This window comes from Hippopotamus amphibius, chromosome 12 (genome assembly GCF_030028045.1).
Source record: "Hippopotamus amphibius kiboko isolate mHipAmp2 chromosome 12, mHipAmp2.hap2, whole genome shotgun sequence".
In the NCBI taxonomy this organism is placed as follows: Eukaryota; Metazoa; Chordata; class Mammalia; order Artiodactyla; family Hippopotamidae; genus Hippopotamus; species Hippopotamus amphibius.
The window spans coordinates 67,983,218-68,127,396 of record NC_080197.1 but is presented as its reverse complement, the minus strand read 5'-3'; the positions used below and the strand labels follow the sequence as shown (position 1 = coordinate 68,127,396).

Sequence of the window (144,179 nt, the reverse complement as noted above, 5' to 3'; positions counted from 1 at the left end):
TTTGCTTGTTTGTTTGTTTTAATTGGAGTTGGGAAGGGAATCTCCTAAATATGTTGCCAGTCATATAGATTCTGGGAAACTAGATCGGTAGTTTTCAGATTTTAGCATGCTTCGGAATGAGCTGGCACGTTCTTTAAAGCAGATTTTGGGGGCTCCACACAGAGATCTGAGGAGGGGGCCCCAAAACATTTGCATATCTAATAAGTTCCCCAGGTATATTGATGCTGCTGGTCTGAAGACCACACTTTGTGAACCACTGATCAAGGTGATATATTAAAACATACACTGTGCTCCTCACTAAAAACATTGTGGGAACACTTTGTTCTTGAGATGCCTAAAAATACCCCTCACTTCCCTGTAGCCCAACAAAACAGAAGGTACCCATATTGTACATCCTTAGCTCTGCCACCCACTCAGGGTGACCTTCGGTAAACCATGGAATCTATTAGTATTTAAGCTGCTTCTTACAAAAGAGTACATGGTAACACTCTTAATCTGCAAGCTCTTTTCAATTTTTCTGGAATGAAAACTCTGACTACAGAATTGAAAGTGTGGGAGCCTTGTGTGAAGAACATTAACTAAGCTCTAGTGATTCAGTTACATTTTCCCCCAGAAGCTATTATAATATTCTATCATCAGCCAGACCCTGGAATAGTTACAACTGATATTGAGTATAACTAAAACCAGAAGTTGACCATGACCAGTCTTTTATGCCTTCTCTGGTTCAAAGATATTGAACGTGCCTAATTTAGATTGGGATCTGGTCTCTCTCCTTCCACATTACAGAAGGGGAGGCTACCCAGGAGAACGGAACCATTGCTTTCTTTCATCTGTGCCCTAGGAGCACCTTAGCGCTTGAGACCTGCGGACGGGACAGTCACCCAAAATGAATGAAATAACTTCCCGTTTCCCTGAGGTCTCAAAGCAAAAGAATTTCAAACTCAATATCTTTCTTCTATTACAAAACAAGATTCATGTTTTAAATCTCAGCTTTGTGGGGTAAAAATATTTTGACTCTATTCCTTTTCCAAAGAGATTCAAACTTTAGAATCAGAACGGCTTTTGAGGGCTCTGCCTATTCAGGGGTTGTGGATTTATAATAGCCGCACACTTTGAAGGCATTAGCAAGAACTAAACATTAATTTTGAGCTTCTCTATATGGTGATACGTATGCAATTAGTTAATTGTGAGCACTTCAAGTTCACTTTCTCACTATGAGTTTCCATGTTTGTTCATTTTTTAGTGGATGACATTGATTGATACTGTCTAGACAAAACAATTGATTCTATTTCTCCTCTAATGTTTGGGGTGGGATAGACAGAGTGTTGAAAAAGGTCAAGTTCCCCGTTTGGCACCCTTTCTCTGCATGTCTTGCAGGACAGGCTTGTGCAGTATCAGGAAGTCACATCCAAGGTTGGACAGCTCAGCTTTTGAGCTTTCTGTTTTGCATCTTTGTGAGTTCTATGCGTTGGACCGACCCAAGGATTACAGCAGGCAGGAGAAAATGATGCAGACAGTAAAAGACTGCACAATTTTGATGAAAATCATGGTACTCTTAGAGGAGTCATATATTTTCAGGCACAAATTTCCCTTCCCTGATATTGTGGCAAAAGTATATTTATGAGTAGGATGACAATAGAAGTCATTTTGCCTGGGACAGTCTTCATTTATGCCTATTTTCTTGGCAAACATTAATAATCCTCTTTTTTGCTCCAAAGTGCTTCAGTTTGAATGGTAAACATGGTCACCTTATTTACTATCAAGTGTAAACCATACTCAAACAGCTACTTTTTTGGTGTGCCTTTAAAAAGTAAGCTGGAAATACTTTTTGATTCCTTGTATGCTTATAGTCTCTAAAACATTGGGACAACAACAGGCATTTACTGCAGCAAACAGTTAGCTTCTGGTTCAAAATGTGTCTCTCACAGACACACTAAAGGTGTGATGGTCCCAAAACACAAGATGTGGCATCTGGGTGACACCAGTCTTCTCATCAGTGATGAGTGGAAATTTATCACAGATTGTTTCTGTAGCTGGAAGAGATGACATCATACTAAATACACTTTGGATTATAATTATTGCTGTCTTTGGTGCAAATAAATTTCAACAAGTAATTTTGAATTATTCAGGAAGAAGAAAGCAAGTGTTGTGGGTCATATTTATAGGTAAGAGGGTCCATTATGTAGGGAAGGGCAGAAAATTTTCAAGTGAAAGGGGTTTTGCTCCTGCAGTTCATGATCTATTTGTGTTTATCATTATGTACTTATGTTCATTATTTAAGTCATAGATACTGCCTCTCAGTACTAATAAACATCATAAGCTTGTCATCAAAGTTATATTCTGACAAAACAATTAAGTCTATTCAACACTCTATCTATCCCACCGCCAACAATAGAGTGAGAAAGAGAATTAATCAATTTTTTTGTCTTTTCTGGTTTCAAGTAAATGAAATCTTTGGCACCTACTTTGTACTTAGTACTCCCTTAGGTTCAAGAGTATATAAAGACACAATTTAAAGTTCAGTAAAGAAGCATGAGACAATTATACAAATGTACATTCACAATAAATAGGATATAAGATTATGAGGCAGAATGCACGACTTATAAAAATTTTAAGACATTTGAGAGGAGGCAACTAGAATCTGCCTGCTATTTGGGCCTTTGAACGATGCACAGAATCCTTGTGCTTAGAGCTTATGTGCCCAATATCAGCACTTTACCAGCACTCACACCAAGCACTTGAACAAAGTGCTGCCGAATTGGCAGCCCGATGAAACAAATGGCGCAATAAGGAACCTCCTTTTTATGTATGAGTCAGTTATTCAGACTTAGGAGCCATTTTGCTCCGCAGGGAACAAAGCTGCTTTCTGGAAATTCTGGGCCTAGAAACAGAGGGGGAAAAAGAGATTGAAATAAATAATGCTCTGAGAACATTAGAAGAAATTGAATTGATATGACTGGCATTAAATAACACCATTTTGAAAAATCCAAATAGCTACTACTTTTAGAACAGTCTTTCTTAAGGCTACAGATTCAATTGAGAGCAAGTGTATATATGCTGGGAATTTATTAAAACCCCCTTTCCCCTCAGGAAGATACTAAAACAGAAAGGAGCTTAGGACTAGTGCAATCTTTGCCCTCCATGTTCCTAGCAGGATGAAGGTAGCTGACCTTGACCATGCAAAGAACTTGGCATAAGCTGAGTCGCAGCCTCTAGTTTCCTTATCCTCTCTTCCTAGAAGTACTAATTTTTCTCTTTCCATTTACCCACACAAGAGTAGTAGCACTTTTCATACATGCAATTGTTATAAATAGCTACTAAAATAATGATTTTTCTTAAAGCATTCAGGAACTATTCACTGAGAAAAAGCATTGCTATTTGTAGCATTTCAGGCAAGAAGGGGAACTAGAAAACATCCTCATTGAAGGAAGCAAGCTTTTCTTGTTGTGAAATTCAAGATAGGAAAATTTGAGGTTGTATTCCGTGATTTTACAACAGCCACTGAAGTCTATTGCCAACATCCTTTTTGTTTGTACTCTCAAGAAAAGGTGAGGGTATAACATTGAAGGAAATGCAGAGCAAGGAAAGTTAGGTAAGACTAAATAAAGCTCACCCAGAGGGGAGCAAGATCAGAACTTAAACTATTCTCTCAACGTTTAAGCTAGCAAACCTCCCTTTAGGTAAGTGCCTCCCATAGCTCAGATGTACAAAAATTCTCAGTAGAAATACTTGCATGGAAACTAGGTAAAGCTACTACTGCCCTACAGAATATTCAAATAAACATTTTGTAAATACATCTGTATTATTGGATATTATTCTACTCCATCTATTAAAGATCTCATTTATCTATAAAGGACTAGCTTTGCATTCTCTACAAACAGAATTGATTTAAATTGAAACAAATGAAAACCTGGTACATAAGCCCCACTCAGACCAAGTGAATCTATCCCCAGGAAACAGGAATGAGACCTTATTCCTGGGAGGGCAGTAGTATTAGTTTGTTACGACTATTACGACTGCCATAACGAAGTACCACGGGGTGAGTGACAAACAACAAAAATCTATTTATTCACTGTTCTGGAGGTTAGAAGTTCAAGATCTAGGTGAGTTTGGGTTCATGTTCTTCTGAGGCCTCTCACCTTGCCTTACAGGTGGCCTCCTTCTTGCTGTGTCCTCACATGGTCATCCTTCTATCTGTGTTGTCTGTGTCCTAATCTCCTTTTCGTATAAGGACACTGGTCAGATTGGATGAGAGCTCATTTTAATGACCTCATTTCACCTTAATTACCTCTTTAAAGGCCCCATTTCCAAATATAGTCACAATCTGAGGTCCTTGGGTTAAGACTCCTACATATGAATTTGGTGGTGGGGGGTGAGTGGGTGGAATGAAAGCACAAATCAGCTCAGAACAGCATACGTGGGTTAGAAGTCCTACTTCAGAGGGTCTCTGAGCTACTTAAAGGTACTGTACACCTGGGAATGTTTGGAACAAACTTCATATAGTTCATCATTTTGCTAATAACAGGCTGAGTCACGAAGGCAGCTTCTATTAGAAGTCCAAAGCCCCGAGTTGTAAAACAGTGTGGGATGTTAGAAACCTGCAGGATTTGTCAATGGCAAAGACAGCTTTTTGATGCATAGTTATATGAACATAGGTGAGTAATTTACCACTCCTTTCCTTATCTGAAAAATGGGAATAACATCTCTCACAGGTTATTTTATAGGCTAACTATAATATCTGAAGTGAGAATATAGTGAGTGACAGACAGCAGTACTCAAATATTAGTAAAAAGAGGTTCGTTCTCCCTCTGCCATGTATTATTAACTGTGTACATGTATTCATTTTCTGTTGAACCAGTTAGTGGCTTAAAGCAATGTTAACTTATTATCTAACAATTCCAGAGGTGAGAAGTCTGACACTGGGCTAAAATCAAGAAGCCAATGGGGCTGTGTTCCTTTCTGGGGGCCATAGGGGAGCATACATTTCCTTGTCCTTTGCAGCTTCTAGGGGTTGCCTACATCTCTTGGCTTAAGGCTCCCTTCCTCCATCCTCAAAGCCAACAATGGTGGATTGAGTCGACATCTCTCTGACCCTGCTTCTGTCATTGTCGCATCTCTTTCTCTGACTCTAGCCAAAGAAGTTTCTCTGCTTTTAAGGACCCATGTGATTAGACTGGACCCATCAGGACAATCCAGGCTACTTGCCCCTTCTCAAGGTCCTCTACTAATCCACACCTGCCAAGTCTGCTTCACCAAGTGAGATGACATATTCACTGGTTCACAATAATGAGGGCCATTATTCTGCCTTGGACACGTGTTTCTCTGAGCCAATTCTTTTACGGTAAAATGGACGTATTACTGTCAACTGCCCTTACCTTGAGAGGTTTGTGAACATTTAACACGTGATTTTCTATTTCAGAGTAACAATACTACAATGGATAAGATTTCTTGCCTCTATTTTATAGCCGTATGGAAAACAAAGACTGGTTATCAAAAACATAAACAAAAGTCCTATCAATTCTCCTTACACTCTGATAAAATTCCTCTTTTCTTTCTTTTTCTCCTTCCACCTTTTACCTCGCTGATTCCCTTTTACTTTAGTGCTTTAGTGATAGCACTGTCATATATTCCAATTTCAATTTCCTGTTATTACTTTGAAAGTGGACCACAATAGCTACTATATCTTTTAATTAACTAAAATACCTCATTTTCCAACTGTTTTACACCAAATGTTTTTAAAAATTTGGACATGGTTTTTATTATTAGATACTAAACTTGACACTGAGATTAGTGCCATATTTTAAGATTCCTGAAAGCCACAATTTATTGAGCTAGTCCTAAAAGAAACTAAATACATAATTTGGGCATATACTTGAATATTTTTCTTGGACTGTTAATCTTTTCCAATAGGCATGTAGAGGCCAGTCCTGCTCAGTGCATGAGGAATAAGTTATAACCAATATATATTATACTTTAATCTGTTATATTCATACAACATAAAACAGGACTTCAGAATTTGAATTTTTAAGGTCAAAGATACAGGGGTTTAACCCTTGGTTTGCTAAATATTATTTACTAGTTGAATGGCTATGGGACAGTATCACCTTATATAAACCTTCATGCCCTCACCTGTTAAATGGTGGTAATATTCTAACTTATAGGTTTGACTTGAGGATTAAACAATGCATGAAATATATTTATTACAGTGTCTAGCACATAGGAAGTACTCAATATTTCATATTGTTATTTTATTTTGTTTTCAGCTTTCCAAATGGCTGATATAAAGAAAATGGAAAGCGGGAATAATTTAGATTGACAGTAGTAAGTGAAAATGAGTATTTTTCTTTCCTATGTGAAGACCCAAAAACATTTATAGGAAACAGACATGGTAAGTAAATTAAAAAAATAAAAATAAACCATTTCCAGGTGTTTCCCCTCTCCCTTGCCGCCAAAAATGGTTTCAGCTTTTCTCCGTCAGTTTCTTCCTCTTTCCTGTCCACCAAAAGACAAGCCTGTCACTTTGAGGTTTGTCCTTTGAGCTTCTATAAGGCAGAATCTGAAGAAACGGGCAAATGGGAGGAGAAAATTTAAGGAGGAGCTTTTTAGCTTTTTAAACATGTTTAAAATTTTTTTAGGATTTGAGCAGAAATGTGCCAGAAGACCTATACTAGGGGTAAAAAGAAGAAAGAGGATTTAAAAACATATTGTTGTTGATTATGTATTCACATCAAGATATTAAGAAATATAATTAACACATTGTTATTTTGAAATTAGGTTTTAGTTAGAAACATTCACTTGCTGTACAGCAAATTGTGATAAGCTAGGATTACAAAACAGCAGAAATTGAGAGAGAAAGAAAGAAAAAGAAATGGACTGAAAGAGTGGAGACGAATAGGAAAAGAGAAGGAGACAAGACAAACTGCTTATTTCCAAATTCTGCCTGCGGTCGGTCCAACCCTGCGATGGGAGTTGGTCGGATCCGTATTCAACTACTCCGAGTTCACATTTAGGGTCATATGTTAGGCAAGGCAAGACCACAGATCAATTTACTCACCTCAGATTTTAAAAAAATCTTAACAACTGGTTTATTTTGGGTCTCATGGAAACTAATGACTGGCTTTACTAACCAGACATGCTTTAAGCTGGTGGTTTTGGCTCTGTAGTCACAGCTACCATCAAGGATCAAAACAAAGCCTTGATCGTGACTGAGTGGATGCAGACGTGACAAAAAGTAACATTTTCATCTTGGACAGAGATCATGGATTATGTGCTCCCAAGGTTTAAATTTTGGCTTTGTTAATGGGCTGTAATTCTAGTTCTGGTATGCTGTCCCTTTTATTCTCACTCTTTTCTGGGACCAACGACAATCTGCATCTAGGTTTGATTTTTTTTTTTTAAGTCCCTTGCCACATCTTCAGAAGATCATTAATATAGAAGGTAGACGCCGTAGTAACTAAAAAACGAGGGAACTACAGTTCTTATGCTTTCAATTTAATACAGCGTATTGCAGATGAGTACTAAGGTTTTAGAAGGCCATGTCCTCAGGGCTATGGAAATCAAAATCAAACAAGGAATGGCTCCTACAATTAAATGAATAATATCTGGTTCACAAGGCTGACAGAAACATAAATCACAAGCAAGTCAAAAAGGGGCCATTGTTCTCTACATCCCTTGAGGACATGGGGTGGGGGGGAAAGGGGAAGCTGGGACAAGTGAGAGAGTAGCATTGACATACATACACTACCAAAAGTAAAATAGCTAGTGGGAAGCTGCTGAATAACACAGGGAGATCAACTTGCTAATGGGTGATGACTTAGAGGGCTGGGATAGGGAGGGTGGGAGGGAGTCACGGGAGGGAAGGGATATGGAGATATATGTATACATACACCTGATTTACTTTGGTGTACAGCAAAAACTGGCACAACAGTGTAAAGCAATTATATTCCAATAAAGAGATTAAAAAAAGGGTGGGGGGTCATTGTAAACCAAGTAATCTGTCAATACAAAGAAGGAAAAGGAGAAAGATCAGTGAAAGATTCATTGAAAAGATGATATTTAAGCTGAATCCTTAAGATTAGGTTGAGTTTATTTTTACTACTGTCTATAACTTATTTTTCTTATCCTAAAAATTATGCATATACAGGTTATTTGACAAATACCAAAACTAGTCCTCCATTATCCAGTAAAAGACAACTGCATTAGCACTTTATTTCAGTTTTTTTTTCTTTTTATGCATAATTTTTACATGGTTGAGATTTGTCTGAATTGTTTATATCCCATTTATCTTTAAAAAAATATTATAAGCACTTTCTCGTATTTTTTTAAAAACTTTGTCAACAATATTCAGTGTCTATATAAAATATATTTGCCTATAATTTTAAATAAATCTCTTATTACTGGATGTGTAAGTGACTTCCTTTGCTTTTTTTTGCTGTTGTTTTTTTGTTGTTGTTATGAGACTTAGTGCACTTACCTTAATGCCTTTGATATTAAGTCTTTGCTGCATTTTTTTTCTTTCCTTAAAATAGTTTTCTAGAAGGAAATTCTTGAGTGTAAACACTTGGAGGTATAAAGGGGCAGAGACAAATAATGTTCTAGGTACAGGTAGCAGCATAATCACAGGCAGGCTATTTTCCCTGGTTTGAAAATGCCTATGGAAATATAAACTTCATCTAGAAAAATAACTGTGAAATGTAGAGGTGATTTTTCACATAGGTCCTATGTTAACATCTGAATATAGAGTCCTCTATATATGAAGACAAAAACAGAGCAGAAGTCTTCAGGCATGTTTTAAATTATAAACAACTGTGTGAATCCCTGGATATAGTAACAGAGATAAGATGTCTCTGAATAGGAGAAAGGAAATTTACAGCTAGTCTCTGTGGGCAGAGGATTTGAAATTATAAGTAAAAAGTGATTTTTAAGATGAGGGGCTCTGCTAATTACATAACTTGCTAATAGAGGGACTCCACATAGGTAAACACATGGCACCCAGAGGCTCTGATTCAAAAATCATGAAAAGAAGAGCTAACCATGAGGCACTGGACAAACAAAATTCACACAGAGAATCTAAACAAGATCTTATTTTTCTATGGATGAAATAGTGGGGCTGGAAAAGGAGATATGGACTGAAACAACCTGGGCTTTGGCCCTTGAGGCTGTTTCTTTTGGTTAGAACAGAAGGATCACAGGAAGAACCTTGGGAGGATCTTCTGGAGTGCTTTTATAGGGAGCTGAGCTTGGCTGCTGACTGACAGCAAACCACTACAAATCTAACAGGGATATTTCTACCAGGTCAGGAAACACCAGTGTGCCCCAGTCCATCCACAAAGAATGGAGAGTTGAGAGTCCTTGCCAACCAGCTGGCGATGACCATAATAGAGGAAAACACCAGGTCAGGCTATGTTTTTTTAGCCAGAAATGGTCCCTTTTAACCACTGGGTGAGAGCAACAAAGAGAAATACAACCACCAGCAGTTTCAAGGAGCACACTAGCAGTTTCAGGGGAGCTCCATTTTGTTTGCTTCAATCGTTTAGAAACAAACAAACAAAAATACCCAGTGCTAGATCCCCATTTGCCCTAGAACTAGAACCTCTCTTTCTTCTAGGGAAACCAGTGCATGTTATCTGGGTAGAGCTGACCTTTTCTCCAGACAGAAGTGTTGGCAGCAAACATGATCTGAGCAATTAGAGTACCCAACCTACTGAACACAATGAATGGTTTAAGGATGGATCTAATAAGCATGTCAGGAAAGTCAAAGTTTGTGGAATTTTTTCCCAGCAGAAAATATCACCCCAAACTCTGTCTTTCCCTTGGACTGACCAGTAACTGTGTTTTTCTGTCTTATGAACAGAGAATGAAGAAAGACAAAATCCTTTTGTGTTTTAATTCCCTCGATCCATCAATGCCTGAAGGCCTTATCCTTGACCTTCCCAATCGTACTTAAGCTAGATTGCATAGTTTCTGTCAGCTATGACTGAAAGTGTATTGACGAATACAAGCCATGTATTATGTGCCACAGAAATATAAGAGGAGGTATATTTACTTGGAAAACCCTGTGATGAAGGGAGAAAGTAAAATATATTGAACTCCCTTTTGAGCCATTATGCTCAAGTTCCTGAAAATCGCCATGATAGAAGAACTTGCCCTGGAAAAGTTCAAGGACTTTGTGTAACAAAAACAAGATGAGATGGTCAAACACACTTGTAAGTACCTATTAAGTTAAAAAAAATCAAATTTAATATTGAGTGAACATAATATTTTTAAAGTAACATAATATTTTTAAAGTAAGCTTTTGTATAATGTAAATCAGTGAATTTCAATGTACTATTCTTTGCTTGCTAGACATTTTTAGGTTTCTCTCTCTTCTATAGTTCCAATGAAGTGGTTGTAAATTTGTTTTGCTTTATTGCATACTAAGAAGTATTAAGTCTAAGCCTCCTTTCATGTGGTCAACACCTTCTAGATTTCATAACTTTGAGTTGTTGGTGTCTGGATACAAGATCCTTCCTGTTATGCAGAATAATCTGGCTGCTTGAGATGCAAAGAGCTTCAGATAACATTTGTAATTATTTCTCCATGACTCACCCAGTACCTGGGTTAAACAATTTTTCCTTTTCTCTTAAGCTATAGCACAAATCACCATTTTTTCCAAGTATGATTTGGCCTTGGCACCTCCTCGCAAGCTCTGGAGTACTTCTTTTTTCTCTCTGCAGGGTAAGGTGGAGAGGTCCCTGTCCTTGTTCTGATGTCACTGAGAGTGTTTAACAGTGTAACTATCTACAAGCTGCTGGGAGATGCTGACCTCTTGGGATACTGCCCTGAAGGAATCAGAAATTAATGTATTCATTTCCTTCCCCCATACCTTGGATGCATATCTGCCCAGTTTAAGTAAGAACTGCCCATTAAAGGAACCTGATAAATTGATGCCAAGGCTATTTTGTGACAATGTCTGTTCTGGATACAAAACAAAAGGACGAATAGAGAGACTTTGGTATTCAGGTGCCCAATGGTGGCCTTGTTTTTTATATCATTTTAATTAAACAAGTGTTATTATAAAGTTGGAAGTGAGAGGCTTCATTAGCATCTCCGTTTCATCCTGTCTCCAGGAGTTATACTGAAGAGGAAAATTAGAAACTTGCACTCAGCTAAAAATAACTCCATGCTTGTTCTGCTTTTGTGAAATATGCTTGCTGCACCGAGAAAAACAAAAAAACAGGATGACCTAGCAATCCAATGTAACTTTAAGATGTTTTGCTAAAAATGGAATGTTCTGCACCTGCTCTTGTAAGTTTCTGTTTGGAAATTCCGTGCCCTGTAAACCAAGTAACCAATCTACCCATGCTAACTGTAAACATGTGTACTGACCCCTATAAAAGTAAAGCTCACCCTGAGCTCGGGGCCCAGAACTTTGGAGCGTCAGCTCATCTGGGGCCGCCAGCTTAATAAACCTGAGTTCTCCAAACCTCCGAGTGTAGTGCTTGGTTTCTCAAAAGACTGATTTCTGCAACAATACAAATTATCCAGGTCCTTCTGTCAAAGGTCTTATAACTAAGAACACTGGAGAATCCCGACTCCCACAAAGCATTGTGAAGATATGGCATATCCTTTTGTAGGGTAGCAGAAAATGGTAACAATTTAGAGATACTTCCCTACCCCACAAGATTCATAGATTTTTCAGAAGATAGTTACTCAATAAATGTAATATGGGTTTCTTGTTCTGTCTCATTGGCCCTACACAAAAGGCTAACATTGTACCTTATGTACATCAATGTACACAAGCATCACTTAAGGAATTGGATAAAATGCAGATTTCTGGACTCTACTCCTATGTATTCTGGCTTAGTGGCACTGGAGTGGGTCCAGGATTTAAATTTTAAACACACTTTCCAGAAAACTCTATTAAAGGTGTTCCATGGGCCATATTTGGAGAAACGCTGCCATAGGGAGTAGAGTGCTCAGCTGTGTCAGAATAGCCCACAGATTCTAACGTGCTGTATAGAGATGGGATATGATGCTCAGCTATTAGTGTACTCTCGATAGGTTTTGACCAAGATGGTTCCAGGATAAACAGCTATTTACTTATGGGTTCAGATTCCATCCCCCTGCCCCCCCCCCCCCCCGCATGATTCACCTTTGACTCTTTTGCAAGGACATGATTTGCAACATGGAAGTAACATCTGGTGGGGTGGCAGTTCAGACTATAGTTTAGGTTTATTCTTTGCAGAATTCAGATATAGCAGTATGGTTTGTGGACAGGAGCCCAAGTAATTAGAGTTGATGAGAAGAGTTCCAATCTGCTTTAATTGCTCATGATGTTTTACAGGCATGATCCCATCATTTATCAGTATCATTATTTGTCCAGCATAATTTCTGTTCCCTACTCTGAGCTGTGATTTCAATGGATTGTTTCTAGCCAAGGTGATAGATGGAGACAGGATGTTGATTCACTATTAATTAATTTCAACTGGAAAGATAATCACAGCAGCACGTCTCTTGTTTGTTTTTTTGTCATTATCTCTGAGATACATGGATGGGTAGTGCTTTGTCTGCTTTGTTCTCACATATCTTTGGATTATATTCCTTTATTCCCATGAAAGCTTTTGTTTGGTACACTGGTTGACTTGGGTGCTTCATATTGACTATTAACTAGGGATTAGATTAATAATACTAAACCAGCAAAACTAGAAACCCACTTATTGCAGTCAATATGGATGTGAAATGTCCCAATTTTCCACTGAAGAATAGTTTGATAAAGATTGCACGGATAATTAAATCTCAATTTGTCTGTTACATCTTAATTTTTTCCCTTTTTCTATTTTTTTTTTCTGAAGGCCAGTAGAATGAGTTGGCTAGAGAAACTAGCAAAGTGAATTTTAAAATTCATGTTTTAAGTGATATCATTTGGCTTAAGGACAGAAGCTGAGGAGATGAATGGAAGCTGGATTCCCCTTCTCCTGAGAGAAATGGAAAAGGACTAGCATATTACTAACTTGGCTGTGGTTTCTGAGTTTATTATGTGTTTGTACTGCTGACTTAATCACCTCATACAATGAAAATGTAGCAACAGACAAGAGTTACTCTTTAATCTACAATATATGCCCTGTTTTTAGCTTGGCACTAAAATTGAGCAGGTGGTATCACTTTACGCAGTAGATGAAGTCTGGAAAATGTGTTTGCAAATTGAATTTTTATTTTAAAGAATCACATATTAAATTTTCTGGAGGTGGACAATTTTTATGGCGGATTCTCTACTGATTTTTTTTAAGGTAAAGCTAGCAATTCTTTTTTATAAATTCAAACCCTAACACTTCCATTTAAAAGTAGTATAGTATATCAGGAGCAGGAGAATGTAACCTGCATTTCAAGCCCATCACTCTTTTATTACTTTGTTATAGAATTGAGAGTATTGCATTAAATGATTTCTAAGAACACATTCATGTGTAAAATTTAGGATTCTAATTTCAATTTTTTAGCGACTGGATTTGTTCAAAATAAAGGAGGATTTAGACTCAATAGACGTTATACTATCTTAAAGCTGCACTATCCAGTAGCCACTAGGCATGTGTGGCTATTAAACTCTTAAACATAATTGGTCCAAATTGAGATGTGCTCTAAGTGTAAAGTACATAGTGGATTTCAAAGCTGTGGTACAAAAAAGTGTGAAATCTCATTGTTGCAGAAATCAGTCTGTCGAGAAACCAAGCACCACACTCGGAGGGTTGGAGAATTCAGGTTTATTAAGCTAGCAGCCCCCGACGAGCTAACACTCCAAAGTTCTGGGCCCTGAACTCAGGGTGAGCTTTACTTTTATAGTGCACATGTTTACAGAGTATGGAAGTTTCCAAACAGAAACTTACAAGAGCAGGTGCAGAACATTCCATTTTTAGCAAAACATCTTAAAGTTACATTGGATTGCTAGGTCATCCTGTTTTTCTGTTTTTCTCCGCACAGCAAGCATATTTCACAGAGCAAAAGAAGTATGGAGTTATTTTTAGCTGAGTGTAAGTTTCTAAATTTCCTCTTCAATCCCCCCTCTTGATGTCCCTTAAATCTTATAAGGCATCAACTTCTTGATCATCTAAACCCAGGGGATGATAACCTCTTAGGGCTAGGAGACGTGTGGTGGCCCTCCAATCTGTGGTGGCCTGAGCTAGCCTTATGAATAAGGGCAGGAGGCAAGGTAAAATGAGACAGGTCCCAAGGAGGAGCAGGACTATTCCCACAAGCGTTTTGAATCCCCCTAGGTAAGAAGACCAATCCCCAAATAGTTCTCCGGGATTCCATTACCTTTGGGTAGATTATAGCCAACACGACCCCTTGTGTTTAGCCTATACAAAACATCAAGGCCAGTGGTGCAACCAGTCCCTACAAGGCAGGGTGTCATCGTAACCCTGACCTTCAGATGTCCCCTGTCGAATTCCTCAAGCTTCTGCTGTGCGTAGACCAGTCAGCCCTGGAGTGACTGGAACAGGGCTGAAGATCTCAGACGGGACTCGGTTGTCTCTGTAGGATGACCTGAAGCGGCTGGTTCGGATGAGCTTTGGCCGTCCAGGTCCCTCACCCTTCTAGAGGTGCTGCTCTCTTCACCCGGGTGTGGTGGATCCACGGGGTGACTCCTGTAACTTTAACAGCAGTAGGGGTTGCCAGGACAACCATAGGAGGGCCAGTCCAAACTGGCTGAAGTCGTTCCTTTCTCCAATCTTGTACCCATACCTCATCTCCTGGCTGATAGGGATGCACCCAATTGCCCAAGGGAATGGGAGTCCTTTCTAAGGTTTCTCGAATAATACGGCGGAAGACCTTTCCCAGGGCCTGGAGGTGTCAAGACATCTCCAGGTCTGCTAGTTGTTGGGGGTCTCCCTTGAGCTTCCCTATCACTGGAGGAGTCTCCCATATAAGATCTCAAAGGGAGAATAGCCTGAGGACCTCGTGGTGCATGGGGCTCGAAGTAAGGCTGGGGGTAGCATGTCGACCCAAGGTAATTGGGTCTCCTGACAGAGCTAAGCAAACGTAGTCTTGAGGGTCCGATTCATGTGCTCGACTTTCCCTGAGCTTTGTGGTCTGTAAGCGATGTGGAGCTTCCATTTGACTCCCAGTGTCTTGGACAAAATCTGAACTATCTCAGACACAAAGGCTGGCCCATTGTCAGACCCTATAGAGAGTGGTTGCCCATATCTGGGGATTATGTCTCTTAGTAGGGCTTGGTCACCTCTCGTGCCTGTTCAGTGTGTGTGGGGTAGGCCTCAGCCCATCCCGAGTAGGTGCAGACTATCACAAGCAAATACTTATAGCATCAGCAAGGCTTGAATTCAGTAAAGTCCACTCCTAAATCTTCAAAGGGCAATGTCCCAACTGTCTGCAGCCCTGGGCTGGGTCTTGGTCTTTGGCTGGCATTGTTTTGTGCACAAGTCATGCACCTAGCACTGATCTGGGCACACAGGGTTGGAAGCTTAGGAACGAAATAGTAGCAGCTCAGGAGACTTTCTAGTGCAGTTTTCCCTAAGTGAGTTGTCTCATGGTATTGCTTCATCAGCTGGACTGCTATAGCACTGGGGACAAAAAGTCTTTGGTCTGGAAGCTTCCACCAGCCCTCTTTTCCTTTAGTTCCTCCCTCACCTAAAGCCCATTGATTTTCTTCTTTGGCATACCTCGGGGACCGGGGCAATTCTGGTGCCAAGAAGACCTTGGAAATCGGCTCCGGACCCAATGTGGTACTCAGTTGTGTGGCCACCTCCTTGGATGCCTGGTCAGCCAGACGATTTCCTTTGCTGACTGGATCAGTTCCTTTCTGGTGGCCTTTGCAATGGATGACTGCCACCTGGGAAGGCTTCCAAATTACCTCTAACAGCTGAAGGATTTCTTCTCTGTTCTTGATCCCCTTTCCCCCCTGCTATCAGTAGTCCCCTTTCTTTATAGATGGCTTCATGAACATGCAAAGTAGCAGAGGCACACCTTGAGTGTGTGCAGATGTTGACTCGCTTCCCGTCAGCGTGCCTCAGTGCCTGGATGAGCGCCCACAGCTCAGCCCGTTGTGCTGCCCACCCCTGGGGCAAGGCCTCAGCCTTTATTACCTCATCTGTTATTATTGCACAGCCCGCTTTGTGTTGTCCTGTCTGGATGAAACTGCTTCCGTCAGTGAACAGTTCCAGTTCTGGGTTCTGGAGGGGAGTGTCCGTCAGGTCTGGCCTGCTCCAGTAGATTTCATTCAGGACCTCTTCACAGTCATGATCGGGGGTTCCCGCCTCCGTAGATGAGCAGGATTCAGTGTCCGCACAGTCTCAAGACAGACCTGTGGGTTTTCGCAGAGCAGTCCTTGATAGTGAGTCATTCTGGTGTTGGTCAGCCATTTATGTCCCTGGCTGTTCATCAGCGTGGTAACAGCATGGGGGACTTTTACGTTTATATTCTGTCCCAGTGTAAGCCTGTCTGCTTCTCTGACCAGGACCACTGTAGCAGCTAATGCCTGGACACATGGAGGCCACCCTGTGGCCACAGGATCCAGTCATTTGGACAGATATGTGACTGAGTGCTACCATGGCCCAACTGTTTTTGTGAGGACCTCCAGTGCAGTATGATTTTTCTCATGCAGGAAGAGGTTAAAGTCCCGTGTCACATCTGGCAGCCCTAATGCTGGAGCACTGGTTAAGAGTCTCTTTATCCCCTTGAATGCTTTTTCTTGTTTAGGCCCCCACTCTAGGGGCTCCTTACCAGACCCTGCCGTGGCCTTGTACAATGGCTTGACAGTTTCAGAGAAACCCAGTATCCAGATCCGGCAGAATCCGGCAGCCCTGAGGAACTCACAGACCTCTTTCTTGGTGCTTGGCTGAGGTACTGAACAGATGGTTTGCTTCCTTTCATGTCTGAGTGCCCGATGCCCTTTCAATATGATAAACCCAAGGTACTTGACCTCCTGTCTGCAGATCTGAGCCTTTTTCCATGACACCTCGTACCCCGTGGTGGAGAGTAGGGCCAATAGGGCTTTGGTGCCTTTCAGCAGTCCTCTTGGGTGGGACTGGCTAGCAACAGGTCATCTACATACTGGAGTAGGGTGCCGTTCAAGGTTTCTCCAGGGAAGGCAGCAAGATCTGCAGCCAGTGCTTCACCACACAAGGTAGGCAAATTTTTTTTTTTTTTACATGATGTGTATTTTTTAATGTATTTTTTTAAAATTTAATCTTATTTATTTATTATTTTTTGGGGGTACACCAAGTTCAATCATCTGTTTTTATACACATATCTCCATATTCCCTCCCTCCCTCGACTCCCCTCACACCCTCCCTCGACTCCCCCCCACCCTCCCCGTTCCAGTCCTCTAAGGCATCTTCCATCCTCGAGTTGAACTCCCTTTGTTATACAACAACTTCCTACTGGCTATCTATTTTACAGTTGGTAGTACTGTAAAATAGATAGGCAAATTTTTGAAGGCTTGTGGCTGTCGGGTCCAAGTCAGCTGTGTCTTTCTCCCAGCGTGTGGGTCTTCCCATTCAAAGGCAAACAAGGGCTGGCTGGCTGATGATAGCCAGAGGCAAAAGAAGGCGTCCTTGAGATCAAGGCAGGTGAGCCAACTTGCTTGGGTGGGTAAGAGGCTCAGGAGAGTGTAAGGGATTGGGACCACTGGATGGGTGGTGATCACAGCGTTGTTGACGGCACGGAGGTCCTGGACGGGGTGATAATCGTTCCCTCCAGGCTTCTTGACTGGTAGGAGTGGAGTGTTCCAGGGAGACTGACACTCGATCAGGATTCCAGCATCATGCAGGCATTGGATGTGGTCCCAAATTCCCAGACGTGCCTCTCGCGGTATTGGATATTGCCTCTGCCTGACAGGAGTGGCCCCTGGCCTCAGGTCCACCATGATGGGTGCATGGGTTTTGGCCAAACCTGGGGGTCCTTTTTCTGCCCAGACAGTAGGGAACTCTTCTAGCAGTCTAGTTGGATTCATTTGTTCTCTTTCTGAAGAATAGAGACGCCATTCACCTTCCCTGGGCACGGTCACAGCCATTATCAGAGCTGGTCGGCTCCCCAGGGTGAGGCTTGTGGGCTTCCCGGGGACAAAGGTGATCTGTGCCCCGAGGTTTGTCAGCAAGTCTCTGCCCAGCAAAGGAATGGGGCACTCTGGTAAATACAGGAATTCATGAGTCACTAGATGGCCCCCAACTGACATGAGCGGGTCTTGCAGAATGAGTGGGCAGTCCTGTCCCCTGTGGTCCCAATGATAGTTGCTGTTCGACCTGTGAGGGAGACGACAGGTGTGGTTATCCCAGAGTGTTCAGCTCCAATATCCACCATAAAAGTCATTGATTGGCCCCCTGCTTTCATTGCGACCATAGGATCCCGGGGGCCCAGGATCAGGAAGCCCGGTCCTCCCTATCCCGATCCTACTCCAGCCAGGCCGATAAGGTCTTGGATGGCTGGCTCAGGCTGTACCTTCCTCTCCTAGGTTGACTGAACTTCTTTGACCCTTCAGCTGTCCCTCTATGATAGGGACATTCATTCTTTCAGTGTCTGGTCTCCTTGCAATAGGCGCACTGGTCACGATGTAGCAGTGATCTCCTCTTGGCTTCTCCTTTCCGCGGGGGAGCAGTCTGCTTCACTGGACCCGGGTTCCCCAGTGTAGCGGCCAGCAGGGACACCTTCTGCTTCACGTGCTTGTCAGCCACCTTTTGGGCTTCTTGGTCGTGGTTCACAAACACCTTGTTTGCAACTTCCAACAGCTGGGTGGCATTCATTCCAGCAAAGCCTTCAAGCTTCTGAAGTTTATGGCAGATGTCAGTATGAGACTGGGCCACGAACACCATGTTGATCATGTGTTGGTTTTCCCATGCTTCAGGATCAAAAGGGGTATACACCCGGAATGCCTCACACAGTCTCTCATAGAACTCCATGAGTGATTCATCTGGCTTTTGGTGCACTTCTGTTGCCTTGGACATGTTGGTTGGTTTTCTGGCTCCTGCCCTCAGTCCTTGCAGCAGGGCTTGTCAGTATTTATCAAGGGAGTCCTTCCCATCCGGGGCGTTGAAATCCCAGTTGGGTCGATTGTTTGGTGCGGCCCCCAGGGCCCAGGCTGCAGGATTTACTGTACCAGCTGGTGCCTGCTCTTGGAGCTATTTCCGTGCCTCTGACAGGATCCAGCAGCATTCCTCGATGTTGAAGAGAGTCAGGAGGAAATGGTGACAACCGTCCCAGGTAGGTTGGTGGGTGTGAAAAATGGACTTAAGGAGGTCAGTCATTGCTTGTGGCTTCTCTGAATAGGATGCGGTGTGGTGTTTCCAGTTGAGAAGGTCGGTGGTGCTGAAGAGCTGATAATAAAGGACCGGGTGTCCTGGCTAGATGGAGCCATCCTCATTGACCTGGGGTGAGCCTCAGGCCTCTCACAAGGACATCTGCAGGGCTGTGGGCTTTTTTTTTTTTAATTTTATTTATCTATTTATTTATTATTTTTTGGGGGGTACACCAAGTTCAATCATCTGTTTTTATACACGTATCCCTGTATTCCCCCCCTCCCTCGACTCCCCCCCACCCTCCCCGTCCCAGTCCTCTAAGGCATCATCCATCCTCGAGTTGAATTCCCTTTGTTATACAGTAATTTCCCACTGGCTGTCTATTTTACAGTTGGTAGTATATATATGTCTGTGCTACTCTCTAGCTTCGTCTCAGCTTCCTCTTCACCCCCCCGCCCCCCCCAAACCTCGAGTTCTCCAGTCCATTCTCTGCATCTGCATCCTTATTCTTGTCACTGAGTTCATCAGTTCCATTTTTAGATTCCGTATATGTGAGTTAGCATACAATATTTGTCTTTCTCTTTCTGACTTACTTCACTCTGTATGACAGACTCTAGGTCTATCCACCTCATTACATATAGCTCCATCTCATCCCTTTTTATAGCTGAGTAATATTCCATTGTATATATATGCCACATCTTCTTTATCCATTCATTTGTTGATGGGCATTTCGGTTGCTTCCATGTCCTGGCTATTGTAAATAGTGCTGCAATAAACATTATACTATGTGTTTCTTTTCGGATTATGGTTTTCTCTGGGTATATGCCCAGTAGTGGGATTACTGGATCATATGGTAGTTCTATTTGTAGTGTTTTAAGGAACCTCCAAGTTGTTTTCCATAGTGGCTGTACCAACTTACATTCCCGCCAACAGTGCAGGAGAGTTCCCTTTTCTCCACACCCTCTCCAACATTTGTTGTTTCCAGATTTTGTGATGATGGCCGTTCTGACTGGTGTGAGGTGATCCCTCATTCTGGCTTTGACTTGCATTTCTCTGATGATGAGTGATGTTGAGCATCTTTTCATGTGTGTGTTGGCCATCTGTATGTCTTCTTTGGAGAAATGTCTATTTAGGTCTTCCGCCCATTTGTGGAATGGGTTATTTGCTTTTTTGGTATGAAGCTGCATGAGCTGCTTGTATATTTTGGAGGTTAATCCTTTGTCCGTTGTTTCATAGGCAACTATTTTCTCCCATTCTGAGGGTTGCCTTCTAGTCTTGTTTACGGTTTCTTTTGCTGTGCAAAAGCTTTTAAGTTTCATGAGGTCCCATTTGTTTATTCTTGATTTTATTTCCATGATTCTAGGAGGTGGGTCAAAAAGGATCTTGCTTTGATGTATGTCATAGAGTGTTCTGCCTATGTTTTCCTCTAGGAGTTTTATAGTGTCTGGCCTTACATGTAGGTCTTTAATCCATCTGGAGTTTATTTTTGTGTATGGTGTGAGGAAGTGTTCTAATTTCATTCTTTTACATGTTGCTGTCCAATTTTCCCAGTATGACTTATTGAAGAGGCTGTCTTTTTTCCATTGTATATTCGTGCCTCCTTTGTCAAAGATAAGGTGCCCATATGTGTTTGGGCTTACTTCTGAGTTCTCTATTCTATTCCATTGATCGTCCTTTCTATTTTTGTGCCAGTACCATACTGTCTTGATCACTATGGCCTTGTAGTATAGTTTGAAGTCAGGAAGCCTGATTCCACCTACTCCATTTTTCCTTCTCAAGATTGCTTTGGCTATTCGGGGTCTTTTGCGTTTCCATACAAATAATAAGATTTCTTGCTCTAGTTCTGTGAAAAATGCCATTGGTAATTTGATCAGGGTTGCATTGAATCTGTAAATTGCTTTGGGTAGTACAGTCATTTTCACTATGTTGATTCTTCCAATCCAGGAACATGGTATGTCCCTCCATCTGTTTGTGTCGTCTTTGATTTCTTTCATCAGTGTCTTGAAGTTTTCTGCATACACATCTTTTGCCTCCTTAGGCAGGTTTATTCCTAGGTATTTTATTCTTTTTGTTGCAATGGTGAATGGGAGAGTTTCCTTAATTTCTCTTTCTGCTCTTCTGTTGTTAGTGTATAGGAATGCAAGAGATTTCTGTGCATTAATTTTGTATCCTGCTACTTTACTAAACTCATCAAGTAGTGCTAGCAGTTTTCTGGTAGAGTCTTTAGGGTTTTCTATATATAATATCATGTCATCTGCAAAGGGGCTGTGGGCTTTTGAGCTGGTTGGTTGGCCGAGCGAAGTCGCCTCGGGCTTGGAGGGCGCTCTGGATTTGGAGGCGGTGGAGACACAGGTGGCAGAGGGCTGTTTGGTAAAGGGTGAGGAGGCTGAACAGGAGCTGGTGAAGCAGCTGGCACATAGGGTGGAGGCACAGGGGGCTCTTCTTCAGGGTCTTCTTGGTGGATAACCTTTGCCGGTCTTTCTTTGCTTGTCCTAGGAGCCGGTTGGGCCACAAAGGTCCTACACTGTCCCTGCCTATTTGCACAGAACCGAATCCAAGGAGGCAGCTGAGTGGTGATTTGCAACCAGGAATCTATGTATGGAAACTAGTCTGGATGCCAGGGTGTCCCTGTCACTACTCGGTACATAGCTCTAACCGTAGGAAAGTCTAGAGTACCCTCCACGGGCCATCCCATCCCGAAGGTGGGCCATTCTAACTCGCACAGGGTGCGGAGATTTCCCGAGGTCATCTTAACCCCATAGTCTCCAGAAACACCTTTCTTAAAGATTCATCATACAGTCCAAAACAGTCAGCTTAGAGGAACTTTCCCCCATGTTGACAAGTGTAATCTACCTCTTTGACCAGGGAGGAGAGGGGTGCACATGGGAAGGACCTTGTCTTAGGGCCTTATAACCCAGGTAGTGCCGATGTTGCTACTCCTGGAAAGCCCAGTATTCCCAGACAGCATGAGTACGTGCCTCTTTGAAGATGGCCCTCATTGTTAAATGTCTCAGGGAGACAGGGCTAAAAGGAGGTGGGCCTTTTTTTGTTTGTTTTCTGTTTTGTTATGCTTTTTTTTTTTGTAATGGGGTTTGTGGAGAAATAATTTCAGATGGGACCCTGGAGTGTGTCTGGGTTGACTGACCCTCTTGTGTGCACTGAGCAGGTGGAGGGAGCAAGTATGCATACTCCTTGCCCAAGTGAAGAGCCTGAAACCCTTGGGGAATCAGGGGATTATGAAGGAAAGGTGACAGAGGAAAGCAGCCTCATAATGAGAATCCAAAAGTATACAAGAACATGTCAGAGTGTGCCGCTCTGCACGGACCGGTCCAGGGGACCAAGTGGGAGGGAGGTACAGATCTGTCTGGCAAACAGGGCAAGTCTTTCGGGGAAAACCTAATTTCTCAATAAGTCAGCTCAAAGAGTCAGCTGACGGAAGGGGAGAGTGAGCCTTAAAATTTTAAGAAAATAATCTTGGCAGAGGGCCCTAGGGCAAAAGGCCTGTTTGGACATACACAATTTCTAAATTAAATCAGTAACCAATTGTCTCCCCCACTCTGTCTATCCTGCCCTGCATTGGTGTCACAAAAACAAGCAAGGGTGGGTGCCCCCTCAAAAGAGGAGACCATTCAGATACACACCTGGCCACGTCCCTGTGGGGAACTTGAGTGCCTCTTAGCTTTGGCGGGCCAGTGCAAACTCCTGGCCTGGATCTGACTCGCAGGGAGGGACTGGGTCCCCCAGAGACAGACATCATCCTGAGCCATATGAGGTCACCACGGAACCACAGGTTAGGGCCCACTCAGACTCTGTAGCCACGAAGGCCATAGAGGCACACAATCACCCTGGAATGAGGACAAACCAGGGCGGTCACTCACACACACATTCAGACCAGAGTTTAACACAGTGCCTCCCCACCTCTGGGAAGGTCCCTAACTGGTGGGTGCCTCCCCACTCTGGGAAAGTCCCTTACTGGTGGTCTTCTTACTGAAGACAGTAGGAGGTGATCAAGTTCCTCTTCCATCTGGAGACGGGACCTGACTGTGTTCAGTGCCCTGGGGCCTTACCTGATCCCGTGGCCATTCCTGGTAAGTTGGTCCGTCCCTCCAATGAGTCTGGTCAGGGTCCGGCCATCTGGAGAGTCAGAGCACCAGTCCGAAAGAGAACCCAGAATATCATCAGGTGGCACACCTCCTCGTTCATCTCGGAGCTCCTTCACTCCAACTCGGCCAAGCCACCAGTCCGGCAGCTCAAGGGGCTGGCATGGTTGGAATTTTGCTGGGGCCTCCAGAAATGTTGCAGAAATTGGTCCATTGAGAAACCAAGCACCACACTCGGAAGGTTGGAGAACTCAGGTTTATTAAGCCAGTGGCCCCCGATGAGCTAATGCTCCAAAGTTCTGGGCCCCCAGCTCAGGGTGAACTTTACTTTTATAGGGGTCAGTACACTTGTTTACAGTTAGCATGGGTAGATTGGTTACTTGGTTTACAGGGCATGGAAGTTTCCAAACAGAAACTTACAAGAGCAGGTGCAGAACATTCCATTTTTAGCAAAACATCTTAAAGTTACATTGGATTGCTAGGTCATCCTGTTTTTCTGTTTTTCTCGGTGCAGTAAGCATATTTCACAAAAGCAAAAGAAGCATGGAGTTATTTTTAGCTGAATGCAAGTTTCTAACTTTCCTCTTCATCATGAGTTAATAATTTTATATTGACTGTATGTTGCAATGATCATATATTGGATACGTCGGGTTAAATTAAATATATTAAACTGAATTTCATGTGTTTCTTTTTATGTTAAATGAAACCTTTTTAATTTAAATAATTTAAATTTAGACAATAGTAATCTAATAAATTTAAAACAGAAAATTGTAACCTCCATATATGCCTTACATTATACTTCATTGCATGGGACTACTTTAAAGGGACAGCACATCTTACAAAGGGACCCTTCTGAAGAGCAGAGGACTCACCATTAATGATGGAAAGCCTTAATGATGATATTCTTTGAAGATGAGATGAAAGCATTATTTCCTAAAGTAGTATAGTTCACAGAACACTAGTCCCATGAGGTGAATCCCCATAACCAAGTGAGTTTAGGCAACACTTAATCATCCACAACATTCGTTAGCATAATATTAATGTTCAAATGAATGAATGCTTTTCTAATATTAACATACTGTTTTCCCATCATTTGAAACATAGTTCTCTCCTTTTTTAAAATGATAACTGGTAGCAGTCTATAGGCTTGAGAAAGTTGTTATTGTGGGAAATGCTGTTGGATTAGATGATCACCAAGTTCCTTTTGTCTTCCCTATGTTTATATAAACTGTACTTGTTCCTGTGTATGCATGCTTCTTTTCTAAAAAATCCTTCTGCTATTTTGCATGAAATATTTCCTTTCACTTTCCTAGGCTATTTGAAATATCACCAGTCAGATATGTTTGAATATCTATTTGATATTTGAAATATCACCAGTTAGACATCCTCTGGAAAAATTCCTGATTTGCCCCATTCCCCAAAGAAAGTATATATAGTGAAGGGTTCAAGGGACAAGGGGACACCAAAATGTGTGGGAAAGATGAGAGGATGCTGAAAATATATTTATCTTTTTTGAAACGTGATGTTTAATGAATTTCTCACCAAGAAAGTGCCATGTTATGGATTAACAGGCTGCCACGGACAAGCTGGTGAACCTAAATATGACTTATAACTTTGTTTTCCAGGGAAATTGCATTCAGCATCCCCAAAAGCCAATTTACAAGCAAATGTTAAGAACATAAATTGTAGTTAAACACTTCCAGTATATAGATTGTCTCAGAAGCTCAGGGAACAGAAAGTAATCAATATCCTGTATTTCTTTCAATGCCTTACCTTCTTTTTCTCAATAAGCCCTTTGCTTCCCATAACAGGAAGAAGATGAAGAGGACGATAGAACAAAAATTTTTATGACGATGTTTATAGGATCTCATAAATCATAAAGGAGCATCCAAAAGGTATCAACAAGCACTTCTCTAGATTACTGAACAGTGAGGTTTTATTCTTAAAAATATTCCTTCATAGAATAAACCAAATTATTTTCTTCTCTCATAAAACAGCTAAAGATTAGACAGACACATGTACATACACACACTCCCAAACTCCATAAGCCCAGGCACTTACTCGCATTTCCTAAGGAAAAATAAAAAGTCTCTGTATCCACAAGAGAACAGAATGACATTAACTTGCAGTGGGTCTCTAGTGACTAGAGGTACTTCAGGCCAGGGAGCCTGAAATGATTTAGGAGCATGAAGAATTTAAATGAAACTATTCTTTTAAAATAAAATATTGATACTTTATTAAGAATGGAAAAGATGCCAATTAGAAACCTCTTGTGAGATGCTGAACATTTGTTTTAAATAGACTTTGGGATGGCTTTCTTTGATGTGCTCCTTGCTGTGTTCCTTTGTGTGATTCCTTGCTGAATTCCCAACTGAAAAATATACTTTTTTTTTCTGCTCAGCATTTTTGAGATATAAGTCACATACAATAAAGAAGCCAATTTTAAGTTTACAAATTGACAAACTTTGGAAAATGTTTGTAGTCATATAACTACCATAGCAATCACAGCATAAAATAGTTCTGTCATCCGAGAAATGTTCACTTGAGACCCTCTGTGGTCTATTCCCACGTGTTACAATTAATATAGTTAAAAATATGATAAAGTTTAAAACTCCCATCTTGCTCTTGTTTGCTATTTAGCCTATCCGTTATTTACTCCTTTATTTCCTCTTTTTTTCTGCCTTTTGAATTATTTCCTGATTCCATTTTAAACTTTATTTTTTAATTAATTTTTATTGGAGTATAGTTGCTTTATAATGTTGTGTTAGTTTCTACTGTACAGCAAAGTGAATCAGCTATATGTATACACATATCCCCTCTTTTTTGGATTTCCTTCCCATTTAAGTCACCACAGAGCATTAAGTAGAGTTCCCTCTGCTATACAGTAGGTTCTCATTAGTTATTTATTTTACACACAGTATCAACAGTATATATATGCCAATCCCAATCTCTCAATTCATCCTACCCCCCCACCATGATTCCATTTTATAAGCAGATTGACTTATTAGCTATATATTTCTGTTTTTGTTCTTGTTTTTGTTTTAGTTTTTAATGGTTGTTCTAAGATTTACAATATACTCATTCAACTAATCAACGCCTATCTTCAAATAATGTAATTCCATTTTATCATCCTTTGTTCCACTGTACACATGTGTTTCCATCTACTACCCCCTACTCTTGGCTGCTTTTAAAATGTTCTCTTTTAGATTGTTTTTCAGGAATTTGATTTTGATGTTCCTTGGTGCTGTTTCCTCTGCTTTTTATTACTTGGTGTCTACTGAGTTTCTTGGCTCTGTAAGCTTATAATTTGAGAGTTTTAGCTGTTATTTGTTCAAATAGTTTCTTCTATCCCACCATCCCTTTCCTTTATTTCTGGGAATCTAATTATATGTATGTTTGGTTGTTTGATTTTGTTTCAGATGTCACTGATTCTTTGTTTATTATTGTCTTTTTTCCTCTCTTTGCTTCATTTTGGATTGTTTCTAGTACTATGTCATTAAGTTCACTGGTAATTTTTTTAGGATCTCATGTGATGTTAATCCTACTCAGTGTTTTATTATTTCAGGTATTGTATTTTCCATCTCTAGAAGTTACAATTAGGCCTTGTTTATATCTTTCGTTTCAGTCCTCATAATGTTCATGTCTCTCTCTATCTTCTTAAGCATATGTAGCATATTTATAATAGCTGTCTTAAGTTCCTTGCTTGTTAATGCTATCATCTGGCATTTCTTGGTCTGTCTCTATGGACTGATTTTTCTCCTGTTTATGGGTCATATTTTCCCATTTCCTAGCATTCATGGTAATTTTTGACTAGATGCCAGACATTGCAATTTTTATCTTGCTGGGTTTTTGTACACTTTTGTGTAGTGTGTTGGGTATTTTTCTAGCACAAATCAGGTTACCTGGACTCAGTTTGAAAAAATTTAGACTTGCCTTTTTTTTAAATTAATTAATTAGTTAATTTATTTTATTGGCTGTGTTAGGTCTTTTTTGCTGTGTGCAGGCTTTCTTTTAGTTGCGGTGAGTGGGGGCTACTCTTCGCTGTGGTGCGTGGGCTCCTCATTGCCGTGGCTTCTCTTGCTGTGGAGCATGGGCTCTAGGCATGTGGGCTTCAGTAGTTGCAGCACATGGGCTCAATAGTTGTGGCTCACCCGCTCTAAAACGCAGGCTCAATGGTTGTGGCGCACCGGCTTAGTTGCTCCGCAGCATGTGAGATCTTCCTGGAGCAGGAATCAAACCCATGTCCCCTGCATTGGCAGGCAGATTCTTAACCACTGCGCTACCTAGGAAGCCCCAGACTTGCTTTTAAGCATTGTTAGAGCAGCCTGGTCTAGGGTTAATTTAGACTCACACGTAATACAATGTCCTTTTGATGTCCTGTGTATTACCTGATGCCCTGTGTATTACAAGGTCTTTCCACTCTGGCCAGTGGGAATACAAACTATTCTCAACCCTATGTATGCTCCTCCCAATTTTTGGCCTATGGCTTTTCAGTGCTTTTTCCTCCAACCTTGAGTAATGCAAAGATACATACTCAGCCAAAGACTGAAAGGAACCCTTCTGAAGACTTCTTGAACTTTCTGTAAACCTCCCTTTTCCAGGCCTTCTTTCCCATGGCTTCTTATCAACTTGGCCTCCCCAAACTCTGATTTTTGTCTCTTTAACTCAAGACTGCCAGGCTCTGTTTTGGCATGTATTGCTTCCTGGAACCTGCCATTTGGCAGTAAGCTGGCACAACTGTAGGGTTTACCTCATTCTTTCCCTTCTCTCAGGGATTACAGTGTTGTATTACTTGCCGCTCAATGTCTGAAAACCATCATTTCATATATTTCATCTGATCGTTTCTAGTTGTTTAGTATGTAGAGGTAAATCTGGCTCCTGTTATTCCATCATGGCCAGATGAATGATACAATTTTAACACTGAAAATAAGAGTCTGTCCCTACTGAAGCAAAGTGAACCTTGCTTCATTGCCATTCATGAAAATGAAGCTCAGTTTCCAAACAACTAGTAGTATTAACTTGTTTAGAAGTGGTGTCAGCAGGATGACTGAATAAGATGTCCCTTGCATGTATCCTCCTCTCAACAAAAATAATTTGACATTTATTCATGGACAAAAAGTGCCTTCATGGGAGCTTTGGGATCCAGGTTGGAGATTGTGAAACTGCAGTGAAGTCCAAGAAGTCCATTTTAAGAAGGCAGGTTCACAACCATGTGGCTGACTTGCCAACTGTGGTCCTGGCTACAGACATAGAAACAGTTCTATACCCGTGAGAACTCAGCTGCAGCCCCTTTGGTTTTGGGTCTGTTATCAGAACCAGATGCTGAGGTACCCTGGAGGAGTTACGCCCACCTGTGCATTGGATAATAGAAGTAGCTCATGAACTCGCTTCAGCCCGCCTTGGCCTTAGTCCAAGAGCCCCTGAGGGTAAGCCTGATAAACTTGGTCAGAATGTAGGGCCTTGTAACTGGGCTCTAGTCCATCCCAGCCACAGTCTATAAACAATCTTGTTGGCACTGGGACCCTGCCAGAGACACTCCCATCTGCACTGCTGGAGATCCTGAAAGGGCCTTACACTAGGCATGTGAGGACTTAAGCATCCATCAACAGATGAGTGAACAAAGAAAATGAGATACACACACACACACACACACACACACACACACACACACTTGAATATTATTCCACCAGAAAAAAAAAAGAAATCCTGCCATTTACAACAACATGGACAGACCTTGAGGGCATTAGGCTAAGTGAAATAAGTCAGAGAAAGACAAGTACTATGTGATTTCACTTACATGCAGAATACAAAAAAAACCCAAACTCATAGAAACAGAGAGTCGAATGGTGGTTGCCAAGGGTGGGAAGCAGGGCAAATCAGGAGAAGTTGGTCAATGTATACAAAGTTCCAGTTATAAGATGAATAAGTTCTGGGGATCTAATATTCAGCACGGTGACTACAGTTGAAAATAAAGTTTTCTATATTTGAAAGTTGCTAAGAGAGTAAAACTTAAGTAGTCTCACCACAAAAAAGAAAAGGCAACCATGCGAGGTGATGAACATGTTAACAGACCTTATTGTGGTAATCATTTGGCAATACACACATGTATCAAATCATCATATCATACCCCTTAAACCCGCACAATGTTATGTCAATTATATCTCAGTAAGGCTTGGGAAAGAATAGACACTGGGTTCTAGGCACAAACAGGAAATCTTCCTTCTGATTCCATTTTTAGACCAAACAGTTATACAGTCCCAGAGTACAGTAATGCTCAAATCAAAATGTTTATTCTTTATTTTGATCACCGCAGGAAGTATCATTATTCCAGTGACAAAGAAGCAAGTTTACCACTCTTACTACATCATAATGCAGGGTGGACATAAAGTTTATGTGAAAGTAAAAGAGTAAATCTTCTCTGAAAAAAAACATGTAATTATAATATATTATCGGGCTCAAATTTTAACATACCACAGTTCTAGAGCATGAACAAACAGATCAATGAGACAGAACAAACAGTCCCAAAATAGAGCCGTATATGTGGGAATACGGAATTTGCCAAATGTAGCATGTCAAACCTATGGAGAAAAAATACTTGTCATTTTTTTTTTCTCAGACTATCCCAATAAGTTATTAGCTCAGGACAACTGAATTCAACTTTACTCTGATTAAATTTGACCAAATGAACTGACTACTTTCTTACCCTCAAAGTGGGCATAGGTTGTTTTAATAAGAAAGCTTGGTTGGTACCATACTTAGAATGTGAGATGTTGTGTTTATCTATGTATATGTATGTATTACACATATTACTTAAAAGAAAGGTCCTGACTAATGGGTCCCTCCTCTCAGTGCTGTGAGGCATATGAGTACAAACACAGTATAGAGCAAAAAAGTCTTTTGACTCTTGAAAGAAATGCAATTACAAAAAAGCAAATGTTGGTGGCGGTAGTGTGGTGATAACAACCTATCATTATTGTTCAAGAACACACAGGTTTCCATTATTAAAATACTGTGTAAAAACCCAACTTGTTTATAATCTTCATTGTGGAGAAGCCTGAGGCATGAAAGGAATAACTAATTTATATTTGTGCAATCTCATGTTCTTCTGTAATTACCAGTTGGGACTTTTGCCAGTGGTTCCATGTTTTAACAGGTCTGGATTTGTATGCACGTGTCTAAGAAGACGCTGGGGGCTGGTGACTGTGAATTTCACTTCCTTGGTGTTTGACTTAAGAACATCCAGGTATCACACTCGGCCTCCTTAGGAGCGGGCAGTTCATGGGCACTGGCTGAGCTTCCTCCCCAAGTGCAGTACGAGAGAATGAAAGAGACTGTGTTTCTAGAATTGGACATTTTAAAAATAATTTTACTCTGCTTTCATTTCCCCTACCCTTGTCTAAAGGGACATTGCTGACAATGAATCATGGCTAAGATACCTACTTGGTCCTTTAATACATAATTACCTAAACTTGTAGTTTTGTGAATTTTTGACATTTTTTATTACTTCCAAATCCCTCATCCTATTTCTTTCTCTTAATCCTTTCTCTCTGCTTCTCTTCTCTTTTCTTCCTGAAGAATCACACATGTGGCTCTCTAAACTCTTTCATTACTAACTTACCATCACCTATCATGTCTCCACATTTTGGTTCCATGCTATTCCTTTTGCCTAGATATTTTCATCATCTTTCTTTCCTGGATAACTTGTATGTATAGTTGACTTTTGCACAACATAGGTTTGAACGGCCTGGGTCCACTTCTCTGTGGGTTTTTTTTCAACAAATATGTTGGAAAGATTTTTGGAGACTTGTGACACTATGAAAAAACTTGCAGACAAAAAACACTTGGCCAAGAAATATTGAAATAATTAAGAAAATGGTATGTCATGAATGATAAAACATGTAAATACTAGTCTATCCTTACATAGGCATAAGGTGAATGACATTTATTTATTTACTTATTTTTACTTTTTTTAGTGACATTTAATATAAAATTAACAATGTGTTAGTTTTCTTACCATCTTACAACTTCGTTTTCAAAGAATTACATTACAGTGCAGTATACCGCTCTCTTGTAATTGAAGAAACTACGTGTCAGCCTATTGTCATGGGTAAGTGTTTTTTTAAAAAAATGTAAATGTTTCCAATACTGTATCATGAACATGACTGCAGTACTGTATGCCATGCAAATTTTATAATGATTCATTCATTAGTGTATAGGCTAGGCTATCGTGAAGCAATTATTTTGATTACACCAGGCTACCATAAAGCAATCATATTGCTGCTTCTTTGTTATCAATGCATAAAATAAATACAAATTTCTTTTTCACATGATCCTTCCATTTTTGATATCTAGTGTTAGTGATAAGTATAACATCTACAGTGTTTTGTATCATTTAAGAAAATATTGCTGTAGGTACTGACAGATGATTCCTCTTGTAAACCAATGACATAAACGTATGGTATTGATAATACAGTACAGTATTATAAACATATTTTCTCTTCCTTATGATTTTCTTAATAACATTTACTTTTCTCTAGCTTACTTTATGTAAGAATACAGTATATAATGCATACAACATACAAAATATGTGTCAGTCAACTGTTTATGTTATTGGTGAGGCTTCCAGCCAACAATAGGCTGTTAGTAGTTAAGTTTTGGAGGGGGTCAAAAGTTACAGACAGATTTTTAACTGTGTGGAACATTGGTGTCCATAACCATCCCCGCCCCCTCCCACCCCATTGTTCAAGGGTCAACTGTATTCTTCAATGTTTAGCTCAGAAACCATCAAATGGACTAACATGTCAAGTTACATGTCCAGTTTATCTGTAAATATTTGTTCATGAACAAACGAAAGCATAAATGAAACAAGTCTTCCCTAAACTTTCTCCTTCCTGTGTCTTCATGCCCACAGCTCAAGAATAAGAACCATATTTCAGTCTACTAATATACCATAGTGGATCATAGTACGGACTCTACAGTCTGACTTTGCCTCACTGGGTTCAAATCCTGGCTCTATGCACTAAATAGCTGTGCAAATTTGTTTTCCCTTCTGACTCAGTATCTTCATCCTTACAACTGTGATCATAATACCATCTCTTGCACAGGGGTATTGTGAGAATGAGAGAATACATAAAGTGCCTAAAATAGCACCTAAGCACTCTAAAAGCATAGCTGTTATTGTGTTCAAGTCTTTCCAATTACCCAACGCACCTCCACAGGACCTTCACAAGAGCAGGGCTGTTCAGGTGCTTATTCTTTATATCACATTCACAGATTCATCAGCTCTGCAATCCAACAGTCTCCTGAAGTCTCTCCTAAAATTACAAACTTTTCATGTCATAACAAGAAAGACTGCCCGAATGTTACAGAATGTGAAAATTATGCTTTTTATTATATTCACATAAAATAGTCAGTTACACCGAGTTGTCCAAATGCATTGGTGAATTAAAGCCTCCAACTCTTACAAATTTTTATACATATATCTATGCATTTATAAATACACACATATGTAAAAGATATATATTTTCTTCTAAAATAAAGTGCCCAAATCTTGATATATGGGGGCATAATAGGGAAAAAAGAATCATAAAGCTTTATCAGTTATAGACTGTACTTTCACAATATAAGAATCTGTTTTATATACATTTATTCAGGTATAGTGAATTCGAATCACTCATTCTTTTCTGAATTCTCCTAAGTGAATTAATTTATCCAAAATATTAGAAGCCATGTAGCCAACTTAACGAATCAGAGGCTAATTGTTCTTACTATGCCTGGCACAGAGCCTGGGCTCCCCAAGGAAAGGTAGTTAAGCTTCATTCTTAATTTTCCTGTTTTTTTGAATGTTGTCTTTCTACTAAGATAAACAGAGAGAGAAATGAACCAGACACCTCCAATTCAAAATCCTATATTAGCATTCAATAAAGTCAGGGTTTGGTGAAAAGATTCCTTTTCTCTTTACATCACCCTGGGCTTGGTGGGAAGTGGTTTGGCATAATTTGAATTGAGGGATCCTGCTGCCTCTGTTATAATTAAATCTTGTTGGAACCACAGCAGAAGAATTAGGATCGATAGATCAAGGAGAGAACCAACTCACATTGAAATGAAACTCTCTATGACAATGGAAGACTTTGTGAGAGCATGTTTTGAATTTAAGACCAAAACAAGGGTTAAAGAAAAACTAGATGCTTTAAGATAATTCAGAAAATCTTCACTTCAAGTAGAAGCTAAGGCTCTATTCCCCGGTCCAACATCTCAGGTACTCTTCCTGTATTTTCACTGTATTTTCTATTATCTTAGTCTTTTAGGATGATCATTTGTAGATTTTGACAAGGCATGGAATTTAAAAATGACTTTGAAAAGACTTCCACCTATGGAAGCAAGGTGAAGATGGCTAAAAATAGCTTAATGTGAACCCAGACATTTCCAAATCTGGTGATTACATGTTCACACTGCGATAGAGCATATTTTATTCAAGCAGGCAAAAGAGAGATTGTCAGCACTGAAACTGCATTAAAACACTCTGTAACTTCCCAACATATGGGAGGCTGGGACCAGTGGGAAGCCCGGATATTTCCCAGAGTCAGAACAAAGAATGGAGTATTTTCTATTTTGCAGGGAGAAAAAGGGGTAAAGGACAAGAAAGTGTTTCCAATTACCCAACCCACCTGAGCAGGGCCTTCCCCAGAACAGAGCTGCCTAACTGCTGATTTTGGTGAGCATCTTGTTAATGGCTTGTTTGACGTGTGTGGTGGAACTGCGTCGCCTTGTCTTGCCCTGGACCATTCTCCGGCGGCGTACCTCTCGACACAGCTCGTAGAAAATCTCGGTGATGTTTCCTTCCCCGGTACAGGCAGAACACTCATAAAAAGCACATGCCAACTCTGTGGCCAGCTTCTCCCCTTCTTCTGTACTAACCTGTCTGGAGTGGTCCAAGTCAGCTTTGTTTCCGACCAAGATGAGAGTCACATTCTTGGGCTTTTTGATCTCATCCAGGATGTTCTTAAGCGGCAGCACTTCCTCAAAACTTCCTCGGTCAGTAATGTCATAGACCAGCACAAAGCCTTCCCCCCATCGCATGTGTCCTTCCCTCTGAATAGTGTCTTCCTGTTGGCAAGGAAAAAACGACAGTCGGGAGACCTGGAAGTAATTGCAATGTATAGTTGCTGCAAATGCTAACAGTGATCCCTTACTGACCATCCCTTATATTCAGTGTCCTTAAAATCTCTTGGTAGTCTGCCTGAACAAACTGACCTTCTCAATCAGTTTGGAATAGAAGCATTACTTAGGGAACTAAACATTTTCTAACTGCATGGAAACTTTCTGCTTCAAATTTTTTCTTGCCACATCATTAAATCTGTAATCCCAAGAACTGTAAAGAAATTATCCTCTTAGTTAAGCACACTGCCTCTGAGACTTTTCATCACAATTAAAGAATTGGCAAATAGGTAACGGGCACGTAGACCTTATCCCATCCTTTGAGATCAGAATTAGAGGCACAGTTTAGTGAAGTTGTTTTGATTTTGTTTCGTTTTTTTTGTTTTTTGCTATTCTCTCTCTTCAGATTAGAGACAATTAGCCACCAGGGCAGAAAACCAGTGAAAAATTGTGTAAGGCATCAAACTCAAAGCCAGAGGATTTTGGCTTCTTTTTCTATCTCAACAAATATTATGCAGTCCTAATAATGACAGAAACTCATTTGCAGTGATTCTTAAAGGGAGTGATCCCTCCTTCCTAAGAAGGTAGCATGTGTGATTTGGAAATGCATTGCCTTTATAAAAGGCTCAAATGACTTCAGCAGTCGTGTATTTCCCGGCTGTCTCTCTTTAGAATCAGTGCTGGAAGGTGAGAGCATATATATGAAGCAGGTAGTGATGAGAAGGAAAACTGTGTAATTAGCTGCAAGAATATTTCTTAGATTAAATACTTTAATTCAAGTCTTCTTGAGAGCTTAAGTAACTGCAAAGTACCATGAAACCCTTCTGCTTCCTAATTCTCATCCTTAGTGATCATGCCTTTTCTTGGGAATCAAACCTACCTCTGAACCTGCTTATAATTTCAGAACTGAGCTGCTGCAAAACAAATTTATATTAGTTTCCTTTTAAAATGTTACTACTCTTCAAATTTTCAATCAGATGTGGTGAGGTTTGGAAAGAATATTACAGAAGAGATTCCTAAAATATTCTGAAAAAAGATTCTGAGGTCATGTAAGTTTAGAATATAATATATAGTAAATTTCATAAAGATTCACCTTTTACATAAGCATATTAAAGGCTTTCAGAAATTCTCCAGGAAAGATATCTGTTTAACTTTATCATAGCATTCCAAAACACATTTAACCATGAAAACCTAATACTATCTTACAATCTCCCCAAAATATAGGTGGGCAATTCTATTCTAGATGATATTATGTGAGTGTTATGGTATTTTCAAAACCCCCTTGGAGTACTGGGTAATTTACATAAGGATGCATATACAAGCTCTTGCAAATAAGTTAATACTGTATATAAAATAACTAGATAATTAAATTAAAAAGTCTTTTGGCATCAGTTAATTATAGGAGAGTATCTTAATTTTGTTCCTATTATGCATGTCTCATTTTTATTTGATCCAGAAAATATTTTGGCTGTATTGCTTATTCACCTGGCCAGCAGTATCTAGTATCTCCATGGTGACAACTTCATCATCAATGGTTGCTTGGTGTCGGTAGGTTGATTCTGCGGGAATGAGCAAAAAAGAAGGTAAAATGGTAAATGAGTGCATGATTTAGTTTGACCCTTCAAATTACAGATTAGCCACAGGAGTATGTTTTTATAGCATAAGGGAATGTGCATCCTAGGAAGTCTTTGCCTCCTATTTTATCCTCCTACGAGGCCAGCTTCCTGATGCTCTCTTCCTTCTAAAATGAGGCCTCCACATCCTAAAATGGGAAAGTGATTCCCACAAGTGCATTCTACCTTGATATTCCTAAACATCCAGCTTCTGGAATCATGTTAATTCCTGTTCCTGACAACATGGCATACAGATGGGAGCTGCTCATTTTTGCCCAGACCTCAACCCTAGGAATGTAATAAACATCAGAGGGAGGTGGATGGCTACCCATGTGAAATATGTGCAAAGCTATAAGGAACCCTTGGGGCAGTAGAAGGTGGTTGGACCCCAGTGATTGGGGGTTGGTGAGGAACAGTTAAGCAAAGTAGAGGAGGGCTGGGCAACATGGAGGGGAGATGGGACAAAGCAAGTTCATGTTGTCTCTTCAAGTAGAAAAACAGCAGCAGCTCAATACCAGCTGGAGGCTGATAGGATCATATCAGAGTAGTCCCCAAGCTCTGCTGGGGTCAGGAGAAGTTAGCAGGGGCAAGAGCACTAAGTGATTCCAAGTGTGCTCCTGACATGAAGTGGAAACCAGAAATTAAAATGGTGTTGCTCTATTTGAAAACTAGAACAACTGACATAAAGCACTCAATAAAGGATTGACTGAGTTGATGAAGTTCAGGTTGAAGAACTCTCCCAGAAAGCAAATAATATGAAGAAGGAAAATGTGAAAGTAAAATATAAGAGATATGGATAATAGAAATAGATATATTATTTTCTACTATAAAATGAGCCTCAAAGAGAGAATAAAATACATAAAAGGGTGGAGAATAGTTGAGGCTGTAGTGACTGAGAATTCCCCAGGATGAGAGACATTGAACAACTTCATATCAAAAGAACTAACAGCATAGAAAGTGTAGACAACAAGATCCTACTGTACAGCACAGGGAACTATATTCAATATCCTGTGATAAACCATAATGGAAAAGAACATGAAAAGGAATGTATGTATGTATAACTGAATCACTTCGCTGGACAGCAGAAATTAACACAACATTGTAAATCAACTATACTTCAATAAAATAAATTTTAAAAAAGGACTAACAGGACACACAAGGAAAAAATCCCATATCTCAACCTGTTACAACAAAATGTAAGGATATCAATGACAAAGAGGAAAAATTTAAAGGATCTAGAGAAAAAAGCATGTGACTCAGATTGGCACTGGACTTCTCATCAGCAAAACTGAATTCAAGATCCTAATGGAGTCAAGCAAAGCTACAAAACTATACCAAAAGCAATCCAGAATTATTATTCTAGATAATCCAGTATGTCAGGGTGGAGGTGGGGGAAGAGACCAGAGGTGGATTTGAGTGAGCTAATGCACTTGTCTTACTCCAAATGACGACATGATAAAAAGGAAATGGAGAAAAAAGTGCACAAATTATTCAACTCAACTATTAGAAGAGGAAAACAGAATAAACCCAAGAAGATAGGAGGAAAGAAGTAAAAGAGAAAACAGTAGAAAAAATTAGATAAGGTTAATAAAACCAAAGCATGGTACTTGAAAAATTAAAAAAAAAAAAGGGGGGTGGAGGAAAGGTAAAAATCTGGCAATACTAATAAATTAAGAGAGAAGGTGTGATTAAACAAAATTTAGCATAAAAGGGGGAAATAATTACAGATTCTGGTGAAATATTTATAAAAATAAAATAATATTATGAACTGTATACCAAACAAATTTCAAAGCCTGATAAATTCTGCGAGAAAAAAAATGCAAAGATTGGTGCAATGAGAAATAGAACACTTAACTAGATCAATAGCTGGTAAAAAAATTTAAATACTAACTGTAGATTTCTCCTTATCATAAAAAAAAACTACACCCAATGGGCTTTATAGGGGATTTCTATTGAACATTAAACAAGCTGTTCTAGGGAAAAAAAAAAACTATCGCTACCCAACACACAAACTCCAACAAGAAGTATTGGAAAAGTAATAACAAGAGAAAAAAGAAAAAAATTGCAGCCTCAGTTCATTCTTGAATATAGATTCAAAAATTCTAAATAAAATATTACCCAATTGAATGCAACAGTGTGAAAAGAAAAGTACATCTAGTACAGTTTATTTCAGGAATGCAAAGTATTTATAACTATCCTGCAACTAACACATTAAAGGACTAAAGAAAAAAATCATATGATTACCACCATAGGTGAATTATAGCATAATAAAATGTATATAAATTTAAAATATATGCAAATATCGAAAAATACTTTTTTCAAAAAATATGCAGTAGCTAGCACATACTGCTTACCGTTTGAACACTAATTGTTCCAAATGCCTTACTTAACGTTACCTCATTTATTCCTTACAAATATTTCATGTAGTATGTGTAACTATCAGATTCATTTTTGTGAAGAAACTGAGGCACAGCAACCTTTAATAAGTTGCCGAAGTTCACAGAGGTGTTAAGTGGTAAATGAATGGTACAGTTGAGATTGGAACACAGAAGACAGTCTTTAGGAATTTAGGCTTTGAACCACTGTGCTAAGTATCAACCATATTAAATTATGTACCTATGGGAAAGAGGGGGGCAATGGTGTCAGAGTAGGGGATGCAGGAAAAATAAAGTGGAATAGTATAAAGACTTCACATACACATGACATGGTGCCAGGAATAGAGCAGCATGATTAACTTAGGTATTAACTCAATTAACTCAATTATTTGCACCTAAAGTATCCAAATTACTAACCAGTCAGCCAACTAAATAAACCTAGAAATTTCCTTCCAACAGGGTAACCAGTAAACCAGTGCTTTTATTTTTTTCCCTATCTATATCATGTTTCTAACTTTCATTTCTTCAGCTCATCAACTATTTTAGTTCTTTTTGACCACAGTTTTATATTAACTTTGCTATAAATCTACTCTACTCAAAATACAAACCACAGAAAGGAAGCTTAACTAAGTAGCATAACCTAGACTTATACCTGCCATCAGCCACGTGTAATGATCATTGACACAGGCATAGTACATTGCAGACACATTTTCTGAAAAATAAAATTTTAAAATGAGGTTATGTTTGTTTTGTTTTTTTAGACTCCACATGTAAGTGATAACATACAGTATTTGTCTTTGTCTGTCTGACTTATTTCACTCAGTGTAGTACCCTCCAGGTCCATCAATGTTGTGGCAAATGGCAAGATTTAATTCTTTTTTATGGCTGAGTAATATTCCATTATGTGTGTATGTGTGTGTGAGTGTGTGTGTGTGTATCTCACATCTTCTTTACCCAAACATCTGTCAATGGATATTTAGGTTTCTTCTATATTCTGGCTATTGTAAATAAATGTATGGCACAGGGAATATAATCAATAGTTGATAATAACTTCATACAGTATGTAATCTATAAAAAATCAAATTACTATGTTGTACACCTGAAACTAATATAATATTGTAAATCACTATTCATCAACTTTAAAAAATGAAAATGGGATTATATTCAATATATTTTAACAAGTGTATTTTACATTACTGCCATTCTCCTATAATCCTTACATGGTATCTACAATGGTTCTTAATTCTAGATCATTCCATCCCCCCACTCTTTTAGGTTAAATGGGAGATTATTGTTTTGCATAATCAAATGCTCTAAAATACCATTTACAGCAACTATTCATCTAGAAGTGTTCTCTCAATTATTTGCTTTTCATCTTCAGTGCTCCAGCCTGAAGAAGAGAGGCCCAGAGGGCAGCACACAGGCTAGGATCCATGCCCTTTTTGTTTCTCCTCCACTGTTCTGCAGTGACCTTTGTACTCCCTTCCCTTTTAAAGGACTGGCATTGGCCCTGGAGCCTGGAAAACAGAGTTCTGGGCTCTAATCCATCTCTTTGCACCAAAAGTTGTCTGACAGACGGGGACATTTTTCTCAGTTGCCTCCGTGATAAATAGGATATGTGTTTCAACCACAGAAGGCCACAGTAGGGGGGAAATAAAATATAATGGAAATGGTATGAAGTTGTGTGATTCTTTGGCTGTTTGTTAATTGAAATGAAAACGATGAAAGGCAGGAAATGAGGGAATGTTGGCCACAGGCAGAGCAGCGGGTGGCAGCAGTGATTTCATCTAAGCTGAGTACTGCTTTCATGCCATTTAAAGCATTTTTTCCTTAAGCCCCTTCTCTCCTTACGAACCCATGTCTACACGTAAAACAGTGGAAATATTGCTTACAGAGGCAAAACATCATACATCCATGTGCTAGCTCTTCTGAAGATATTCTAAAAAAATGTACTAAGTACTTTTGGAATGAAACCCTACTATTCATTCTAAAACATAAGAAAAAAATATGTGTGTGTTTGGAGAATGGAAACACTTTTCTTTTGGTTCATACTAACAGAAAATGATAATTTTGAGTCTTTTTCTTGAAGAGTAGGGGGATGATTGTTTAAGAGATACTTTGAAATGAAGCAAATATTGTATACTGGAAGGTCAATATTAGTTTCAAGATGGAATTAGGCATAGTAAATATATATATTAAGTACATAGCTGAAGTTCACTGTATATGAGAGAGATATGATTTATAACCTGAAATTCAGTACCATTTTATAAACAGAAGTATGTTTTATATACTAAGGGAAATTGATACTCAGAGGGATGTTTTGTATGATTAATCCTTTTACTAATTTAGCTTTTATGCAAATTTCAACATATTAATATGGATATTTGGCTAGTATAGTAACAACAACAGTTAGTAATGTTGATTTATGCTAGAGTGGGAATTGTACTAACTGGAGTTCTATTGCTGGTCTAACCACAAACTAGCCATGTAGCCTTGGATACATTTACTTTGTTGGACTTGTTTCCTTATTTGCCAAATGATGATCTCAAAGTTCCTTGCTGTGCCGATATTAAATAGTTCTGTGAGTTGGCTAAGCGCTTCTGCTTTCGTATCCAGTTGAGAGCAGTTGTTCTGGGTATGTCTCTATCTTAGTATGAGCCTTTTTCAAGCAGAGGGAACAGTAATGCAGGCAGGAAGAACCAACCTCAAAATCAAAGCACCAGTGGGTCCAATATGTCTCACACGTCCTACCCTCACTCTGGTTTGAGCATTTACTAACCAAGTAGAGACACTGTAGTCCATTCAAACACAGAGGAGGGTGCCTCCTATGTAGTAGTACTCTCTCTCTCTCTCTCTCTCTCTCCAACCGCCCCCAACACATACAGGGGTGAGCACAGACACACATACACACAACTGTATATGATCTAAGCCTTTGTCTGTATTCTCTACCATGATCAGCATTTTCTGAAGGTAATATGACTCTCGGAGGTAGGGATTCAGTTCTTTTTTTGGAATCTATTCAGAGTAGGGAAGCTGTTCTGCACCCAGAACACTGCTGCCACCGCCATCAATCAGGGGGTTTTCCTGGTGAGTTGGTCCAACTCCCAAATCCTATAGGCTTCAGTAGCGGTTTTCAAGTAAATTCACAGACCAGCTTTTGCCTCTGACAAAGATTTCACTGGTCCACGGAGAGATGAGAAAAATTTAAGGAAAACTAAAATTGTCCCATGTAAAGGATTAAGCTTTTTTCCTAGATTATATCTTTCAAAACGCTTGGATGCTAACAATATTTCCTTCTTTTATGAAATCTAAGTGCCACCAGAATGCGAGTTTAATTTTCCCTCACCCTCTGAGAGTCCATCCCTAATTAGAATTCCTATGATAGTTCCTCTCCTTAAAATATAAAATCTAAAAGTTTGGGAATCACTTGCTATTATACAAGCAAGCATTTTCTTTATAGAATTATCTCAGAGGAATAGATATTCCAATGTCATTAATATGTTGAATGGTGTTCATATTCTTCAGCTTCTCATAGAGCAATAATTCTGTTACAGGTTGAAAAATGGCCCCATGTTTTTGAGGAAGGCTCTGCATTCAGAATTCAAAATTGCTTTCTGCAAATATGCCACTTTGCTTTCTAAGGTAGCTTTCCCTTTGGATAATGGTTTTGAAACTCAATAATAGTATGAAGTTACGCCCAGGAAATGTTTGGCTGATCTTGAATCAAATGGATTGGAAACCCCTGTAGGCTAGAACATTAGTGACTTCTAGTACACGAGACTACATACATTACACACACACATGCACGTGCACGCACACACACACACACATGCATCCAGTTTCCAGGGTAACTGAATGAAAGCTTCACCTGGGAATGAGTCATCTATCTGACATTCCTGAAGTCGGATGAGCCCTCTTGTTGCCTAGCAACTGCAATCCTTTTGGAGCAGCATGGTACAAGGTCACTCAATAAAAAGTTTCACTATTCTTAGTGAAGGAAGCCCACGTTACAAATAACTGATGTAGGAGATTTCTATTAATAGAATTTTATGAGATTATCTTTTAGAAGCTTCATCTTTTGATGAAGTATACTGGTACAACTAACAAAAATTAGTATTTTCCTATTAAACTCCTGTAAATCATTAAGATTCTCGGGGACTATAATCTTTGTAAATCTTATGTAAGTAATAAAAATATAAGAGGAGATAAGCATTTACTCAGGTGGGGCAAACAATAGATAATGAATGATTTTTTTCAAACCAAGTGCATTTTTAGATCCAAACATATCATTTTAAGATTAGATTATGGCTATACTAAAAACATGTAAAAATTATTGATGTTGAAAAATGTTTTATTTAAAAGCAAAACCAGAGAAGATTAATGAATGTAGAGACATGCTATTCTCTTAGATTAAAAGAATGAATATCATAAAGCTGTGAATCTTCTCAGAGTAATTTATAGTTTTAATGCAATTCCAACCAAAATTATGTCATGTTATGATAAAGATTTAAAAATTGACCTGGAAGAATAAACTAGAGATAGTAGCCAAGATAATTTTGTAAACAAGTAAAGAAGGAAGTCTTTCTCTACTGGGTATCAACGTGTTCTAAGGAAAGTACAATTATGAAAAGAGTGTGGTACTGGATGTGAAAAGCAACTCTAGAACTGCATCCTTGTGTACAAGATTCCATGTATTAAAAAAAGGCAGCATCAAAAGTAGTGGAGAAAGGTGGGGATTATTTAATAAATAATAGGAGGACAGTTGGTCAACTATTTGGAAAAGATGTTGGATCTTCACCTTGTACTTCTCACTAAAATAAATTCTATAAATTAAAAAGTTAAATATTAGGTAAAATATGAGATCACTCTCTTTCCCTTTCCCTGTTCAGTTTCACTTCGTAGTGCTTATCACTATTTGACGTGTATTTATTTCTTTATTGATTCTGCTCTCTTCACCAGACTGTAAGTTCAACCAAAGCCCACGCTTTCTCCTTCTGCTTATTGATTTAAACTCAGCACCTAGAATCATCTGACACATAGGGAGCATTTAACACACATTTGTCAGATGAATGAGTGAAAACAATGAAAGGAAGCACAAGGGGAAAGAAAGCTCCCTTTTAAATGGAATGTGTGTAACCTTGGAGGGGTAAACACAAAAACAAAAAACAAACCAGGAGTCATCTTGGCCCATTTCATCATTCTGAGTAAGGCCAGCTCAGTCTGGGACACCTTGCCTGGTAATGAAATGATGTATATCTTTCTCTCTTCCTCTGCATTTCAAAGACGTTGATCTTTACAAAACCAACGGAGGTCCCAGAGCATAACAAACAAAAACTCAAAGGCTTAACTCAGAGTCAAATCTTAGCTTAATTTGGAACCCATGGATTTTCAGTGCTATTTTGAAGATGAGAACTAAACAGATAACTAATAAGGACTATGCTTGGGACTATGAAAAATACATGTGGTGAATACTTCATCCATCAATATTATTGCTACTTTCAAGATCCACAGGTATCAACTTTTGCCTCTTCTTTTTTATTTTTTAAGTAGGCTTAAATCAGATTCATGGGAGAGAAGAGGGAGAGAAACATAGTTTATTTACACATTTTCTCAAAATGAGCATTCACAAGTTTTATATTATAGTTATACTCTCCTCCCCATACCATTCCCTCCCACACCTAACAGCCACCTTCGCGGCATCCTCTTTCTCCTGTAACATAGAATGATGCTACATTTCCTGATGGAAGAGCATCAAGTTGTACCCATTTCCTTCTTGTCCCCGTTCTGACCTGATTTCTTCATCTCTGTACTAAACTCCCACAGAGTTCTAAGCACAGATGGCATGCAACACACATCCATCTTCTTACAGGGCTTCTTTGCATGATTTGATAAAGCACTTCCCAAACAGCTGCAAGATGCTTAAAAATGTTACAACAGATAATGACATTCTCTCTTTTGGGTCAAAACTTTGATTGGAAAGGAGGATGAAACAAAATTTGACCTACCGAGGGTGGGATCATATTCCCAGATGAATCGTTTGGTCAGAAATCTCACTACAAGAGCTGTGGAAAAAAGAACAACATTTCAAATCAAATTTGTTACTTTTCTTCTATTTCTCACCCATGTCAGGAAAGAGAAATAACCCATATAACTATATGCTTTATATTTCTGTGTCACATAAACCCAATCTATCTATTTATGCTTATTTAAATATTTTAAAAATTTCATATTGTGACGTAAACATTGCGTCATGTTTTCATGGTTTGTTGTGCATTAATGAACAGCTTAGATTTTGTCGTTTAGTCACAGAGTTAAAAACATCGCAATGTGAAAATGCGCAAATATACAATTTGTAGCAAAACAATGAATGCCATAGAGCATTACAATATGGGTGTGCCAAGTTTGAATAATGATCGTGATTGATAAAGACCAGTTAAAATGTGATGCTTTTTAGCGTAATGAAAAGATATTTGTATTATAAAAAATATTCAAAATTAAGGGTTTTATTAGCGAGTCCTTAAGGTTCATCAAAAGCAAAGCTGATGAAGTGCTCGCAGTCAGGATCAGAATCTGGTACCACGCTAAGCACTTCACCTGCATGTTCTCCTTGACCAGCACTTCATCCCCGTGAGGCAGGTACTAGGACTGACCCCATTTTTCAGGTAAGGAAACTGAGGCTCTGAGAGGTTAACTCATTTAACTAAGCTCACCTAGCTAGTTAGTGGCTGAGTCAGGATGTGAATCTAAGAATGCTGTTTCCAAAGCCTATAATTTCACTATTGTCTAAACTGAATTTAAGGCTGAGGCCATCTGGCTAATATTTAACCAGAAGATGAGTCAGAGAAGGAGCGATGCTTGCTGAGAGAGGTGGATTCTATTGTCCTTAAAAAAATGATAGGACACACGCTGAACATTTTCTTATACTTGTATTATACTTGAAAACAATGGTTTTTAATGGTTTTTAATGTTTGAAAATAATTTTATTTTTTAAAAATAATTTTTTTTTTAGAGGACAGCATCAGAGACACTTTAAAAATAGAATGAAAGCTTTGGACCCTTTCCCTGGAAAGGGAAATTTCAGCAGACTCACCAGCCCTTTAAATACACTTGATGGTCTTCCTGGGATCCCACTGACCCTAAATAAAGAATCAATGTCTACAGTATTTTATCATTTAAAAATGTCTATTATGATAGTTTTAGTTTTGCTGAAACGCCCTGTGTGTGTAGTCTATAAAGATACTCCTTGGAGAAACAAGACTATTTAGTTGAAAGTCACTGTCAGTCTCTCCTTTGCCTATTGCCTCTGTTAAGATCAACAGAAGTATATACCTCCTACTGCAGTGGCTTATATGAGAGATCACAGTGCAAATTGCAAAGAAAACCTCATAAAACAGACCACAAGGATACGTGGCTTGGCTGGAGACTGAAAGCAGCAATGTTCTTTCTAATTAGAGTGTGAAGCTGGATATGAGCCAAAATATTTGCTGTGCCTAAAGTAGCAAGGCCACTGACCCTATAATACTTCCCACAGTGAGCGTACTTGTGGTTTTATCTTCAATTTGCAGAGTCTGTCACTGTTCCCTCTCTTGAGATTTAGTCTTTTTTTTTTTTTTTTTTTGCATGGAAGAAGTAGTGAGCCCTAGACAGCTATTTTTCTGTTTTTCTATTGTCAGTGTTAGTAAACATAACTGCCTGCAGTATTCGCAGAGTTTCACATTTTGTCAGAATATGGAGTTTTAACTCAAAATGTTGTGACCTAGAAAAATTCATTTATCTGGCAACGTCAAGAAATGAGCTATTAAAATTAACAAAATTTTTTACATAACTGAAGTTTGAAGTATCCCAGTTCCCAGACCATTTAAACTTTAATCATTTCTCAAAGAAATCTTTCTAAAATGGTTTAGATATGCCATGGCCTTTCAAAACTGAGAATACTGAATAGAACTAAATCACTTTTAAATGTCTGGATCTTAGTAGAACCTTGATTTCTGCCTTGTGTAGTTATGTGGCAATACTTGTAGAAGCTGTGGAGTGGTTGAGGCAAAACAATTCTAAAGTCCTAAGGCTTTTGAATATTTTTAGTTTTTGCTTATATAACTATATTTTTCATATACACGCGTATATAATTTTCTTCCTCCCTGCAACACCATGGCTTTCTCTTTTTGCCACAGTTTCTGAGGCTACCTCTAATAACCTATCTATAAATCTACTTTATTACTTTTATTAGTCCAAAGATTGATAAACTATATTAACAAGTTTGTTAGAATTTTGTCTAATATTGGAGTAAATTAGTTCTGGGGTTTGGTTCTAAGGAATTTGTTTTATGAATATAAAAATGATTCTGGTGTACCTTTGAGATATCATTTTGTCGTTGAGAAGTTGTTCCTGCTACCCCTAGGTTCTGGGCTTAGTTTCAGACTGCCACCTTGCAACAGGCAGTATTGCTGAGCTTAATCAATGAAATCAACCTATGCATTTTTATATTCTTTTTAAAGAGATCTACCTCTTAATGTAATGGTTATTTTAACAATAGAATCATACATTAAAAAAAATTAAGTCAACTTCAAATGCAATAAAAAACATCAAAAATCATTTTGAAGAATTGACAGGTCATATATTCATTCTTTGAAAACGTGTTTTCATCTCTCCCTCACAGATTATTCATGGAAAATGCAAATGCATTGTATATATTGGTAAGTTTTCAATAATATCATAATGTAAAATTATTAGTCTAGAGAATGAAAATAATTTTACATCTTTGGAAATGATATCTGCTAAGGGCTCTATTGTTATTTAAATCGTCTGAGGCGTGTTAGTGACTCTCACCATTTATTGATGTAATTACAAAACTTCACTGGTATTATTTAGCCCCCAATTTTATTATTAAGTATAATTTTCATATGGGATATATCTTACCACATCTCACCTCCTCCACCACAACCACTCTCATCCCATGATTTCACCTCTTAATGATAATACAATTGCTTTCTCAGTGGTGTCCTTACTTTAACTGCACCTCCCCCCCAGGACTCCCTTAAACTACTCTCCACACAGCAGCCAATGATTCTGTTAAAACTTGAAGCGTCTCTCACACCTTTTCCCCAAACTCTCCCTGACCTCATCTCATTGAATAAGTATTTATCGAGTGCAGTTCTCTGTGCCAGATTTAGTTTCAGGTGATTGTAATAATCCAGTAAACAATTGAGACAAAGATCTCTGAATTTACCAAGCTTATAGTCTACTAGGAGGAGACAGATTAAAAAATAAAAATAATAAATTTCATAGTCTGTTAGAGGTGATAAATACTGTCAGATAAAATAGGAAGAGCAAGGTGAAAAGGATTCAGCATTGGGAGATGAGGGTGTGAGAGTTGTTATTTAAGACAGGGTGACTAGGGTAATTCCTGCTGAGAAGGCAATAGAAGAATGAGATGAGGGAGGATATGTGGGGGGAACAGTGTTTCAGGAAGAGGGAACAGCCAGTGCAAAGGCCTTAAGGCAGGAATGTGAGCTTGATATGCTCAAGGAGTATTAAGCAAGCCAGTATGGCTAAAGTAGAATGAGTAATAGTGAGTTTTAGTAGTTGATTAGATTATTTCCTGTCCATCATGCCTTTCCCTTCCATAAATCTACCATCATCACGACCACCACCACCACCTTCATCACTAATGGTAATAATTAAAATAACTGAAATGCTTCTTTGTTTTATCATTAGTGTTATTATTTCACTTGATTCCTGCTTTAGAATGTCTATTGCATGAGGGCATCGGATCTGTTTCATTTGTCACTGTTTTCTAGTGTCTAGAACAGTGTCTGGTGTACAGTAGGCTTAAAAATACTCGCTGAATAGATGAAAAAGATGTATCAATTCACCATTCACTCTTCTTAATAGTTAAATAATATTCAGGAATTGAGAGAATAAGCAGAGAAATTAACCCAAGAGAATTCACAGCAGAACCAGGCTATAATGTTTCCCTAAAAGGTTACATAAATATATGCTCTAAAATACCTATTTTATGATCCTTATACAAATTACATTTCTTAAAGTTTATTAAAACTATAAAATTGATCTAATTTTCTTTTAAATATTCTGTGCTTTCCATCCCAACTATCTTGATGAAAGATTTTCTCTTATTGTAAAATGGTGGTATTGATAATCTTTACTTCCACTGAGTCTGATGTAAAGTCTTATTTTTTCAGAAGTTTTCAGGTTTGACATATTTGATTGGTTACAAGTAAGTCTCTGCATTCTGAAATATCTTATTTTCTTTCCATTGCCTTGAAAACCCATACCTTTCCATTAAATAAGCCAAACATCTCTAATGGTTAATTTAGAGAGGAACATTTTCCTCATTTTGCCTAATTTATAACCTACCTGAATAATTCTTCTTCATATGTGGTTTATTTTTGGTATTATTGGCACTAAGTTTCATGATTATCAATGTAAGCTAGTTTCCAACAAAATGGAAAATTCATTAAGTAGAACTTAATCCAAAGAAATATTATTAAAAGTGACATCAAGGTAATAAATAAGTAGGATAAAATTCTGTTTATAAGCAGGAGCCAGAAGGAAAATTTTCTGCATTAAAATAGTCATGCTATTTCTAAAGGTTAACAAGGCTGAGCCAGTTATTCAAAATAATTCCTGATGTCATTATCATGATGAGGCAGACATCAGAAGTACCAGCTTTAATGATTAGAATAATATTTTTAAATGAAAATTGATTGGATATAATCTGTGCAATACACCAACTTTGAAAAAGAAATGAACTTTTCAAGGTAAATAAAAACTAACACACATGATATTCTTATACTCTAAAAAATTTGAGAGATATACTCAAGAGAGATTCAGATAGAACTTTCAAAGGTTACTTTTCAGGCTCATATTCTTAAAAGAAATCCTGTCATGTCATTATTTTTCGCTTATACGATCATGAAATAACCTGATTAACGATGTATATAATACAACTGTTTTGTAAGCATACATGACCCCCTAAATATTTGTGATCATTGTCTTTTCTATAGGTCTCTTAAAGAAGTATCTTTATTGTTAAAAATCTAGTCTTTTTGTCTGAAATGAACTTTTATCTCTTTACTGATATGTATTGAATGTGTTCTTAGTTAAAGCAGTTTCCAGTTACCTGTCCTCTTCAAACTCTGGCTTTCTCATCTATAATATATGGATGGGAATATCACCTGTGGCTCATAGTTGATTCTTTTGCTTCTCCCGGATCCTCATATAGCTCTGCAACATGAATTTCAATCACTTCCCGTAGGACTCCCTACATCACCCCACCAGACTAATTGTACTCCTTACTAACATCATACACATTCATCTCTTAATGCCTCTAATCACATTGTTACTGCTGCCTTGAGAGTCCTTATCCAACTAATAAAATCCTAATCTTTCTTCAAAATCTAGTTCAAATATAATCTCCTTTATGAAACCTTTCCTTTCTTTTTGTATCAGCTAGCAATTGCCATGTAACAAATACATCCCCAAACTCAGTAGCATAACAATAAGCATTTACTATGGGAAAATTATCATGTGCTTATAGAACTGTGGTAAACTGATTATTTTGGGGGGAAAAATCCAGCTGAAAAGTGTTTAAAATGGCTAGGTTGAAATTTTTAGGATAGGAAAAGAATTTCTGCTTCAGTTGAGAGTGCTTCAAGGAACACTAATTTTCACCTGCCCATTTTGAATGACTTTTTAACTTTCCTTTGATCATTGTAACACACCCAGTGAAAACCCATGATTTCATATGTGTGCTAAGATGGTGCTAACTGTCTCCTACATTCATATCATAATGAAAAGTTATTATGAATATGTATTAAGTGATGTATATGGTTTTTATTCTGTAACTTGCAGGACTTTCACACAAAATATATTTACTTTCAAATTGTAAGACCAGGTAACTTTTAAATACTTTTCAGTGACATTCCACAAGAGTCTATTAGGTTTAGAACAATTTTTTCACAAAGAGTTTTAATTATTCTGTGAAAAACAAAATTTTTTGTTGTAGGACAAGAAAGCAAATATAGATAATACTACCATAATCAGAGTCCATTCTAGGTTGTAAGTATATTTACTACCTATTATCAGAATTATTTTCCCTGTTTTTTTACAACCAAATTTTTCAGTGTTTAATACAAATGTTAAAGCTTAAAAACCATGAAAAGACATTACAATAAACTTACACAGTATCCTAAGTGTGAAACTTCTCAAAATTATGATGTATAGAAAGTAGAATATCTCTTTTTTCCTATTCTTCCCCTTTCCACTACATTGCACTACTTACAGTGTAACTACCTGACCAGCAAAATACATGAAGCAATGGTGTATAATACCAAGCTTAAATGGGTGGCTAAAATCAATACTAAATTGCTTTCGATTTGAATCTTATGATCTACAGGGAAAATGTCACAATAAGTAAAGTAATTGAAAAATAATGAAAAAGAGAAAGATGAAAGAGTTCAATACCACTTGAGAATTGTTTTCTCACTTCACTAAGCACAACATCAATTTAAACAATATCATAAAAATTATAATGGGAAAACACTAAAAAAAAAAATAGTGCAGTTCTGTTGGTATGGTCACCCACCTTCACTTATTGAGTGTGTGCTATGAGGTCAGGGGCTGTGCTACATCTTCACATGTATATCTTTACTATTCATCGCCCCATAGCATGGACTATATGTATGTGAAGATATATACGGATAGCCTATGTATAGGTATATGTGTACATCAAGGAAGAAATTAAAGCTCAGACTATTTACACTTCTTCCTGAAATATGTGCCCACTCTTTTCTGACACCAGGAACCACATTCTTTCAGCATATCACCCTCACTCATTTAGGGGAAGCCTCTCTTTTTACGTATGAGGAATTTGCCACTGGAAAGCTGACGAGTCTTATCGGTGTACTCCGCTATTTGAAAAGCCTTAATTTGAAAAATTTCAGGGAGGGAGTTTTATATACTTTACATATAGGGTCCATTTTGAAGAAAGTATATCGTTTAGTCACCCAACACTGCTTTTGTGACCAAAAAAAGGATCAAAACCCTGATGAAAATAAAGGCTTGAAATGTCTCTAGAAAAAAGTGAGTTTCTAGATATGCACTTCTGACCATTCCTGGGCTTCTTTAATTGCCTCCTTGTGGAGCACTGACTTTCATTCTGTAATTCACGATGTAGTAACACACACACAGACAATGCAGTCATCCTCATGATGTACTTCGGCTTCATCTGAATGTGGTTGGCTGTATGTTTCTTCAAGGTTGCTTTCAGGGTTTATTATGATTATTTTAAATACAATGCAGAGATCCTTACTTATTCTGAGTGTTCCATTAATACTTTCAGGCTGATTTCTTTTTTAACTGCACCCTGGAAAGTCCAAAGAAGCTAAAACTAGTCAGCACATTAAGTAGGTAACCCAGAATGGAACTAAATCAAAGAAAGGAGAAAAGAAATATGTATTTAGAAAGCAATAAACTCATAGATAATGTTATTGTTCACCAGAGCATTTCCACTTGTGGTAACTAGTGAAGTACCACCTCCTCATTCAAGTCTTCCCTGGCCTTCCCAAGCCATTAATCACTCCCTACGTGACGTGAAATTGTCATTTGTTTCTTCTTTATTATAGAATGTGCACAACTGCCTTGTAAAATATTCATTTATATTCCTGTATATCTTACAACTTGTGAATGATCTGAGGTCAGAGATTAAGCCTTTGAATATATGGCACCCCTTCTCAGGTTCAGTGCCTAGTTCAGATGTCTACTGAAAACCTAGTTTGTCAACCTACAGGACCCACCAGGCCCCTTCTTTTGGGCCAGAGGGAACCACTGTCTGAGACCTCATACTACTATCAGCCCTAAGTTTAACTCCAAACCTTCAGTGGTCATAAGCTTCAGAGAAATTAAAATGAGCTTACTTACAAAAAAAAGAGTGAATTCTACCCTAGATCTGTGGAGACAGTTTATTGCTGAATATATTAATTTTGTGGAACTAAGTACCCATTTAATAACTATATGAGCTTTTGGATTAAAGTGTATATACTCTTAGAAAATACCATTAAGTAGATTTTAGTTATGATTTAAATAGAGACACTAATGGGACTTCTGGAATGCTATCAAAAGGGGAGTCTGTATTGAATATTGACTACAAGCTTACTTATTTTTCATAAACACTCTCAAAAATAGGAGTTAATACTCCCTCTTTACGCATAAGAAACCTGAACTGAGAAGTAAATAAACCTGTCTATTTTGCAGAACAATCGAGTGACAGAACTGAATTGAACCCAGGTTTGTTAACTTTAAAATGCATACTTTTTATAATGTCCAATATTTACCATTATATTTTTATATTCCTATGGATATAATTTAATTCTGAATGGCTGGAATTATTTTCCCTATGAGCTTACATCTGATGAAGAGGGATGCTTTGAAAGTGCGCTTTTCATTCATGACTAGATTTCTTCATTCTCAGTGGAGGGAATAGCCATTACCAGAAACCATGGCAACATAGAATGTGAATTTTAAGATGCCAGAAGGAAACTTTTATATAAACAAGAGTTTTGTTTTTCTCTTGAAAACGTCTTTAAAAGATGCAGCAAAGGAGAAAAAACAAGTGCGTAATGATACAAAGTAGAATGTGATAAGTAACAGTTTTCTTACTAGTTTCCTCAGTCATTAACAAGCTCCTTCTTGTAACACCACAAAATAGAATGTAAGGAGGGGATATATGTATACATGTAGCTGATTCACTTCATTGTACAACAGAAGCTAACACCACATTGTAAAGCAACTATACTCTAATAAAAAAAAAAGTAAACATTTTAGGCAGTGAAGAAGATAGCACAGAAAATAAGACACAGGTCCTATTTTTGAGGAGCTGAGAATTTGCACTTTTGCATGTTTCAGGAAAAATTGAAAGATGTGGGTAATTTAGAGTATTATCCAATTTAAGTCCTGTTATGATGCCTGAATTAAAGAAGGAAGGCCACACTGAGGTGAGTCTAACCGACTTAAATGCCTCAAAGGGAGAAAATCTTGTGTTTTCCAGAAAAGAAAAGTGTAATAGACAAAATCAGAGTAATGTGTATAAAGTGTCAATCATATGACTGCTTTTGTTCCATCTTTGAGATGGATAGGGTTTGGCTAAAATGTAAGAGGAAGTTCAGTTTTACTTTTTTCCCTCCCTTACCTGGACCTCAACCATTCTCCTGTCAAATCAAGCCTCCAAATCAAATTTCCCTATTTCCCACCCTCTGGATCCAACCCTTCTAGTCTTTGGTATCTTACTCCTGGGTCTTTCTTCAACCACCAACCCCCAAGTTCATGTTCTTCCTTTTAGCAGGCTCCTCTTTCTATGACTACACTAGCTTCCCCCAAGAAACATGGGCCATTGTGCCTCAAACCAAGGAGTGAACTATGGAAATGTCAGCACAGAGACTTGATCTAGAAAGACCTGTGGGGGCCAGCACAGCTCTTTGAAGTTTGAGCTTAACAGCTGCAAGTATGGCTGAAACCAAGAATGTGGCACTTGGGAATCTCAGAACCCCTAGCCAAAGAGAGCTAAAAGCCCTTTCTCAACTGAAAGAGGATGGAAATAGGCCGGACTGGAAATGAGATGTCAAAAAAGCACCTGCAAAATGTGTGACTTGAAATGTCAGATATTTTGTTTTTTTGATTTTTGACTTTTATTTTTTTTAATTTTATTGAAGTATAGTTGATTTACAAAGTTGTGTTAATTTTTGCTACACAATAAAGTGAATTAATTATACATATATATTATTTTCCATCTTCTGAAATGTCAGATCTTAAGATGAGGGGCTCAGAGCAAAGATGTATGCACAGAAACCAGATTTCAGATAGATTTACTGATATCTAAATTTAATAATTTCAAATGCTTATTTGGCTCTCCCATTAAGTCTTTCCTCCCCACATATATGAATTTTACACACATTTATTTGATAATTAAATATTTATTGATCACTGTGCTAGACATGAAAGAAAGCAAGATCTTTGCAATAACTTCATATTAGACTTAAATTGTGAGCTTGGTCTTGGATGAGTTGAAGCTTGCTAACTTAGGGAGAGTCCTGTAAGCAAAGAGCATCACATTCAAAGGCCTTGACATGGGAGACCCTGGCTCATTTAGGAATCACAAGTGATTCAGTGTAGGTTGAGTGGTGTGTGGATGGAGCTATGTAGGGGGTAGGTTGTGAGGTTCTTCACAGTCCAGACTATGAAGGAGCTTACATGTCACTTTGAGGAGCTTGGATTTTACTTTGAAGTCTGTGGGCATACAGAGGTTCTGAGTAGGGAGATGGCTCAATTTGAGCTGTTTACCTCTGGAAATTGTTCACTGATTAGATGTAGAGAGTGTGAGAGAGGGATTGGTCTACGTGGAATAAAAGTCTAAGTTATTCTCTGAGGCAGAATATAATGGAGAAATGAGTTAAGAGCAGGTGAGGTTGGATCTGAACATGTTGAACATGAGACAATGAAAACATCCAAGTAGAGAAGGCTCATCTCTCAATCCATCCATCCATCCATCTTCTATCCTTCCATTCATCTACCCATCTATCATACATTCAACATTTATTTATTAAACACCTGTCATAGCCCAGCCACTGCTAAGCACTGTCCCACAAGCAACTGACATCACATCATGAAGCTGGAGAGAGTTGATCATTGCTAGAATGATACTTTCTAGTGATTGGCAAATGCAATGGGCATAGTTAAGATGCTCAATATAAATAAAGTAAGAAAAGAGGACTTAGCACAGAAGTGCTGTCTACTTTCAATATCATCTCATGGTGACCTCTCTTTATTCCTATATTCTCCTCCATCTCAACTCCTCAAATTTCTAGCTGAACTAAAAAAATTAAGAGATCAAGCCAGGGGACCAAAATTTGTTCATATAGCTGTGGTTTCTGAAGCAGTCCCATCCCCTAGCCCCTACTCCTTGCTTGATTTCCTGTGATGGTCAAAACAAATTGACATTAAAAAACATTTAAGTCCCATAAAAACAGGGAAATTGAGCAATTTAATGGAAATTTTAAATTAATGCAATATAAAAGTGGATGCTTTATAATGCCAGAAGTTCAAATGAGAAGTAAATTAGTTCCAGATGGGGGTCTAGGGATTGCTTTTAAATTATTGTTTGTTTAAGCCTGAACATTTTGACTTGCCCTGCTTTCTGACAAAAATATCACTCTGAGAAAGAGTTACAGAATTAAAGTCAGTTCTCTGTGCAAGGAATTTCTTAAAGATAAATGGTGTAATCTCCAAGAATTATTAGGGAGACGCTTTTGTATCGGAAAACCTAGCCTTGGAGTCTAGTTTCAGTGCATTTCAAGTCTTGAAAATTGACTTATTTTGCTATGGAATAGTAAGGTAAGGATTTGGTACTGACAACAAGGCTTTAGGATGACAAATGAGAATGGGAAAAAAGCAGGACCATGACTTATAATTCTTACGTGTTTGATAGGGAGTAGAGGTTTGAGAATGCTTATAAAGAATGCAAAATCAAGAAAAAAACTTTATTTTACATTGAAAATTAGCTTGTATGATTGAATAACAATAAATTCTGCCAGAATTTAAATTGAAAGTAGAAAGAAGAGAAATTAACTTTGAAATATGTTAATCAGCTGATTTGGTTTTGTCTTTTCACTTGTATTTGAAGATTAATAAGTCAAAAGCTGTGGATTGTGTCCAGGAATTCAAACCAGTTTTATATAAGTTGAAAACTATTATTCATTTTAATCATTAGTCATTTTAAGTATAATTTAATTTAATTATAATTTCATTATAAGTGATGCTTAAGAAATAAGTTACGAAATTTCTGAAGCTGGAGTTATTAATTTAATAATTTATGATTTATAATTATTTTCATTAAAATAATATTTTATACCAAGTCATTATATTTAAATAGAATTATCTGTCTTGTATTAAGTATTTTCTAAATTTTTCAAGAGATTTGGATATAAAATTTTAATTTTTAATTTTTATTCTTTTTGGAAGAGGAACACGTATGGTGTTAATGTCTGCATTTCTTTTCCTACGCTTATGTTATGCGAACACACGAGGAATTGGCAACTGGAAACATATGGAATTTGTTGGAGTATAAAAGTGATTCAGAATGACTAAGTATCCTAGAGAAGCAAAGGAATATCTCATATGATCCCCACTGAATGCCTTCTTTTATAAAGAACCAAGGATCTTACAAGTTATTCCTCTCACACATGTCCTCTGCTCCAGGCTCATTTTGCTTCTTGCCTATATGGGCACAAATGAATTTAAGAGGCTGCACCTATGACTCTAGTCTTGAGGGCTTGCCTCTAGCAATTGGGTATCTCCATTTGTAGTCCCATCACCACTCCTATTACTATCTTCATAACCTCATAAAATAAAAGCAAAACATGGGGCCTTAAAAAAGTCACAGTTTGCATGGAGAACTAGAGCCTGGCAAAATACGAGTGTGAGAGGTATTGTGAGACACTGGGCTGGAAAAGACCCACATTATGAACAGCTTATAAACCAAGCTAAGACATTTCTAATTATGCTTAAGATATTGAGAAGTCATTAAGGTATTATAAACACAAAGAGGACATGATCATCTTTTTGTTTTATAAAAGCCACTGCTACTTCAGTGCCAAGATAAGGCTGGAGACAGGAGAACTAGTTAAGGAGCTATTCCAGTACTACAGAAGGACAAATTAAAACAGAATGGCTGCTCCTTCACTCCTATCCACCAGTAAATGTGTCAAGTCATAATTGGAATTATACAATATGTGGTCTGAAAAGTCTGACATCTTTCACTTAGCAATATGCATTTTAATTTCTTCCATGGTATGTCCTGTCTTAAGAGCTTATTTATATTTATTGATGAATATTCCACTGTATGAGTATACTATGCTTTATCCAGTCACCAACTGCAAAACATCTTGGATGCCTCCAATTTGGGGCGATTATGTTTTGGCCATAAATATTCACATGAAGGTATTTATGTAGACATAAGCTATCAGATATTTTGGTAAATATTTAGGAGCACTACAGCTGGATTATAGTAAGACTACATTTAGCTTTATAAAAAAACTGCCAAACTGTTTTCCAAAATGGCTGTACTATTTTGCATTCCCATCAGAAATGAAAGAGAGTTTCTATTGCTCTGTATCCTGTCAGCATTTAGTATTAATTTTGTTCTGATTTTTTTTGCCATCCCATTAAGTGTGCATTGTTATCTCACTGCTGTTTTCTTGCAATTCTCTAATGGCAGATAAGGTTGGGAATCTTTTCATGTAATTGTTTGCCATCCATATGTTGTCTTTGGTGAGGCATCTGTTCAGATCTTTTATCCCTTTGAAAAAAATAGACTTTATTTTTTAGAGCAGTTTTAGGTGTTCTGTCTTGCCACCCCTCCCTCTCTCCTAACTCCTGGATACCACTAATCTTCTTATTGTCTCCACAGTTTTGCCTTTTCCTAGAATGTCGTATAGCATGAGAGTTCCTGTTGCTCCACACGCTTGCCAGCATTTGGTGTTGTCAGTGAGATTTTGGCCATTCTATTAGGTGTGGGTGGTTTATCATTGTTATTTTCATTTTCAAATCTGTAATGACATATGGTGCATAACATCTTTTTATATATTTATTTGGCTTCTGTGTATTTTCTTTGGTGAGATATCTTCAGATGTTCTGACCATTTTTTAATTGTGTTGTTTGTTTTCTTATTTTTGAATTTTAAGAGTCCTTTGCATATTCTGGATACCAGTTCTTTATCAACATGTCTTTTGCAAATATATTTTCTCAGTCTGTGGCTTGTCTTCTCATTCTCTTGACAGTGACCTTCACAGAAAAGTTTTTATCTCAGAAGTTTTTAAATGATTTTTATCAATCATTTCTTTCGTGGATCATGCCTTTGGTATCGAATCTAAAAAGTCATTGCTATACCCAAGGTCACCTCGATTTCTCCTATGATGTATTCTAGGAGTTTTATAGTTTTGCATTTTATATTTAGGTCTATGATCCATTTTGACTTAATTTTTGTGAAGGGCATAAGATCTGTATATAGATTCATTTTTTTTTCATGTGGCTATTCAGTTGTTTCGGTACCATTTGTTGAAAAGACTATCTTTGCTCCAATTGCATTGTCTTTGCTTCTTTGTCAAAGATAGTTGGCATTATTTGTGTGAGTTTATTTATGGTCTCTATCGTGTTCTATTGATCTATTTGTCTATACTTCCCCAATACCATACTGTCTTGATTACTGTAGCTTATAGCAAATCTTGAAGTCAGGTAGTAGGGGCTCAACTCTGCTGTTCTCTTTCAATATTGTGTTGGCTATTTCGGGTCTTTTCACTCACCATATAAACTTTAGGATTAGTTTGTCTATGTTCACAAAATAACTTGCTGGAACTTTGATTGGGATTGTAGTGAATCTTTAGGTCAAATTGGGGAAAACTGTCATTTTGACAATATTGAGTCTTCCTATCTATAAACATGGCATTTATTTAGTTCTTGGATTTTTAAAATCAGAGTTTGGTAGTTTTCTTCATATACATCTTATACATATTTTATTAGATTTCTACCTAATCATTTCATTTTGGGGATGCAAATGAAAATGAAATTATGTTTTCAGTTTCAAATTCTACTTGTTCATTGATGGTATAAAGGAAGGCAATTGACTTTTGTGTTTTAATCTCATATGCTGCAACCTTGCTATAATCATTTATTATATCCAGGAGGTTTCTTTCTTTTTGTCTATTCTTTTGGATTTTCTACATACATGAGATGGCATTATTTCTTTCTTTCCAATCTGTATACCTTTTCTTTTCTTTTCTTGTCTTATTGCATTAGCTAGAACATCCAATACAATGTTGAAAAGGAGAGGTGAAAGGGTCATCCTTTCCTTGTTTCTGATCTTAGCAAGAAAACTTCTAGTGTCACACCATTAATTACAATGTTAGCTGTTGGTTTTGTTGTGGATATTCTTTATTAAATTTAGGAAGTTCCTCTCTATTCCTAGGTTGCTGAGAGTTTTCATCATGAATGAGTGTTGAATTTTGTGCTTTTTTGCACCTATTGTTATGATCATGTGATTTTTCTTCTCTTACCTGTTCATGTGATAGTTCCATTAGCTTATGTCTAGGTAAGCTAATCTTGGCTATAATCTTCTGTATTCACTTGTCTCTCTTTAGATTTCAGGATATGGTAGATTGCTCAGCAACTTCAATTTTTTGGTTGGACCAAAAAAAGTAATTGATTTTGTTTGTTCAGTTTTTTGTTGTTGTTATAAGGATAAAAGTGATGATGTAGAAGCTCTTTACATTTCAGGGGTGTAATTGGAAGGTTGTTTAGATTTTTTACAGGATAAGTAGTTTTCAGAGCTTCTGAGTCTTATTGTTATTTCTGCCTCTTCAATATCCTCTCACTCTTCTTTCAGCTCAACCATATGTTATATATATATTCCAGCATTTTTCATGTGTGCAATGCAAAATGGATTTTACTGACCTACACTGGCATCATAGGACTTAGAAACAGAGCTCAATTAACAAGTATTTAGTATTTCACCATTAGCTTTATTTCATTTTTCTAACTCTTTCAAGTTACTCATATTCACCTAACTTTATAGATTGTGCAAAAATATATAGTTGGGATACACACACACACACACACATATTCATGCACGCTCTTAATTATCCTCTATTAATCAATAAAAATGTGTTAAAATTTTTTCATATACTCATAAGCCTACCTGTGTTATCTTTTAGTCTTAATAATCCCAGAGTCATTGCTTTCTTCAAATTAGAAAGTTACACCTCAGATTCACTTTGCTAGTCTTATTTTCTTTTCAATGTAAATGATACAAGGATATTCTCTTGCTAGCAATTTCTCTTACAGTAAATTGTGAGACAAGACCAAAATCCAATATCTAAAAATTAATGAACACAGAACAATGTTTCTATGTTGCTCACTAGAGTACTTTATAAGAAGATTTCACTTTATAATTCCCTTTGTTCTGAAGTAAATTAATTTTGAAAGCTCACCAAACAACTGTCATGTTCATTGATTTATTATATACGTGATCCTAATATGTGTATATGGCTGATAACACTCATATGGCGTAATTTGAGTGTCAGCTGTGGATTATTTGGTGGCGAATTATCAACTAGTCTCTTTTTCTACTTTTATTTTTATAACATTTTCTCTGGATAATAATAATATTTTGTGTCAAAAGGAGGAGAGAGGGAGGGTGAGAGAGAAGAATTAAAAAATGTAATACTAGTTCCTCTCATTAAATAGAATTAAACTACTTAAAAAATTCATTGGTGTGTAAGGATGTTGATTGGAGGCTGAGACACATCAGACCATTATGAGAAAAGAAGTGATATGATCTGAATGTTCTGTAGATAACAGACTATTGGGAATAGGGCAAAGGAATAAGCAGGGAGAACAATTAAGAGGTTATTGTGATAACTGAGATCATGACAGCTTGGACCAGGGAGGAGAAGTGGAGGTGCTGGGAAATAGATTTGCTTTTGGACTGGCTATGAGAAGAAGAGTGAAGGATGACTCCAAGATTTATGACCTAAGAAACTAAGAAGATGAGGTGTCCTTTCCTGATATGGGAAAAAAATATGAGTAGAGAAGATTTTAGAAGAAAGATCAGGAGTCAGTTTTGAACAAGATAAGTTCGTGGTATCTTTCAGACATGCAATGGAGATGTGAAGAGGTAGAGGATGGAGGAGTCTGGAGTTGAGGGCAGAGTTCCAGGCAAGAGATGTAAATTTGCAAATATGTCAGTATAAATATGGTATTTAAAGACACGAGACTGGATGAGGTCACCTGAAGACAGTATAGATACAGGAGCACCCTGAACTCTAGGGCACCTCTAACTTTTAGCAGTTGGGTTGATGGGGTAAAAACAGTGAAGGTGATTGGGAAGATGAAGTAGAAGGAAATCTTAAAGGGTTTAGAATCCTGGAAGCTATGCAAAGAAAGTCTTTCATGGAGAAGAGATTGATCAACTGTTTCAAAGTTGCAAATAAGTAAGAGGAGGACTGAGAATTGGATTCAGCTGGAGTGGTATGGATGGCATCGTGATTGGAATGGGCTCAAAAGAATACAGAGGAGATGAAATGGAGAAGTAAATCTGGGCTTTTAAACTATTATCAAATGCTTCTGAATCACATAACAATCACAGAGATGGACCCATTTTAAACATTTATCAGTCATCATTTTGTTTGATGATACCATTGTTAATCACAGAAATATAATATGTTAATCTACTCTTCAGTAGTTTAAACGTGCAATGCCATAGGAAGAAGACTAAAACAAAGTGACAGAAAGCTGTAAAATGAGAGTGGGAGACAATGTGGTGAAGCATTTACTTAAGGGGTTTTTTTTTTTTATTTTTTTTTAAAGAAGATTTCTTGGATTATTTTCCCATTTTTATTTATTTATTTATTGGCTGCATTGGGTCTTCCTTGCTGCACATGGGCTTTATCTAGTTGCAGAGAGCAGGGTCTACTCTTCATTGTGGTGCGTGGGCTCCTCATTGTAGTGGCTTCTCTTGTTGCAGAGCATGGGCTCTAGGTGCCTGGGCTTCAGTAGTTGTGGCACATGGACTCTAGAGTGCAGGCTCAATAGTATTTGGCGCACCGGCTTTGTTGCTCTTTGGCATATGGGATCTTCCTGGAGCAGGGCTCAAACCCGTGTCCCCTGCATTGGCAGGCAGATTCTTAACCACTGCACCACCTAGGAAGTCCTTCCCATTCTTTTTGACCTTTCCTCCCACAAGGGAAGGTAAGCCAGAGCACACATACAAAGAGAAACCAGACAGTTATCCTGGATTTTAGCATTCCACTGGCCAAGATTTTGGCATTAACAATTTGATTCTAGACAGAACCCCTTGTCTCTCTCTACCCCGTCTAAACACCCCCATCGTTAGATCCCCATGATAAGCACACTTTCTAGTCTAGGAAGAGAGAGGTCAGAGAGAAAAGTAAGAGAGAAATTCTGATGTGGAGCTATATCCCTTTCCTCTTTGGCTGAGCAGAGATGTTGAAGAAGGGGCACAGAAATTCCTAGTTAGCTTTAGGAGGTTTAGAACAAGGGGAAACCTCTCCTCCACAGCTTGTGTTCGTTCTGAGCGCCCTCTTTAGATCCCCCGTGGCTAAGGAGGAACAATAGGAGTAGCTCATGGGATGAACAGGCAGATGGATCTCAAACAGGGTTGCAGAGCCACGGCCCAAGTAGGACCCAGAACACACCCAAAAGCTTGCTCCATCTCTCAGAAAGTGCCACAGGTGTGTCATAAAGAGCTAGGGAACCTGAGCACATCCTACAGTCTGACGAGGGGACTGCAACAGCAGATGTGCTCAAGTTCATCAGTGGACAGCAGCACAGAGGGATGGCCCTGCCTGAATACCAATGCCAGCAGGATACCTGCAGGGACAAACAGCGAAGAACTCCCAATGCTTGATGGAAGCCACCGTATCTTCCACCTCACACCAGAGAATAAATAAGCGGCAGCAGAGCCCCACAGGGGACCATAAGTCCACTATGAAAAATCTGAAGTTTCAGACTAAACTCATAAAAATTGGCTATTTTAAGTTCATGTCAGAACACAGAATATGATTGGAGATTGAAATTAGGTGGTTTTAGAAACATTTATACCAGCCACACGAGCCCACAATTACACTGAAAATGTGTTTACAAGCCCTTTGGGAGAAATTGTGGTATAGGGAAATATAATATACTCTACTTGAAAAGGTAAGAATTAGATTTGAGTCCCACCTCTGTAACTTTCCAAAGAATTTCAAGCAAAGTAAGTATGCTCTCTGAGTTCTAGTGCTGTTATTTGTAAAAGGAGAATAAGTAAATATACCTTACAAGACAGCTGTGATTATAAAATGCCATATTATATATGTGTTTTAAAAACTATAAATGTTCCAAAATAAAGGGTAAGGAAACTGACACCAGATGCTGCAATGTACCAGGCTCCTTGTATGATGGTAAACATGCGTATTTTGTGTTATATTATATATGTAGCAATATTATATTATATTATATTATATTATATTATATTATATTATATTCCTGGCTTGTGTGGGAGAGACTTATTTTATTGCTATTTTCTTAGCATAATTTTTTAAAATGCTGCTTTTACTCTCAAAAATATTTTTGGTTTGGATATAACTAACATGGTCACCCTGAATATACACAAGGGTGAGTCAAAAATTACCCACACCCACTTATATTAAAACTCCAGTTGGTGGCACTGTCTTATCAGCACTTTCTGTTCAAGGCTACTATTGCCACAGTCACTGCTGTACAGGTGTGAATGTGTTACATCAGTTCATTTGTAACTGCAGTGTGACCAAAACTGGATGCCCCACTTGTGATTTGTATGAAAGAAGAGCAGCATGCAGTGATTCTTTTTTTGTGGTCTAAGGGTGTACCTGGTGTCGTTATTTATCGAAGACTTTGTGCGAATGCAGAAAGTGTTTTGTCGCGAAGAAGTGTGTATGATTGGATGGAGAAGTTCAAGGAAGGTCACACAAGCGTTAGCCACTAAGAAGGAGCCAGACGCCCGTCCATGTGAAGATGTGAAGACTGCAGTGTGTTCATGGCTCGCAGCTCAACCTAAAACATTTTTTAATGAGGGAATACAAAAGCTTGTTGACAGATGGACAAAGTGTTTTGAAAAGCAAGGAGATTATGTCGAAAAATGATCTATTTGTCTCTTCTAAAAGTTAATTAAAATAAATTCTACAGCCAGAGTGCGGATAATTTTTGACTCACCCTTGTACTTTCCATATCCTTGCAAGGTAAAGTAGGTAGTTTTATTTTCTTTTCATAGGTGACGTACCTAAAGTTTAAATGGCTTGAGCAGTTTACCTGTGCTCTCACAGTGGGTTATGCTGCTCTATTGAAAAGCAGATCTAAGCCCACCAACTTGAAAGGTCAGGCTGTTCTATCTACGGTGCCCTCATGTAAGGTACAATGTTACTCTTTTGATTTACCTAATAATTACCTGTATATAAACTGAAGCAATTTCTGTGAGGCACAGAGGATGGGACCCACTTAGACTGACAGCAGCAAGTCAAGAACAGAGTGAAGGCTAATCTTTGAATTCCTGAGCAGGCAGCCTCCCAAATTCTGTTTACCTTTAGGGATTTGGCCTTTGCATTGGATTGGCAAGCAGAACAAAAACAGGCAGATGAGCTTTAAGTAAATCAACTTAGAAATAGTACTTTAACAACCCGTCTCTTCAGTTTTAGTTTTATTTTGGTTTTAGTCAAACATTCTTAAAAGAAAATCTTCATCTCCCTCAAATCTGCCTTTTCCTTGGTATTTTAAAGCTTTAATTGCGTCCAGTTTGTAAATCTAATTTCGTGAAACCTCAGAAAAAAAAAAAAAAAAGAACAAAAGGCTATGTTTGCTTCAGTTAAGCCTGGAGTAAGGATCATGCCAGATCTTATTTTAACAAAATGAATTCACTATCCCCTGGTAAACATCGGATGAAAGTTATAATTATACTGGTGACCAGAAAGACTCTCTGGCTCTGGTTTACAGAATTATGTGAACTTAAGTTAATATTATAAATCAAAAAGATGAAAATCTGGGTTTGAAAATGAACATTATTCATATTGTAAAATTTGCTCTAAGCAAAAAAGCATTTTGCAACATTCTTTAACTAAAACTGTGTCTTTACAAGCCAAATGAGATGAATATTTGGGGGAATGGTCTTTAGTTAACTCAGACTGAAATAATCTGAATAAAGATGGAGGAAAAGTGGAATTATTTTATAACTGTAATTATGCACATATATTTATTTTTTCAGAATGATGAATGCGTAAATTAGCATCCTCTTATTCTGACACAAGATGGGGGAAACTGAAACTTTGAAAAAAAAATACATGTACGTGTAGAACCTGTATCTGAAATTATGCCCAGTGGCCCAGAATACCTCATTAAAATGTGATGAACTGTTTAGCAACATTCAAAAGCAAACAAAGTGTTGCTCCAGAATAATTAAGTGAAGAAAAGATCTGAATGCATTAGACGGTAGATTGTGAGAAATTCATGTATTAAAATGCTGAACAAGAGAGACTACTGAATTGTTTTCTACTTGGGAAAAGGTAAGTTCATAAAATTGGGGCTAATCCTTCTACCATTTCTATAAAAATGTGTCTCTGGAACCAGACAGCATGTCTGAGTCTTGATGGAGAACAGTGGTCTGTGTACAACAAACATATCAAACGTATGTAAAGTACATCAGATTCCCTTAGAATAACGTGGAGGTGTGTTGGGTTCTGAGATCTCCTCTCAAAGACAGAGTGGTTAGGTAGATCCAAAGAAACACTGCCAAAGTTGTGTGAGTGCAATATCTTCTTAGATAATTGAACTAAGAGGAAAAAGCCAGAGAAAGGAGTTTTCCGGAAGACAAGGCTACAGGTACATTCAAAACAAATTGTCAGTGACTTGTAGATCATAAAGTCAAAGGACACAAAAGGCCAGGCAGGCTGGCCATCATGGGAACTTTTGGTATTTTCCAAAAGGACCACCTGAAATGCTAACTGGAATAAAACAAGAAGAGGTGAATAAAGAATGTAGAGACCAAAACCAAAAATGACATAAAAAAAAAAATCAGCAAGTGATGGAGAATGCCAATAATGGTCTGCATTAGCGAACCTTCCTGTTTCTGGAAGAATGTGTGGCTGAGTGCTGCAAACTTGAAAACCCTGGAAAAATATCTCTATGGTGTCAGCACAAGAAACTTTATAAGGAATAACCTAAATAATTAATGAAAAAGCTTTATATGAGGTGACTTGAAAAATCAGCCATTGATGTCAAGGGCAGAGGCACTGAGGGGACATGAAGTGAATTAAAGATGGTTACTTTTAATAAACTATCTATTCTATAGGTATTTAGAGATTTTTTAATACTCATATATTTCTGCCCCGATATTAATGTGTCCATTTAGCTCTGAAATTTTGGTCTCTACAATGACAATCAATGCTCTGGACAATGGTCCCATGAAATTCGTTAGTGGGCCTTTAACTGTTAATATTGTCCCTAATAGTAACTGAGAAAAACAAGCCAGTGTTTGTTCTATATTAAATTATATAATATGATAAGATATATGATATAACAATATAATATAATAATATAACATATATAATGTTTGTCATATTATGTGATATATAATGTGATATATAATATTTGTTATATATTAAAAATCTAGAAAATTTTCTCCTATTTTTTATTAATTCATCTCAGGCTTTCCTTCTATAAGTGGAATTCTGACAATTCTTAGCATTTTTTAAAAATATTAAAATGTATCATTATTATTTAAAGCAAAAAAATATGCATTCACATCCATTATGGAAAAAGGAAACACTGTTCTAGACATTGTGGGTGGGGGAGGGGAATGGAATATAGACACACAAGACAGAGCTTATCCCCCAGGGTTTTGCAGTTCTGATGGGGAGGTGGATGTTCACTGGTAACAACAGTACAGGGCAGAATGTGATTTCAGTAATTTAGCCCCAAAGGTGTTGGACAAATACAGAAAAATATATGTCCCCAGATGATTCCTATGTCAATATTTAGCCTCTCTGTACTGAACAATTAGGCATCTGCTTGACTGTGCCAACATACCAATTACTCTGCTACTGAATTTGGAGTTAATAGGAAATAAAATGTTTAAAAGAAAGTGTGTATGCATACATATATAGATGTATATATATGATATTTAGGGCCAGCCTACAGACCCTTACTATCCCCTTCTGTGCCTGTGACAGACATTACTAATTGATCATGGCATACTTTGCTCTTGCTCTCACCATGGCCTTATGATCTTTTCTTCTTGACATACTGATCCCAAGAGTTGCTACCAACTGACTGAAGTGACATGAGATGAGGGCATTTTTATCCTCCAGGATATAGGCCCTCATTCTAATGCCATGCTTCTTGGATCTCTCATCATCCTCAGGGCCTACTAGAAGCAAAGAAGGGAAGGCAGTGCAGCTGGAGACCTGAGGTTTCTTACTTTTGCTTCTGCCACAGCAGCTCCTCTGGTTAACATTGTGCACTTCAAAATAAGATTTCTTTGGGGCAACGGATTTGATACTAACAATTTGAAAACTATTAAGACTTTCTCATGTGGTCTCTTTTTAATCTTTCTACAGTATTGCTAAATGATAAAGACAAGATCCCTGATATTAAATAGCTGGTTCTGTGTGGACACACACGGTTTCTGGATGACTATATAACATGCTTCCAAGCACACCAGCAAGTGAACTATCTAGTCTGTCCATGTTTGCCGTAAACACTACAACCTTGTTTACTCTTTTTATTTTTTTAAATTTCTGGATATTTCCTTCACATTATGGTATTCGACTACATCAAAAATGAGTCATTTCTATTGTGTAAGTAAATTTAAACTTGTGTGCTTTGCAGAAGCAACTGTCAACTGATTTTATTTTTTAAATCCAAAAATTATTTAGATCAAACTATCTTTTGTTCTAATGGTTTTAAAAATAAAAATTGGCCTCTAATTCTCTTATATAGGAGTGTAAATTGCTACAATTATTTTGGAAAAGTATATGGCAATAAATATTAAAGCTAAAAATATGCTTACTCTATGACCTAACAATTCTGCTCCTAGGTATTAATCCAATGGAAAGGCATATGCAGGTTCACCAAAAGTCATTGTACAAACATTATCATAGCAGCAATATTCATATTAGTCCCAAACTGGAAATCTTCCAAATGTCCAAGAGTAGAATGGATACATTGTGAAGTGTCAATGGCTATAACACTATATAGTGATGAAAATGAACAAACAACGTACAGAAATTTTGCAAACATAAAACTTAAGTGAATGAAGTCAGACACAGAAAGAGTTGTCCTGTATACCTCCATGGATGTAGTTTAAAAACAGCCAAACCAGTCTATGTGTTGGAAATGAACTTAGCAGTGACTGTTGGAGGCACTGGTGACTGGGTGCAGGCACAAGGGCACTCTCCAAGGTCTGGCAAATTTGCGATGCTGACTTCTTGGGTGATTTCATTGGTGAAAATTCGCACAGCTTTAAACTTATGATTTGTGCATTTTTTCTGTGTATAGCTTATACTTCAATAAAAAATTAAAGAACCAAAGTAATAGTTAACCCAACACATCTAAAACAAGATGGCGAACTCAGGCTTTATAGATAGTCAGATCAAGGTTAGGATTTAGGTCTACAGGTAACATGCCATGTGATTTGGACAAGTCACTGAGGTTCTGTTTCATTTTCGTTATCTGAAACAGGGTAAAGAATATCTAACTAAAAGGATGGTTATGAGTGTCCAATGGCATAATGAATAAAAAGAACATAGTATAATGTCTAATATGTCATAGCAATATAGTAATAATAACAGCTAAGAATTATAGAGTGCTTCCCAGGTACCCAGATCTGTTCTAGGGACTTAATGTTCTCCTAAAAACCTAGTGGGGCAGGGCCTTTACTTGACAAAGGAGGAAACTGTAGAAGAGAATTTAGACTCATCCAATATCACACAGCTATTAAGGGGAAAAGCCAGAATTAAAATTCAATCAAGCTATATACTTAACCACAGTATTATCTTGTGTAATAAGAACCTAATAAATGGTAACTATTACTGTTACAAGAACAAATGCTGGCAGAAGTGTGGGAAGTTATAAGGAAGAATTGACTTTGGGCTAAATTGCTCTACTCCATAAGGCAAATGGCAACTCTAGGGTTAGGCTTTGAAATTCCGTGCTAAATAAATAAATAGCTGCTATTATTATTATGCAATTACCAGGCCTAATTTGAGACAGAAGATGAAAGTAAACAAATGCCATATTATCACCGCACTTCATAAATTGAGAAAACAGCTGCGAGGAAGGTCAATGACATGCTCACCCTCAGAGCATTAGAGCCTGTTCCCTGAGGATACACACTCCAGGGAAGCAGGATACCTTGTCAGGCTACATCTAAAATCTGTCTTGGCTTGGTGGAATTCCAGGTGATTTTTTTTCCTCTGTCTTTTCGACATTTTCTATAATGAACACACTTTATTTCACCATGGAAAACTCACTTTAAAAATAAAACGAAGCGCAAACAAAGACCAATCTCTGTAAGGCAATAAGAACCACATGTTTTGTAAATGGGAAACATACTGATTTCTCCTTTGTGTCTTGGAAGCAGCTTGCCAGACACACAGTCCACAGCTTTGAACCGTTTATAAATACACACCCAAGCCAAGGGTTTGCACGCAACAGTTAGATTGCACCCACACTGGCATCTGAATGATTTGGAAGGGTTAAAAACTGGTATTCACTTCTGTTGAATTCACCTTAACAATCTCTTACAAATCACACACCAGCGACACGTGGTAGACTGTAACATCTCAAGTCACTTTGAAAGAAAAGCCTATTAATGCTGAGATGAGGGGAGGTGGGGGAAGTGCTAAGTGGTAGCTAAAGGTGAAATAGATTGTCCAGGAATTGAGAGACGCAAAAGGATCATTACCATCCACCAGAGGGCGCTACCAGTATAGACAACATTTTCTCAGGAAAAGTGACCATCCCTCTCGCCCCCTAATTCTTTTTTTTTTTAATAACATTGTATGAAGTATGTTTATTTATTTAGGCCACATGGCGTGGCTTACGGGGTCTTAGTTCCCCAACCAGGGATTGAACCCAGGCCTTCCGGGCCCTCAGCAGTGAAAGTGTGGAGTCCTAACCACTGGACCACCAGGGAACTCCCTCCCCACCCAGTTCTAAGCAGAAGAAGCTGATGGGATTAGGTCAACAGAATTCCACGTTTATTCTGCTTACTCTTTCTGCATAAATTAGGTGAGGTCTTTCCTTCTTGTGGAGGAATTGATGGTCTATGGGTTACCCTTACTCTTAGGACTCAAATTACTGTAATCATTTGATTGTAAACATGTCATTTTACAGTAAATGTTGAGTGTTTCCCATGGGTTAAGTCCTGAGCTTGTCGCCATGACAATATAAATTAACTACAAGACCACCCTCTTACCTGCAGGGTGGAGATAAATAGCTTTTGAGATAATCAAGAGGCACATGAAATAACCCAAGAACTATAAAATATTAGGTTGGTGCTATTTTGTTTTGCATTGCTAAATAATTTTTTCAGTGATGGGAAAATTGGCCACAGTCATTTTGGAAAGCCATCTGAGGAAAGCAGAGAAGGACGTACTACTAGGATAGATAGAAAGGAAAGCAGAAACCAGCATTAGCAGAGTCATAAAAGTAGATATTTCATTACTAGCGAAAATGAATGCCTTTCATTTAATATTTCTGGCTGTCTACATTGATTTAGAAAACTTTTAAAGGCATCAATTCACCTACTTTAGAGACCAAGTGATATACCTGTCCCACCTACTGTAATATGTGGACTTTTCATATTTTCTGAAGCTATTATTTATAGTGTTTTACTTTCCCTAACAGAGTAGATTCTGAAGCAAGCCACCTCTTGGAGACTGAGGTCCTCACTGCATCCTGCCTAATCCTGGTCAAAGTAGGGGTTTGCTCCAAGAACAGAGAACACCTGACACCATCGCATTCGTGCCACTGAAATTCCAGTCATGTAGCAGTGCACTAGGAATGAAGTTTAACACTGACAACTTGGATTGAGAAAACCAATGCAGCTGGAACACCTCCCTGTGGTTTTCCATGTACTGGGAATAGAAATTTGCAATGAACAAATACATTTTTTAAAATTCAATTTTCCCATAGTATTGGAAATTTAATAGAACCTTTTTCATTGGAACCAGATCTACACACATATTCTTAGATACTAAAGCTTAATACAATTGTATTACTATTTGGGGGAGAAAAAAGGATACTTTTATCATTAATAACTTTTCAAAAATAACACCGCTTTTCACTTATATTGAATTCTCTACTGTTTATGTTATGCTACTTAGGAAAGTGCTATTTTCTTGTTAAATTAATATGTGCGGACAAGCATTTCCCACCACACGTCAACATGACCTCCTTATAAGTCATCACTCCTAATATTTATGGTCTAAGAAAGAGGTAGTTTGGGTGAGTCACAGATTTATACTTAGCCCAGAGATTAAGAAAAAAGTTAACACCACAATTCCCCTTAAGTAATGGAAAAAATGTGACTTGTTACACATTTATTTTCTGGGTCATTGTTTTTCCAGCCAGTCCACAGAGCCCTAGGTTTACCAAAGGTTTCTTCATGTTTTCTTGAAAAAAAGAAAGTGGGCATTTGTGAGGGTGCTTAATTTTAAATTTGATTACAATCGTATGCTAACTCACTTTATGAGGCCACCAACACCCTGATACCAAAACCAGACAAAGATACTACAAAAAAAGAAAATTACAGACCAATATCACTGATGAATTTAGATGCAAAAATCCTCAACAAAATACTAGCCAACAGAATTCAACAACACATTAAAAGGATCATACACCATGATGAAGTGGGGTTTATCCCTGGAATGCAAGGATTCTTCAATATAAGCAAATCAATCAATGTGATACATCATATTAATAAACTGAAGGATAAAAACCACATGATCATCTCAATAGATGCAGAAAAAGCTTTTGACAAAATTCAACACCCATTTATGATAAAAACTCTCCAGAAGGTGGGCATAGAGGGAACCTACCTCAACATAATAAAAGCCATATATGACAAACCCACAGCAAACATCATTCTCAGTGGTGAAAAACTGAAAGCATTCCCTCTAAGATCAGGAACAAGACAAGGATGTTCACTCTCGCCACTCCTATTCAACATAGTTTTGGAAGTCCTTGCCACAGCAATCAGAGAAGAAAAAGAAATGAAAGGAATCCAAATTGGAAGAGAAGTAAAACTGTCACTGTTTGCAGATGACATGATACTATACATAGAAAATCCTAAAGATGCCAGCAGAAAACTACTTGAGTTAATCAATGAATTTGGTAACGTTGCAGGATACAAAATTAACACACAGAAATCTCTTGCATTTCTATACACTAACAATGAAAGATCAGAAAGAGAAATTAAAGAAACAATCCCATTCACCATTGCAACAAAAAGAATAAAATACCTAGGAATAAATCTAACCAAAGAGGTAAAAGACCTGTACTCAGAAAACTATAAGACACTAATGAAAGAAATCAAAGATGACACAAACAGATGGAGGGACATACCGTGTTCTTGGATTGGAAGAATCAACATTGTGAAAATGACTATACTACCCAGAGCAATTTACAGATTCAATGCAATCCTGATCAAATTACCAATGGCATTTTTCACAACTAGAACAAGAAATTTTACGATTTGTATGGAAATGCAAAAGACCCCGAATAGCCAAAGCAATCTTGAGAAGGAAAGATGGAGTTGGTGGAATCAGGCTTCCTGACTTCAGGCTATATTACAAGGCTACAGTGATCAAGACAGTATGGTACTGGCACAAAAACAGAAATATAGATCAATGGAACAGGATAGAAAGCCCAGAGATAAACTATGGTCAACTAATCTATGACAAAGGAGGCAAGGACATACAAAGGAGAAAAGGCAGCCTCTTCAACAAGTGATGCTGGGAACACTGGACAGCTACATGTAAAAAAATGAAATTAGAACACTCCCTAATACCATACACAAAAATAAACTCCAAATGGATTAAAGACCTAAACGTAAGGCCAGACACTATAAAACTCCTAGAGGAAAACATAGGAAGAACACTCTTTGACGTAAATAACAGCAAGATCTTTTTTGATCCACCCCCTAGAATAATGGAAATAAAAACAAAAATAAATAAGTGAGACCTAATGAAACTTCAAAGTTTCTGCACAGCAAAGCAAACTATAAGCAAGACCAAAAGACAACCCTCAGAATGGGAGAAAATATTTGCAAATGAATCAACAGACAAAGGATTAATCTCCAAAATATATAAACAGTTCATCCAGCTCAATATCGAAAAAACAAACAACCCAATCAAAAATTGGGCAGAAGACCTAAATAGGCATTTCTCCAAGAAGACATATGGATGGCCAAGAGGCACATGAACAGCTGTTCAACACCACTAATTATTAGAGAAATGCAAATCAAAACGACAATGAGGTATCACCTCACACCGGTCAGAATGGGCATCATCCGAAAATCTACAAACAGTAAATGCTGGAGAGGGTGTGGAGAAAAGGGAACCCTCTTGAACTGTTGGTGGGAATGTAAACTGATACAGCCACTATGGAGAACAGTATGGAGGTTCCTTGCAAAACTAAAAATAGAGTTACCATATGACCTAGCAATCCCACTGCTGGGCATATACCCAGAGAACACCATAATTCGAAAAGACACATGCACTCCAATGTTCATTGCAGCACTATTTACAATAGCCAGGACATGGAAGCAACCTAAATGTCCATCAACAGATGAATGGATAAAGAAGATATGGTACATATATACAATGGAATATTACTCAGCTGTAAAAAGCAATGAAACTGGGACATTTGTAGAGACACGGATGGACCTAGAGACTGTCCTACAGAGTGAAGTGCGTCAGAAAGAGAAAAACAAATAGCGTATATTAACACACATATGTTGAATATAGAAAAATGGTACAAATCAACCAGTTTGCTAGGCAGAAATAGAGACACAGATGTAGAGAACAAACATATGGACACCAAGTGGGGAAAGCAGGGAGGGTTGGGGGGAATGAATTGGGAGATTGGGATACCAAATTGTGAACTCTAAATATATGCAGTTTATTGTATGTTAATTGTATCTCAATAAAAATTTCTTTAAAATAAATAAATAAATAAATAATAAATTTGATTACAATCGTATGCTACTTTAAGCGAGCATATCTAACCACTGTGACCCTTACTGTTCTGAACAACAAAAAATATGAAGCAGGGTGCCATGGTGGAGAATCCACCTGCTAGTGCAGGGGACACGGGTTCGATCCCTGGTCCGGAAAGATCCCACATGCCTCAGACCAACTAAGCCCGTGCACCACAACTACTGCACCCATGTGCTGCAACTACTGAAGCCTGCACACCCTAGAGCCCATGCTCTGCAACCAGAGAAGCCACCACAATTAGAAGCCCTCATGCAGCAGCCAGAGAAAGCCTGCGCGCAGCAATGAAGACCCAATGCAGCCAAAAACAAAAAACAAAAAAAGCAGCGGTTACAGACTTTGAATGTTTCAAATGAATGAAATTGAATCAAATTTCCAAAATAGCAGCACCCCAGACATGTAGTTTACGTACAAAAGAGATCCTTTACTCACTCTTTAAACATTTGCTTATCCAGCATAAAAGAGGGAGAGTCTAGCGTTTATAAAATGAAGGAAGAGCAATGAAATTCAGGAAAATGCTACCAAGGTCTATGAGAAAACAATAGAGAACAAGAGTTCCTGGAAAATGTAGGAATAATTGAATAGCATTGATAATTTACAGAAAAAGAACATTCATGGTGCATTACTTTTGGCATCCTATCATCTAAATAAGATGTCTAGAATAAATTCACTGAAGGCAAATTATAGGATTCCCATAAATTTTACTAACAGTTACAAATTATCCTCTCTGGTGATTTTTCAAGATAGATATTGTTATGGGTTGAATTGATATTGTTATTGAAGTCCTAACTCCCAGTGCCTTTGAATAGGACCTTATTTGGAAATAGGGTCTTTGCAGATGATCAAATTAAGATGAGGTCATTAGGGTGGGCCCTCATCCAATATGACTACATTCTTACAAGAAGGAGAAATTTGGACACAGAGACAGACACATACAGAGGGAAGACACAGGAAAACACCATCTGCAAGCCAAGGGATGCCTGAAGCCACCAGAAGCTAGGAGAGAGGCAGGAACAGACTCTCCCCTACAGCCCTGAGAAGAAATCAACTGTGCTGCTGACACCTTGATTTGACTTCTTGCCTCCAGAACTGTAAGATAACACATTTCTGCTATTTAAGCCACCTAGTTGGTGGTACTTTGTTATGGCAGCCCCCAGAAACAAATCCAGATATAGATTTCTGATCCCTGTCTTGTGGTTTGTCATTTACCACTGAGTCTGCCTGGCAATCAACAGAGCATAGAAGTTGTGTCCAGATTGCCCTTAGATTCAATCACCTGATCTGGTTCTGGACCATCTCATACTGCCATTCACATAAGGCAAGTTCCTTTTAGAATTGGCCAGAGCAAAGCAATTAAGAGGGCGAATCTGTTGTAAAAACTCACATATTGCATTATGAAGCCAAACAAATTCTATTTTGATTATTGTTCCTCATGAAGGAAACAGTGGCTCCAACAATTAGGAAAGAATCGGAGGTCGATTGTATTTTAAAATATATTAAACTTCAGAAGGGGCCTGTCCTAATATTTGATGAAGGAGCTTTAGGGAAGCTAATTTAGATGCAATGATAGTATCACACATTTTCTGTTTTTGAAATACAAGTTACACATGCTTGGGCATTTAGACACTGATGTCACACTGTTTTGATCCTTGCTCCATAGAGAATTGGAAAAGAAACTGAATAGTGTATGTATAAAATGATCAGTAATGATGAGAAACTCAGCTAAAGACCTATTCAGACCTCATAAATAAATAAATAAATAATAAAATTAAAAAGGCTAAATAAGGAAACCTAAATGAAGAATATATAAAGCAAAAAGCAAAAAAACCAACCAAACAAAAAACCCAAAAAACAAAAACAAAACCACAAAAACCCAAAACCAACAACAACAAAAACAGACAAAAACTCAAACAAACAAACAAACCAAAAAAGGAAAGGAAGCATTGTATTTAGAATATATAATCTAACACCACTAAGTTTTTTCATCTTTCATTTTCAGGAAGGGTCTATGATGCATTGTAACTTTCAGAAAAATATGCACACACCTGGGGCCACCTGTGTAGGTGTGACCAGAATCCGCCTGTTGGAAAATAAAGCATTAAACATGTGAAATTAGAGAAAATGACACATAAAAGGACAACTTAAGTTTCCAGCAAAGTAAATATATAGCTAAGTTGATCAACCCTCCAGCAAAGTCCTCCTGGGCTGTGTTTTCACAGGAACATGAGGGTGGAGAATCACAAAAGTCTTGGCTCTGATCCACCCCCATGGCCTGCTGACACAGGCCCAGCTCCCTAGAGCACCGAGGTCGCCCTGGAGCTGCTGCCAGAAAAGCTGCTCTCGTTAAACTTGAGTAGGAAGGAGTACAGGCAGTGGGGCTGGGCCGCATAATAACTGCCCAACCTCCTGAGATCTGGAAGGGGCTGGGGCTGGAACGGGGAGAAGTGCTGGGTAGGACTCGCTTGGTAGAAACTAACAATTATCTTGTTCTAGCATTTAGAGCGTTTCTCCATTCCTGGGGTCACTGCAATACCCCCAAGGGACTCAAAGCAGCCACTTGTTAAGCCAGGGTATTTCCCACTCAGGCTATGATGGGGTTCATGCCATAGAGCAGAATTCCTAACCACTTTCATGCCATGGACCATTCTGGGATAGCTGGTAAATCAGTTATCAGAATAATATTTTAAAATATATGATATGAAAATATAATTACAAATAAAACCTAGGTTGAAATACCACCATTAAAATATTTTAAAATATTGATGTACTGTTTAATAAATATTAAGAAAAACTTTGTGATATAGCAATTACATGCTTCTTTTCTAACATTTTAAATAAGATGTACTCACGAGTTTAATAATGATCTAAGAATTACTATAATTTCAAATTAATTATGAGGATAGATGACATTTTAAAATATCAGCAGCAACTGATATGATTGGAAATATCTGTGGTTTCTATTGGTGACCGTCACCGGTATTGCTAACAACTCTGTGATTTGTATCAACATTCGTAATGGAAGACAGGCCTAAACGTCACTTAAATGAAATGTAAAGGTTAGTGAAAATGAAGATAAAATGTATTCCCATCCAAGTTGACAGACGCCTCTGAAGACTGCTTGGTAGGTCTGGACCTCAGGTTAGAAACTCTGCTGTAGAGGTTTACCCACCCTGATACAGAAGTTTGCCACAAATGCCACATCTGTTTTTGAGCAACTATATTATGATTACCCACTTTGAAAAAGTGTTAACTTAATCTCTGTCTCTCTGGTGATTCAGAAGTCACTTCAAAATCTTACAGGATGCCGAGAGGTCACACTGTGGGAATCAAATACTACCTGCCCGTAGATTGGAGGAAAGTTAATGAAATTGCTGGGTTCAGAAAACAAATCATAGTTGTTCGTATTTTCTTTCTAAACCAAGATATGTGACAAATTCTGTAAGAGTGGATGACATTATCACTGCACCATGAGTCCTTGGGGCGGGGCGGGGTGGGGGGGGGCGAGAAAAGTAGAGCAGGATATTTTTTACAGTTCATAAATCAAGGTAGTTAAAGCCTAGTGAGACCCTGAAGTCAGGCAACATTTCATTCAAATCTCAACCCCACCGCTCACATTTGGTGAATCATTTTACTTCTCTAAACTTTAGTTAGCCGAGCTGCCAAATGGAGATAAAAGTAGCACCCATCTCAGAAATATTAAGGGATCAAATGAGATAATATACGGTAATGTACTAAACCAGTGCCTGCAGTAAAATATCCCTTGCCTGTCATGAAATGAGAAAAGGAGGAGCAGCTACAGATTGACCAGCATCTCTCAGCCTGTCTTCCCTTTCAGCTTCTTTTCATGGACCTGCTCGAGGGTCTTCCCTTTAGCGGATGGGCTCTGTTTTTCATTCTGACCTCTGGATCTCTTCGGTTCAAGAAGGCAGGAGAAAAGAAAAGAGGCTGCTTAGATTGCATTTGAGGCAGAAGCGCAGGACATACCAGAATAGCTTAAACTATTTGCAGTCAGCAGATAAGAGTGTAGGTCTGGTATCAGCTCTAAAATATTTTGTAATTTGAGGAAATAGTTTACAATCCAGGCAACCCCAGTTTTGCTTTGCCAAAATGTCATGAGGGACATGCAAGAAGTTTGAGAACTAGCAAGTAATTTTTCATATGAATTTCCACTAGTTGGGGCTGACTTGAAGAATGTAATTTATGGCCATTCTTGGGAAACAACCATATTCCTATTTCATGAAAATATGGTGCTGAAGCTGATCAACTGCTTCCTGTCCCTAAAGTGGTAGGGCTAAACTTACCAGGAATGTCTCATTTTCTACTCTTTTTGGCTCCCACCTTATACTTAAGGATGCAAAAAATAAAAACCAAACAAATCAAACAAAAAAAACAGAACCCTAACTTCAAAACACACAAAGATAACTGATGACTAGGAAATGAGAGCTTTGGATGCTTATTTCTAAAAGTTGGACTTTTCTTTCTTATCACAGTGAAATACAAATGACGGCATCTGCTGAGGGAAATTTTGCTTTCCATTTTTTTTGGTTACTCTTTTGGAATATATTTTCAAACTTATAAAAAAGCTACAAAAACAATAAATAACTCTCATATACTCTTTATTGAGATCCACCCATTGTTCACAATTTGTCCCATTGGTTCTATCATTCTCTCTCTTTTTTGTATAATAGATAATATAAATATATAATTTGCATTTTTCTTTACCATTAGAGAGTAAGTTGGAGATATTGTGCATCCTTACCCCTAAGTATTTCAATGTGTATACTTAATAAGAATATTTTCTAGTATAACAAAATAATTACCAATATCAGAAAATTTAGCACACAATAATATTATTTAATCCACAGTCCATATTCATATTTCTTCAATTGTCCCCATAATGCCTTCTATATTTACTTTTTTTTTTCCTGGTCCAGTATCTAATCCATTAGTTATTATACATCTCTACTTGCTCTTAAATTGGAGTATTTCTTTAGTCTTTAAAAAAATATATGTCAAGCCAGTGACATTTTGAAGAGTACAAGGCATCTTGAAGAGTACACGGTTTTTGAAGAGGGACAGACTAAAATGTCCCTCAACTGGATTTGTCTAGTATTTCCTTTTGACTAGATTCAGCTTATGCATTTGTGCGCAGAAATGCAACAGAAGTGAGAGTGTGTCCTTCTCAGTAAATCATATCAGAAGACACAGGTTGCTGATCTGTCCCACCATTGGTGGAGTTAACTTTAATCACTTGATTCGAGTTGCATTTTCCTGGTTTCTCTACTATGAAGTTGCTATGTTTCTGTTTCCACTTAATAAATAATTTGTGAGAGATCCTCTAAGACTATGTAAATATCCTGGCCCTCATCAAACTTTCACCCACTAGTTTCAGCATTCACAGAAGACTCTTACCTTAATCAGTTAGTACTACACTCGTTCACAGATGGTAGTTTTCTAATTTCATCGTTTCACAATTTCATCTGCCATTCTTCTACACTTAGTGTTCTACCATAACTTATTGTTTATATCAACATGGACTCATATATTCTTATTTTATTCAAGGTTGTAATCCATTACTGTCAATATTTTGTCCCAGAATTGTCCAGCAAGTGCCCTTTCAAGTTGGTCCCTATCATTTATTTGCTGAGCACAACAATAACAGTATTTCAGTCTTTTGCAAAATGTGCTGCCTTGCGTGTACAGAAATAAATCTTTGGTTCTTACATAAAGATGATTCATTTTATTTTCACAGGAAGGAGAATAAATGATTAATGATTGATGTAACTATATATATGTATTTTTTAAAAGTATGTATTTGGCTTTTCAGGATTTGTGGTTTTCTTTATGTCAGTTGTATTGATTTCAGGCACTTCTTTATATTTATGGATACAAGCATAAATCAGCCCAAAGACAAAACAAACAACAAAAAATACTAACCAAGTTTATCTTCCTGAGAATGGAAAAAGAGAGACTTACTGGCTTAGAGACTTAGCCAAGGCCTTAGACAATGAAGGAAAATTGTGATATTCCATTGTTCACATAAGAAGGAAGAGAGCAGTAGAGATTACCTTAAATGTTGGAAAATGGACAGAGAGAAAATGGTTGTAGCTACATTTCTTTGTATAAAACTGCAAATATGTTTCACTATAATGGATAATATACTTTCTTTGTAGTTGAGCAGTTTTTTTATGGAGTTCTATATATATAGTAGCACATTTATGTCATTTTGTTTTAAATCCTTTCCTTGATACTGTACTGAAAGAAATAGTGTTAGATTGTGTGGATTTCACTGATTCTCAATCTGAAATATTATGATCCTTGTTGGGTAGCATAGTAACGCTATTGGTCTCAGGCCACTTCATGAGCTAGAATGCAGCACACAAGGATTGAAGAGATGTGCAGATACCACTGAAATGTGGCTCTTTAAAGCCCACATATTTGGAAAATTTTGTAAAGTCTCCATTCATAAAGAAAACGTAAAAGAACCATACAGTAGAATGTATGCAGAATTTGGAGCGTGACCTCAGAAATGTCTCTCTCTTTTTTTTTTAATCCCTTCACCCCACCTTTCCCCTTTGGTAACCATAAGTTTGTTTCCTAAGTCTCTGAGTCTGTCTCTGTTTGCTTGTTTTTTATAAATTTATTTATTTATTTAATTTATTTATTGGCTGCATTGGGTCTTCGTTGCTGCACATGGGCTTTCTCTAGCTGCTGCGAGCGAGGGCTACACTTCATTGTGGTGCACAGGCTCCTCTTTGTAGTGGCTTCTCTTGTTGTGGAGCACGGGCCCTAGGTGTGTGGGCTTCAATAGTTGCAGCACTTGGGTTCAATAGTTGTGGTGCACGGGCTTAGTTGCTACATGGCATGTGGAATCTTCCCAGAGCAGGGCTCGAACCCATGTCCCCTGTATTAGTAGGCAGATTCTTAACCACTGCACCACCTAGGAAGTCCTCAGAAATGTTTTTTAACCTTTTAATCACAATTTTATCATCTCTAAAACAAGGATGATAATAATACTTACCTTACCTATCCCACAGGTTATTATAGTAAAAAAAAAATATGCACAATAAAATACTTGGCATGGGACAAAGAATCACATTAATTATGATCACACTTCATTCAAGGACATTTGAGGACATTACACTGAGTGCTGGAAATTAAGAATCCATTTGCCCCCATCACATGGATGGTAGCATAGTGGAGATTAAAATTTAAGAACTGAGATGGAAAAATACATCTTGGGATGTTCAGTAAACATTAAAGCCTTAGGGAATAATGCTTCTTACAAGTAGAGGCATCACCGAATGTTCCAGTCTATCTGGTATAAAGTATGCCACTGCATCTCATGGCAAAACCTCTATGTATGGGCTATCGTAAGGGAAACCTCACAGTCAATGAAAGTATGTTCCTTGGAGCCCCTTTACCTCCCCTTGAAGCACTCTGCTATCTCAGGGGTAAGCTAGTTACTGACAGCCTACTGTACAGTGCAGAGACCTGCTCTCCATGTGCTCTGGACTCCCCTTCTGCCTTCGTCCCATTTATATTTTGCTTCTTCAGGAACTAGGCAGATTCCCCTCACTCAGTGTGAACTGCTGATGTATTCAATTAATTCTCCTAGAAATACACACATTTTAGAAGAGATTTTAGAGATTCATTCATTCATTCAATAGATATTTATCAAGCACCTATTCTGTGTTAGGACTTTGGACACTGACCATGCAGAAGAACATACAATCTCTGCTCTGTCTAGTTACAGTTTGGTAGTGGAGAAAAATAAACAATCAATAACATCAGTAACTATCAGAATAATAACAGCAAATCATATTGTTGAGCAATGACTGATTGCTAGGCACTGTTGTAAGTGTTTTATATAAAAAATCCTTCCTGCAAACACGGACATATGTGCAGTTATTATTCTCATTTCACAATTTTAAAAATTAAGTCTTGTGATGCTTAAGTAACTTTCACTCAGGTACTACTTGGCAGAGGCAGAATTTAAAACCAGTCTGGCTCCAGTACCTGTTCTCCTTGGTAAAGAAAGTAGAAGGTATTGTAGAAACATACTCTAACCCACGCTAGGGGTAGAAATGAAAACCTTTCCTCAGGAAGTGTTGAATAAACTGAGACTTGAAAAATACCTTAATCAAAATGAATCTCATGAAGCTTTAGGGGTCGTCACACAAGCCAACAGTAGGGGAATGGCAAAATGAAGGTTTGAGGGCAGAAGAATCCAAATCTCATGGTTGAAATGGCTGCCTGTTCCAGTTATGCACAAAATGCACCAAGGCCCATACATAGCCTGACGAGGCACTGGCACCAGGAAAAAGCATAGGTGGGTCAATCAGAATAAAGAAAAAGATCAGGGGATCAAGTCTTCCAATATATCAAAGCTAAGATATTCCATGCTAAGAACGGTGGGAGAGCTTGAGTATATGAATACTAAGTACACAAACTGAAAATGCAGAATCAACAGCCCCATTTGTCTTTTCTCTCACTCCTAGCACTGCTTCTAGGGCAAAAGGATAATATTAAGTATGCATGATACATTAAAGGAAAAAAGCATAGTAGGGATGGGAGTATTGAAGTGGGAAAAGCCAGCAGAGAAAGGTTTTTCTTTCTTTGCTCATGAGAATCTCTCTTGTTCTCAAGGAAGGAAAATAAAGCGTGAGCAATGAAGAAAAAAAAGCAACTAAATGTACTGTACAGTTATAACTTTATATTTCTGGGCTCTTGGAAATTATCTAGCCCAATTACCTTATTTTGCAAATGTGAAAATGAACCCAGAAATGAATGTGTTGCTTCTGATCACACAGCGAATTACTGGCACCATGAATAATGGAACCCAAGACTTCTTATAATGTAGTACCAGACCTTGAAATCCTATAATACACATCTGTATTGTGAAAAATTTAAATGCTACCATTAGCAGTCACTCTATAGAATGATATTCATAGTAAGCCTAAATTTTTGCTAAGAATTTTGACAAACTTTGCTAAAACAATACAAGTTAGTGTTTTCTCTTGAGCCCCTGGCTGTGTTAATGAGAATCCCTAGCTTCATGGTGACGTGGCATTTCTGCCTTTTGTTGAAATATGACAGATGTAGGTGGGGATCATGAGCGCTTTCTTTTTGCTGTGAGCCAACAATGCTGGAAGAGCTACACAAACTCGAGCAGAGACGACCCTTGCCAGGTGGCCTAATATTCAGATAGGAGAAAGGAATAACATAGTAGGAAAAGTAGATGACTCAGCCTGAAGGGGAGAAGAAGGGATGGGAATTAGCATTTATAATTTCATTTTGTGACTCATAGAGCCATTTTTCCTAGGTTGTATTTCAAACAATGCCTGCTAATTTTAAGGTGAATATACAGATTTGAGATGAAAAGGAAACAATGACTGCATGGAACTAAAAATTCAACTTGGGTGTGAAGAAAAGAAGGGGGGAAATGTTTCCAGTAGAGGATGGGACATAAATCTGAAACAGGGGGGAAAAGGTAATTTAATAGTCAAATAGTCTCTCAGGCAATTCCACATCTGCTTAGCAGAAGTATACCCTAGGGTCTTGCCAGGAACACAGAAACCACCATAGGTCTTTCAAACAGAAGCCATTTAATAGAGGGAAACTGTTATCCAAAACAATGGAAGAACTGAGAAGCCAGTCAGGAGATGGACAGGCAACAGCAGAAGGTTATAACCACAACTAGAGGTGATGGGACAACAGGAGCAAGTGGGTAACCAGAGCCAAGCATCTGAAGCCTTCCAGAAGGAGCTGGAGTCAGTGTAGACTTCCTTGTGGGGGATGGGCTTATGGAGGGAGGGCCTTTTTTGAGTTAACGAGAACTCAAGAGGAAATGTTGTTACTAAAGGAGACACAACAAGGAGCAGAGAGAGAAAGAGGGAGACATATGGTGGTTTTCCCTCCTTCCAGCCCTCCAATCTTCTGTCATTGCCTCATACTGGCCAAACATACCGGGGAGGCAGAGGACATGGGAGCCTAGGAAATGTAGTTCCATTTGAAACAGAGAAGAGCAAGGAAAAGGCAGAAATAAATCCAAAATTACTCAGTTTGTTGACCAGAACACATAGCAGAGTTAATGAAGTCTGACTCCAGAAGATCCCATTCCATTGATCTCTGAGCCAATCCTAAGTGAAGCAAGTTTTCCATTAGGACCTCTGTTACCATGGGGTCTGGATTTGTCCATCCTCCTCTTTAGTGCTTTTGAAGTAAGCTCCAAACTCATTGTCTATTTGCCAAACTTTAGAGTTTCCCTAAACAGCCAAAGTGTTTGGGCTATTATAAAGTCAACCTCCAGCTCACCACAAGCGTCTGCTCTGATTCTTCAGCATTCTTCTGAGACTCTGAAACCCTGTTAATAAGCAGCTCTTATGAACTCCCTCTTCTAAGGGATGTGAGTGAGGCCTGAACCCTTAAATTTGGATGAAGATATTGATCCAAAATGAACAGAACAACTGGTGTCTTGGGGCAACCACCTATGGGATGTCCTTGATCACCACCAGTGTGTCCCCAGGCTCTGTGTCTCCCCCCACCAGGTTGGACCTCCTTGGTAAGTCCAATAACAGAATTTCCCATGTGGAACCATGCTTTCATCTAGAGGCTACCAGCCTTGGGAGCAATACAGACTCAGTTCAGTTCTCTGCTCTTGGATCGCCCTTGGTCCACTAAGCAGTCAAATTGTGTTTTCCTTCTCTATCTGTCCTTCAGTTAATTTGCCGTGCATGAGAGGTTAAGTAGCACAAAATAGGTGTATTAGAATACAAAGGTGTATTAGAAAAAAAAATAAGACTAGGGACTTCCTTGCTGGTGCAGTGGTTAAGAATTCACCTGCCAATGCAGGGGACATGGGTTCAATCCCTGGTCCAGGAAGATCCCACATGCCTTGGAGCAACTAAGCCCATGCACCACAACTACTGAGCCCATGTGCCACAGCTATTGAAGTCCACGTGCCTAGAGCCCGTGCTCTGCAACAAGAGAAGCCACTGCATTGAGAAGCCCGTGCACCACAACAAAGAGTAGCCCCTGCTCATTGTAGCTAGTGAAAAAGCACGTGCGCAGCAACAAAGACCCAATGCAGCCAATTAAAAAAAAAGAAGAAAGAAAGAAAGAAAGAAAGAAAGAAAGAAAGAAAGAAAGAAAGAAAGAAAGAAAGGAAGGAAGGAAGGAAGGAAGGAAGGAAGGAAGGAAGGAAGGAAGGAAGGAAGGAAGGAAGAGAAAGAAAGAAAAAAACCTAAATTTTCTTTGGAAACTTGACCTTTTGCCCCTGGAGAGAATCAAAAAGGGTGTTAGTGAAGTTTTCCACAGAAGTGCTCTCTTCATGAAGCCAGAGTGCCACTATGAAAATTTAAATGTAATAGCGGATTGCAAGTAATCTTCTTGGCACTGAGGACCATGCTCTCTCTTCAGGGTCTCAATCTGCTCCTCCAGAGGAGACTCTGAGCTAAATAAAGAAGGAGAATGAAGTGTCCCAAAACCCAGTGGATCTGAGGATGCAGTCAGCTGTCAACCACTTTCCTTCTCTCTATGGCACTTGAGAGCTGCAGATGAGAGGAAGGCTCCTTGCTTCCCTGCTGAGCCCTGGTGGCTTCAGTCATGGCAGGGCAGCGGTCACTTGAAGGTTGCAAATTACAGCCCTCTGCCTCTGCATGTAAACTGTCCCAGTACCACTCAAGAGACTAGATTGGAAGCTCATATACCAACCCCTTCTTCTAGCTAACAATCTTTTAACTTCTGCCAAGGCTTTTTTCACTAAAATAAAGTTGCTCGGCCTCCAAAAATAACATCTGTTGCTCAGAGTAACATTTTCAAACAACATAATAAACTGTACTTCCAGAAAATATACACTCTGTGCTTCCCTAAGGGTCCTCGCAGAATGGATGATGTGGGATTCTGGGCTCCCTCCTTCCATGCCCTGCCTGCCCTTGGGCAAATGGTTTGTTGTCATCGGTGGTGCTAAGAGTTACCATGCAGAAAGTGCCTCCATTTGCAGCAGGCAGTGACAGAGAGGCTTTAAATAACAGCCCTACACAGATTTGCTATGCAGGCTTTCAGAAATAGAATTTTTTTTTTTAAATTGGGGTCATGGTGCCCTGGTGTTAGTACCACGGAGACCCAAGAAGGTTAAAAAATAACAATAACCATAACATACCCAGCACAGTACATTTTTAGATTCCCTGAAAATTAATTCTGTTTTCAGGGATCAGCTAACTCTGTCGCTCCAACCCTACCTCCACCTCACCCCCACCCCACCCACCGCCAAGGATTACTCTGCAATTTGCTAGTCTTAGAACCTCATCCTCTCTATCTCTCCCTGTCAATCTTCTAGAGCTAGAAGGAGGTGCTTAGATCAGTCTGCTCCATGACTATAGTGAGCTCCCCTGACCATCTCCTAGGTATAAAGTCAGTAATTACAGGAGAACTGAGAGAGGATATGTAGGTGGTGTATACAGTCATTGACACCACTGGAGATCATTCAACACACTCCTTTCTGTACACACAGGGTAGACAAGGACTTAGATCCATGAGAACCCTTCAATTGTAATTTGAGCAAGAGTTCCAAAGACATTTCTATTGTTACCAACCTCTTCTGCCTTGGAAGACCCCTGTCCCACCCCCACGACAATGCCTGACTATTCTGGAGCAGTTGCTTTCAAACTTCAGAATCACCAGAATCACCTGGAGGGCTTGTGGCATAGAGATTCCTGGACCCCAACTTCAGAGTTTCTGATTTGGTAGGTCTGGGGTGGGGCCTGAGAACTTGCATTTCCAAGATGATGCTGATGCTGGTGTTCTGAGGACTACACACTGAGAGTCACATTCTGAAGGGCCCAGCATATATGCTGGTATTTAAAACAACCCTTTAAATGTGCCTCAAAAACAAGCAGTCTTGTGAGTTGATTCTGGTGGCAGATGGAATAGCAAAAGGCACTTTTAAAAAGGTGGATAGCACAGGGAACTCCACTCAATACTCTGTAATGGCTTATATGGGAAAAGAATCTAAAAAACAGTGGATACGTGTATATGTATAACTGATTCACTTTGCTGTACACCTGAAACTAACACAACATTGTAAATCAACTATACCCCAATAAATTTTTTTTTAAAAGATGGATAATAGGCATAAACTTTTAAAATAGATTATATTGTTATATAAATTACATTCAAACAAACATTCTTTTTTTGTGTGTAGACTTCTCTTTTTCATATTTTTATAAAGACACAAAATCATCTGGTGTCTATCATTTGTTTGTTTAATCTTTTTATACCCCTTGGGCTGTGAAAGTTTTTAATTGATTCTTTACCCAAATCAAGGCCAAAGGCTTTCAGGTTGGCAACACAGATTTACAATCTGTCCTTTGAAAGTTGAATAAGAATTAGAAATTATGCCCCAGGAGAAGGTAAGGTCAATTTTAGACCTCAGTTTTTCCCTTCATTATACTTGCAAGTTTGGCTTATGATTTTCTCATCTAATTAATCAATTAAGCTCTTAGCCTTTTTGCTGTCACACTCAGAGCTCCAAGCCTCCACTTTAATAGTACACTGCATCACAACAAAATGTGCACAATTCCCTAATTTCCTAAAAAGACTACATTTCCTGAGATTTACGTGCTGCTTTCAAGTTCAATATTAATGATGTGGATGTATCTCCTCTAGCCTCAGTTATCCACCACAAACCAGAGTAAAGTATAAGCAGGGTCCAGCCTCTGCCTCACGCAGTCCACTTGCCTGGTTAGCAAGCGAGCAACCAGCAGTGAAGGCATCCTGTTCTGAGTCGAAGACTCAGCCTCCCTCCAGCATTAAGGCTCATCGGTTCCAGAGCCTCGAGGCAGCGCTTGACCCCCCCAAACTTTTTCCATTGTAAAATGGAGCCAATAATCAGTGCCTGGACTACTTCAGAGGATTGTTTTGATGATCAAAATAAGAATGAGATAACATAAGTGAGTGCACTTTGGAAACTTGCCTTAAAAACAGCAAGTTTCCATCTTCTCGGTGTCATGTTACGGGCGCCCTGCACTCACAGTGATGAATTGTTAGTTTGCCCTGGTCCCTGTTCACAGGCTGCGTTCCTGCTCCCAGTGAGCGGTTTCTCAAATGTGCACTTGGACTCTGATGAGAAAGGATGACAGCTCTGCACTCACTCACCACGGTGGCAGTGTTAACATTTTGCTACTGAGGTATGGATAATAAAATCACTTCCAGATACATGATCCCTCTTAACCCTTAAATCCCTGTACGGTTAATATTATTTCCCCCAATTTATAGATAAGTAAACAAAGGTGCAGATTCTTATTGTCTTCCCAGGTACAAAGTAAGAGACAGAACCCAGCCCTCTCAAAAAGTCCATGGTCTTTCCATCCCTAAGATGCTTTTCTTCTGGGAAACCAAATTTAAATATCTAAACGAAGAGGAAGGTAGATAGGTAGGTAGATAGACATACAGGTGATAGCTAGCTAGCTAGCTAGATAATGGATAGACAGACAGACAGGTAGACAGACAGACAGACAGGTAGACAGAGAGACAGCAAACCAAAGGGTGTATTCTGTTCATACACTAAAGTTTTCTCTTTTGTTTGAGAAGAATATTATTTTAGTGACTTTTGGGAAGAAACGGTTTGATTTAGTTTACAAATCAAAGGGATCCCAAGGCAGGGAACTAAAATAAGAGAGTGGGAGTTACCTCTGGTTTGCCAGTGAAATGAGCCCTCAGCCTAAACTGTAATCTATAAGGCTTGAAGTGGTGAGGTTTAAGTGATTTCAGCTCATGACAGGTTCAGTAAGCACCAACCTATAAAGACAGATCTGTAGCGTTTCTTCTAGCTATAAAGGGCTCCCTCTTAAATGCGTACAGAATTTTATTTTTATGAGTTTCTAGCCAGGCATTCATGTGACAGCAATTCCTGGCCTGTACTAAACTTCCTCTTTTAATGATTAATCTACACTTCTTATAGAGAGCAGGAACATTAACAGAAGCCAGACACCACAAAAGCAATGAAACAAAGAGGGCACACACCAACACATCATCCATTTAAAAGTGTGTGTGGTACTTCCCTAGTAGAGCAGTGGTTAAAAATCCACCTGCCAATGCAGGGGACACGGGTTCGATCCCTGGGCTGGGAAGATCCCACATGCGGTGGAGCAACAAAGCCCATGCACCACAACTACCTAGCCTGCGCTCTAGAGTCTGTGAGTCACAACTACTGAGCCCGCAAGCCACAACTACTGAGCCTACGTGCAACAACTACTGAAGCCTGGGCGCTCCTAGAGCCCATGCTCCACAAGAGAGGCCACCGCAATGAGAAGCCCACACACCACAACAAAGAGTAGCCCCTGTTCGCTGCAAGGAGAGAAAGCCCATGTACAGCAACAAAGACCCAACGCTGCAAAAAAAAAAAAAAAAAGTGTGAGTGTGTGCGCACGCGCATGTGTGTGTGTGTGTGTGTGTTAGGGATCTCAGTGCAGGAATTCTGAGGGGACCAGACATTAAGACCCATCTTGCAAAGTGTTTTGTATTTTTAATTGTTGTAAACCCTATCAAATATAAAGTGAGACATACATATACAGAAATGGCAGTCATAAGTGAATTCACCTACTCTGATAAGACTTAGGACCACTTTCACATAAAAATTCAACTTCATTTAAATAAAATTATTATTCTAAATCATTTAAAAATACATATTAAAAGAGTGAACCATAACGTCAACTGTGGATTTGGGGGACGAGGATGTGTCACTGTAGTTTCATTGATTGTAACAAAGGTACCACTCTGGTGTGGGATGTTGCAGCTGGGGAGGCAGTGAGGGAGTGGGGATAGAAGTTTATATGGGAACACCCTGTACTTTCCACTCAATTTAGCTGTGAATGTAAAAGTGCTCTAAAACATAGTCTATTTTAAGAAAGAAACATTCATAATTTTTTAAGGCACACTTTCTGGAGTTGTAACCTTTAGGATCATTGCTCTGAAGTGCATTTCACAAACATGCAGGGGCCCATGCTTCCAATCTCTGAGTGAACTATGTTGGCCTGAAGGCTAGACTCTAGTTTAACTTTTGGTCACAGACCTTTGTTCTGAATGACGGAGTTTTGTAGCGCTTACAGACGATGGGCAGCTACCTTTTAAGGAAGCCTGCGGAATTCTGCAGCGTTGAGGCACTCTAGGTCAAAACGACATTTCCAGCTCTCGCTGAAGATACCATAGCTTTCCCATACACTCTGCCTCCTAACTACTTTAGCTCCCCAAAGAGAAAATGACGCTAAACAATCACTTTTTAAAAATCAAAGTCACTTTCTTCACAACCAGAGGAAGTAGAAATTGCCTTTCTCTTTTACTATCTGACTAGAGCGTGAAGCTCTGCAGACAACTTAAAGGAGTTTTAGAAAATCTCAGCTATATGCATAGGCTATCATTCTCTTTGATTTACCAACATAGAGGCTTTAATTGATGTATGTATTGGGTTTATTACTGCATAACATGAATGATGATTTGTAGGTCTCTTTGGCTTATGAGGGTCACTGCAGTATGATGCCACTCACTGTCTTGCTTTGGCATGTGTGTATCCCCCTGTTTGGGAAGCTGTAATCAGAGCTGGTGATTGAAGCTGATGTTTGGCCTTTTTGCTGCATATGTATGAATTGATTAATACCATTTTTTAAAATATTTATTTATTTATTTATTGGCTGTGTTGGGTCTTCATTGCTGCGTGTGGACTTTCACTAGCTGTGGCGAATGGGGGCTACTCTTGGTTGTGGTGTGTGGGCTTCTTATTGTGGTGGCCTCTCTTGTTGTAGAGCATGGGCTCTAGGTGCGTGGGCTTCAGTAGCTGTGACATGTGGGCTCAGTAGTTGTGGCTCATGGGCTTAGTTGTTCCATGGCATATGGGATCTTCTTAGACCAGCGCTCAAACCTGTGTCTCCTGCATTAGCAGGTGAATTCTTAACCACTGCACCACCAGGGAAGTCCCAATACCATTATTTTTTACTCTGCCTTGTGGTCTTCTGATTTCTCCCTACATATCAAAACTTTGAGCTTATAGTACTTATGATACATTGTAGACACTGAACATATATTTTCACTGAAAGATTAATGAAATAAATGATGAATAAATGCCAGGTGAGTACAGAGACCAGATAATTTGAATGATTTGCAGGGTTTATGTAAGAACAGTAGATAAGGCTGGCATCTGGATTGGAGTTAGACTGTGGGAAATCCAGCATGGCCAGCAGAGAAACCTAGGTGACAGGGGAACCAAGAAAGAGTTCTCCATGGGGCAGAAATACAATGAAAACAGGAAAGCACGCTTTAGTAAGAATATGGTTAGGAGTAACGATGAGTCAGAGTAAATATCTAGTAGACACACCTACAAAGCAATTGTTCTCTCTTTAATTTTATATTATTACTAAATTATTTTGAAGTGAGTTTTAGGTTAATCTGAAAAAGGCTTGAAATTTCAATAAAATTAAATTGTGCAGTTTCCTCAAGCTCATGCAAATGAATATTTCATAAGTGATGTATTTCCAAAGAAAATAACACTAACACATTTGAAGAGTGAAACATACCTAAAATAATACGAGTTATTGGTTAAACATCCTAATGATAAAAATTATGTTAGTAATTAACAAACACGATTTGTAGCATCTCTGGTTTTCATGAAGTATTTTATCTATAAGACCTAATACTTTTTATTTTTTAAGCTACATAATAGCTTTTTAAAAATAGCTTTATTAGAAGATTATACTTACCACACTACGAAATTCACTAGTCTCAAGTGTACAATTCAATGTATTTTAGTGTATTCACAGAGTTGTACAACCATCAACACAGTCTAATTTTAGAATATTTTAATCACCTGAAAAGAAATCCCTTCCCCATTAGCAGTCACTCTCCATCCCACCTCACCCACCCGAGCCCTACACAACCATTAATCATTCTGTATCTATAGATTTGCCTATTGTGAAAATTCCCTATAAATACCACACAATACGTGACCTTTTGTGACTGGCTTCTTTCACTTCACATAATGTTTTCAAGGTTCATCCATATGTATGGATGTATGAGTCTTCATTCCTTTTCATTGTTGAAACTATTCCATTGTGTAGATATACCATTTTGTTTATTCATTCATCAGTTTAAGGACATTTGGGTTGTTTTCATTTTGGGGCTACTATGAACATCTATGTACACAGTTCTACATAGACATATGTTTTCTTTCTATTGGGTGGGTGTATAGAAGAATTGCTGGGTCATATAGTAAGTCTATGTTTAACATTTTGAGGAACTGCCATTTTTTTAACCAAAGGGCTACACCATTGTACATACTTATCAGCATTGTTTAAGAGTCCCATTTTTGGACATCCTTGCCAATACTTATCATTGTCTGTGTCTTTCATTATAGCCATCCTAGTGGGTGCAAAGTGATGTCTCATTGTGGTTTTGATTTGCATTTCCTTAATGGCTAAGGATGTTGAACACCTCTTCATGTGCTTATTGTTCATTGTCTATCTTCCAGAGAGAAATGTCTATTCAAACCCACTGTCCATTTTTAAATTGGGATATTCATCTTTTCATCATTTAGTGGAAAGTTTCTTTATAAATTCTGGATATAAGTCCCTTATCAGATATTTGATTTGAGTGTACTTTCTCACACTCTGTGAGTTGTTTTTTCACTTTCTTGATAATGTCCTTTGATACATGAAAAGTTTTAAATTCTGATGAAGTCAAATGTATCTCTTTCTCCTTTTGTAGCTTCTGTTTACATGTCATATCCAAAAACTTATTTAACCCAAAGTCACAAATACTCCTAGTTTTTTTTTTCTTCTAAAAGTTTATAGTTTTAACTCTTATATTTAAACTTATGATCAATTTTGAGTTAGAAATTTTCTATGGTGTGGTACACATCCAAATTCATTCTTTTACATGTGGATCTTCACTTGTCCCAAAACCATTTGTTCGAAAGACTATCCTTTCCGCATTGAATTGTCTTGATACTTCTGTCAAAAATCAATTCGTCATAAGTATGAGTTTCTTTCTGAGCTGTCAATTCCGTTCCCTTGTTCTATATTTCTATCCTTATGCCAGGAGCACACTTTCCTGATTATTGTAGCTATGTAATCAGGGAATGTGAGTCTCCAACTTTGCTATTCTTTATCAAGATTGTTTAGCTCTTCTGGATGCACTGAATTTCCATATGAATTTTAGGATCAACTTATGAATTTCAGCAAAAATGTCCGGTGAAATTTCAATAGGGACTACAATGAATCTGGAGAACAATTGGGGGAGTTCTGCCATCTTACAATTTCTATCTAACAGAAATTCTCCCACTATAAACTCTACTCAGTACTCTGTAATGGCCTATTTGGGAAAAGAACCTAAAAAAAAAAAAAGAAAAAAAGAGCAGATATATGTATATGTATAACTGATTCATTTTGCTGTACACCTGAAACTAACACATTGTAAATCAACTATACTCTAATAAAAAAATTATAAAAAAAAATTCTCCCAACATATAAACATGGGTTATCTTTCCACTTCCGTATTCTTTAATTTCTTTCAGCAATATTTTGTAGTTTTCAGTGTATAAGTACAGCATTTATTTTGTGAAATTTATACCTAGGTGCTTTATTTGTATTATGTTATTACAAACAGAATTGTTTTCTTTATTTCATTTTTGAATTGTTAATCGTCAGTGTACAGAAATATAATAGATTTTTGTAACTTGATTTTGTATTCTGAGATCTTGATATACTCATTTATTACTTCAAATTGATTTTTGTGTGTGTGAATTCCTTAGGATTTTCTATGAACATGATCATGACATATGCAAATAGATATTGCTTTAATTTTTCCTTTCTAAACTGGATGCCTTTTATTAAAAAAATAATTTTGTTGCCTTTTATATCTATCTATGCAGTTACCTTTACTGATGCTCTTTATTTCTTCATATGGTGTCAAGCACTCCCTTTATCTTTTCAATTCAGCCTGAAGGATTTCCACTTAGTATGTTTTGTAAGGCAGATATGTTAAAGACATATTCTCCATCCGCTTCTGAATTTGGGGGGAGTGTGTTAATTTCTCCTTCATTTTTGAAGCATAGTTTTGCTGGATATTGACTTCTCAGTTGGCAGTCTTTTTCTTTCAGCACTTTGGTTGTCTTCCCACTGTCTTTTGGCCTCCCTAGCTTTGGAGGGAAAGTTAGTTTTTACTCCTATTGAGGATTCATTTTATTCAACGGATAATTTTTCTCTTGCTGCTTTTAAAATTCTCTCTTTGCCTTTGCCTTTTGAAAGTTTGGCTGTGATATGCATAGGTGTGGAGTTCCTTGAGTTTATCCTGCTTGGAGTTTGTATCCCTACCTGGATATGTAGACTAATTTTTTTAGATCAAATTTGGGGAGTTTGGAGCCATTATTTCTTTAAATAATATTTCTACTTCTTTCTCTCTTCTACTCTGAGAGTCCCATTTTACATATGTTAGTATTCTTAATTGTGTCCCACAGGTCTCTGAGGCTCTATTTATATTTCTTTCTTTTTTCTTTCTGTTCATTACACTGGATAATCTCAATTGACCTATATTCAAGTTCACTGATTGTTTCCTCTGCCAGCTAAAATCTGCTGTTGAGTTCTGCTAGTGAACTTTTCATTTCAGTTCTTATAATTTTAAAACCAGAATTTCTATTTGGCTCTTTATTTATAATGTCTACCACTGTATTGATGTTCTCTTTTTGGTGAGATATCATTTTCATACTTTCCTTTAATTCTTTCAACATATTTCCTTTGGTTCTCTGAACATATTTGTAGAAACTGGTTTAAAGTCTTTGTCTATTAAGCCCATGATCTGGGATCACTCAGGGACAGTTTCTACTGACTGTTTTTTCCTGTGCATGGATGATACTTTCTTATACCTCCATACGTCTCATAATTTTTTGTTGCAGACTGGACATTTAAAATAGTATAGTATGGAAACTCTGACGTGAGAGCACCCCTCCCACTGAGTTTGCTGTTGTCGTTGTTGTGTTTATTTTCTTGTAGTTGCCATTGCTGCTGCTTGTTTGTTTTATAATTTTCCTGGACCAATCCTGTAACGTTTGTATTCTCTGCAGTGTATAACAGCTGAAGTATCTGTTCAGTTAACTTATTAATCAGCTAGTGATTGGTCAGAAAAAATAAGTGTTTCAACCTTTTCTGTCAGACTCTCCTTATGTGTTGGGACATGATTTCAATGCCCAGTGGGTTTATAACTCTGCCTTAGACTTCATTTTCTGCTTGCACAGAGCTTCAAGATCAGCCAGACATGAGAGACTGAGGCCTCTCAAGTGTTTTTTGGGCATGCAGATAGCTGTGTACATGAGTACAACCTTCTAGATCCCCAGGAACATGTTACAGCTTTTCAAAATCCCCTGTGGACCTCACGTTTTCCTTATCTTCTTTTGAAGTTTCTAGTCAAGCTCTTGTTTGTCTGTGATGTTAAATAATCACTACTGATTTTTTTTTGACAAATGCCCTTGGGATAGGGTTTTTCCTCCAGCAGGTGTTCTGATACAGATCAAATAACAACACCACTCTGAATGGGCTTTACCCCAGGCTGTGAGATATGTCAAATGGTGACAATACTCTGTAGGTAGAACTTTTTGTGGTGCTCCAAACCCAATCTGCCTATCCCTCCAGTGATTACAAGGCTGCCATTTTTCACAGTTACAGGGTTGTGAGGCTGGTTTTCAAGGTTACGGTGCAGAGCTGGGAAGAGAGTGATAATAGTAGATCAAGTTAAAATGCCACAAACCATATAGTTATTAATGAGGTTCAGCAGTCTTTCCTGAATAAACTATTCTCAGATTGTTACAAGACTTCAGTTAATTTCCTGTGGTCTAAAAAGTTGATTTTGATGGTTTTGCCAGTGTTTTCATTGCTTTTATGGGAGGGAGAATTTACTGAGATCCTCACTCGGCCATTCCAGAAGTCTCTCATCATTATTTATTCTTAAACGGAAATGTAATTTGATTGAAACTTTTCATACATTATAAGTGATTCTTTTTTTTAAATTAATTAATTTATTTATTTATTGGTGGCGTTGGGTCTTCGTTACTGTGCACGGGCTTTCGGTAGTTGCGGTGAGTGGGGGCTACTCTTTGTTGCCATGTGTGGGCTTCTCGTTTCAGTGGCTTCTCTCATTGCAGAGCATGGGCTCCAGGCACGCAGGCTTCAGTAATTGTGGCTTGTGGCTCGAGAGCACAGGCTCAATAGTTGTGGTGCATTGGGCTCAGTAGCTCCATGTGGGCTCTTCCCAGCCCAGCGATGGAACCCATGTCCCCTGCATTGGCAGGCAGATTCTTAACCACTGTGTTACAGGGGAAGCCCTATAAGTGATTCTTGACCTTTGTTTTCATCTAATTTATTTAGGTGATTACACATTTTAGTTCAAAGTTCATGAATTTATGATGTGGCAGAAATCTAAATTTTCCTACTTTTTTTCCAGTCCTTTGTTTATATCACATAGTTCCTCATATTATAAATAACATTAAATCTCATAGGTGACCCTTCTTTCTTTCCCCTTATTTTGATTGTGTTTTGTACCATTGGTACCCAGAATCGAACACAATATTCCTATGCTATCATACTTTTCAGAACACAGGAGGGCTTTTCCATCTGCCCGTAATAGGTATTATGCTTATATCGTTGTTGTTTTCCAGTATACACACCTGCTTGAGTATGTGAACCTGCACGGATACATAGCAGCTTGAAATAGGACACTGAATAATGAAAAGTGTAAAACAGACGCTGAAAAACTTAGTTTTTCTCTATTGGAGGTCACATACTTAGGTACATTGCAATTTGAAAATGGTCAGAAGGCTAGTCAGCTGAAACACATCGTTCAAACTGCCTGCCATAATGCATAAATGCTTAAGGAAATAATGGAAAGAAAAAAAATCCACCCATCTTTCATGATTATAAGGGTCTAATTTAAAATACCAGCACACACAAAGTTTTACTTGGTACTTTCTATTGTATTCTTTAAAGATATTTTAATTAAAAAAAAACTAAATTAATCTAGCTTCTTCTTCCACTGGGTAATGCATTGCCTTAGAGTACTTTTCTAATATTTCATCTTTCAATAAAAGAACTCACTCCCATTAACTAACTACCCCTCACACCCCTTAAGTACCAATAATACAAACAAAAAGGGTAAACACATTTATTTGGCTACTACTCTTTTCTGATATCTAATGAAAATGTTATCATAATGTATGAAGATGATTGATTTTATTGAAAATGTCATCACTTAATTTTTCTACATCTAAGTGATATACAGGTGTGAATAATCCTTTTGTTTACTTTCAAATTTAAGAATATATTTTGGCATGATAATTTCTAATTTCTTAAAAACTCATACAGAAAAATTATCTCTCTATCATTTAGCCAACTTGTTTATGAATTTTTTTCTGAAATTAATACAACTGCTTAGTAGAGCGCCTCAAAGTGTATTTCTTTCTAATAAGTCCAATGGCTCCATGTTTGAGCATAAAAGGCAGCAAAACTAATCACAGTATTTTAAAATTAAAGATACCCAGGCACTTCCCTGGTGGTCCAGTGGTAAAGAATCTGCCTTCCAATGCAGGGGACGTGGGTTTGATCTGTGGTGGGAGCACTAAGATCCCACATGCCTCAGGGCAACTAAGCACGCACATCACAGCTAGAGAGAGAACACCCGCCACAACTAGAGAGAGGAAACCTGCACGCCACAACTAGAGAGAAGCCCATGTGCCACAAAGAAAGATCCCACATGCCACGATTAAGACCCGGTGCAGCCAGAAATAAATAAAATAAATAAATAAATAAATAAATATTTTTAAAAATAAAATAAAATTAACGACACCAAAGCTGTCAGCTTAAAGGAACATTTGCTGTCAGTCTCTTAGCCTATAAACACATTGGCTACAGCTGAAAATCTAGAACCAAATATATACATATGCATAAATATATACACCATATATATACACATACTATATATATATATATAAAAAGACAGAACCTATGAAGGACACGAGGAATAAAGAAGAAAGAGACAAAATGAAAGATTAAAATTGTGATCTCTCTTGATTCCATCTCTTTCTTTTCTGCTTGTATCATCTATTATTTTTGCTGCTTAAAATCATGATATTATACTTTACTGTTTTGCTGTATTAACCAGAAACCCAGAGCACATGGGACAAAGGGAGTTGGAGGCATATATTTAGACATTTACACGGTATCATCCCCACATCTGCCCTTTTCAGTTTTTTTTTCCCAAATAGTTTGAAATCCTTCCCTGGATGACTGAGGGAACAATTTCATATTTTTACTGCTAAATTGGAGCAGGAAAGGGGAAAGCTAAATACTCTGCAATCCTCCCATTTTGACCATGTGTTAAGAACTTGATTCTATAATGAAATAAATTCAAGAGTAGCTTTAAGCTCTCTAGAAACTCACTAACTACAGTCTTCTTAGTCATTTCAACCATTCTTCTGTCTGAAACAGTATAATTTCCCACTCCACTTAAAATGACACCATCGTGTTTTCTGCAATATTTACTGGTATATATTTTTGGGGACTATAGTTAAAATATGAAGACTGGGATCTTGGCAGTAATGAACAGAATTGATCTATACTCTGCAGAGTTAAAGTACCAGAAATGATCAATACGATATCAAGGAAGGCACATAAGACAATATCCATCTATTTCTTTTCTTTCTTTCTTTTTTTCAATAATTTTGTAGACTGTTGTTTTGTATGGGGAGAGAATATGCTTTGGATTCATGAAGTCCTAGATTTGAATTCCAAGTTCATCTCATACTGTGTGATCTTACACAAGTTACATATTATATTTGAGCCTCAATTGTCTCATCTATAAAATATGGATAGCAAAACCTGATGTGAGGGCCAAATCATAAACATAAGTTAAATGACTGCATTGAAACAAAAGTTTGACTCCTACAAACCTCCAGGACATTCAACCAGGGCATGTGCATAGCAACATTCTCCAAGTTCCTCAGTTTACCTAGAGATTTGGTAAAGGGATCAACCATTAGAGGTGTGAAAAAAAATATGCTTTCCTGAAGAGTTTCCCCCTATTGGTAAATAACTGTTTTCTTCTCTGGAGTTATGTTGTGTTAAAAAATCAGGTCGGGACTTCCTTGGTGGCGCAGTGGTTAAGAATCCTCCTGCCAATGCAGGGGACATGGATTTCATCCCTGGTCTGGGAAGATCCCACATGCCATGGAGCAACAAAGCCTGTGAGCCACAACTACTGTAGCCCACAACTACTGTAGCCCACGCGCCTAGAGCCCGTGCTCTGAAACAAGAGAAGCCACTGCAATGAGAAGCCCCCACACTGCAACGAAGAGTAACCCCTGCTCACCACAACCCCTGCTCACCACAAAGCCTGCCCGCAGCAATGAAGACCCAATGCAGCCAATAAATAAATAAATAGATACATTTATATAAAAAAAAAATCAGGTCAATTTTTTTTTTATCTCAGGAGAGGTAAAAATTTCTTAATTAATGACTAAGAGTTTGTGTTGAAATTATAACTCTACTTTCTCTAGTTGGTGTGTTGCCTAAACCACAATCGTTTCCCCACACCCCAGTTAAATGAAAATTTTAGACATCAGAAATGTGAAAGGAAAAGAAAGAAGGTAAAGGAGTTCCCTGGTGGTCCAGTGGTTAGGACTTGGCGCTTTCACTGCTGGGGCCCAGGTTCAATCCCTGGTCAGGGAACTAAGATCCTGCAAGCCACACGGTGCAGCCAAAAAAATTAATTAAAAAAAAGATAGAAAGAAAGAAGAGAAGGGAAGGGAGAGAGCAAGAGACAATGTGTGATTATCTGGGGGGAGGTGGTGAGAAAGTGTGGGTGGTAGGAATGAGTGTGTGTGTGTTTTGAGGGGTGGGGGTTGCTGAGGGTGGCTACTAGTTAGCTATCCTGGGATCAGGTTAAACCCCTCTACTGTGCTAGTTAAATCTGTTAATTAAATACAATTAAATCTATTAATTAAATACGGTTGCTTCTAAAGACAGCAGCGATTTTCTCCTTACCTGACAAGCCAAAACTTTTTGCAATCTCAAAGGCAGTTTGGAGCACAAGGATCTCCAAAACCAGTGCAGTTTGGAGAAAGGCTGAAAGTTAGGTCTGGGCACTGCTCTTCTCTAACTAAACTGAACTGTAGAACTGTATTAAAGTCTCTGCCATCCATCACTGTTCAAGTCTAGGATGAGCGTTCTGTACATGCTTGCAAGCAATCTCTTGCCCCTCCATGCTGGAATTAAATGTAGAGATTTTCTGAATTTCCATCAAAAAAATTCTGAAGTGTCTGGCTTATTCCCCGAATGCGTCATCGTCCATATTTGGGTTGCATCTTTCTCCCAAAAATTGTTAGGAAATATTTGCTTGCTGCCACATAACATCCAAAAATATCAAGGCATTAAGAGAAGTGTGAGAAAATGCCTGTGGGTTTTCTTATTCCAACTGCTATCACTGAAAGCCACAACAGAGTGACTCACAGCTTTTCATGGAGAAAATTACCAATCAAGAGAGAAAGCAAAATGAGGTACCGAGGGATCCAGTGTGGGCAGCTCCAGTGACAGTCACGCTTTATCGCAGCTTTCCACTGCACAGCGGGAGCTTCAAAAGATCTTGTCTGGACTTTGCATGAAGCGCCTAGAACAGCACTTCCCAAGCTTGGACACAGATCACCAGGCGCAGGGGCCAGGCCAAAGTCGTAATGAAAAGTAGGTGGGTTGAGTTTAGTAGTTCGGGGAAGAAGAAAGAAGAGACGTGAAATTCACCCACATTAACCTATCTGGGGAGGTTTCCAGTGCAAGAAAATTAAAGAAAAAAAGATAAGATAACAGTATTTCTTAGCTAGGAATTCAAATTAGCTAGGAATTCAACTTTTTCTAAATTGAAAAGTCAAAAAATCTCATGTAATACTGTCCTTTCAAACAGAGAGGAATGCCATTGCACATGAAACGTTGGAATTTTCCTGCAAAGTGCTGATGTAGGAAGTGAACAAAGGTTTGAATTATAAAATTATAAATAAAGATGTATTAGGAGTGATAAATTAGGAGTTTGGGATTAACATAAACACACTACTACATGTAAAATAAACATATATAAAATAGATAAACAAGGACCTACTGTATAGCACAGGGAACTATACTCCATATTTTATAATAACCTATAAGGGAAAAGAATATGAAAAAGAATAGTTATATATATATACTGTAATATATATACTGTAATATATATATATTTATAAAACTGAATCACTGTGCTATACACCTGAAACTAACACAACACTGTAAGTCAAATATACTTCGATGAAAAAAAAGAAAAACAGAATAAAAGATAAAGATACAGCCTTATTTTTCAGTGTGAAATGAACCCACAAGGCACATCCACTGTGGCTCCTGAAAGCCCCTGCCTGGGGCCATTCAGTCCCTCCGGAGCCTTCTTCAAACTACTCCTCCCTGTCCTGAAGTGAGAGGTGGGAGAGCTGGGGCCCTGCGTGGGGAGGCCTGAGCTACTGGCAGGGGGAGGAACCCTGCCTCTCTGCACAGCCCAACAGCCAAGCTTCCTACAAGCAGTAGTTCCACAGACTGTGGCCAAGAACGTTCAAATGCAAAACTCCATGCCCTTAAGGCAAATCCAATAAATCATCCCCAACACCCTCTAATCGGAGGCACAGGCTTTGAGATTGAAGTCATCCCGGCTGAAGGCGTTAGGGAGGACATGGAGCCCTCCTGTCCGCTGGGAACTAGGGGACTCCACCTAGTTCCTTGAACTACTGATAAATTTCTGAGGTGGCTGTCAGCCTCACTCATGGGTAAAAGTCTCACTCAAGGCTGCATGGGTACACATCTTCCCCTTCTGATGCGATTAGGGATGGAAGGGGAGGCCCTCAGCTTTCCGAGAGAGGAAAGCAGAATTTTCCAGTCTTCTCTATCCAAACTGGGGAATAAGACCACACAGCTGGGTTGCTCCTCTTCCTTGGGCAGACCATGAGTTATAAAGATATTTCGTACATTCTCAGTCTCAATTCTTCTAACACGTAACAAATGATTAAAAGTGACAATTCTATTGCATCCAGACATTCATTTTTTCCACTTATTTGTTTCCCCTTAGGAAGAAACAAAACACAGACATCAATAGCTTTGAAAATCTGTTTTTGGTTCACCTACTGCATCTGAGACTCTGGTCTCATTTAGAACCAGCACATACATAGCAGGCCAAAGAAAGCCCTCAGCTCTCCCAGGGCAGTGGAGGTCCTGAGAGATTCCCGTAATGACTGAGTCACGGAGATTTAACCCAGGAACCCAACTGCCAGCAAGGGAGTCTTCTTCGTCCTGAAGAATCTTAACAATCTGACCAATATGTGAAATATTAAGCTATAACACTTTTATGAAATTCCACATCCAATTCAAAAGCTGACATGCGATTTGTTTCCTTTTTTGTGTCCACAGAGATGCCATTCATCGGGATGGCTAATAGCTGGGCTTTGCAGATTTAAAGACAGAGCAGTGAGTAATGGCAGGGACACAGTGTAGGGTATTGGGACCTAGGGCTTCTAGGTTTCGAATCCTGCCACTTACTTAACCTCCTCTCCTCAGTTTCCCCATCAATAAGCATATTAATTATTTCAAAGAGTTGTTATGGATTTAATTAATATACATAGAATGTTTAGAACAATTCCTGGAACATCAGAAGAGCTCAATAAATGTTAGATTTTATTGTTATATCTGAGTGAACCTACTTTTCATCCCCTATAAGAAGAAAGGAAATGATGAACGCCTGCTGGGGTGGCCCTCTAAGTTTACATCAACAAAAAGCGAGTGGAGAATGGAAAAAAGAAGGTGAGAAGTGAGGTCATACATACAGCCAGGTGGTAAATGCCCTGAGAGGTCATTGCAAAGGTATGGCCAAATGGCTTTGCTATTCACATAGTAAGTTGTTTTTTTTTTTTTTTTAAGAACTTCTATTGAGATATAACTGACACACAATAAACTGCATGTATTTAAAGTGTACAATTTGATTTTTTTTTTCTTATTAGTGATGTGTATATGGCAATCTCAGTCTCCCAGCTCGTTCCTTACGGCCTCCCCCACCCCCCCCCCAACTTTCCCCACTTGATGTCCATGTGTTTGCTCTCTATATCTGTGTCTCTAATTTCTGCCTTGCAAACTGGTTGATCTGTACCATGTTTCTAAATTCTGCATATATGCGTTACTATACAATATTTGTTTTTCTTTTTCTGACTTACTTCACTTTTTTATGACAGTCTCTAGGTCCATCCATGTCTCTATAAATGTCCCAGTTTCATTCCTTTTTACTCACACAATACGTTCTGGAAAAATGTCACTGTGGCCACTAGCAGAAGCCACCAGTAAATTCAGTCATTTTCTCTTTTATACTTTGAAGAATTAAATGTCAGTTCATGAGATAATTTTATCTCAGGAGAAGAAAACAACTGGCAGATTAAGCTTGAAAAATGTCTCCTGGCTTCTTGTTAAAAGAACTATCCGTCCACATCAAGAAAGTCCTCTCGAGGGTTAACCATAATGGAACCAAAGAATATTTGTTGGCTAGTAAGAATTTCAGAGGTTAAAAATAATCAAACATTGAATCAAATATTTAAGATCACATCATAAGGCACATGTCTTATTTCTTCTCTCCTCATCTAAAGCCATTAAACTATATGTAATTCTAGGAAAGGTGAGCCAATTGCTAAATTGCAAAACATGTGCTTTCTACATATACATGTTGATTCCAGAATGACATCAATGTCGAGTGATACAAACTGTTCATCCTGACGTTCTGGCTTAGCAATAATGATCTTTCACTTCCTGATGACCTCAAAATATTTTACAGACATTATCTCATTGAGAAGGTATTCAAGGGAGATTTGTGTCCAAACATCATGAAAAAATGGGATGGAAGATATGTGGGCTGGAAGACATAAATTGCAATGAACGTAATAATAATAACTTGAAATGTAATAATATAATAACATGCAATAATACATGATGTAATAATAACTCATATCATATCATCTGTAATGGCCTAAAAATGTATTTTCAGTCATGATGTCATTTATATTTTAACATAAACTTGTGAGACAAGCAGGAGAACATATAATAATCTGTGATCAACAAAGCACTAGAGTATTAAAATTGACTAATCAACTTAGTTTAGCACAAGGAACTCTACTCAATACTCTGCAATGGCCTATATGGGAAAAGAATTGAAAAAAGAGTGGATATATGTATATATATAACTGATTCATTCTGCTGTACAGCAGAAACTAACACAACATTATAAATCAACTAGACGCCAACAAAAATTAAAAAAAAATTAATGTTAACTTAAAACTTCCAGAATGCATAGCATCTTTTCTTGGATATTTAAGAAGCATATAAAATTTAGTATGTTAAATAAAGAATTCTTGACTGCCCACACAAACAAAAGAAAGCACTAGAGTATTAAAATTGACAAATCAACTAAGTTTAGAATTTTAAAAAGTAAATGTTAAATAAAAATAATTTTACCAACTTAAACATGTAATGATATACTCATTCTCTATCTTGTTTGCAACTCAAAAATTTGTATCATCTTCCTGAAATATATACTGATAAAGAAAAGCCTTTCTTTTTGGCATCCAAAAAAAAAAATTGAAAAACGTAAGCATCTATCTCAATTGTTCGTGAAAGAAAGCCAGTGAAGGCATGCAATATGGTATTCAATCCAAACTTCTCGTTCAGGTGTACAATTTCTAACCCAGGAGGACTATTTTCCCTGATGTTATGTAAAATTTTATGCCTTACAGCATGTTTATTTTACAATCTGTCATTCTGAGATGTCAAAAAATTAGAAAGCTATTAAGATGTTTTCTTTTCCTTAAATAACTGACCTGCATATATCATTTTAGAAAAATTATTTTGTTACGGTTTATCCTAAATCCATAAAAAGCACAGTTCTTAAACAGGCCCATGAATAGTGTAGAAAGAAAAAGCTCATCCTGATTAACCCTACACTCACACCTTTCAGGGTGCGCCTGCCAGGCACGCAGCTGGGCATAGCGCTCAGGTTTATTTCAACTCTGCACCTCTGCGTCTTCTCTGAAGAGCCTAATGAGGAGCCCGTAAGCGAACGCTTAATATCTCTGTCCTCATATCACATTTTTGTCGGAAGCCAGGTAACTTTTCTAAAAGCAAAATGTGTGATGGAAATGTATGGAAATCCACTCTGCACCGCTGTCGCTCCCCAACTCCCGTAACCAAGATACCCACATCAAATCCAATGACACTCATCAGTCAGGATGTGATGGTGAGCACAAACCTGGGAAGGGAAGAAAGGGTTCGTGAGTTACAACACCTTTTATCCCATTCCCTCACCCACACCTATAGTCTCCAAAGGGATGCAGGGAGAAAATATTCAAACTCCTGTTTCTACTCATTGTAATCTCATCTTTTAAAAATGTCTACATTTTATATTTTTTTATAATGCAAATAATATATCAGTACCATAGTGACAGGCAGTTAATTCAAATGGGCCTAGTCCAAACAAAAGGGAAAGATGTTCCTTTGTGTATAGGACTAGTTTCATAGGAAAGGAGGTCTTATTTACCTTCAGATGGATGTTGTTTGATTTTCTAAGCTCTTGGCTTGCTTCTTCAAAAACATGAAATATGACCTACGACAGTTTTTCTTCTAGAGAAGGTACAATAAGCCAGGAAGTCTGAAACTTTTTAATCCAATAAACTTTCCCTGCACATGCTAGGTGATCATATGGGCCCAATTTATCAGGAATGCAGAGATTCAGATCATTATTACAAGCTGTAAACCTAGGAAGACAGTGTGTTTGAACTGATGAATTTAATAGCATCCAATGATAGCAAATCATAATGACAGAGGGTGTGTCATAAAAGCAGTCAGAGGCGAATTATGAAAAATGCATATTTTACCAAGTCAGTTTAGGAGGCAACTGTGCTTCTTACTTCTTAAGTGGGCCAACCCTCAGGAGTTCTTTCAGGATATGAACTGAGGTACTTATAATGTCTCCCTTAGATGGCATGATTTGAAATACCACAAGGAAGAGTGGAGGCAGGCATAAAGGATACTCTGTTTTACACGTAACTTTGTTTTCCCTTAACCTAATATAACGCTGATTGAAAGTGACAGAAAAGCAGCTCCAGTAATTTGTCAAACACAGACCAAGCACTGCACAGCCTCTATTTAATTCCCCCAACATTTACTTTACTCCTAAGCAGCCAAGGTCTTCAGGAAGGGTGCACACCTCTGATTTTTTTTCCTGGTGTCTGTGTTTACATAGTACTCATTCCCCCCCAAAACACTTAGATCTTATGTTGATTGCTACAATTGCCAGAATGCACATAAATTTAATCCAAATCCTGCAATGTTTCAACAACTAGAATATAGAACACAAAATATTTAGTTTCTTTGCTCCGGAGGTATGTTCTGTATTCCTCAAATAGTGTCAGTTTACAACCTAAACCTCAAATGCATTCCTTAAAAAGGATTAACATGAGCTGGGATCGAATTCTGTGAGCTACAGCTTGATGTTCTAAGACCTTCATTAAAATCTCCGTGTTAAAAAATGTGCCCCTGTCATTCTTTTCAGTAGGGAGGGAAAAAGTCTAGGGTAATTAAATTATCTCAATGTGTCTGGTTATTTTTCCTTCTATATAATCTGGTCCTGGAGGATTCAACTGGAGGTTTCCCCTGAGTATAGGAGTTCATACTTGCTAGAGAAAATAAGTTATATTGTTGCCAGAGAGGTTGCTAAAATTCCAGAAATTGAGTTAAATGAAGAATTATTTAATCTTGGTGACTTGATCTTGGGTTTAAAGGACACAGACATACTAAAAAATCTCTACTGACCGCTCTTTTTAATGAAACTAAGATTGACTGAATAACATAAAGGAACTCTCAAATACACATGTAATTTTATATTTACAGCTCTATAGAGTAGATGTTTGTTGTTCCCATTTTACTAGAGATAAAACTGAGTCTCAGAGTTCAAGTAACTAGTCTAAGGTCATGGAGCTACATGATTGCAAAGCACATTAATCCCAGGGCTCTCTCGTCTACTCCACACTACATCACCTTTACTGAGTTGGTTCTAAGAAATCAACAACTTCAGTAAGATGCCCGTTCAGAATATTGTGGTCAACACACAATACAGCCACAGCAGTCACAACCTGGGTAAACCCTCCCCCACACATCTTCTTGAGTATAGAACCTGTGATTGGCTTCAAACCAATGGAATATGGCAAAGGTGATGGGATATCTGTCCCATAATTATGACATGGTACATGAGACTGGGATGAGGGAGTTCCTTGCTGGATTTGAAGAAGTAAGCTTCCACGTTGTGGCAAGAACTGTGGGCATCTCTAGAGCTGAGAGAGGACCCTGGCTAACAGTCAGCAAGGAAATGGGGACCTCAGACATACAGCTGCAAAGCAATATATTCTGTGAAAATCCTAAGTGAGCTTGGAAGCAGATTTTATCCTTAGTCAAGCCTCTCGATGAGAATGTACGCCAGCATGCTCCTTGATTGAGACCCTTAGCAGAGAACCCATCTAAGATGATCCCGGACTCCTGACCCATGCACACTGAGACCATAAGTAGGTATTGTGTGAAGTCACTAAACGTGCATAAATTGTTATACAGCAATAGAAAACTAGTACAAATATCACCTATCCTCATAACACATGGGGCCTCGGGCACACAAGGTACTACATTAAACACCTGTGAAGATTAAAGAGTTAAACTGTTTCTTCTATGGTAATGCACTTCTGAAGGATGCAAAGTCAGTCTTCTTAATGATACTCATCTGTGCCAATCTATACGGAACATCCTATCCACCCCCTCAAGGAATGCTGATGAAAGATGAGCTTTTAAAAATTTCTCTCTATGGCGTGCCAGAGTTGCAGAAGCCATCAGCAGCACACTGGCACTGTGTGTTTCAACACAAATGCATAGGTTCTGAGGTTTGGTTTGGAAGTTAGAATTCCTTGACTTCCAAGATGGTAAGGTAAATCAGAGTTAAAAGTGGGGCCCATTTTTAACCTCCTCTCTTCCTTCACCTCCTGTCTTCAAATGTGCAATAAACATTCCATCACTTCTGGGAGTGAAGGTTACCTTCACTCATGGATTCGTCCTTTTACTGTATGATGCTGTGAAATCCTACACTGATACCGACAATTAAGTCCAGAGCAACAGTTTTGGGGGATGCCTAGCAGCCTTTATGTGTTGAACGGCCAAAGTCCTCATGGGAGAATCATTTGTTTGCTTTGGTAAGGGTGACAACATACCTGAATGATCAACTGGCAGAAACAGAGGCTCCCATCACTCTATTTCCCTCCCCGAATCACAATTTCCTGCCACAATAGTTCTAGAGTTATCTTCCTACTCTAAGAACATAATATATTAATTTGACAGCAAAGATGAACACACACAAAATAGTAATAACAAATATTCATTCCCTGAAGCTACAAATCAGTTGCTCCTGTCAGTTTTGAAGACTTGTAGGGCTGATTGATTCAGTATTAGGAAACCACTGCTATTGCTCTCATTCTCAGCTATGAAAAGCTAGGAAGGAGTTAGGTAATGAGTGAGAGGTTCAGTGATGCAATTAGAAAACAGATTTTGAGCCTCCACCGTGCGCAGCGAACTAAGCTGGGTTCTGTTCTGGACGACTGCTCTCAACACCAGCTTCTCACTGAAGTCAGAGGGGAGCTTTGAAAAATGCTGATGCCTGAGTCTAGGATGTGGCCCCAGGTAATTCCAATATGCATTGACAACTTGAGAGTCAGCGGAAAAGGGGAGCAAAGTGAGTATGAAGTTCCTCAGGAAGCTTGCAATTCAATTTAATTTAATGAATTAAAACTTGAACCTTCAATAAACAATCCAAACACTTTTCCTTGGACTTCCCTGGTGGTCCAGTGGTTAAGACCCTGTGCTTCCACTGTAGGGAGTGTGGGTTCAATCCCTGGTTGGGGAACTAAGATCCCCCATGCCACGTGGCAAAAAAACAAACAAAAAATACTTTTCCTTGAGAAGCTAAAGGTATTTGACCACCTCTTTTCGTCTTCCAAGTTTCTTTTCTCAAATTACCAGGTAATCTCCATCTTTGGAGGCCTAGTTCTCCATGTCTTCCTCTCCTTTATGACTCCTGATGGCATTCTGGGCAACCCCAACCTCTTTTTTTGTGAAAAATACATTAAAAGAACTCATTTGTTCCCATTCATTCAAAAAATATTTATTGAACAGCTACTCTGTTCTGGGTATTGTGCTTGGCACTGGGATATAAAACCAAACTAGTTAGTTCTGGCCTTAATAACTAGAATCTAGTGGGAGGATAGATGGGCCTTTAAGTCATTAACATATGTTTTACCCTTTTCAAGGTAGGTACAAAGTGCAGGAGGAAAGTTACCAAAGGAGAACTCAAGTCTGATTAGAGAAGTTGAAGAATGCTTCACAGGTAGAAACCAAGCTAAGCCTGGAAGGATACATATTACTCTGCCAAATAAACAGTCAAAGGAGATAGCTTCTTGTGGTTAGAATGAAAAACATAAATACAATTATAGAGGCATGAAAGAGAATTGTGAATACTGGATCATCTGCTGTGAGTTTGTGGGAACAGAGGGCACACGGAACCAGAAGCAAGGTGTAGACTAGAGTCATCACGCTAAATAAGGCTTTTATCCTCTATTAGGTTCTTGGGAAGTGTCACAGATTGTGTGTGAGCTTTTTTTTTTATTATTTTTTTATTTCTTGGCTGCATTGGGATTCCTTTTTTTTTAAATTTATTTATTTTATTGGCTGTGTTGGGTCTTCGTTGCTGCACAGGGGCTTTCTCTAGTTGCGGCAAGCGGGGGGCTTCTCATTGTGGTGGCCTCTCTTGTTGCGGAGCACGGGCTCTAGGCGCGTGGGCTTCAGTAGTTGTGCCACATGGGCTCAATAGTTGTGGCTTATGGGCTCTAGAGTGCAGGCTCAATAGCTGTGGCGCATGGGCTTAGTTGCTCCACGGCATGTGGTATCTTCCTGGGGCAGGGATCGAACCTGTGTCCCCTGCATTGGCAGGCAGATTCTTAACCACTGCGCCACCAGGGAAGTCCCTGCGTGTGAGCTTTTAAAACGTATTCTCATTGAAATTTCATGGGACATATATACACTAGGTATAATTATTTCCATTTACAGATGAGAGAACTGAGGCCCAGAGAGATAAAGAGCATTGCTCCAGGTTTGTAGGCAGCGGTGCTAATTCTTATCCAGGTCCAGCTCCAGAGTCTAAGCATTACCTGCTCCACTACACTGTCTCCACATAAGGAGAAAGTGAGACAGCTAGGCAGGTACCCAATTTATAACTGTGTAATCACTCGGCCTCCAACGAGAGCTCTTAGTCACTTTTCATCATCAATTTCTCTTTTGGATTTACGAAACTAATCATCTCTCCCCATAACAATCCCCCCTCACATTGGTCTTGGCTGTGACCTAGACATCAAGATTTATAAAGCTCCCCCACTTAATTCTGATGTGCACCCAAAAGGCTGAGAATCAACTGACAGGGGACACGAAAATGGGTAGAGAGTTCCCTAGGGAGCTTGCAAATCAATTCAGTGACCATCCACCCTGGGAACCCCCCATTCTCCTACCTTCCACTGGGGGTTACTACCTTCCACTGGGGGAAGGCACTTCATTTAGTGTCAAGAAACCCTTCAATGTGTATGAAAGCCATGGCATTACTCTTGAGAAATAATAAGGTATCTTAGGGAAAAATTCTGAGGTTGGACTCTCTGGGAAAATAATGATTTTAAAAGATCTTCCTGTATTATTATCAAAGTGTGGTCCTTGTTACCACAATTAAGAAATTATAAGGACTTCCAAGGTGGTGCAGTGGTTAAGAATCCACCTGCCAATGCAGGGGACATGGGTTAGAGCCCTGCTCTGGGAAGATCCCACATGCCATGGAGCAACTAAGCCTGTGTGCCACAACCATTGAGCCCATGTGCCAGAACTATTGAAGCCCACGTGCCTAGGGCCCGTGCTCCACAACAAGAGAAGCCACTACAATGAGGAGGCTGCGCACCAGAAAGAAGAGTAGCCCCCGCTTGCAGCAACTAGAGAAAGTCCATGTGTAGCAACGAAGACCCAACACAGTCAATAAATAAATAAATTTATGAAGAAAAGAAAAGAAATTACAAGCATAATGACAACATCGAGAAGTGAAATTGTTGATTTTTTTCCTGTTCAGCTTTGATAGCCATCCACAGTGTCTGGATGTTTGCTGAGCTGTGCACTCAAGCCAAAGACTAACCCCATAGGGAAAAAATAAAAAAGCAGTGCACATTAAATTCTAAAGTTTTAACTCCTCTTTCAAGGAGGAAAAGGTTAGAAGGAAAATAAAAAATTGTGATATCAATCTGATATATTATTTAGAGCTGCCTTGGAGTCAAAGAAATGAGGGAGAAGAGAAGAGAGTGGAGAAGGAGGAGGGGAGGAGAAGGAGGAGAAGGGGGAGGGACTTGGGATGGGAGAGGAGATGGAGGAAGAGGAAGTGTGGGAGGAGGAGGAGGGCAGGGTGAGGAGAAGGAAGAGGAGGGGTGATGGAGGAGGAAGGGCATGGAGGAGGAGGAAGGGTGCGAGGAGGAGGGGAGGAGGAGAGGGAGGAGGAGGGGAATGGAGGAGGAGGAGGGGAATGGAGGAGGAGGAGGGGAATGGAGGAGGAGGAGGAGGAAGGGAAGAGGAAGGGGGGAGGGGGAGGAGAAGAGAAAAGGGAGGCAGAAGGGGAGGGGGAAGAGGAGGGGGAGGGGATGGGAGGAAGGGTGGGAGGAGGAGGAGGGAGAGGGGGAAGAGGAACAGGGGGAGGAGGAACAGGGAGAAACTGATTCAGAAGGAGAAGAGGAAGAAATAAAAAAGAGGAAAGATTTAGAGGCTACTTTTTCACAGCCATAAGGGATAAGTGACAAAGAACAGGCCCTGCTATTAATGAAAATAAGCTGCCAAAGTACAGGACCATGCAGAAAATAACAAAGCATTTAATTATACAGTGACAGTTGCAGTACTGGGGATTTCCCAGAGATTAATGGAGCAGCTGGGAAGAGTCGATGGCCCTGGGGACCGCCAAAATGATCCCAGTCAATGAATAATACCCTCTTGTTAACTTTGCTATGAAGCAGAAAATGGAGGAGGAGGACTTGGGTGCTTGGTTTTGCTTTCTTCTTTTTCTTCCTATTAAAACAAAATTAACACAGGATAATTTGATTTGAATTAAGATTCCTACAGAGATAATTAGACTACCTATCCCATCTCTCACTCTTCAACTCTCTTAACTAGGGGTAAAACTTTTCCACTACCCCAGGCTAAACTGGGAGTTACGACCAAGATAATTTTTGAGGAGGTGGGAAGCGGGAAGAATAGACTTTATGAAAACTGGGCTTTCAAGAGGTGGCAGAACCAGAGTTCAAGTCAACAAGTAGGATTAAGGCACCATGATGAATCCTAAGTAAAAGACACGACTCTTTTTGGAGAGCAAAGCTTACAAAGAACCTGAAAGTAAATGTAGTATTTAGCACGATCAAATGCTAAATATGAATATATTAATGCAGAATTTAAATATGATTTGACTGGCAGCCAGAAAGTTCTTTAGGTCTGGGGTTTTAGCACCATTACTAATTTGCTCATATTCAACGACCAGCGTAACACTGTTAGCTCTTAAGTTTGACGATGTTAGGTACAAATGGAAATTAAGGGTGTACATATGTACGGCTTCTTCTTGGTCTTTTGGTTATTTTTAAAGCAAAATGCAATATTCTGAGATCTTGTTTTGCATTGTACTAGGGGAACTACATTGAAGTAAGATTTTATCCTAACTTTATAAGACTGCGTATTGTTTTCCTCTGCATTATCAAGAAATTAAACAAACACCGAAGATATACCGACCTAGAAAATTTCTTCCCACCAGAGTAAATAAGAATAAAGAACACCAAGCTGGGTTCTAGAGTTCCAGAGCTAGAATGAGTTCTTGGACAGGCAGTAGTCTTATTCTGCGGATGAGAAGCAGATATCCAAAGAGATGGATTACTTACTTGTTGAAAGTCACAAGGCTAATTAGTGGCAAAGTCAAGACTATAACTTCTGGCCCCTGCCCCTCTCTCACCCAATCCAATGTTCATGTACTTCCACCAGTGTTTTCTTTTTCTCACATGGCCAGCTTTAATGCCTCCTCAGTGAAGAGATGTTTATCTTTCACGCTCTAACAGAATAGCCTTTTTGACAAAGGATAAGAAAGCACATTCTGCTCAAAGATCCAAGGTTGGGTAATCACTGTTACTTGGAGAAGGTCACAGTGTCTCTACAGATATATTAAGGAAGTTACACAAACACATATACAAAGATTTTGTCTCTATTAACATTCTTCTTTGATCACCATGCATGAAGAAATGCTCAGAAAGAAGGCAGTACAAAGTATATCAATGAAAAGGGAATGGTCTTTGGGACCAATTCTTGCTCCAGCACTAGCTCCTACTTTGAACATGTCATTAATTTTTTTCTGAACTGCGGCTTTACCAAGAAATGAAGATACCCTTTACATACTTAGTGTGGAGATAAAAATGAGATGCCATTTAAACTGTATTTAGCACATAATGGGCACATGTAATGTGTGCTTATATCAATCATACTAAAATTGTATTTAGCATGTAATGGGTGATCAATAGTAAGATTTTATTTGCTTTTCCTTCAAAGGGCTCTTCCAGACCAAATTACAATTTTTAGAGAGAAATAAATGTTCTATTTGGGAAAAGGAGGAATCTATTACCCCTTCCACAGCTATTCTCCACTGGCAGGAGTTAAGAGAACGCCCCATGTCCTTTCAGAGTAAAGAGATCAAGGGATCTCTTGACATCACTCACCAGAAGAAGCCAAGGTATCCCACACTGTCCCTCTTCCCGATAAGTCAAACAGAACTTTCTGTGATGGTGGAGATGTTCTGTATTTGCACTGTGCTACCTGGATCATTGAAAGAGTCTCCTAACTGGGCTCTCTGTTCCTACCTTTGTTTTCAATCTCAATCCCCCATTGCACACCATATTGCATTCTTAGTGTAGAAATCAGAACACTATTATTTAAACATAAGGCATATCATGGTATTCCTCTGCTGAAAAAATTCAAGTGGTTTTTCATGTCATTCCGGTAAGAGTCAAAGCCTTTACAGTGACCTAAGACCCTATGTGCTTTCACCATCCTCAAGATTCTCCTTGACTCCTTTCTCTTCCTCCACTCCTCTCTCACCAACTAAACTGGCTTTCCTTTCTGGTGTCCTTGCAGACATAAAACCTTTGCACCTGCTGTTCCCTTTGCCAGGAATGTTCTTTATTTAGATGACCACATGACTCACTCCCTCACTTTTTTCAGACCCTTGCTTAAATGCAGTCTTCTTACTGAAATATTCTCTGGTCAGTCTATTTAGAATTGCAATTCTCAACACTGTTTCTCTTCCCATCTTTAATTTTTCCTGTCATCATCTGACACACTGACACACATTGCACATTGCAAATATTCATTTTCTTATTTTATCTCTGACCCTTTAGATTGCAAATTCCATTGTTCTTAACTATTTTGTTTATTGCTATATTCCTTGAGCCTCAGACAGTGACTAGCATATACTAGGTGATAAATACATATTGGTTGAGTAAATGGTTCTACTGCTAGAGTGTTAAGAAGAAAGGGCTTCTGGGAGAGGAATTCACACAACCTTCACTCTACGTATGGTTTAAGAAGTGGAGAGTTTGGCAAATCCCATCCTTAAAAATTCATGAGTAAGGCAGGAAGCCACAGTCTCCTTGTTATCACCTACTTCAGCAAGAATACAAACTAGAATGCTTGACATTAAGAAATCCGTATGATTTCTTAGACTCTGTACATCTCCAAATAAGCGCTTTTCATAATCATCTATCCATTTCTTAATATTAATTTAAAATGTTACTCATCTTAGTAATAGTAAGACAGGGAGGAGTTGGGGGTGCATCATATAGAGTCCAGTCAAGGGATTAGATTAGGGGGTTCAAAGAACTGCAAGAATTAAAGCAGCTGTCAACAGCTTAAGTAAAGCCTGTAAGCACCTTCCACACACAGGGCCTATGGTAAGGGACATAGGAGAGCATGGAAAGGCAGCTTGGGTCTATAACGGGTCACTCAGAGATTAAACAATGGAAAGACCTTTAGGCTGCTTGCAAATGTCACTGGTCATGGGTTATGTACACATCATAGTCTACGGCTGTCCAAAGCTGGTAAGATGTTCCTTAATTTTTAAGTTAACCCAGGTTCTGGTATAAGGGCCAAAGAAACTTTTTGATATTTGGAACATCTGGGTTCAATAGCTGAAAAATATAAGAATACATTAAAAACAAGACCAAGATCCCTGGTTGAAGACCCCAATAATGGGCAGAGCTGAAGACAGAAAATACAAAAGAGGGAATAAAGGCAACTGGAGAAAATGTATTCATTTTTCATGGCTGCATAACAAATTGCCACAAATGCAGTGGCTCAAAACAAGGCATCTTACTTCTTCAAAGCCAGCAAGAGGGACTCTCTCACTCCAGTCTGCTAAGACAGAGTGTTATACAATGTAACTTAATTACAGAAGTGACATCCCATCACCTTTGCCATTTCCTATTGGTTAGAAGCAAGTTGCAGTTTCTATCTGAACTCAAGGGGAAGAGACATGACTCCTTAGGGATCATCTTAGGGTGTGTCTGTCACACAAGCATCATCATAGATCTCCAGATGATCATATTTGAGTCACAGGCCACTGCCATACATGATAGCATCAATCTATGTGTAGCCTGAAAAATGACTTAGATTCTAGATGTGGAATTGAACATCCCCAACAGTAAATCCTCCCTTTCCCTCACCACCCTCATACAATCAAGCATTGACTTCTGTTGATTATACCTTCCTGAAATCTCTTACATCTGTCCGCTTTCTCTTTAAAGCCCTGACTGTGGTGTCAAGGCTGTCGCCATCCCTTGCCAGGAGTGTTGCAGTAGCCTCCTAGTTGGTCTCATTATCCCTCTACCTCTGCCCCACCCCCCTATATAATCTGGTCCTCACAAGGAAGCCAGAGTAATTTTTCTAAAATATAAATCTGATAACAGCACTCCCTGATTAGAGCTCTTTACTCGCTGCCCCTCATATTTTGGTTAAGTTACAAGCTTCTTAACATTGTCTGGTTTCTGCTTACCTTTCCAGCACCCCTTGAGCTCCATGATACAGCCAAGTTAAGTTTTTCTCTGTTTTTCAAAAGTTCCATGGTTTCTCTTGCTTTTACTCTTTTTTTTTTTTTTTTTGATGTTGACTTTTTCTTTTTTTTTTTTTGTCTTCATTGAATTTGTTACAATATTGCTTCTTTTTTACCTGTTGGTTTTTTGACTGTGAGGCATGTGGGATCTTAGCTCCCTGACCAGGGATGGACCAGGGATCAAACCTACACCCGCTGTACTGGAAGGCAAAGTCTTAACCACTGGACCTCCAGGGAAGTCCCTCTTGCTTCTACTCTTGATACACTGTTTCTACTGCCTGTTACTTTCCCCCAACCATATACTCCCCCTCCACCCAACCAACTTGGCTTCTTTGTACTCATCTTCTGCTCTATGATCTCAATCCCGCCAAGCCTAAGTTAAATGTTGCTTCTGTGTTTTCCTGCAGAACCATGTAGTTCCTTTATCCTGGCACTTACTGCTTTGTCAGGATCTGTCTGGCCTATTAGCTGCTAAATCCCTGAGACTAACACAGTGATAAAACCTAGTGGCTTCTGAATAACTGTTGAATGAACAAATGCCAAGTTTTCATATAAGCAGCTCTCTTGCCATTGTCCCGAATGCCTTGCACTCATTTATTTTCCAGTGTTGAAAAATATAGAGAGATAACTAAATTTCATCGATGCAATAACTTTTCATTTTGAGATAAATTTAGACTTCCAGGAGAGTTGTAAAAATAGAGAGTTCTGTACATCCTTCATTCACATTCATGTAATGATAATATCTCACTTAACCATGGTGCAATTATCAAAACTAAGAAATTAATATTGGTACCATACTATTAACCCCACTACAGATTTTATTTGGATTTCACCAGTTTTTTCAATGATGTCTTTTTTCTTTCTATTCCCTGATACAACCCAGAATGTGGCATTGCACTTGGTTATCATGTCTCTTTAGTTTCCCTACATTTTGTAACAGTTCCTCAGACTTCCCTTTTCTTAGCCTTGACATTTTTAAGGAATACTGGCCCCCTGTTTGCAAAATGCCCTTCAGTTTGGGTTTGGTGTTAATCCATGATTAGATTGAGGTTATACATTATTGGAAAGAATGCCACAGAGATGATGTGCCCTTCTCAGTGAATCATACCATGTCCATATGCCTTGTCCCTAGTGATGATTGTTTTATTTATTTGTTTATTTAATTTTCCCTTTAGTACTTGGTTAAGGTGGTGCCTACCAGGTTTCTTCACTGTAACGTTACTCCTTTTTCCTTTGCAATTAGTAAATGTTTATTTTAGGGGAGCTCCTTTGAAACTATGTAAATGTCCCATTTTGCTTAAATTTTCACGCATGAAATCCATCCATGGTTGCCTGAAGAAATTATTACGGCAATTATTGCTCTAATATTCTATTCCTCTCACTCATTCTATATTTATTAACTGGAAATGTTTTGTAAAGAAGACTTGTTATTTCTTCCTCCCTCATTTGTTTATCTGGTTATTTGTTTATATCAGTGTGGACTCAAGGATAACCACGTTATCCATTGGGTTATAATCAATACTATTATTGGATTTATGTTGTTATTTACTTTGCTCAAATTGTTCCAACTCTGGCCATTGGGAACCCTTTCAGGCCGGTGGATGTGTTTCCCTCCTCTCTTATTTTCCAGCACTTTCTTACTCTCTGGCACTTCAAGATGTTCCATGCTCATCTTTCACTTGCCTGCCCCAGCCCTGGAACTACTTCTCCAAGGAGCTGGAAGATTATACCTGCCTCTCTGACACTGGCATTCTTAACTTTGCACTCGTTCCCACACTCCCCACACTGAAGTCCCCCTCTTCTGTTTCCCTCAAAGAAAGACACACTTAAAATGACAGTTTTAGAAACTCTACGGGTCCAGGACATAATAATGGAGACACAGCAATACAGTGCAGCAGAAAGAGTGCTGAACCTACAGCTGGGAGGCGTTTCTGATCATTTTGACTCTGGGTCTGGTTTGGAGAGAAAAGATATTTTTAAGTATGGGAAATTAGAAATACCACTGCAAGTGAAAGAAGTCTGCCTACAAACACGTGGCTATGATTTCCCTTGCACTTGTTCTCATGTTCCAGCATTTCAGAGGTAGGCAAACGACTCGGGTTGTGATACTACTATAAAAAGGCATGAATTGGGGAAAAGAGGTTTGCTTCTTTCTATTCTCGACTTTCCCACCCCTCCTCCAAGAGGATTTGAATCTGAGATTTTCGCTTTGCCAGCAGGAAGAAAGGCAAGTACCTTTACGAGAACAATCAAACCAATGACTCACAAACTCGGTGCAAAGATTTAAGATTATCTCCCTGTTTTGAAAAGCTTCCAGGGATTATGCTAAATTACACGCTGAAGGGTGAAAAAGAGACAGCATGCAGCTGGACATCCATGCTCGCCTGACACAAACTTACAGGATCCAGGCTGGACTCAAACAACAAGCCCTGACTTCCTTCAACAGCACATTCCAGGCCTGCTGTGAAGGGAGCAAAGGCAGAAGACATTTCGGGATAATCGTGTATGGTCCTCCCCAAGTCCCCAGAGATGGATCTCTAGAAACACCCTTTTCCTACCCTGTCTCACATATGGTCTGCTTCTCCTCAGTTTCCCAAATACATACATTCTCCCCCTCGGAACCTATGCTTTTGAAAATAGGTGTTATTAGACGGAGTGTTTTTAATTAAGGAGAAAAAAAAGAAGTGTTCTAATCTGAAAAAAAACAAAGGTGTTCAAGTGAAATCTGTATGAGGAATGCTTTACTCTTTTACTAGCATTTCATTAGTTCAGACTCACGCACTGTATATACAGTCTTGGTGTTGTTTAAAAGCCTGGAGACCATCTTTTCCAGGAATGCTTTGCATGATGTCCAGTTGGCAGTTGCCAAGAAAGAAGTTCTACTTTGCTGTATTGGTTAAAGCAATTCTGTTGACAATGACAGGATCTTCTGCTGTGTCCATTTTTCACCCTCTGGTTGCTGTAGGATCCTGGGTTGCTGGTCTGACCACTGAGAACTGAATGAAATCCACAGAGAAGATCATACCGGTCATGTTACATTCTCTACGTATGATTTCTACTACCAACTTGAAATCCACTACGTCTGCAAGACCAATTTCCAGTTGGGAGATGACATGTGGTAACATGTCAAGGAGTTATCCCTTTACCTCCGTCAGAAACGGAGAGAGTTTTTTGGTTTGGTTTGGTTTTTGAAACATCTACCTGTATTATCTACCAGAATACACTTTGTGGAAAAGTTTAATACACAACCCAGAAAGCTAGAGAGCTTCTCAAATTAATGCTTGCAAAGTGACTTGGGTCTAGCCCTTCTGAACATCATTATAGTCTTGGTGAATGAACAAATAAGGGATGAAACGGAAAAAATCTAATTAGCCACCTGGAGATGGTGGAGAATTGAGGAGATTCCCACGCTGCCTTCAGGAGTGTTGCTTTGGGTAAAGTCCAATACAGCTGAGAGTGAGCCTAAGGTGGCAGAAAAGGAATGAGGTACCAACGCTTTAGGATCACCTCTCCTCCCCTTTCCACCTCACACACCCTGAATGCCAAGGGTACCTAATTAGGAAACAGAGTTGGATCAACAGAGGTCATTGTTAATTTCTCAACCCTTTTTTTTTTTTTTTGGCGAAGTAGGTGGCCTTCACCCTGCCCTACGAATGGAGGGCATCCTGGTTCTGTAGCCACCCATGGAACATCTCCACTTACCTTGTTAAGGCACAGCAAGCTTGGCTGTGGGTTATTTATTTATTTTTTCTCCTGTTAGTTTAGTTAATTACCCAAATCCATCAGCATTTATTTGCCTCAAATTGAACTGAGGTCAAAAGAAAATCAGTTGGGGAAGGTGGGAAGAAACCAGCATGAGCTGCCTCGTGGCACCAAACTGAGGCAAGCAGATACCTGGAAGCTGCATCACTGATGATGGATACACGTGTGTACATCCTCCTCCTCCCCAAAAGGCTCACAGCTTCTGTTCTATCCTATGCTCCTGTCCCCAGATTATGGCTTAAATTGGACAACATAAAATGAAGAGCCACTCAGTTGGATGGTTTTGGGTTGTGTGTATTGTGAGACACATTACATGCTAAATGGACAAGCATGTGGAAGGGATACAGCCATCCACCTATGAAGCTCAGTGGGCTGCAAATGTGCCCCATCCAGAGCCAAGAGTGTGAGCTCCGACTACCTGAGGAATATGATCCCATCACTTCCTGCATCCTTTCAGGACATTTAAAAATCTGAGAAAGCAGTGGCTGTTCCTCCACAAGTTTACATAAGTGAGACCTCTCTAGTTAATGATTTGGTGAACAGGATTCATCTCCAGGCAAATGAGAAAGCAGCTCAGGAGGAGAAGGAGTACACTGCCCATCCCAGTGAAATAGCATGGAGGCAGAGCTTTTATTTATTTCGTTCTGCCCAGGCAGAGAGTTTCTAACTGAAGAGTTGACCCTGGCTCCTTGGATGGAGATAATTAACATTATCAGCTTGTTAAAAGCTTGGCACAAACAGGCTAGAAAATGACAACTTGTCCTAATCATTCTTTTCCCCTGAACAAGTATTTCTCAAACAGATGCAACCCCACACTTGGGCTTCACATTAGCAACTGTGCTCAAGTTTAAGGCCCTGGCGGAAAGGTCAATCAGTTCTCCTCTGCTACCAAGACTGTGGACCTTGCACCAAAAATATGCTGAGTCAACTCAAGTAAACACACAGAAGGGGAAACTTTTGATGATTCGTGAACATTTGGTTTACATGAAAAACAAAACCCATGCCACCTCTCTGGGCTGAAAAATGGTTTCCAAAGACCATTAGATGTGGCGATTCTCCAACTACCGTGAGTAATTCATTCAGAGAAAGGTATTTTATACATAATTATACTGCAGATCAGAAGCTATTCTTCAGCATTCATAGCACAGTCTATATTTTAGAAATGATGTGTAATCTTTAATTGCTGCTACCGAAACAAAACAGTCCTGGGTGAGAATGAGAAGAGAAATAAGAAAGGTCAGGAATGAGGGAGAAAGGTTCTAATCGTAACATAACCAAACCTCCTCTTTGCTAGCATCTCGAGGGATCACAGAACTATTGGACCACAGACCAAGGGCATCAATCTCATAGATAATAACAATTGCTCACATTGGCTGAGCACTTATTAGTCGTCAGGTGCTGTTCTAAGTATGTTCATGGATTCTTCCACTTAATACTTACAGTGACACCTGAAGCAGTCTTTTCTTCTCCAAATATTTACTTAGCACCTACAATGTGTCAAATGCTGGTCTGGGCTGGGGGGGCGGGGGCGGAGTGGTTGTGGGGGGTTGTGGGGGTGGGGGAGCTGTTACACGGATCAAAACACACAAAAGCCTGCATTCTGTGACTTACATTCTAGCGCAGCTAGGATTTGAATCCAAGTCGTCTGGCTACTGGGCTGTAAAATCATCATAGTTATTAGCAGGTGTCACAAAATAAAAACGCAGCCTCTTTTGGAGACCAGTGAGAATCTCCTAGATCTCAGAGTTAAATGTGAAACAAATGGGAGAGACGTGCCTTCTGTGACTGATGTGGCTGAGCAGCTGAGACCGAGCTCTTCTCAAAGGGAATAGTAGGAGCAGAGCCTGAAATTGAAAAGAGCCGGCATTTGGAGGCAGCAGATCCTGGTTCAAGTCCTGGCTCTACCATTTATTCCACGGATGCTTGGGGCAAGTTGTTAAACCTCTCTGAGTCTCATCTGGAAGAGAGAAATTATAACAAGACCTACATTTCTTACGTTGTGGTGAGCTATTAAATGAGATAATAGAAATAAAATACTCAGCAAAATGCTTGGCCTTGTAGAAAGTAAACTATTCTTATAATTTGTTGTGTATGAGCCTACAAACTCAGGCAAGAGACTATCAGAAGCTGATTGATGTCAGCTTGGGATGTCAGCCCTGCACGGTATAAACGTCTGACTGCACGGACTGAGGCAGAGCAGAGGTCCCTAGCCCACATGTCTCCAGTGTGTGTGTGCAGGGTGTAGGCAATGCAGAGACAAAGAAGGCACATCGACCGCCCTGCGGGGCCCAGGGGCACCGAAACAGAGCTCCCTGTATCAAGGAGCTTGAAGCTTTTATCCCGTGTTACCAGCTTTGCTTTAGGTCTTTGTCTTCAATATGACCAGGTCACCCAGGGCCCGTAGAAAGCAGAGATGCCTAAAAGTCACACACCACTTGGTCCATGAGGATGTCGCTTGGTCTGGCTGCTCCACCGCTGGGGCCTCAGTCCTTTTCCGTTTACAACCTCTGGATCTGCTTTCTTTGCTCTCCATCTTCGTGTCCTCTCTCTTAGTAAGGGCGCTTCTATTGATCAGTCCATATGGTCTGACCTCCTCTGTGTGCAGTTCTCAAAGGCACCCCGCCCCCTTCTTGACCAAGAGGGATGGTGCAGGACTCAAGTCCCCTCGGGTCACGCCTCACTCAAATGACCACTCAGTGTGATTCCCTAAACTTGGAAACTCACCAGCTATGATCCGTCAGGATATCGGTCATCCCCAACCATTTGGTCGCCCTCAAGGCTAATTTGGGCTCTATTCCTGAGTTTTCACAGGCAATTCTGAATGGCAGGGTAAGGGGGACATGTGTGCACAGACTCAGAGACTTCATTCTGTGAAATGCATATTGATTCTCAGCAGGCTCTTAGTGTATGAAATCAAAGCTTCTGGGAGCCACACTCCATTTTCATGCAAAAGAACCCAAAGGATTACAAGTTTAGTGCCTTGGAAACACACAAATGTATCATCTTACACTTCTGCAGGTTAGAAGTCTGACAGGTCATCAGTGCCTCTCTGGAAGCTCTCGGGGAGAATCCATTTCCCTGCCTCCTCCACCTTCCAGAGTCTTTCCATAATTCTTGGCTAAAGTTTCCTTTCTTATATTCTCAAAGCCAGCACCATTACATCTCTGTGACCATTCCTTCTTAGTCACGTTTCCCCTTGACCTCAGCTTCTGACCTCAGCCTGGAAAGGTTCTTCAACATCAGGGAATCATGTGATTAAGCTGGACTCACCTGGAGAATCTAGGGTAATCTCCCCATGTCAGAGTTCAACCACACCTGTAAAGTCCCTTGTGCACTGTAAGGTACCACATTCACAGGTTCTGGAGATTAGGACATGGACATCTCTGGGGTCATTATTCTGTCCATCGCATTCCTCTCTTTGACCCCCAAAGGGAATTCCACATGTAAATATGTTCATGCCATCCTAAGGTCCTCAATATTCACAATGCATTACAGTATCTACTCAAAGTCCAAAAATCTCATCTAAGTCTCCTCAGCTCAAAATTCCCAAGTCTCATTATCTGCTTCAGATGAACCAGGTGTGACTGAGGCACTGGGTGGCAACATAAGGTAGCCCTTTTCTAATGTGAATGTTTTGAAATAATTCAATTCTTTTTGTTTCTATAGTTTACACATTTTATCAAAGGTTCCCACTTGGTGATGGTATTCTGAGGCATTTACTGAAAAGACCATGAACGTTCTTTTCTTTTTTTTTTCCTGCATGTCCCACTCTGTCTACTGTATGCCATTACAGTCTTCCCATCTGACCACAGCTCCTACTCCCAGGGTAGAGCTAGTTACATGTTTTCCTTATATTCCTATATTCTAGATTAGTGTTTGCCACATATGGAGGAAAAAGCTAAATATGAGACTAAACAGAGACTAAATATTAAGCCCATTCATATCCCAAAGTTTTTCATGTGTTTCAAATGTAGAAACCACGCCATGCATACTTGGTTGAAGTTCTGATTTTCTGGACTAACGTTCCTAGCCAATACACGCATGCTCGCGCGTGCGCACACATACACACACACACCCCCACCCACTCATCAAATAACAGCGGAGATTTTTCAGTTATCTAATTTAATCTAATGGCTAGTTCAGTATTTTCAAAATGTGAAACGTGAAGAATTTAGTTTTGTTTCTAACTTTATCGATACATCTTTATAGAAAGAGCATTCCAAGATTAAAATGAACTTGATATTTCTTGGCAAGTTCTTGCTTTTTGTTTGCATGTGTCCCTCAATAAAAGGAAACCCTTTCACTGTAATAAAATTACTCTACAGTAATTTTTTGAGCCATTCAAACCAGAACACGTTAGAAATAAAACCTATCAATAGTGTGAATGCCATTGGAATTGGGCACAAGGTACTAAACAACAGACCTGGCTGAGCAGACAGACAAAGGCATTTGGGAGATGATAATGAATATTCTGTAGGTGACCAAGTAAGGTAAAAGTGTTCACTTACTAACTATGGCAATGCTACCCTGCATAAATAAAAGATAACACAAAACAGTCTTTTTTCATTCTACCTTAAACAAAACACATTGACAAAAGCTCATGTTCCCTTGTGATGGTTGGTTTGAGGAATTTCTCAGTTTGTACTGAACAAAATCTCCTTTTGACTGAATCTGCAAAAATGACCTAAGAAAACTATAAGTAAAGTTTCCGCTTGGCCATCAAGGCTGTTCACCCCAATTATACACCCAAAATAGCACCACCAGAATGTAATTTTGAATAATGAATTATGGAATCAAAAACAATCACCAACAATGAGGATAGTGGTCCTTTGCCTTTATAAGATGTATCATAGTCTTCAACAATATTTATTGACCTAGATGTTTCCAGCAATAATTAATCATGAATTATTCATAGCAGATAAAAGATCTCCAGTTATCTGATGGGATCCAATCCTACCCAATCCGCCCTCATAAAATGTTTGACGCCTTCTGGCATTTTGCCCTGTGTAGGAGCCTGCTTCTTCCAGCTATTTGGTTCACAAGAACATCTTGTATTTCAGTGGCGAAAAAAAAAAACCACCCTCCTATTGTGATAAATGATGAAGAAACTCTCTGCAATCCAATATTTTTAACACATCCCATCATTTAAAATTTTTGACTTGACTATATATTTTCCTTAATGTCGACAACCTAGGACTCTCACATTTTTAAATAGCTTCTGAGTTTTGCTTTTGGGGCTCTTCCAGGTCAAATTATGAATGTATCCTCCCTTCCCAATGAGGATATTTAACACACTTTGCATTTTTCACATATTCAATGTTAAGCTCTCCCATCTTTCTTTACAACTTCCGCCCTCCTCCTGTACCACCTCCTTCATATACAGCTGTGCCTCAAAAGCCCAAGAAGAGGTTTTAGCATGAAATCATAGGCAGAATTTGGAAGAGAAATATTATTTTAAAAATTGAACTGAAGAAAAGTGTAATATAAATCTAGACGATCTCTTGGTAGTTTAATCACCGTTTCCTCTGTTCTGGTTCCTCATTTTTCTCTAGTGGTGGTTCCAGTGACATAAAGTACTTTTCATAGATACTGATTGATCTAAATGAATGTTCCCAAGTAATAGGGAAGAGAAGACAAGAGAGGGAGATGGCAAGAGGGCATTCGCTGAGAATCCACAACTCAGCATTGGCATTTTGTTGGAAACTTTCGGAGTACTGTGGATAAAAGCACAGATACTGGAGGCAAACTGCCTGAGTTTGAATCCTAATTCTGCTGGAGTCCCCTCTCTACCTGTAAGACCCTGGGCAAGTTGTTTACATCCTCCTCAAGCTCCTCATCTGTAAAGAAGGAGTAATAATAGGGCCAATTCATAGAGGAGTGGTGATGATTATGTGAGTTCATATGTGTCAAGTCCTGTGACAGCGGCTGGCTCACTGTCCATGCTACAAGCATCAGCTAATTATTAGGATTGCCGGTTGTCATCTGACCTCATGTGTGTTTGGTGCACAACAGCCCTAATAGAGCATGGTTATTATCCTCTGCATTTTACTGAAGACGAAACAGGGGTGCACCGAAGTTAAGTAAGCTGACCACACACACAGTTAACATATGGCCTGTCAGGCTCCAAACCCGTGTTCCTGCCACTGAAGGGAAATGAGGTCTGAAGCGCTGACTCTGGGGAGCTTTAAAAGGGCCTTTCCTGCAACTGAATCAGCAGGTCCCCAAAGCTCTTCACCCTCCCTAAGCATCATTTAGTTCCTATCTCTTTCGTTTATAGCTTGGTTGTCCTTTTCCCCCTCTTAATTCCAATATTAACGACATATGTGAATTGGTACGAAGAAAACAGCATAATTTTGGAAGATAAGAAATGAGAGGGAACCATAAAAATCCCACTGAACAGTATTTCAGTCTCCCACCGCCTCCCTCAAAGCTTCCCCAAGTATTTCCCACTGATTTCTCTCCCCCTCGTTGGCTTTCGTAGCATTTATGGCCTGAACTCAACCTCTGGAACACTGTCTTGGGTACAGTTTAAGACACAAACTTGCATAAATCTCAACAAATGCATTTCTGATAGTAAATAGCTTATCGAATTTCACCTTTTGAAAACCCACGATGAGCTTTATTTGAATAACCTCCCTCTGGCCAAGGATGGACCAATTTGAGTCTCAACAAGAATAACTACCATAAATTAAAACGCAAATTATGACAACATAAAACAACAAAAAACACACGAGGAGGAGGATGCATCACTTCTGGAGAATGCTAAGGAATCAACTTATGATTTTGAGAGCTGATAATAAAAAGTAAGAATTAAGCAATTTTTCTTTTTCTCTATAAACTGAACCTTATAGTAGCAGCATAGTTGTGAAGAGGAAGTTTCTCTTTGTAAAAATATTCCAACTAATAAGTAAAGACTAATATGGAAACTCCATGACCACAGAAATTTCTGTTGGAAAGTGTTGTTTTAGAAAGTCTGCTCTAGACAATGAGCTTCAATTGCTACCAGACATTAAGTGACAGAAGTATACAATAGCATCTTGCAAAACAAACAAAAAAACCTGAATAAAATGAAGCCTCTGGATATAACTACCTATTTCCTGTATTTACAAGAAGTACAGGGGACACAAGACTATGTTACACAACACTATGGGGTTCCAATTGGCAAATTTCAGATTATAGACCACTGCTCGGAAAAAATCCTGCACTTTTCTTAACAAAAATAATACCCAAAAATTGATGGAGGAGGAAATTTAAATCTCATAAATTCCAGGAAATGTAAGATACATGTCAAACAAAATTACAATCCATAGCCCTTATTAAAAGCCTGTTTCGGGACTTCTCTGGTGGCGCAGTGGTTAAGAATCTGCCTGCCAATGCAAGGGACACAGGTTTGATCCCTGGTCTGGGAAGATCCCATGCCACGGAGCAACTAAGCCCGTGCACCACGACTACTGAGCTCATGTGCTGCAACTATTGAAGCCCGCGTGCCTAGAGCCTGTGCTCTGCAAAAAGAGAAGCCACTGAAATGAGAAGCCCTTGCACCACAACACAGTAGCCCCCACTCGCCGCAGCTAGAGAAAGCCTGCACACAGCAACGAAGACCCAACGCAGCCAAAAACAAAACAAAACAAAAAGCCTATTTCAAACAGACGGTAAAATAAATAATTGCAGATTTTAAAACAGTTGAAGTTTCTCATTCTGTATCACTCCCCAGTTGTCTTTTCAAATGGGCCCTGAGCCTGAATTAAGTCAAAAATCAATCCTTCTAAGATCTGCAGTTTAATTGTATCCACATCATACAACTGATACTGTGTCCATGTCAGTTTCTGGTTTTGATAATATATTGTGGTCATGTGAGGTGTTATCCTTGGGCGGAAGCTAGGTGAAGGCTACACCAGCACTCTCTGTCTGTTCCTGCAACTCTCACAATTTTCTAAAAATATTTCAAGACACAAATTTCTCAAAAATCGATCGTGCTGGAAACCATCACTAGCTGACTTCTAGTTGTAAGTCATACAGGCCCAATAAAACATTAAGGTCCCTGAAGACAAGGACAATCATACAGTATTCTGGACTTCCCCCACAAATATTGGCACTTTGTTGGGAATATGGTGGGAAGATGGAGAGGGTAGAAGAACTGGGAACACAGGAGGAATTTCATAAATATTTGCAAATTGATGAGTGGGAGACATGAAAAAACCATGGGTTAAATTTTGGGATTCAAGGATTTAAATGTACAGTTACTGTGCTCTTCATTTCACCTCTTTTGGAACACTGCTAGAAAAACAGATTCAAGATATAAAATATTTGAATGGAAAAATAGTCCCAAGCATTGGAACAGATAACCATTACTCATACGACCAAGTGTGGTTGAGTCTTCCCTTAAAACATCTAACTCAACACATGTTGCCAAATGACTTAGGAAGCTGGCTCAGTTATGAGGCTCAGTTGTAATTTATGAGATTCTTAATGCAAAAAGAAGTCCAATGCTTTCAGACAGACAAATATTCACAAGTTCTATTCTTACTTTTTTATTTTTGGCTTCACCACTTAAATTACTATCCAATGGCAAAAGAGAAATTTAAAAAATATTTCTAAAAAAACCAGGAAATGCATCATTGAGAAAAACATGTTATCTTTCTATCCAAAACAGTGGAAATTTATGAACTTTTCTCAATATTGAAGTTCTGTGTACACAACTATTGCAAAAGTTTTATAAATGCTACTGTCAGCAAGCAATTGAAAAATTTTTTATCCAAATGTTGGAGAAAGAACAACTACCTTATATTAACCAAAGCTAATCTACATTGGCTTTAATGGACTGATGGAGCAAGGTGTTAATAAGCTCACATTTACTAGGTTCAACTCCTGTGTGGTCTACTTAAGCTTCTCTCACTAGAATATTTGGTACCATGGTCCTCGACCATGCTTAACTCCCAGACTCTTAATGCTGCAGTTTAGCCCAACCCGCCCATACTGTTGCCAAATGGCTCAAAGTAGCATCTTAAAAATCAAAGCTCAGCATGTCACAGTTGTTGAGGCTTACCCTTTTTTTTTTTTTTAAACAAAACTTATCTTACTATGAAGCGAATGAAAAATTCTAGTCCTAAGGAACCACAGAAAAACCTCACATTTGCCCCAATAGAGTATTTTCTGGCCTTGTCTGCTCCCACAGGAATGTTAGCTTCATGAGGGCAGAGAGCTTGTCTGTTATATTTACCCCATATCATCAATAACAGTCCTGGCACTCAATGTTTGTTATGTGCAGCTCACCAAAAAGCTATATGCTTTTTCAAAGCTGAAAATTCCTATTTCAAATGGAAATTGAGTACTTAGCAAAATTAAGCAATGGTTGCCAAAATGTGGTCCCCAGACTACCAGCAGCAGCATCCTCTAGAAATTTGTTAGAAATACAAATTCTCTGGCCCTACTACAGACCTGCTTCATCAGAACCTCAGGGATGGGGACCGGAAACATATGTTTTAACAAGCCCTCCAGGTGATTCTGAGGCACGCTAAAGTTTGATATCTACCGGTATAACCCAATGAAGAAAACTCTTTCCCAAATTCGGCTCTGATGTGCATCACATAAACTCAGCTATTTCAGTACAGAAACATACATATCCGGGAATGAGTCTCTGGAAAATGACTTTCTGTACAGAATAGATATTTGGACCAATAAAAGTTGATCACTGTTATACACTTTATACAGCAAGACAGCTTGAATCCTAAGATAAGAATGTGAAACAGAAACAAGAAATGTTAACTAAAATATTAAACAAGGGATTATAACCGTGAGGTTTCCTCCCTGACAACCTATTTTACAGCAAATCTAAACAGAACTTATTTAATGAACATGGAAGTAATGTGATATGGTGTTGATGTCCCCAAAGCAAGAGCCAAAGACCTTTGTTTTTCTTTAGTAGCTGAAAATTATCCAAAAAACTCAGTGGGATTCCTCGTCATTTCAATGAGCTAAATATTACCAAAGTGGAAAATTCTATGATTCAATGAGAGCATCCAGGGCGTAAAATGTTCCAAAACCAACATATTTCTAGATGACAGAAAGGAGAGAAGGATGATACACATGCTGGATCCGAAAGGCTCCTGACAGGCTGGAAGAACAGATTAAATTTAACAAAACAGTATTTAAGGGGATAAAATTAACTTCTACACCTGAATGAAACACACACACACACTCAGACAGAGGCTTGGAAAGATTTGACTCAACAACAGCATATATTTAAAAAAAAAAAAAGACTTCATTTGCAGTATACGTCCCATGAGCCAACACTGTGTCCACTGTCACCCTAAAAGCAACAGTGACCTTAGAATATCTTAGCAGAAGCAAAGTATCTAGTATCAAAACCAGAGCTGTGCTCTGATCTGGTCTGGGCATCCCACATCTGAAAAGTCTGCATTCATTTCCAAGCTCTGCACTTCATGGAGTGCACAGAGTGTAACAGCAAGAACGATCCTGTGACCAGAAACCGTGATCTCTGCAGAGCAATGAAATAACTGTGAGGAACCAGGCAATGGAAGAGAAAAACCAGGCATGGGTAGAGGCATCTTCAAGTATGCAAAGGGCTGTCGTAAGGAAGGATTTAAAGCACTCTATGGAACTCAAAGGGGTTAAAGTCAATTGAGCAGAAGCTGATCAACAGCCTTTGGTTCCAAAGAAGGTAAAGTAACTGACAGGAAGACTTGTTGTGATAGTTTTACATGCCAGTTTGGCTGGCATCTAGGACCTAGTTACTCAATCGAACACTACTGCAGGAGTTGCTGTGAAGGTAGTTTGCAGATGTGGTTAACATCTACAATCAGTTGATCTGAAGCAAAAGAGATTAGCCTTAATAATGTGGGTGAGCCTCATCCAATTACTGGCAAGCCTTTAGTGCAAAAACTGAGCTTTCCCAGAGTGAAAGAAATTCTGCCTCGAGATTGCAACACTCACTCCTCCCTGAGTTTCCAGCCCGCCATCTTTCTCTACAGATTTCAGTCTTGCCAGCCCAAATAAATATAGACATACATAACGTGTGTGCGTGTGTGTGTGTGTGTGTGTCTGTCTGTCTGTCCTACTGGTTCTGTTTCTCGGGAAGACTGTAACTGATACAGTTGCCCAAGGATAGAACGGTCTATTTCCCTTCGTGCTGAGCTCCTCTCACCAGAGATATCAAGTGCAGGTGAGGAAACCATTTTGGTTACAATAAAGAGACCATTTAAAATATATGATTCTTGATGAAATTATACAGCACATATAGACCACATAGTCTAACTCAATTTATTCAGTTTATTGAGGACCCAGTCTTCACCTGCTCTGAGAATATAATGAGCAGAAATAGCTACTACTCTGCCTTTTTGGAATGTACCTGAATCCTGTACTATGTACCAGCTATTCTAGAACACAGATTTGGTGCTCAACAGATAATCATTGAATGAATAATTGAATGATGAATAAACACATAGTTTAAGATTATAGAGAAATATATAGATACATATATTTATATATATATTCTTGAGAAATCTTTCAAAAATATGTAACTTTTTAAAGCTTTACTTTTTAATAAGGATAAGATTTGATTATCAAAAAATTCTGTAAGATGCCATATTTCCTCTTCCAATAAAGCATAATTCCAAATTATTTTCCTAAACTTTCCTCCTTTTTTGACCCCCTTGCATACTGATCCTAAAAAAAACACCCTGACTCAACGTCTCTACATTTCACACATTTGAAAGCGCAAATTTCTTCAGCATAGAATCTACAACCTCTGGATAATCTGTAACGTCATACACTCAGTGGAGGAACACTCACAGACGACTACAGGCCTAAGCGTGTTCATCCAGGCTCCAGTGATGGTCAGCGAGGAAACTGACCATACTGATTTTCCGAACACAAACATTAAGGAATACAGGGGCAGAACTGCAAGGATTTCAATAATAAGAGCATGAGAGTATTAGGACCATATTTATATCACACTTATAATTTTTCAAAGTACCTTCATAGCCTATTTGACCTGCATCACTGTTGTTGTTGGTTTTTTTTTTTTTAAAAGCAAATAAAAGTATCACCTGACAGATGAATAAAAAGAGAGTCATGGATGGGATTAAGCTGAAGTTTAAACCCCAATCCTTTCACTCAGTTCAGTTGGGGCCTTTTTTTTTTCATTAGATCATATTGACAGAACACGGTGCATCATATTTTCTTTGGATAACAACGGAAAATGTACCCTTTAGTAGAAGATGATTCATCAGTCTTCTTACAATGTAATACTGCATTACAGGGGAACTTCCTATATATACAGGCTGCTGAGACTCTTGGCTGTATTGATTGGCAACTTACCCAGTACTCCCGGGGGCTTTGCCATGCAGTGGTAATTCACTGATTACTGGAAATTTCTATTTATTTATTTATTTTGGCTCCGTTGGGTCTTCTTTGCTGTGCGTGAGCTTTCTCTGGTTGTGGCAAGTGGGGCCAACTCTTTGTTGTGGTGCTCAGGCTTCTCATTACGGTGGCTTCTCTTGTTGCAGAGCATGGGCTCTAGGTGCAAGGGCTTCAGTAGATGTGGCACATGGGCTCAGTAGTTGTGGTGCACGGGCTTAGTTGCTCCTCAGCATGTGGGATCTTCCTGGATCAGGGTTCTAACCCGTGTTCCCTGCACTGGCAGGTGGATTCTTAACCACTGCGCCACTAGGGAAGTTCCTGGAAATTTCTTATAAAAATAAAGGTCCTTAGATTTTGTTTTTTTAAAGAGTTCATATTACAAAATTCTAATGATCATTTCATTTCCTAATAGGGTGATACAACATGAAAACACTTAGTAGCCACGTTGCAAAAGCCTAGTGCAGTCATAAACTGGGATTCTAAACTTGCTGTGGCTCCAAGAAGCTGGGTGATAGAGGTAGGAATCTCTCTCTTTCTCATATACCTCTCATATGTATGTATAGGAGCTTTACATGTTTGCTTATTCCCGGCTGAAATGACCTATTTCAGGCTGCCTTGTCTTCATAATATAACTACTTTCATTTTTAATGGGATGGAAGAAATTATGGCTGTTTTTCTGAAACCACATCAATTTTCAAAGGCAGCTGGAGCAACAGGGATGCGTTTGCACTGGAATTTTGGCTTCAAGGCCAGTACCACCTTGAAAATTTGGCTGATTTCCCCAAACCCAGAAGTTGGACAAATACCAGTAATAAAAAGGGGAATCACAAGGATGATTTACAATTTTCTTCACTTCCTTCCCTCAAAGTTGGTCTTTGTTGCCAAGAAAACAAGTCAAAATGGAACCAGTTGGTGACTGATGATTAACTACAGGAAAATATTTCAATAAATAAATTAGCCATCAAATAAAAATGAAGGACAATTGAATTTTAATAATATATTCCAGCAGAAAACAGCAGGGACAGAGATACGTCCTTCTGACTCTGAAAAACAGTTCTTGATTTTGCCTCGTTTTCCAGTATTGTTTCTTGCCTAATTATATTTTTCTGAAGAGAAAAGCCTAAGAATTGGTCACTGGCAACCTACAGAAATGTTGACCCACCAATAAACAGCTGATTTTGATGATTTTAATTTTTCTTTCCTCTTCTTCCTTTTCTTTTTCTCAGTCCTTATAAGCACGATTCCTCATCTTCACTTAAGTTCCTGGGCATGCAGGAAAGGTCAGCATGACTGAAGCCTTGCACAGGAGTCTGACTTTTTGTAAATAGCCATAGGTACACACCTGCAATTTCAAAACACCCTTTCATTCCTCTTGGGGAAGAAGAATCAAATGAAAATCAACTCATTTTAGCTGTTTGTCTCTTTTTGCTTTTCTATCTTTGCAGGTAAAGGAAGGTATAGATGCTTGAAAGCCACAGGTAAACACATCACCATATTTTATGACAAGAGAACAGCTATTTTTCCAGCCCTATTCAAGCTTGTCTCAATGCCGCCTTCCTCTCTTTGGCCTAATCCATTAAAAAACAATTACTTCTTTAAACACCAACTACACAAGAACTAATCAATGGCCCTCATTTCTGGTAATCTTCAAATTTCGACAACTACATAGGAAAGGTTTCTTCTCACACACATGAACATGTATGCTCGCACGCGCACACACACGTTTCCAGGAGCTGTGGAACTTCTGCACCCACCTGAAACACAATCTGTCCCTCTTTTCACCTAAATAAATAGTTAAGGAAAATTTACCATTAAGATTATAGTGTATCGTCTTAGAACAAGAGTAAACAAGAACTTGAAGAGCTGACTGCCACTTTAAGTAGGTAAAAAGTGAGGGACAGGGCAGTTGCCAGTGTTCACATTCACGTGATGCACACAGCTGAGGCTATTTCCTCTGCTTGTGGTCCTGAACCTAGTCCTGAAGCCCAGGCATTAATGAAGCCACAGGTTGATTTGCTATATCTTCCAGAAGAGTCCATTTTAGTCACTGATTTGGGGATAAAATTGTTTTTATAGCCAAACATAGACATATTGTGGATTAATATTAAATTCTGCCTCTCTTTATATAATTCATAAAACATGCAAAATAGTTACATGATTGTAATGAGATGCTTGCATGATCCAATCCCTTAGATCTTTCTCTTCCTTCTTTTAAAAGTCCTTTGAAGACAACATTTAAGAAGCATCATACTACACCATCAAGTGTGAATGAAGGGTATAGACTGGTGTAGCTACTTGGGTAAAGAAAAAGTTCTTCAACACAAAGCTTAGCTCTATAGCACAAGGAAATTCACCTACCCAAGATGCTATTGATATTGTCTTTATTTAATATATATGACATCAGCCATAAAGGAACATATATGTTAAAGCAGTATCTGGTGGCCATTGGAAAAGTCACGTTTAACATCAGAATTCTCCCTGCCCGTACTACTTGAAAATAAAATGAAAAAAGCTTTTAAAAACTTTTTATAATTGAGAGAGGGGGGAGAAAAGCAAATAAGAGCAAGAAAAACGAAGGAAAATAAACCTCTTTGTGCCAAGGGAAACTATATCACATGCTTGTTTGTATTTGATACTCAATTTATAGCCCAGCAATCTGAGTCTGTGAACTTAAGCCTTCACGGATGAGTGCATCAATTGGCTTTTGAATTAGAGAACAGCATTACTCCATTAACTTCGAGACTAGCCCTTTCAAGAAATATATTTAGCTATGGCACACAACATTTCAGTCCTAAAATGAGGATGTCAGCTGTGAAATGAAATTGAAAATTTCGGTTGTTTTTGTCTCGGCTCCTCCCACACTGACTACATATTTGAATAATGTGAATCCAGGAAGCATTTCCATAAATACGGTGTGCATTCTAGGTTTTACGGCAGGTCTTTTTGCTTTCATTACTTGGAGCCTGTCACATTACAGGCTGACACAGACAAGTAAGGAAATCTATGTCCAACATGCCATGTTATTACTGGCTGTCTTTACCCTCGGCCAGAGAAGGGAAACGTTTACTCTGCTGGGGCAAGAGAAGAAGGAAAGAGCTGGGAAAACTTGGCTCTGCACTTTGCTGCATCCACACAGGGCTCACCATGTGGAACCAGCAAGCTCGCTAAGCCAGGAAGCTCACTTGAAGACAGAACTGCGAGAACTGCCAAAACTGGACAGAAGGAAGAAGAATCCTCTTGATACAAAAGACCCTGTAAATACTGCAATACAGGTACACACGCACACATACCCCACATGTTTTGTAATTAACACATTATTAAATTTTGCCTGTGCTGACGCTTCTAATGTCAACCTGTCAACCAAGGAGTTCTGGTCAATGTTAAATTCTGTTTTAAACATGCGAGGTTTATCTGTTACCTGAGCTTAGGAAGCCAGCTACCACATACCGGGAGCACTTTCAAATTTAAGAGTGTTAATTTATTGATGACACTAAAATATTTCTGGCTGTTTTTCCAAGATTTCCAAGATATTAGCCAGGAAAAGTATTGTTATGATCAGCAGTGGTCAAGCTGTAATTGACATAAACCAGACTGTGGATTTAAGAGAGAAAAACAGAGAAAGTGTGTGTGTGTGTGTGTGTATGTATTTAGGGTGTGTTGAGCAGTGATACAGAATTTTTTTCTTATAACGTTTCTGACTTCTAGTGAAAACCCAAACACCCAGTTGAATGTACATATATCTTTGATCATATGTTTTCACTAGATAACTTACAAATTAAAAAGAGCATATCTTGAACAACTGTAATCATATAAGCTAATAGTGGAGCACTTACCACGTGCCAAGTACTGTTCTAAAAAACTTACCTGTAATAACTCATCCAGTCCAACTAACAACCCTTTGAGACAGGCACAATTATATCCTTTGTATAACTGCAGAAATTGAGAATTTAAGTACTTCGTCAAAGTTGCCAAGTTCACAAGGCTAATAAAGTGTAGAACTGGGAGTCAGACCCAAGAGTGTGACTCCAGGGCTCCTGTTCTTAACTGCATTAGCAAATGGACAATATGGTCTTATTTACCTCAAATTCCCAATTGGTATTGAGTGTAGGGGAAAGCAGATGGGCCAGGTAAGACTCGAAGCCTCTGAAGCAATTCACACAGACCTAGGTTCAAATCAGAGATGCTCAGCTGCTAGCACTCTAAGGTCACAAGCTGCCACCCCTTCCTGGGAATACTTCCCCTGTGGGGTGTTTGTAGAGAAATGGATTGTTTGAGCCCACGGGTGGATCATGACCATTTGGGGGAGGCATTTGAGTAAGTGAGGAGCTGTAGTTACATTCCAGCAGGTATAATGTCTTGCAGACTTCAAAAAACAAAAGTTACTTACAAGACAGATACAATCTCTACAATAGGAAGGCGAAGGTGGGGTCCAATGACCAGGCAGAGATATCCATATTAATAAAGAACTAGAATAAACATGAATTCACTATTGCTACGGTCTGGTTTCAAAGCTGATAGATATGAAGTACTCTGTGGTTGTTTTCACTGAACTATGGGAAGAGGTCTCAGAACTGTCTTCCATGCAGAAGTCAAACCGGTACTACTTTTTAAATGGGAGGTGTGGTTACAAGGTCTCAGGAAAACAGTCTCGTGTTGAAATAGGAAAACACTGTCTATTTACATTTGACAGACAAAAGGGCAGTTGTTTAAAGGCATGTGGTCTATCACTGTCATTTTCACCTAAATAAAAATAAACACGCCTGGTAGAATGTATATAAGGTGGATAGATAAACCAGTCCAAAGAAGAGTCATGAATCAAAAATCATCAGATTTTAGAGTTGGAATGGACCTTAACCAACAAGTTCAACTTCAGTACTTCCCATAAATTAAAACCAAGGTCATCAGAATGTGGACTCATGTGGGTGTGTTACCTTCAGCTCTGGGCAGGAGGGGTATGGAGGGAGAGGGTATGGAGTGAGAAGACAAGAGGATGGTGTGTAGTATCTGTGAGCCCTGATCTTTGAGAGGTGGACCAATGAAAAGCAGCCCATGAAGACGGCTGCTTAGGGTCAATGGAGAGGTGGCAGGAAAGCCAAGCAGTGTGATGTCATGGGAGCCTGGGAAGGAAGGAGTTTTAGGAAAGAGTAAGTGGTTGTGTTCAATGGTAACAAGAGTTCTGAGAAGATCGGAACTAGGAAAGATTCATTAGATTGCTTGGTTATTGATCAGTGGTGATCTTTGCAAAAGCATTTTCAGCAGCAAAGCATGATCCCAATGGAAGACTGCCATGTTTAAGCAGTGAATGGGAGGTCCAAAAACATTAAGATGATGAGGGCAGAGCCCACATTCAATAACCTTGGAGAAAAGAAAAAGATGGGGTAGTGGACAAAGAAATGCTCAAGGGGAAAATGTCGGTAGAGAATGAGAGGAATCCTTGAAACAATAATTGAAATGACTTGGGGGAAAGCAAAGGAAGCTGAGGTCTAAGCTTAGGCAGATGGGTCAGTTTTGACAGGAGGATATGCCCCGTTTGCTCTGAAATAATACAGGTGAAAAGGGGGTGGGTATACGGTACATAGAGTTGAGTGGTTCTCGCCACTGGATTTTTATTTTCATGTTTCACTTTTCAAATCATGCAGAGTTTATTTTGTAAATGATATAAGGTTAAAAAGTCCCCTTCCCTTATTGCCTGTGTTAAATTTTGCATGAATGAATGTTAAACAGTGAGCTTTAAGCCTAGATCCCTCGCTCGTGAAAAATTTAGACTAGCTCTTGTGGGCAGAACGGGTCTTCCCACACACTGGCTGGTCTTCATCCTCCCAACAGGTTCCTCATTCTCCAGATCCTTCCACCAGCTACAGAAATGATGGGTTCTCACGCCATCAGGAAATCCTGAGGAGATTAACAGGGAGGAGTTGAACAATTTTTCCCCTCATGAAGCCTGGCAGTTTCTTAGCCTTGTCAACTATCTATTTTCTTTGCTTGGTTTCTGCCAGAGGCCAGAGCAAGCAGCAAGTAGGAGAACAGGGTGATGGCAGAGGAGAGCCCTCTTGAGAAAATTAAAAGAAAAAAAGAGAGCGACAGAGAGAGAGATTTAGAATAGGGAAGATTTACTGCTGAAATTACACCAGGGAGCTGGTTTGGAAAGAGAGGTTGGTCACAGAATTAAATGCGGCTCATGTGTGTTTGTTTAAGATTATGTGGATGACTTGTTGCACTGGATGATCTGAATGGGTTTCCCTTTACAAACACATACCTACTAGATGTCTGTTTGAGTCCTTTCCTGAGAACCAAGAGCTCAGTGGGCAGAGTCAATTATGGTCTTTCTTCCAGCAAGAGATCAAAGCAACGTTATCTGAAAAACCATGTTGCCCTGATATTTTAGCAACATGTACTTAACATTCTTTAATTATAAAATCTGAGATCCATTTTTCAAATTGGCTTGATACATTGTCACATCCACCACTCTGCCATCCATCTTAAAGGTCTGCAAATCTTTACCGAAGTGTGAAACGCAAAGACTCTGAATTACTAACGAGGGCCACAATCACATCATTTAAATTTACCCCAGAGGTGTTGGCAATAGCTGTCTTACTTGAGGTCATGCCCCAGTCTTCACCAGTCCTCCCCAATTTTAGACATGTTGGGTGATAATACAATTCTGTTTTTTGTAAAGATTATTCCCTCGGCAAGCATTTATTCAGCACCTAACACACGCTTGACATTGAGCCTACTGCTGAAAATATCAAGGTTGATGAGAGAGTACATTAGCCCCTCAGGATCTCATATAGAGAAAGAGCAAATGTATTTTTTAATTTCTACAATCTAATTTCTTTGGAAGTTGAACATCCCTCCCTCAGAATACCAAGACCATTGTTTTGCGTATTATCAGCAGAGCTGCTTTACCATAAAGAAGCAAAAGAGTACATAAAACCTGGTTATGCAAAAAGAAAATTTGAGATTAAAAAAGGCTTCATCTAAAAGAGCAACACATGAGAATAGAAGGAATGCCAACCATCCCTTTGCTCACTCAGTAACAAAGACACACACACAACCATACAACCACACGACCACACAACCACAACAAAAATCTTACCTGACTTGCCCACGCCTGCTCTCCCAAATATTGCCAGTTTGACCTCTGCACTTTTAGCCATGCTGGGTGCTGATAGACAATTCACTGTGGTTCAAACTAAAGAGCTGAGAAGTTCTTTTTGGTTCCAGCCCTGGGATTCACCATATCATCGTAAATCGGCAATCCTTCAACAAAAGAGATTTGGGAATTCATAACTGACAGGAGAAAGAAATTAATATTTATTAAGCATCTCCTGTGTGGCAGCACCACTCACTTGATCAACATCTTCACCACAATTCTGCAAGAGGGCTCTAGCAATTTACTGTAAACCATTCAATTAAAAAATGAGAGGTCCAGGACTTGCACTTAGATCTGTTTAGTTCTAAAACATGCATTTTCACACACGATAGCATTTTCAAAAGTACTTCCTCAAAGAATGTTTTTTGTCAATAATTGATGACAAATACTTGTCTGTGAATCATGTGTTTACCATGTGTCTGTACATATCCAATATACGTACACACATGATGGGGAGAGTCACATTTGAAATTCTGTTTCCCTTTGGGCTGAATAATACACATTCGTACTAGTCAACCCCATTGTAATACAATCGAATTTGCATTTTAAGATTTAAATTTTATCTCTGTTCACACTAGATCACATGGTCAAGTCATGTGACAGAATACCCATGATCCGAAAATTGATATATAACATCTAGATAATATTTTTATATTTTTCTGGGCACAATGCCCTGGTACACAAAAGCTAAATGCCCTGTGCTGACCTCTAATTCCTTTCTATGACAACCTCAAGTAGTTTACAGCATTGTCCTGATACCTGGGAAATGACATCGTATACAACAGAAGCACATTTTATTTTGGTGGGTGCTTTAGGAACAACACCTAGGTCCTTGGCACTGTGGAAATGTAAAGCTGGAAAGAGCCTTGGAGTCAATGAAAAAAATCCTCCAGCCATCACAGGAATCCTTTCTTATGATCAGACAACCATCCAACAACTATCCTGGGTCTAATTTATCACTTTCAAGTATGGGGGGAGGAGGACCATTACATCAACTTCTTCTTTCACTCAGAGCCCTTCAAGTAGCCTAGCAGCTATTAGGAACATTTGCCCCATTCTAGACGTCTACTTTCTAGCAAAATGAGACCCAGCCATCTTTCCTGCTTCTTCATGGGATGTCTGTTCTTGTTTATGTTTTTCTGACCCTCACCTTCCCTCTTGGCCATATGCAGGTCTCTTCTCTAGCAGTTGCCATTTGAATCACTCTAAAAACGTGGCATCCTCTGCATTCCCCTCTTGAGATGTGACCTGATAAATGACCCAGCAAAAGTTTCATGCAATTCTTCCTCTTCTTTATCTGGGCACTGTGGTTATATTTCAGCACAATTATTCATATTAAGGTTCACAGTTTTCACAGGAACTGCAGACTCCCTCATTCTGAATTTCTGCAATTGATGTTTTCAACCTAAATACACGACTTCACTTTCAAGTCTGTTATCTAAACATATGAACTGCTCCTGCCAGGGTTTTGGCATCTACAAATTTTCAAAAAGAGCTTCTCCAGAGAAAGAAAAAAGTAAAAGTTCTTCTGAAAAAAAGTATTTCTACAAAGACATTAACATGTAATGGTTTCCTTCATTATGCATCTAAACCACTGAACTGTACCTCACAAATTTTGTATTTGCTAATTGCCCCAGTGGCCAGAGCTTCCTCCTAAGGACACAAAGGTCAACATTAACATCGGCTGCTCTTTACTTCATCCCAATAATGAACAAACTCCTTAGTGATCATTAATAGTACAAGACCCAGAAGCTCGAACATCTGTAATTTGTCCAGTCCCACAGTTTTGGCTAAAGATAAAAGAATTTCATTACTTGTCATTTTATACACATTCATTAAGAAAAGGCCTCTGTGTTTAAGGTTCCGTGCTTCATCAGAGAAGCATCACAGAAGCACAATCTATCAAGATATATTAACTAAATAAATTCCAAATAAGAATGGCAAGCGTTTCTTTGAAACATAGAATGTGCAAGTGTCTGGAGCTTGTATAAACAACAATTTGTTATTTCATGCAGAACTGTTCCTTCCCATGCACATAAAAATCCAAATAATTTACTATCCGATTTATGCTTCAAGAAAGTAGCCATCAAATGTGATTTTTTAAAAAAGCAACAACATTTGTTAAATCAAATTTTTCAGAAACTCCCATATGGCCTCAGAGGCATAGGAATTTCACGGAAGAAAGAAAAATTGTGTGGGTTAAATTTTTTATATATAACCTAGTAAAGATACAGCTAGTTACTGACAATCTTAGGTTATGCTCAGAAAAATCCCTTAAAGGAAGACACAAAACTGATATATATCCTTCAATGTTTTTTCACATGAAAATGTGAAAAGTCACATTTGATAAAGGTAGAAAACGAAGATAAATGTGTAGATGGTTTTAATAAGGGACCTGGTGCCAAGTCTCTGATGTTCAAAGTAACTCATGATCCAAGACCTTCCATAACACTAATCGAAGAAAACATTTGTTTTCATGTTGTTGTGCAGAAGTATTCTGGCTGTACCTTGAAGCTACTGTTCACTTTTTAGGTGGACAGCGCTTTATTAAGACAGAAACTTCGCAGTTCCTATCACTCCTAAAGCTGAAATCATACCTAGATGTTTAAGAGATTAAAGGTGTATTGATATTTTTCCTAAACATAAAGATATCAAAAGAAAGCTTATAAAGAAGAGAAAAAAGCAAGACTCCAAATTCTGTATTACTATTAATGCAGGCATTGATTCATCCCACATGTACACTAAATGGCCACCTTCAAGGGGCTTACAATCCAACAGGCCTATGACATTTAGTTCACTAATAATCCAATTTTCATATTTATTTGAAAATAATGATTTATCTGCAGTAAATCAATCCCAAGACTATTACATTTATCAAAGTCCATGCTTTCTATTTCCTCCTGGGAAAAAAAAAGCAAGAATCTTTATAATATAATAGTTTTTCTAACTTCTATATTTATGGTCTCATCAAAACAAAGTGCAGGTGTTTAGGGAAGCCAAGAATCGAGTCTGATCGCGGGAATGAGATTCTCTTTGGGCTGCTCCTTCTCTAGCTCTGAAATCAAGTTTTCCTGGTCTCATGGTCAGAAATTCTCCCTCATTTTACCACAATGCAGCACGCACAGGGGCAAGGATGAATGTAGGAGATCCCTCGCCATAGCGTCGCTTGGAAAGCAACAGGTATCCTGGAATGATAAACAAACAACCCCATCGTGGGCTGCAGGTCCCTTGCTCTCAGCCTAGGGAGCAGATGCAGCCTAAGTCAAAAGGGCATTCTCAGTCTCAGCTGGGACGGAGGGTGTTGTCAAGCTCTGGCCGCCGGCGCTCACATCTCCCTCCCGGCGACCCCCAACCCCAACCTGGGAGGACCCAGGGACCAGGAGCACCGCCCCAGAGGCCGAGCACTCAGGGGCTCGGAAGGGTCTGCAGGAAGTCATCCGGAAAGAGCCACCTGGGCACGTGCGTGACACTCACCTGTTCACACTCTCCAGGCCCGGGAGAGCCGCGGTCCCCTTGCAAGTTCGAAATCGGTCCCCGGGACCGCTAACCCTCCCACGTTGCGCAGCCCAATCTGCGAGGGGGCGCTTCCTAGCTGCTGGACTGCGATCGCGGGTGGGAGCGGCGGCCGCAGAGGCAAGTGCTGGCGGAGCGGCCGGGGGCTCCTCGCCACCGCTCGCTCCGACTAGCGGCCGAAAGACTGCGGCAGGACGCGAGCTCAGCCCGGCGAGACCGCCAGGATGCTGCAGTGCGGCGCTCGGGCGCCCCCTACCGGGGTCGGCGCCCGGCTCCTCCCGCGAGGCCGCCTCGGGCTGGAGAGAGAGCATCCGAATATCCGCCTTCGCGCTGCACCAGACACAGGCTTCCCTTCGCCCCTGCTCAGTTCCTGGCCTCTAGGTTCCCACAGAAGGACCTCTTTCCTTGGTTAAAGCCTTGCGTGTGAAAGCATCACTACGGTGATGTTTTCTATTCCCTACTTCACATCATCCTCACAACATCCCTTAGAGGCACGTTTAATTATCCCCATGATACCCAAGAGGAAACTGAGGATAAATAACATGTCCAAGGGTAGCAAATGATTGGAATGACATCCAGACCAGATTGGAAACTGAGATGCTAGGAGAGACATAAATACTGAATTCAATTGAAATTCATATCTGTATATTTGAGAAAGTTCTAAAAGCTTCACATTCTCCT

At 38.9% G+C, this 144,179-nt stretch overlaps 1 protein-coding gene across 5 annotated transcripts; it reads right to left on the bottom strand.

The window, feature by feature from the left end:
- Positions 1-23,569: 23,569 nt before the first annotated feature.
- Positions 23,570-143,696, bottom strand: RERG (RAS like estrogen regulated growth inhibitor). 5 transcript variants are annotated; one of them, XM_057702787.1, is made up of 7 exons: positions 143,460-143,696; positions 139,929-140,092; positions 44,471-44,527; positions 39,118-39,177; positions 35,963-36,036; positions 34,238-34,426; positions 23,570-32,634 (listed from the first exon to the last, which is right to left on the bottom strand). In XM_057702787.1, the coding sequence occupies exons 2-7, from the start codon at positions 139,987-139,989 to the stop codon at positions 32,599-32,601; spliced, it is 477 nt and encodes a 158-aa protein (XP_057558770.1). In that variant the 5' UTR covers positions 139,990-140,092; positions 143,460-143,696; the 3' UTR covers positions 23,570-32,598. The 5 variants fall into 5 exon arrangements, with proteins under 5 accessions (XP_057558770.1, XP_057558765.1, XP_057558766.1 ...); XM_057702782.1 differs by lacking the exon at positions 23,570-32,634 and having other exon boundaries at positions 33,772-34,426; XM_057702783.1 differs by lacking the exons at positions 23,570-32,634; positions 143,460-143,696 and adding an exon at positions 122,063-122,408 and having other exon boundaries at positions 33,772-34,426; positions 139,929-140,047.
- Positions 143,697-144,179: the final 483 nt, after the last annotated feature.

Excerpts from the sequence above, each read along its gene's own strand:
- RERG (XM_057702782.1), bottom strand. The coding sequence starts at position 139,989 with ATGGCTAAAAGTGCAGAGGTCAAACTGGCAATATTTGGGAGAGCAGGC. Across the intron at positions 39,178-44,470 it reads GGAATATGATCCCACCCTCG|AAAATGTGTCTGCAATGTAC; the intron begins GTAGGTCAAATT and ends TTTATTTTTCAG. Across the intron at positions 34,427-35,962 it reads TACTAGATACTGCTGGCCAG|GAAGACACTATTCAGAGGGA; the intron begins GTGAATAAGCAA and ends CCTTGCCAACAG.